This window comes from Callithrix jacchus, chromosome 18, assembly GCF_049354715.1.
Source record: "Callithrix jacchus isolate 240 chromosome 18, calJac240_pri, whole genome shotgun sequence".
Classification (NCBI taxonomy): Eukaryota; Metazoa; Chordata; class Mammalia; order Primates; family Cebidae; genus Callithrix; species Callithrix jacchus.
Window position 1 is genome coordinate 50,187,666 of NC_133519.1, and position 115,920 is coordinate 50,303,585.

Genomic DNA, 115,920 nt, shown 5'->3' on the forward strand with positions numbered 1-115,920 from the left:
GGAAATAGAATGGTAAATCCTTCTGAGGAGGATTTTGATTTAATTTGCCCAGGTCCCTCAGAGAAAACACTTTCTATGGCAGCTATAGCTGTATAAAATTTATTTTTTAAAACATAAGACTTGAAAGCGGCCGGGAGCGGTGGCTCACGCCTGTAATCCCAGCACTTTGGGAGGCCGAGGCGGGTGGATCATGAGGTCAAGAGATCGAGAGCATACTGGTCAATATGGTGAAACCCCATCTCTATTAAAAATACAAAAAAATTAGCTGGGCGTGGTGGCACACGCTTGTAGTCCTAGGTACTTGGGAGGCGGAGGCAGGAGAATTGCTTGAACCCAGGAGGCGGAGGTTGCGGTGAGCCAAGATCGCGCCATTGCACTCCAGCCTGGGAAACAAGAGCGAAACTCCGTCTCAAAAAAAAAAAGACTTGAAAGTTGAAATTACTCCTTGATCCACTGGCTACAGAACTGACTGTGTTAGTAGGCAAGAAAAAACAATTAATATCCTAATACATCTCCATGAGAGCTCTTGGTTGACTAGGTGCATTGTCAATAAGCCAGAATATTTTGAAAGGAATCTTTCTTTTTTCTGAGCAGTAGTCCAAAAGTGGGTTTAAAATATTCAATAAACCATGCCGTAGACAGATGTGTTCTGTTTTCTTCCATTTCTAGAACACAGGCAGATTAGATCTAGCATAATTCTTAGGAACCCTCAGATTTTCAAATTCGTAAATGAGCATTGGCTTCAACTTACAGTCACCCGTTACATTTGTCCTTAACAAGAGAGAGAGCCTGTCCTTCGAAGCTTTGAAGCCAGGCATTGACTTCTCCTCTCTAGCTGTGAAAGCCCTAGACAGCATCTTCTTCCAGTATAAGGCTGTTTTCAGAATTCTACCAGAGGTACAAAGAAGAACTGGTATTATTCATATTGAAACTATTCTAAATAATTGAAAAGGATAATTATTCTCCCTAACTCATTCTATGAGGCCAGCATCATCCTGAAACCAAAACCTGGCAGAGATACAACAAAAAAAGAAAACTTCAAGCCAATATGCTTGATGAATATCAATGCAAAAATCCTCAACAAGATATTGACAAAGCAAATACAGCAGCACATCAAAAAGCTTATCCACCATGATCAAGCAGCCTTCATCCCCAGGATGCAAGGTTGGTTCAACATACCAAATCAATAAGTGTGATTAATCACATAAACAGAACTGAAGACAAAAACCACATGATTACCTCAATAGATGCAGAAAAGTCTTTTGATAATATTCAACACCCCTTCAGGTTAAAAACTCTCAATAAACTAGATATTGAAGGAACATATCTCAAAATAATAAGAGCTATCTAAAACAAACCCACAGCTAACATTATACTGAATGGGCAAAAGCCAGAAGCATTCCCCTTGAAAACCAGCACAAGAGAAGGATGCTCTCTTTCACAACTTCTACTCAATATAGTATTGGAAGTCCTAGCCAGAGAAATCAGGCAAGAGAAAGAATGAAAGTACATCAAAATAGGACAAGAGGAAGCCAAAACTATTTGTTTGCAGATGACATGATTCTATATCTAAAAAACCCCATAGTCTCGACCCAAAAGCTCCTTCAGCTGATAAACAACTTGAGTAAAGTTTCAGGATATAAGTCAATGTACAAAAATCACTAGCATTGCTATACACCAACAACAGGCAAACTGAGAGCCACATCAGAAAAGCAATACCATTCACAAGTGCCACAAGAAGAAGAAAATACCTAGGAATACAGCTAACCAGGAGTTGAAAGATCTGGCTAGCCATATGCAGAAAACTGAACCTAGATCCCTTCCTTACATCATATACAAAAATCAACTCAAGATGGATTAAAGACTTAAATGAAAGAAACCAAACTATAAAAACCCTAGAAGACAACCTAGGCAATACCATCCTGGACATAGGAACTGGCAAAGACTTCATGACAAAAATGCCAAAAGCAATCACAACAAAACAAAAGTCTAATATACAGCATTTACAAGGAACATAAACAAATTTACAAGAGAAAAACAGACAACTCCATTAAAAAGTGGGCAAAGAACATGAACAGGCACTTCTCAAAAGAAGAGATACATGAGGCCAACAAACATATGAAAGAAAGCTCAATAACATTAATCATTAGAGAAATGCAAATCAAAATCACAATGAGATACCATCTCATGCTAGTTAGAATGGCTACTATTAAACAGTCAAAAAATAACATGCTGGTGAGGTTGGGGAAAGGGGGGAACATTTATACACTGTTGGTGGGAGTGTAAATTAGTTCAACCATTGTAGAAAGCAATTCCTCAAAGAACTAAAAGCAGAACTACCATTCAACCCAGCAATCCCATTACTGGGTATATACCCAGCAAAATATAAACAATTCTATCATAAAGACACATGTACATGAATGATCATTGCAGTGCTATTCGCAATAGCAAAGCTATGGAATCAGCCTAAGTGCCCATCAATGACTGATTAGATAAAGAAAATATGGTACATATATAGCATGTAATACTATGCAGTCATAAAAAAGAATGAGATCATGTCTTTTGCAGAGACATGTATGGAGCTGGAAGCTACTATCCTTAGCAAACTAATGCAGAAACAGAAAACCAAATGCTGCATGTTCTCACTTACAAGTGGGAGCTAAATGATAAGAACTTAAGAACACAAAGAAGGAAACAAACACAGGTCTGCTTGAGGGTAAAGGGTGAGAGGAGAGCAGAACATAAAATATAACTATTAGGTACTGGGCTTAAATACCTGGGTGATGAAATAATCTGTAAAACAAACCCCTTTAACATGAGTTTATCTGTGTAACAAACTTTCACATGTGCCCCTGAACCTAAAATAAAAGTTAAACAAAAATGTTGCCGTTGGCTTGGTCTTCTACCCAGACCACTCACATTTTCTTCACATCAGCAATAGTCTGTTTCATTGTCTTATGATTCATGCGTCCACTGGAGGAGTACTTTTAATTTAACGATCTTTTCCTTTGCATTCAAAACTTGGCTGCTTGGCACAAGAGGCCTAGCTTTCAGCCTGTCTTGGCTTTTGACGTGCCTTCCTTACTATGCTTAATCATTTCTGCTTTTGGTTTAAAGTGAGAGAGATGTGATTCTTCCTTTCATTTGAACACTTTAGAGACCATTGTACAATGGTTATTCATTAGCCTAATTTCAATATTGTTCTGTCTCAGGGAATAGGAAGACCCAAGAAGAGGGAGAGAGACCCATCAGTGGAGCAGTCAGAACACACGCAACATTAATCAAGTTTGCTGTCTTACATGGGCATGGTTTATGCACCCCAAAACAATTGCAACAGTAATATCAAAGATCACTGATCACTGATCTCCATAACAGATATAGTTGGGAAAAAGTTTGAAATATTAAAAGAATTACCAAAATGTGACCCAGGGACATGAAGTAAGCACATGCTGTTGGGAAAATGGCACCTGTAGACTTGCCTATTGAAGGAAGGATTGCCACAAATCTTCAGTTTGTGAAAAACACAGTATTTACGAAGTACAACAAAGTGAAGCACAAAACAAGGTATCCTCATAGACAAACATTATTACAGTATATGGAAACAAACTAGTCCTATTTGAGACTGTGTTGTCTAAGACACAGGTAACAGTTACTTATACCTATTGTGTAGGGAAGTTATTCCCAGTGAACATTATAAACCCACAGGTTAAAACCCAGCCCAAGGCTGCAGAACAGTTGAGAAAATATGACACAGATCAAGATATGTCTTTCCACCCATGTATCCCAAATACATAGCATTGAGCATGACTCAGAGTACATAATACTTTTTGAGTGAATGAATTAATGAATGAATAAGCAGATGCTCAGCCTATCTTCAACCTTGCCTCTTCTATTATAATAAAAGGACTCACGTAGTATTTATAATAGTTCTTCTCCCCTGATATTTACCAATGCTAAAATATGTCATTCAAAACTTTTAAAATGGTAATCCTATCACTAGGCTCTAGAATTGTCTACATTTATTTAAAGACATAACCAGAAAAGAGTTGATTTTCCTTTTTGTGAATACATTTGGAAAGAAGCTATAAAGATTGTGCATACAGATGACTACATAACAAATTGTAGATTCTTGGTCAGAATAAATATTGTTTACACTAGCTTATACTCTATATCATCTTGGAGGTTAAAATTAGTAAAACAGGCTACATCCAAGACAATAGTATAAATTACATTTATGAGCTTATGAAGTTGTTATCAGAGGGAAAATACATTCCCAAAGTGTTGCCAAAATAGCTAAGGAAATATGACCAAACTTTTCCTAAACTTCAAATGCGTTTTTTAAAAAGTTTTATAAGCCTAATTTGTTTAGACTCAATCACAAGAGAGGTCCAGAAAAGAGAGAGTCTAATACAATGAAGCTTTAATGGACTAATATTTGTTTTAAGGTTTAGTTGTATAAACAGATGTGAAAGCCACCTGTTTGCTCTATAAGTGCTATTTGAAAATTATAACAAAGGAAAGGACAAAGTGCATTTCAGCAGGTAACAGAATACAAGCCAAGACCACACGATAGTTAATAGAATAGCAGGACTAGTATCCCAGGTCACCTAAGTCCAAGTCCGGTTGTCTGTTCTCCCAACTTACTAGAATATGGGGTTACAGTTTATAATAAGAGTATATACAAAGTGCACTGTCTTAAGTTATGTTTACCAACCTCGATAAAATGGGCAAGAACGTAGTTCTTAGAATGGCCATAGAGGCGAGTAAGCACGTTGCTCATGGAAGATGTAATGGGGGTACTGAGGTTAGCACACCATTGTTTTAGATCACAAACATTGATTCAGGTAAGTTTCTGCCTGAAATCTGAAGGAGTGACTGCATCATCCTAGCTGTTCACTGTACAAGCAATGGAGCCGTCCCAATAACAATTCTGAGTGCCCCAAGAGAAAGACTGTTCCCGTTGTGCCAGGGCTGCAGAGCATTCCAAACGTGTAAGTTAGGTATACACTATTTCAGGCATCAGATATTAGGAAAGGTCAACTTGACATTATTAGAATGGAAATACTGATTCCTCATACACTGACATTACACAGGTTACAGGAAATAGTCCCCTGATCTAGAGACAGTCTGAAAATTAGGTTAAGCAGTCTCTCCAGATGTCACTAAAAGGCCAGATTGGAAAAAAATTAAAATCAAATAAATTTAAACTTAAATTACATTTGAAAACATTTATTGACATGAGAAAGGAAGCAGAGAAATGCCAACCATAAAAGTGATAATTACGAAGTTTAAAATTTTGTCATTGTGCCTCTAGCAGCAGAAGCATGAAGTAACATTTTGATCGAGGAGGTGTGTAATGTACCAGGCAGACTTAGTTGGTGTCTAATATGGAAAACCATGTCACAGGCTATCATAGCAAGTGTCTCTACACAACACTAATTTCCTTTGGAACAGTTCTATAGTCAACCAACCTTCTGGTCTTAATTTGGTTTCCTTGGTAAATTTATCTACCATGGACAGAATGTATCAGTAGGCTGATAGAAATGTCTGGTCTGCTGGCTGTTATAATTGTAAAGTAAATTATTAGATTGTTTTTCAGGTGTACGTTAGTCTCCTGCAAGTTTTATTAATCTGGCTTAACTACCCAAAGTCCTTATCATCTTCAATGAGTGTACTCAAATCATAAACTGAAAGGGCAGGTCTTGGACCTTGGTAACCTCACTTGGAGACACAGCCTGGGAGGCCCAACCTGGAACCCTTGTTGGCCTCTAATCAAAGTCGTTATAATTACTAGCCCTCGGGGAGCCACTGGAGCTCATAGTTACTTACTCTATGCATTCCTTAATAATTCAGCAAAGGTCATCAATATCTCCTACAAAGCTTCTAATAAATCCAGAGATAGTTTTCTCACTTAAACATCTCCATTGTACAATTCTGTCCATAATGAAACTTTTACCTCTAAGAATCACTTTTATAAGAAGAATGGTGGAAGTATATAAAGGAGGTGTGCAGGTGAGCATTAAGAGACATTACTATAAAGAAGAAAGGAGGGCCGGGTGCCGTCGCTGACGCCTGTACTCACAGCACTTTGGGAGGCTGAGGTGGGCAGATCACTTGAGGCCAGGAGTTCCAGACCAGCCTGGCCAATACGGTGAATCTCTGTCTCTATTGAAAACACAAAAATTAGCCATTGTGGTGTGCACCTGTAATCCCAGCTACTCAAGAGGCTGAGGCAGGAGAATGGCTTGAACTTGGGAGGCAGAGGTTGCAGTGAGCCGAGATTGTGCCACTGCACTCCAGCTTGGCAACAGAGCGAGACTCTGTCTCAAAAAAAAAAAGGAAGAAGAAAGGAGGGAAGGATGAAAGATGGAAGTGGGGTGGGGGAGGAAGGAATGAAGGAAGGGAGGGAGGGAGGGAAGAAGTGAAAGAGAGAAAGTACAAGTAGGAGTTCAAGTTTGAATCTAGGTCTACTACTCACTAGCTGTATGAACTTGGGCAAGTTACTTATACTTTCATTTTCCTTAAAAATAAATCACAGACATCCTTCAGTGTTAATACACAGACATTCACATTCTTTTCAATGACTGCATAGTATTCCCATACACCCTAACTTACCCATTGTTTTTTGCTGTGCTTTAGTGTCCCTCATCTGAAAAATGGTTATAACGTGACTTATTTCATATCTGTGAAGGTTAATGTGTAAAAGTACTTAGGACGATGTTTGACCTGTTGTGAATAGTTTTCCATTTTATTCCTAATAACTTTTTCTAATTGATTGCACTTTCGCATCTTGCTACTGAAATTGTTGAAGTCCTAAAACCAAATTTTTAAATTCAGAAAATAAAGCGCAATGCCTACTGACTATGAAGACAGTATTTCTGTAAATATAAAAATAACCAATGAAGTTATACTTGTCAAATTTTAATGTGCATAAATGTAATTCAATCAGCTGGGCATCTTGTTAAAATGCAGATTCTGATTCCAATGGTCTGGGGCGGGATTTCAGATTCTGCATTTCTAACAAGTTCTCAGGTTATGCTCATTGAGGCTGGTCTGCAGATCACCCATTGAGTACCCAGGATATAGATGGTGTGATTCAAAGGGAAAAAATATATAAAAGGAAAAAAATATATAAATATTATTTGTACAATAAAGTTAATACTTACCTCATATAAGATTGGTGTGAACATAACATGAAACATATCTAAAATGTTAGGATATCCATCAATGGGGAACACCATAATCATATTTTATTGCTTTATTGCAGGATTGCACAATAAATATATTACTCATATGATCATAAAATATATAATATACAGAGGAGCTCTCTGTGTATTAGACACTAATTTGTCTAATGTTTATAATACACACATTGCATATTATGTATAGCAAAGTTTTATTTGTTGGCTTGCTATCTCTTAGTTTTATGGTGTCTGTCACCTTACAGAAATTTTTAATGTTTGTACAGTCAAGTATTTCTCTTCTGGGTTCTTTTATGTTTTATTTTGTGCTTAGGAAGCTTTTCTCTATCCCCAAGTTATAAAATATTCTCCCAAATTTATATTATTTTTTTTAATTTTCATTGTTTTTGTTTGTTTCGTTCTGAGATAGGGTGTCACTGTCTCACCCAGGATGGAGTGCAGGTGCCGATCACAACTCACTGCATTCTCAGACTCCTGGGCTCAAGGCACCTTCCAGCCTCAGCTGTTTGGGTAGCTGGGACTACAGGCACGTACCACGTACCACCTCCATACCCAGCTAACTTTTTTTTTTGAGACAGGGTCTTGCCATCTTGCTCACAGTATGCTTGAACTTCTAGGATTAACAGATCCTCCTGCCTTAGCCTCCCAAAGTGCTAGGATTATAGGCATAAGCCACCACACCCAGCCTGTTTTAGTCTTAATGGTTATGATGGGGGTCTGGGGAGAGATCAAAATGTTTTTTGTTTTTTTTTTTTAAAGAGGGGGTTTCACCATGTTGGTCAGGCTGGTCTTGAACTCCCGACCTCAGGTGATCTGCCCGCCTTGGCCTCCAAAGTGCTCGGATTACAGGCGTGGGCTACCATGCCCAGCCGAGATCAAAATGTTTTTAAAAAATATACCTACATGAGACTTTCCTCACTGGTTTTATGGTTTATTCAATATTATATTATCATTGCTACAAGAAAGGGTCATGTAAAATATAAGAATAATCTAAAACGTACATAGACCAGTAATCCTAGCCTTTTCCATATATAACTTTTAATCAAACCATTTCATATTGACAATCCATATCCATATTCAAAAACCAATTAACCATCAAACATAATTGCAAATTAATATCCTGAATTATTGCACATTGATTCTGCCAGTAGGCAATCCACTTGTACAGTGCTAGTTCAGTACTAGAGAAAAAATTCACTTCATTTAGGTCTTTATTTGAAGCTCATCTCATTAATGGGAACTTCCAAGACCATCTTAGGAAACCTCAGCTCCTCCTACCCCTTTCCCCTACTTTACCATTCATACTACTACTATTTGAAAAGTTGTATTACATACTTATCTGTCTCATCATGAGAGCAGAGGCTTTATCCTGTTATGCCATCCTCTAGCATCTAGAACAACACAGATGTAGGTTGAATAAATCACTGATTAGTTTTCCAAAGATTAATGTAATCAGGTCAAAAACAAAAAGTGTCCAGTATGCTAAAAACGGTGAATCTTTACCCTGTCAGTCACTGCATTTAGACCAGTTAACAACGTACTAAAGTACAAACTAAATAACGTGCATGTTTGAATGCTGTAGGAATTCACACTACTCTAAAAAATGAAACATTGCTCTAAAAATGTAACTATCCAGTTTGCCTATTTTAGGCATTTAGACACAGGAGGTTTAACTTTTCCGCATTCCAGGGCACAGCCATTGGGTGTTACGACAGGCTCCTCATTCCTGGAACACAACTACGGCAGCATGTTCTAACATCAATAGTTCCAACAGTGGACTCCTTGACAGTTGCAAAGGTGAGCGGTTCCCTAGTGTATGTTTGCATGGGAGACATTTCTGGAGACCACTCCTCCAAACCTTCCAACAATTTTGTAAGAAACTAGGTAGTTTCAAAATTTCTAATTTAAATCTGCATTGCTCTTCAAATAGCTAGAATAGTTTGTTTCCTGAAAACTTGTATATCAAGTTTAAAAATAATATAAACTATATAAAATGATTTCAGACTATGGGGAGGGCAAACAAGACTAACACACAAAAACATGTGTACACATGAGGAAAAAAGATCACTGAATACACCGAAATGTTCATGTGCTCATTCCTGTTGGTAGAACTAGGGTAATTTAAATTTTATTTTTGCTTATGTTTTCTCTAAATGATTTTTTTGAGAATACATTAAAAGCCTTTTTTATAAAATAAAAGAAACAAAGACTCCTACAGGAAAAAAAAAATCTAAATATATCTCGAAATGTTAATGTTCTAGGCAACTAGGAGGATTAACTGAAAGTATTAATCTGCATGTAACACCCATAATATAAACAAAAATATGTACCATGGCCCAAACTAGGGGAGCAAGTCCCCACGGTTGTGATCCCTGAGCAAATATTTGTCTATTCTAGTGGCACAGTCGAGCTGACTGCTGTTACAGAAAGGGCAGCTATCTTGGGAACTAAACATGTAAGGTGAGAGTAGCCAATGCCGCAGCTGTTGCCAAGCTTTTTGTTGACAATAGCAGAAGTACATCCCTTAGAATTGGCTATTTTGAAAGGCATAAAACAGAATGGAAGTGCCTTTGCCTACCCAATAATTAAATAAAATTTTAGAAAAGAAAGAGCAAGACTTTGTATAAAATATCCACTAACAAACGTTTCGACACAAGATTCATCTATATCTGGGTTGCTCTTTATTCTTCCATTTTCTCTACCACTAGCTTCCTGACTTAGTTTCAAACCAGCAATATATAGCACCCAGACAAAGACAAGTCATACTTTTTTATTCACAGACAGAGTAATCATGAAGTATCACAAGGCATTCGCAATCATCAAAGAAGATGCAGATAAAATAAGCCATTCTTAAGCTATGGAAATTCCTATTAAGGAATTTTATTAGATTAATAAGAAAATTAAAATAAGCCGTTCTTAATCTATGGAAATTCCTATTAAGGAATTTTATTAGGTTAATAAAAAAATTCCTTATACCTATTAATATAGTTTTACAAAACTATTTTTCAAATGTCATTTGATACTACTTTTGTTAACATTTTCAATGACAATTTTGATGAGCTCTAATTTTGGATCTTTTATGGTTACTGCTTTCTGTGACCTAAGAAACCTTTGGCTAATCCCCCAAGTCACAAAAATAATCACATATGTTTTCAGTTAGAAAGCTACATACTTTTAAAACATTACATTAGGTCTATGATTCATCTCAAAGTCATTTTTGTGAGGTAGGGGTCACTGTTCATTTTTTTCTATGTGGATATTCAGCTATTCTATTCTGACTCCTTTTGTTGAAAAGACTCTCCTTCCCTGTTAAATTGTTTTGCCACCTTTGTCAAAATCAAGTGATCATATACATGTTGATTGTTTTCAGGCTCTCTCTTCTATTCCACTGATTTATTTGTCAATCCTAGTGCTAGTATCACACCATATTAATTACTAAATACAACTTACCACAAAAATCCTCACATTGCTTTACAAAATTTAAGCCTCAATAGGAAAGGATATATAAATTAAGCTGAAATACATGTGTGGGATCAAGATGAGCCTTACTTAAAAATCCATTTTTTGAAATTATATCATGGCTTTGAAAACACTACATAATTATTACTGTTTCAAGAGCAAAACATATTTACCCACAAATAACTGAGAAACTACATGTTTTTCACTACTTCCAACTGAAATTATGTATGAAAAATAATTCATTAATTTTTCTATCAATTTCCCATCAAGTTTTTCTCCATTAATTCTAAATTAATTAATACCAAGTCACTAAGCTTAAAAACAATCCTTAAAACTTCATGTGTTGAAACTGGAAGACAGGTACACATTCTCCCTAACAAAATAAGTTAAATTTATTTTACAATAAATAATAAAATGGTAAAAAGTCATGTATCAACCTCAGAAATATTCTTGATAAAAAAGTAGATTACTTCCTTTAAAATAAAAGTTTTATCAAGTTTTCTTTAAAGTCTAACTTGGAAAGGAAGATTAGAAGCAAGAATATTATACAAAGTAACTCCCAAAAACAATTTTAAAAAATCAATTGTGAGCAAATTGTATATGGCTCTTGGAAACTGCAGCCTGTACGAATTTATTCAAATCAGCAATAAGAAGATCCCCCATCACCACTACCACCTTTCTAAAAAAGCAGATAGCCGGGCACGGTGGCTCAAGCCTGTAATCCCAGCACTTTGGGAAGCCGAGGCGGGTGGATCACGAGGTCAAGAGATCGAGACCAGCCTGGTCAACATGGTGAAACCCCGTCTCTACTAAAAATACAAAAAATTAGCTGGGCATGGTGGTGCGTGACTGTAATCCCAGCTACTCAGGAGGCTGAGGCAGGAGGATTGCCTGAACCCAGGAGGCGGAGGTTGCGGTGAGCCGAGATCGCGCCATTGCACTCCAGCCTGGGTAACAAGAGCGAAACTCCATCTCAAAAAAAAAAAGCAGATAGCACGAACTGTCAGACCTCCAATTTTTTATATACAGCTTAACAGCCTGAAAAAATATTCCACTGAGAGTAACAGCCACACTCTTTAAGATTTACAGTTTCTTCTTAACCTGAAATTCTGCTTTGAAGCATAATACTCAGACCTTCCTGAAATAATTCTCTTATACATAAACAAATAACCCCAAACACTTGAAGAAATTTTACTAAAATAAAATTGAGATGTTTATTACTTTTCTACTGACAGTAATGAAAAAAATCACTGGAAATTAATTATACTTTGTCCTTTTTAAATGATTTACATTAAAATCATACTTTTTCAAATAACTGATATAGCACATAAAATTGAGTTTTAAAATCCTCAAAACACTTAGATATCAAAGATAGAAATACTGATTTTTTTCCATTAATGATGAGAAGAAATAAGAGATCCAGTTTAATCAAGATCTGACAATTACAAATTTTAAGTATTTAAATTACAGATAAGGATTATCATTTGTGCATTTTCTAGCTTCATTAAGGTAGTTATACATCCAGAAAACAGAAAACAAACAGTTCTCAGATTCAATGTCAAATAATGGAATTTGGGCAAGCACTCTTAACATCACTTTCATTGACTATGCTCTACATGCACATGATGCAGGGAGGGAAGAAATTTACGAATTCATGCATTAAAGACAAGACAGACAGGCACTATTACCAAACGTGCACTGAGCCAATTAGGGTGTTGCTCAAAGTTCTTTACATATAATGATTTCCATGAAAATAAGTGCAGAAGCAGAAATGTGTACATATCCCAAAACATCCTCTTCATTTGGTTTCCTGAGCTTTCTTTGCATTCTGTTTTTCTTTTGCCTACAAATAAAAATAGCACATTACAAAATTTTACAAGTCAGTTTTAGACTATATTAAAATGAAATGTGCCTAAGATGGCATTCTCAAGCTGAAAGCTTTGAAATACATTGTTTATAAAACTTCTAAAGCATTATATTTCCTAACTTGAGACTTAAACTTTTCCTGGACAATTATATGGTTATTCTTTGCCCTAAGAAAGGATCATGTTTGGTTTGTAGTTCTTTCCTATCTGAAGGTGAAATGAATTATTATAATTGTAATAATTTAAAAATACATAATTACTCATTCCATAAAGTCAAACTCATTCATGAATATTCCAAAACAATATGTATACATATATTTGCCCATTTCCTATTCACATGAGTATAAGAAAAACCTTACATTAGTTTCTGTATATGTGAATAAATGAATTTAACATAACAGCTTAAGTGAATTTAACATAATGTCATTAAAGGATTATGTATCCCTGGTGTCAATGAACTTTTTATGAACTAAAAAAATAGTTTTCACACATTAGTTCAACAGATCTTCATTACAATTACATAGCTTGAACACAGTAATTCTGTTTTATTCTTTAGCAAATAAAGAAGCCACAACTTATAGATGTTATCAAGCTTGACCAAAGTCCCACAGCTAGTATATAGTAAATCCTCAAAACAGGTCAAAGACACATGCTTTATAACATTGCTTCTCAATGTACATACCAATGACCTAGGGACCCTGTGAAAATGCAGACTGATTTAGTAAAATGCCTGAGGTTCTGTATTTCTAGCAAACTCTCAGATGATGCCACTTCTGCTGGTGTTCAGAAGACATTTCTAAAAGCATGATTTTAGAGTACTACAACAATATTCTTTCCACTGTGCCACTTCAGAAGAGTCAATAAATTAGACTTCTACATTACACAACTTTTTCTTAAACTTCCTTAAATATAAAATAGAACAATTAGAACAATTACAATCTCTTTTTGTAATATATTAGGTAGTATAATTATTTTTTAATAGTATGATAAAACTGAGTGCTGTGCCTTAGAGTAAGAGCAAATAGTCTGCGTGCCATATTAAAAATAATAAAATTAATTGCCAACATGAACGTCTTCAGTTAACAAGCATTATTTGTAATTTGATATATGTATTATATCTCAAACAAAATTTTCTTTCCTCAAAAAATAAAAATTCAATTAGGTTTTAGGTATAATTTAAAGTAAAGTCTGTGCTTCTTTCCTTATTGATCTCTGAGTATACTTAACAGAATGTTTAGTAGGATTAACAAGAAATGAATTTACTAGTTTTTTATATAAACTTTACAATGTAATTAAATGAGCAAACACATATAAGGAAGAGTGTCCATACATTTCTTAAAATTAAAAATAATTATCACCATTAATTGAGCACTAATTTATATACTTTATGGATATGATCTCATTTAATTATCAAGAATGTGAAGTAGATATGATTCCAAGTTTACAGATTAGAAAGAGGTTATAAGCAAGTATATAAGTGCCTAAAAGCACCAGCCAATAAGTAACATATATAAGATTTAAATTCAAAGCCTGTATTTTGCTCTGCTTTTGTCAAAAAATTTTAAAAAAACTATCACATTTATATATAGCACGGAAAAAATACATACTGTTAAAAATACTTTCCTTCTATACAGTATACCAATGAGACATTAAAAAGTACTGACACAAATCACATAATTCTGTATTAATAGATATTAATGTAGATATTGTTGTGATAAGCTTTATTCTTCCACATTACTGCTATTAATAAATAGAAAAATATCTGAAGCTTACTTATTACCAACTGAATCATAAAGTCACAACAAAATGTGGACAAAATTCAATATTGTGAAGTTGCTTTGAATTCTCCCATAGCAATGGAATATATGATTTTACATCATGGTAGATTATTGGCAGTTAAAAACTTTAGATAATGATTCATGATTACATACAAATGTGGAGGAAAAAAAAATTTTAATCATAAATATACCTGAATAAATAGAAGTCTCACAAATGTAATCTTAAACTAGATAATTTTATATTTTAAGAAAGAGATTTGGTACATAATACAAGAAGTTTTATAACCGTATATTTTTAGATTATCTCCTAAGCAGTTTTTTAATGTAATGTATATTCAATGAATTTACCAGTTAAAAAGTCTCACATAACAAAAACATTTATTAGTCCTAACCAAGTTCATGCCCAAGGGAGAACCACCCTTTATTTACCATTCTTCAAATAAAAAGATTTTAGCTGGAATACTTTTATGCCATTATAGATTGCAGGCAAGTGCTGCAGCTACTCAAAAGTCTGATCCTGGAGTCTCGGCATATGGCAGCACCACCACATGGTGCAGCCACATCTTTCCTGTTTTTTCCTTCTATCCCTTCTCACACCTTGTTCTTTTGTCCTAGTTTCCCTGAAAACAAAACATAATAAAAATCTACCATCCCAACTTATCTATTTCTGAATTCTATAGGTAATTTTTCTTAGAAGTATTACTATGAAGTAATTAACTATCACTGGTAAAGATTTTATACAATGATGAAATCTAACAGTTTTCAACATGTTAGAATCTAGTCAATCTATTCTAACAGTTTTTCAACATGCTTTATAAAGTTTGCATTTATCTACAGAAAATGATATTTTAATATGGCATCATATCATTTTTTTCCAAAATAAGATGAACAAAAATATATTCTTGCAAAGGAAGCTAATATACACTACCACAGATTAAGCATTTAATTCCAATCACATATTTAAAATTTTATGGGTGTGAAATTTTAAGTGGCTATAAAGCTATTTAGGAGCTACCCTGTGCTTGCTGGGAATCTTTGGCCTGACTTTGATAAGTGCTCTTGGCACTTATCAAAATAATACTATTTAGCACAGTATCATAATTGTTTATTTATTCCTTTCCCAAATCATGAGTTGCTTAAGAGAAAATAATATGTCTCAGTTATGTATACATCCCTAGACCTTAACGGAGTGCCTTGAATATCCTTGCAGCTAGATAAATGTTTGATGAATAATTAAAAACATTTCAACAATTCCAATTAAATGAGTGTGAATGTCTTCAGTACCTTAGAGAATAACAGTTATTGCATGCATACAAGAAATAAATCTATCTCAATATTGCTTCTGGAATATTAATAAAAGAACAGCTTAGAGAAATAACCAACTAGAAAATCAATAACTACTTTCCTTAAGAAAATCAAGGCAAACACAAGAGTTGATGTTCCACTAACATCAGGTATTCATTTACTGCCACCTTGTGTCCAAAATAATGTGAACTAAGGAATAATGGTTCTAATGTTAAGCTGATAAGCTGTTGTTCTCTATGCTCTCAAAAAACCCTGGGGATATAGTGTAATTAAAAATCAAATAACAGTGGTCCTTCTACTTACTAATTTGCACATAAAAAATTATGTTCACAGACCAATTTTAACGCAAAATTCATACATTTAAAATTTGTCTAAGGGTCCCTAATAACATTATCTAACAATATCTGATGTACCATTTGATTTAGCACATTACATAGTTAATATTTATAATAGAGAAATATTTGATCGTGTTAAGAACATCGTAACTAGGTATTTTTGTTAACCAAGCAATTTTGAGAACCACAGGATCCCATATTAATCTAAAACTTTAATAATGATTTTCCATCTCGGAATATACCCTGAGATACATGAACAGAAAAACCTACAGTGGAAAAGAGATTTAGCAGTCTTCTGCAATAACTTTTACATTTAATGCTAAAAGTTGGGTCACATGTTTCAATCAACAAGGTATATGCACAAAAAACTTATTAGCTTACATCTCAAATTATTTAGAATTTATAACATGAAACAGCTTTGTTGAAATGTATCTTTGCTTTGTAAATTTTAAAATTAATAAGAAAAATATACCTACCATGTATTCTTGTCTTTAAGTTAATGGTCCAAAATTTTATTTGCCTAGTAGTGTCTTCTCAAAGTGTTTCTCAAAATGTGGTACACAGACCAGTTGCATTAGAATCACTTGGGGAACTTATTAAAGAATCCTTCCCCTATATCAGAATATCTGGGGAGGGGCCAGGTAACATGTATTTTAAAGAATATCCACTGATGTTCACTTTCAGAAACACTGATTTACAGTATGAACTTAAAAACAATTTAACTGCATTTCATTTATTCAACAAATATTTTATTTTTACTTATATTATGAAAAAAATCATAGAAATCAGAATTTTTCACTAACTTACGCTAGTTTTCCCTCAGTGGAAAGGATACTAGACTAGAAATAAGAAAACCTATTTCCTAGTACAAGGTATTTTTTAAAACCCAGCAATGTCCATTCTACTTCTATATTCTATTATATCAACTCAAATTTCTGCTAAACTAGGAAAATATTATTTCAATTATTAGCATTAAAAATCTGTTTGTGCTTAAAGAAAGAACAGTGTTTTAAATTTAATTTAATACAGCATAACCTGAGGTTTTGACACTAAGACTCTGGAAGGCTAAAGCAGTGGGGTAATTCTTTATTTTTTGTTTTATAGTCTCAGTTGAACTAATTCTTACAGAATATAAAATAAGAGGCAAAAGCAAAAGAATAAAAATTTTAAAAGCTTCCAAAAATTCTACCTCTACTCATGTAAAAAAAAATACATTTAATGTTTTTGGAATATCTAAACCTAATTTAAGTATCTACCAATAAAATACTTACCTTTTCTACCAGTGGTATTAACTGCTGGTGTTCTGCTAAAGTCTTTAACAATTCCATAATGAAAGGCAGATAATTATGCTTCCTTCTGATATTCTCAATCTGAAAATAAAACAAACATCAATCCACACTAACTACATTTCTGCTAATTTTGGTATTTTATTCTTTGCATCCAATTCAAAATAGAAATGGTATAAAATATCCATTCTCATAAGAATATGATTTTAGAAATAATGAGATTCCATTTCCACTGAGAATAAAGATTAACAATAAATCATGTGGAGGGAGTTTCTTGGGCATGGCTTCCTGCCCTTAACTTAGCAAATAATAGAGGCCTTCAAAAGTCCAATCTAAGATTACTTACGAAAATGTCATTTATCAAAACAACTAAAGAAGATCTACACGCTAAATTAACACTCGCTACTTCACCTATGCAAATAATCAGGCAAAGTTTAACGAGACAGCTTTGTTTTGTGGTCAAGCACAATCTTTCCTTCAGATTGTTTTTGATCGAAAGGGGGTACACTGCAGGAAAAAATCGAAACTTCAGTGGAAAACTATGCACCGTCTAGAAAACGTCCTCTCAAGTTATGAGATTCTAGGCTTTCACTGTCACTGAACTATTATATATTCTGTCTGGTTTAATTGATTGCCCTTCTTTCATGGAAAATTTCCATCTTTTATAAATTCATTTCAACATTTCTTTACTTCATATAAATTTGGGCTTCTCTGACTTCTTTAACTAGAGTTCCTTCAGTTAATTAATTAAATTAAAGCTTAACACATTTGTTTTACAGCAGTATGAGAATCATTTTATCTTTTTTTAAACAAAGTATTCCCAAACAATAAAGGAAGACACTTTATGGAAATTATGGAAACTTGGTTTGTGTTTTCTTTTGGGCAGATATTAAAAGTTACCTAATTATATAATTGTTTGGAAAACTCTGCCCCTACCGCAAAAGCTCTCTCTCTCTTTCCCTCCCCCACAAAGAGGCTCCCTTATCTCTCACTTTACATACCGGCCCTAGCCCTCACGCTGCCCAGCCTCCCGCCGCCCAGCTTCCCGCCCAGCAGTTCAAACTGACCAACAGTTGCCCACCACCTCGGCTTTTGGCTTCCCCACCCCCCAGCCCTTCAGCCCCCTATAAATAACCCTGCCCCTCTGAGCGGCAAGGCCATTCTCCTCTTCCCCCCCGGCTGGTCCGCCCGGAGGCTCTTTCCTCTCAATAAAGCCTGAACTTAAGGAATTTCCTCTAGCCTGCAGTCCGGTTTTTTCCGAACGAGCTCAGTCTTCCCGCAGAGGGTAGGTCGGACAAATGGTGCCGGAAACCCGGGATGGGAGCTGGGGCCGTTGGCCCGGCCACGGCCCCCCTCCCCGACCTACCCAACACTGGCCCTGCCACCTCCACGTTCCGATTAAGGTAAGCCAAGTTTTTCTTGCTTTGCCTTCCCCCGCTTCCCGTCTCCTCTTCCTACGGCATGGTGCAGTTGTTCCCTCTCTGGCGTTCTGCACGGACTCCTTGCCTAGTCTCGGCCGAGCCAAGGTAGTCTTCCATTCCGGCTCCAGGAGCCTTCCGAGGGACAGCCGCCAGATGGGGGACGCCCCCTGACCGCTTCCCTTTCCGTACTTAATTGTACTCCGGGGAATTTGCAACAAACAGGGACGCCTTTTCGTTGCATCTGCCCATCCGCGCCGGAGAGTCTGTAGCTGCGCCTGCCATGGGAAATTCGGAGTCCAAAATACCTCTGAGCACCCCCCTCGGGTGCTTGCTGCGAAATTTTACCAAATTGGGATATTCCCAAACCCTCAGAAAGAAAAAGCTTATTTTCCTGTCCCAGGTGGCTTGGCCCCAATACAAACTCAGTAACCAGTCACATTGGCCCCCGACTGGCACTTTTGATTTCAACACCCTCCGAGATCTCGACGATTTTTGTCGCCGCGCGGGCAAGGACAATGAAATTCCTTACGTCCAGGCTTTTTGGGACCTCCGTACCCACCCCAACCTATGTTCTTCCTGCTCCACCTACCAAATCCTCTTATCTCGAACCCCCCATAAATCTTCCTCCACTACCTCTCCCCCTCCCTACTCCTCACTGGAGGATCTGCCTGAACATCTGTCCTCTCCTGCCAATCTCAGCAACCACTCGCCATCAATGGCACGCCCTTCCCCCACTCCCTCTGCACCTCCTACCTCAGAGGCCATGCCTCGCTCTCCCTCTACTCCCTCTGAGCCCCCTCCCTCAGAGGCTGCACTTCCTCTTGCCTCTCCCGTGGCGGCCCACACCCGCTCCCACCAGCCAGCTATCCTGGCCCCACTCCGAGAAGTAGCAGGCGTGGAAGGTTTAGTCAGGGTCCATGTTCCTTTCTCACTCCAAGACCTGTCCCAAATTGAGAAACGTTTAGGATCCTTCTCAGCCAACCCGTCCACCTATATTAAAGAATTCCAATACCTCACTCAAACATAAGAAGCCCTAGTCCGGTACACTCGACTAGATCCAGCCTCCCAAAATGGGGCCACTGTATTAGCCTCCCATTTTATCTCCCAATCAGCACCCGACATAAGAAAGAAACTAAAGAAAGCAGAAGAGGGGCCAGAGACTCCCATCCAAGACCTGGTAAAAATGGCCTTTAAAGTATTCAATGCCAGGGAAGATGCGGCTGAGGCTGCCCGCCAAACTCGCATGAAGCAGAAGGCTGCCCTCCAGACCCAAGCCCTAGTGGCGGCTCTAAGGCCGGCAGGGAACCAGAAGCCCAAGGCCGAAACCCATGCCCCTCCAGGGGCATGTTTCAAATGTGGAAAGGAAGGACACTGGTCCCGAGCCTGTCCACAACCATGGCCACCAACTAAGCCTTGCCCTATCTGTCAGCTCCCGGGACACTGGAAGTCAGACTGCCCCAGCTTCCCCAGGGTGCTGGTTCCTCAAAACAGACACACTGGCGTTACGCAGCCGGCAGTCACCCTCAGTAGGGAGGAGCCTGCTTGCCAGGAGCCAACCTCCGAGGGAGCTCCGTTCCTCAGTCTACTAGGGCTGCTAGATGACTAGCGGGGCCCTGGCTTTCCGACTCCGGTTACCCTCGCCGAGCCTAGGGTCACAAGACATGGGGGCTACCTACTCCGCACTTCCTTCTTATTCTGGCCATCTCACCCCTTCCCAGGTCTTAGTCATGGGAATCGATGGGACCCCGAGTATCCCCTATCAAACCCCACCACTCATGTGCTCATATAACTCCACTCCCTTCACCCACTCCTTTTTAGTAATCCCCACCTGCCCAGTTCCCCTTCTGGGGCGAGACATCCTTTCAAAGCTGAAGGCCGTCATAACCTTCCCCACCGCCAGCCCACACAGCCTTTTTCTCCTAGCCCTCAATACTCTGCCTCAGAACTCCAGACCCTCCAGTCTACCCCCGGGGTACGGTTCAAGGATGACTGGGCCTTCAAGCATAACCTCCTCATCCTCCCTGAAAAGCAAAGGTACCAGATAATCCAAGACATCCATAATTCACTCCACATTGGGCCTAAAGCCTTATACCAGTTCCTCAACCCACTTTTTCACCCCCACCGCCTCCTCAGTACCATACAGGAAGTCCAGTCCTCATGTACTGTCTGCGTGAAAACTAATTCCCAGGGTTCCTGTCATCCCCAGCGCCAGCTTCATCAGCTACGCAGGTTCCTACCTGGCCAAGACTGGCAAATTGATTTCACCCATATGCCAAAGCACAAACAGTACCGGTATCTGCTAACCATTGTTGACACTTTTTCAGGATGGATTGAAGCTTCCCCCACAGCCTCTGAGTCTGCCGGGACAGTAGCCACTCATCTCATTCAAGACATCATCCCACGCTTTGGACTCCCGGCTACCATACAGTCAGACAACGGCCCAGCCTTTATCTCCAAAGTCACTAATGCCGTTTCTACCTCTCTAGGAATTCAGTAGAAGCTACATGCTGCCTACCATCCTCAGTCCTCTGGTAAGGTGGAATGGGCCAATGGCCTAATAAAGGAGCATCTGACTAAGCTCATGCTTGAGCTCCGCCAATCCTGGGTAACCTTACTTCCTATCACCCTCACCAGGGTAAGAGCAGGCCCCCGGGGCCCATCACAGCTTAGCCCATTTGAGCTGCTGTATGGTTGCCTCTTCCTACTTTCAACTCCCCCACCGCCAGAGACCACTCCTCTAGACAGCTACCTCCCCTACTTTACTCTCCTTCGCAGCCTTCTCCGAGAACACGCCAACGCTTCTCTTCCCCAACCCACCCAGCCATCTGAAAATACACAGAAAGTCCTCCCGGTAACCCTAGTCCCTCGACTCACTATATATTCCCCAGCCGAATTCCAGATGCTGCAAACTCCCCATCGCCGCACCCGACGAGCTGCCTTCCTACCCATTGCCGTTGGTGTCTTCCTTGCTGGTTCAGCACTTGCAGCAGGATTAGGAGGAGGGGCACTAGTCCACTCTCACCTGGCCATAGCCCGACTGACCTCACAACTCCAAGCAGCTATTAATGACTCTAGTGAGTCTTTAGCATCACTCCAATGACAGATCACCTCAGTTGCCCAAGTTGCCTTGCAGAACCGAAGAGCCCTGGACCTGCTCACTGCTGAACGAGGACGGACCTGTATCTTCCTACAAGAAGAGTGCTGTTACTACATCAATGAATCCGGCCTAGTAGAAACCCGAATCGAGAGCCTCCAGAAACTCAAAACTAACCTGCAGAGTCAGAAGTTCTCGGCTGAAGCCACAGCGTGGTGGTCTTCCTCTATGTATACCCTCTTGTCCCCATTGCTTGGGCCCCTAGTAGCTGTTTGCCTAATCTTACTTATTGCTCCTTGCTTTCTACAGTTCCTACAGCGGCGCTTTCAAGAACTGACTCGAGTCACCATCCACCAGATGCTGCTCCAACCCTACCCTGAACGAGTGCAAGAAACAGACCTCTCCCCGAACATCCAGGCTCCTTAGGAAAAGAAACCTCTTCAGAACCCCCCGTCGACCCTTGTCAGCAGGAAGTAGACAGAGAGACAACTGACGCCCCTGACCCCCTCTTTTTCTTTTCTTTAAGGAGTCGAGAATGTTCTGAAAACTCTGCCCCTACCGCAAAAGCTCTCTCTCTCTTTCCCTCCCCCACAAAGAGGCTCCCTTATCTCTCACTTTACATACCGGCCCTAGCCCTCACGCTGCCCAGCTTCCCGCCACCCAGCTTCCCGCCCAGCAGTTCAAACTGACCAACAGTTGCCCACCACCTCGGCTTTTGGCTTCCCCACCCCCAGCCCTTCAGCCCCCTATAGATAACCCTGCCCCTCTGAGCGTCACAGCCATTCTCCTCTTCCTCCCGGCTGGTCCGCCCGGAGGCTCTTTCCTCTCAATAAAGCCTGAACTTAAGGAATTTCCTCTAGCCTGCGGTCCGGTTTTTTCCGAACGAGCTCAGTCTTCCCGCAGAGGGTAGGTCGGACAATAATAACGCTGCATAAGCATATATAAAGACAGGTAATTTACTTTTTAAAATATCACGTAAATGGAAAATAATCGGTAAAGCTATTATTTTTTCCTTCCCTGTCTCCATGAGGTTGGCCCTCCCCTTTTCCTGCCTGGAAAACTCTACAGGCTGCCTGCCCCTACCACTTCCACCTGAAGAAATCCTACTAATTTAAGGCCCATTTATTTCATTTAACAATAATCTGTTGTCTGTTAAGTATGACGCAAAGCACTATACTGACATTGCAGTGAGCAACGAAAGCATAGTTCTTGCCTTACACTGAGGTTCAAATGAAAAACAATCCTTTAACTATCATAACACACATGACAAATGACATAAATGTTCCATAATCAAAGTAACACAAAATCCAGTTTCCCCCACTCTTTGCTTTTCTGAAAAAAAGGTTATTGGACGGATTGCAAGTGAAAGAGAAGACATCATTAAAAATAACGTCACCTTCACATTTGACTCTGAATTACATAAATGCTTGACATGACTAAATAAAACTAAATCAGAATTTTTAACTCTAATAAATCTAACAGCAAAATTAACAGGATAAAATTTTAAGTGAATTTAAAATATAGTTATTTGATTTTATATCCAAAATGGGATATATCCTAAGGACTAAGACAAACTTAAGAAAAAACTTTTCACTTGTTATTATACTATTAGTACTATTATTCTGGACTATTAGTACTATTAGTACTATTATTCTGGACTTTTTTACATACACACATATACATATATACACACATACATTATATACATACTACATTTATATGGCATAAACAAATAATTACATCAATTCTGTTAAGAACCCAAGATTTTCAGCTTAATAGAAGAAATAGAAATTCTTAACTTCCTTATGCACAAAGTCCTTGAATCCTAAATTTGAGTATTAATATGAATACATGAGGTATTTCCTCTTCAAAAATAAAATATGAAACAAACAAAAACGTATCTGTAGCTCTAAAAAGGCCTAGAAACAATGATTAATCAGCAGCACTGAGCACCCTGAGTGCCGAGATAGTGGTGTCTAAATACCACTTTTCAACAAGGGGTTTCTTTACAAAATGGCTGATTCCAAGTTTAAGTAAGAAATGTACAAGAAACGTCTACGCCAGGCATGGTAGCTCATACCTGTAGTCCCAGCCCTTTGGGAGGCCAAGACAAACATATCACTTAAGGTCAGGAGTTTGAAATCAGCCTTGACAACATGACGAAACCCCATGTCTACTAAAAATATAAAAATTAGCCAGGCATGGAGACAGGTGCCTGTAATCCCAGCTACTTGGGAGGCTGAGGCAGGTGAAGTGCTTTAACCCAGGAGGTGGAGGGTGCAGTAAGCCTAGATAGTGCCCTGCACTCCAGCCTGAGCAACAGAGCAAAACTCTGTCCCCAAAAAAAGAAAAGTCTAAAACATCTTATATTAGAAAGCAAGAAAGCTGGCTGGGCATGGTGGCTCACGCCTGTAATCCCAGCACTTTGGGAGGCCCAGGGAGGATCATTTGAGGCCAGTAGTTCAAGACTAGCCTAGCCAACATGGTGAAATCCCATCTCCACTAAAAATATAAAAATTAGCTTGGTGTGGAGGTGCAGGCCTGTAATCCCAGCTACTTGGGAGGCTTAGGCAGAAGAACTGTTTGAACCCGGGAGGCAGAGGTTGCAGTGAGCCAAGATTGCCTCACTGCACTCCAGCTTGAGCAACAAAGCAAGACTCCATCTAAAAAAAGAAAGAAAAGAAAGCTATCAGAAACTAAGGGGGTTATGTTGAAACACTTAGGAGACAGCCTGAAGTGGCTCCCAATGGCCAAAGATAGGATAATTTAAGCATCAATAAGAATAATAACAGGCTGGGCATAGTGGCTCATGCCTGTAATCCAAACACTTTGGGAGGCCAAGGTGGATGGATCACATGAGGTCAGGAGTTCAAGACCGGTTTGGCCAACATGGCAAAACCCTATCTCTACTAAAAATACAAACATTAGCCTAGCCAGGTATAGTGGTACACGCCTGTAATCCCAGCTACTTGGGAGGCTGAGGCAGGAGAACTGCTTTAACTTGGGAGGTGGAGGTTACACTGAGCCAAGATTGTACCACTGCACTCCAGCCTTGGCGACAGAGAAACACTCCATCAAAAAAGAAAGAAAGAAAAAAAAAGAATAACAACAGTGAACTGAAAAAGAAAATAGGTTAAAAATTCTGTTCCTAATAATATTTTACAAAAATAAAACTGAAAGACATCTCACTATTTATCTTTGTAGGGTATCAGAGAATCAACATAGTATTTTGAAATCTGGTCAATGATAGGAGGGAAAGCCAACAGACATTCAGTATACCTTCATCTCAAAATATACTGCTCTATATTAAAACATTAAAGGAACGTATTTTTAAAAACATACCTTGTATCTTTTTAACTTCTGTACTTCTTCTTCAATAAGCATCTGATTTTTGGCAACTTCTGACTGAATAGCACTTAACATACTATTACCCTGATCTGTATCCATGGGTTCCTCCTTAGGGGAAGGAAAAGAAATAGCACACCCTAATAACTGAGGCTTACGTTCAGAATATTTTAAAATGATAAACACAGTACAATTATTTTCAAATTTCTACTCTTCATATTGATAACAGCATGCCAGCCTAACAGCAGCATTAAAGGATAAAAGCCCCAAAATAGTTCCTTCCATATATCTATGTTCTAATACATATGAATTTTCACCTAAAACAACCTACACTGCAATATACTCTATTGCCATAATCTCCTAATATACACTATAAAATAAATTTTCTTAAAAACACTCAAGAAAATGTGATCAAAGGATTTAAAATAAACTTTGTCTACTAAATCTCTTCTCCAATGACATTTACTACAGAAAGATATTCAATCATAGCTAGTAAAGACTACATGTGACTCTAAATGTACCTAATTAACTCTTTGAGAATTAACTTCCTTATTTAATGAAATCACAGGAAATAGTTAAAATAGTCCATTCCTAACACTTATTTAGCATTTACCATTTGTTAGTCATCATTTTAAGTGATTTACATATCATACCTCATTTAGTCCTCCTGATCATCTTATGAGGTAGAGATTATTTATGATCTTTATGCTGCATGATGAAACCGAGTCACAAGGAAATATGCTCAAATCCCTATATCCACTAAGTGGTAAAGCCAGGAACCGTATCTAGGCAACCTCAATCCAGGGTGTGTATTTTCTTAACCACCATGCAGAGCACTTGATTACACACACACACACACACATACATAGTGTAAATACTTTTCCTGAGAAAATAACCAAGCTAGAACTTTGTATTTAAAAACATGACCACAAACCTCTGCAAGTTGTCTTTGTAACTCTGCTATCTTCTGTTCATATATCATTTTTCTGTCGGACACAATGGCCATTAAATTAAATCGAATTTCCCCTTCACTGTACCTAGAAGAAAATTATTTGTTTATAATGTAATAAAGAATTATAAAACTATTACAGTTAAGATAACCTATCGGGATTACCCTCTTAATTTCCTACTATAAACAAAAGTCTATCAGTTGGCTAACAATAAAAATGGACACTTTTAAAACGCTTTCAGGTCAGGCACACAGGTGTGCACCTGTAGTCCCAGCCACCTGGGAGGCTGAGGAGTGGAGAGGATCCTTTGAGCCTAGGAGTTGGAGGCTGCAGTGAGCTACGATAGTGCACTGTACTCCAGCCTGGGCAACAGAACAAGACCCTGTCTCTAGAATCAAACAAACAAACAAAAAGCTTTCCTATAGGAAAGACAACTGTAGAAAAAAAAAAAAAGCTAAATATCATCAATCACAAATGTTTTTTAAATGTTCTAAAATAATGTTAGTACCACTTAAAACATTTGAAATAAAAAATATTTTCATTAATTTCCCTACCTTTAGAAGAAACAAGGCAATTCATTTACTTAAGAGCTAGGAGAAAAACAAATGAAGACTCCACATTTGTTAAATTTATTAGAACTGGTGTCTTAATGGGTATTAACTATGCTCCTTATCATATAATTTTTTCCAAGTCATGATCAACTTTCTATTTATATATTTTAAATTTTATCTTATTACATGTAAACATTTTACATATTTTATTAATATAATATATAATTATATCCTATAGCAAAATTTCTGAATGATGCTTGATTTTCACTACTCTAGTATCAATGAAGCATCTCATAACATAAGCTTGTTCATAGTAAGGACTGATATTAAAAATATTATTCATAACATTATATAAATGGCACTAAGATGAAAATATATAGAAAATGTAAGCCCATTTTGCATTAGTTTATCTCTAAGAGTTTCTCATACACAGCTCTATTTACTGAAAAGAATATGGTCCCAATATAACCACAGTGCTTTGAACTATGCAAAAATGTTTTTAAAACACTAAGTGTGGGGCTTCCATGTCCCTATTTCTGCCAGTAAGTACAACTAAAAACCCGGGACATAATATGTTTTTTAAAAAGAGAGAGCAAGAACATTCTGAAAGGTAGAAAAAGGCAGACGAGCTGGGGAACTCAGGAACCAAGAATGATAAAATAGTGAATTCCCTGGGTTTTTTTTCTGCCTCATATATCCCAGACTTGGAGCTGAAGAAAGCAGTAACCAGGAAATACCTGGAACAGACAAAAAATCTCCAACACAAGCCTGCTCTCTCTAGCCAGACAGAAAAGGTGCAGCCTCACAAGACAGAAAGCTTTCAGACAATAATCATTCTACTATAGCCAAACATGACTAAAAAATCTGTGACCCCACTCCTACTCAAAACCAGTAAAAGCAGAATAGAGAGCCTTGACTTCCAACCTTTAACAAGGCTCCTGGTTTGGTATTTAAAAAGGCTGGGTAGGGAATGGAGACTTTCATCCCTACCACATGGTAATGACAACACTCATTTGTGGTATCAGAGGACATGGAATGGGAAGCCAAAACTGTCACTACCATCCAGTGGCAAAGTAGCCTCTTCCACTTCAGTATGAGTGGAAAGCAATAGCAAGGCACTCCTACCCATCTCAGCCAGAGTGGTACCAACAGAAACCCTGCTGGGGGCTGGAACTCCCATCTCTGTCCAGCAATAGCAAGAAACCCCATTCCATCTCAGGTGTCACTGAAGGCCTAGTAGGAAAGTTGGACTTCTACTCCCACCTGGCAATAATGAGGTGGTGCCCACAATTTACCCTGTCAGAGCCATATCCATAAAACCAGCTCACACAGAAATCTTAAGTAAGATCCAAAGTCTTACTTTTGAGGAACTATAACAGCCAAACAATTTTGAAAAAAAGCACAAAATGAAAGGCATCAGTCTACATGATTTCAAGACTTACAGTTACAGCAGTCAGCATAATGTAGTACTGGCAGAGGAACAGATAAATGGAACAATGGACAGAATAGTGAACCCAGAAATAGACCCATACAAATATGCTCCATTTTTGCAAAGGTGCAGGAGGAATTCAGTGGAGGAAGGAGAGCCTTTTCAACCACTGTGCCTGAGCAATTGAATAGGCATAAGCAAAAAAAAAAAAATTTTTTTTTTGTACCTAACTGTCATACCATATACAAAAATTAACTCAAAATACATCAGAGACTGACACATAAAACATCAAACTATAAACTTTGAAGAAAATAACACAGGAAAAAGTATCTGGTATCTACAACGAGGCAAAGATTTCTTAGACTTGACAACAAAATCAATTCATAGTGTGAAATATTGATAAACTATTTTTTTTATTGGGATTAAGACCTTTTGCTCTGTGAAAAGCCATTTTGGGAGTATGAGGGGATGGGCTACAGAATGGGAGAGAATACTTGCAGGCAATGTGTTTGATGAAGGATTAGTACCTAGAATACGTAAAGAACTTCAGGCTCAAGAGACAAAACACAATCCAATCAGAAAATGAGCAAAAGGCACGAAAAGGCTTTCAACATCATTAGTCATCATGGAAATGCAGATTAAAACCACAATTAAGTATCACTATACATCTATTAGAATGGTTAAAATAAAAATGGTATAGACGTTCAATGCATACTGCTAAAATAACAATAATACACAAGTTTAAAAAATACTTAAAAGACAGAATATTATGCCAATGAGATCAGCTGGGCATTTACTTTTGTATCCTTTTCTCTATGACAGGCCTTACTGCACTGATCCAATCATCTTGATTACATGCACCTAGAAAAAAATTTAAAACAGTTAACACAAACAAAAATAAGAACAATCAACTTGAATATGCAGAAGTTTGATCCAAAATATTTTTTTACACATATTTTAACAAATTCAGGGCAGTAAAACTCTTTTTAGTGTAATTATGTTAAGTTTCAATTCCATAAATAAATTTTTATAACAGACATAGAAAAATAAATATTTAAAATATAGAGGCAACATGTAAATCTGCATTACATAAACTATTGGTTCTACACATGAAGCATGGCAAAAAGTACAAACAAAATGAATTTATTTAATTTTTTTTAATCTAAATGTTTTATGAATAGCATATAACATTAGATTCAACTAAAACAAGTTGTATTGGACTTCAAACCTAATTTTAAAAAAAGAAAAAACTGAATGAAGTCAAAATAAGCAGTTAAAATTATTTTGTGAACCTATTATTTCAATAATCTTTCAAAGCTACAGATTATACCTTCAACCTTGATAAGTGTTTATTGTTTTTCCTCAACTTTAGAGATGGGGTGGAATCAGAACAAATCTACGCTTTGGCACAAAGCATAGCACATTAATGCAATATTTAAATAAAGAACTTTGAAGAAAAATATTTTCTTGATTGCAAAACAATAAATTATCCAACTCCAAATGAAAATATTTTAATAAAGATGATGATACGAAATGTTTGCTCTCCCTTATGAATGGGTTAAAAATGACAAGAAAAACTATTTAAGTTCACTAAGGGTAGTTTTTTTTGAGACAGAGTTTCGCTCTTGTTACCCAGGCTGGAGTGCAATGGCGCCATCTCGGCTCACCGCAATCTCCGCCTCCTGGGTTCAGGCAATTCTCCTGCCTCAGCCTCCCGAGTAGCTGGGATTACAGGCACGCACCACCATGCCCAGCTAATTTTTTGTATTTTTAGTAGAGACGGGGTTTCACCATGTTGACCAGGATGGTCTCGATCTCTTGACCTCGTGATTCACCCGCCTCGGCCTCCCAAAGTGCTGGGATTACAGGCTTGAGCCACTGCGCCCAGCCAGGTAGTTTTTAAATGTTAAATGGAAAATAAAATAAAATGTTAAATGGAAAATAAAATAAAATTACGTAACCTGTGGGTTAAAACATAATTTTACTTGGCAAAACTCAAAGGCCTCAACTGAACTAGTCAACATATCCTTCCTGTATATTAATAACATAACATACTGAAGAGCTTAAGGCCTTGGTTGTATTTTATTACCTCATAGTCATTTGTGCCTTGAAAATTTAAGCAGCACTGTGACAAAAATGAGGGTAAATACCTAACAGTTTTTCCCCTGTCAAAAGTGAAATACCAGGAACAGCAATCACATTACCTAAATCAATCGGTCCTTCTCTTAATCCATCTAATTCATACAGTCTTCCATTAACAGGAACATAACTGACAAAATGAAAAGCATCTTCTTCTTTTGCTGAGGTCTTCGTATCAAATTCAAACATTTGCTGTCTATAGTAAGGAAAAAAAATAGTGAGACTCAAAGAAGCAAAGAAAGTAGTAGTACTTATTGACCATAAAGTCTCTTTACCTGGCGAAACTGTTATGTACTTGTCGAATCACATCTGAATTGCTCAGTGCCAAGCCTTTCATCTAAAACAAGTTTTTAAAGTAGCCTATTAATATACAAACTTTCACAAATGTGACTTTTTAAGAATAAGAAGGTTGTACTCACAGCTGCATCAAAACTTTGTGAAAATTCTTTAAACTCTGATAATGTCTCTCCTAAATGGACATCCTGGTGGGTACAGTTCAGTAACACACTCACTATGGCTTGAGTAGCACAAGCATTATTAATTACCTATAAAATATAAGAGTGAAGATAGCAATTTGTTTAAAAAAAACAAAAAAATTATTTTTAACTGGTGACAATGACCCCAAAATACGAAGTTTTCAAATTATATTTTATAAAGTCTCAGCATAAACAGAATAAATATGTTTACTTTCTATCATAATCTAATTATAGAAATTAACTGCAATTCTGGAGTTGAAGATTCTAGGAAACCAAATGAACTCAATGAACTCAGTATTACCAAAAACCAATCCATTAGGGTAGCAAGACCAACTATCCTGATTGAAAACATAGCTGATTAAGCCAACAGAGCTTGTCCTTCTCTCCTATTCATTTCTTCCTAGACTCATTGCTACCTATTCAAATTCAATTCGTATTTTATTACCAGGCATAAGCTTCAACTCACCTATATGATTTTAGAGAAATTCTAAAACAACTCACATTAGTTTCTACCCTCATTTGAATTCTCAAACAGGATATGTAATGTCCACATATTTTTTACTCAGTCATGTACAGTGTTTACATTGCTATCATCTAGCTGTTAATTGTTTGTTTAACAAATTATCTGAACCTTACATTCTAGCCAAAGGAGAAATTGGGATAGCATTTACTATATGCCAGTTACTTTTGTAGGCACTTCACATGTACTATTTATTCTAATCCTCTCAACCACTTATGAAGAAGGAGTGATATTACCATTTTCATTTTAAATTTGTAGAAGCTGAGGCACAAAGAGGTTAAGTAACTTGACAAGAGCACACAGCCAATCTGGTTCTAGAATTTGTGTACACAGCCATCATGCTAGGCTGTCTCTGTACCTGCACGTGGTCTCTCCAACAAGATTGTAAACCACCTTATGGACAGCAGTTTCTTCCACACTGCCTAAGCACCTACAGTATTGAGATCATGAAGCTGGGAAGAACCTCAGATGATCAGTGTGAATACCAGCAAGGTTAATAATAGATTTTTTAAATTGCAGCTGAGTCCTACTATAATATTATGTTTCTATATTGTAATTAGTGTTTCCAATAATGCTAATTAGCTTATGATTGTACATTTTAGCAAATCATCTATTTTTATCCTGCCTGATTTCAGAAGAAAATCTTACAATTATTTTCCTTTTTTAATTCTTATACTTCTCTATTTCTTAGGTTGGTAAAGGTTTTAAGGTCTTATGAATATCTACCAGTTCCTGAACTGCTGACTGAAGCATATTTGAGAAATTCCTTGATAAGATTGCACTCTCCATTACAGAACAGTCTCATACTCCTAATTCTCAATAACCATAATAACACCATCATGCTTCTATAATTCTTCTCTTTAAGTATTTTCCATTCAAAACTGTTTTAAAATTGATGAATTAGGAAAAAGTAGTGATAAATCCAGAATCCAATTAACATTGTTGCTGATTTCTACGAATATGTATTTTGATCTGAATCACAGTTGAGTAAATTTGGATGAACACTTTAATGATTAAAGAGGACTTTATAAATGTTGTTGACTAAAACATTGTAACACTTAGTGTTCCCTTATCTGAGGTCAAAATTACCTAAGGTGAAATTATCCCGAGGATAGCAATGGGAGGAGTAAAGTTAGGAGAACTTAAAATTTATACTTATCAGCACATTCTTTCAAAATCATGACACGTTAAAAAATAATACATTCCCAATGCTTAACTAAGCAGTGACACTACAGCAGAAAATATTATCAAACATTTCAAATCTGCAATCCATTACTTTAGGATTTTAGGAAGTAGAAAAAAATTCTTGTGGTCACTTTCTTTTTTGATGTCAATAATAATTTATACTGTCCATGATATATTGTAGCTCATTTTATATGAGAAGAAAAGTTATAATGTACCTGGGTATGAGACTATATCTTCAAGTTTTAAAAAGATTTTAGTGCCACCAAGTGGTTATGCTATACGTAGTACAAAATTAACAAAAAAAAAACAAAAATTTGTAAAGTGTATACATCCATTCAAATAATACTTACTGAGCACCTGCTCCATGTCAGACATTGTAATAAATGCTGAACATACAGTGAATAAGAAAGATGTGGTCCTGTCCTCATCAAACTCACATAAAAATCATCTTATCGGGGGAGGATACGAGATGGCCAAATAGGAACAGCTCTGGAGTGCAGTTCCCAGCAAGAACAACGCAGAAGGTGAGTAATCACCACATTTCCAAATGAGTTTTCACTGCCCACAGACCAGGAGATTCTCGGGTAGAAAAGCGACACAAGTTCCAGCACAGCTGTTTCAGTCGGTGCCATGGGTTGGCGCACAAAAACTCACACAAATCGGGTGGTCGTTTCAATTGGCGCCGGGAACACATGGGAGATAGAGCCGTCCATTCAACTGAAAGGCTGAGACAGGAAGCCAGGTGATCTAGCTGGGCGGGTCCCACCCCCATAAAGACCAGCAATCTGAAACGCTCAAATTTTGCAGCAAGCACAGCTGAATCCAGGACGGTCCAGCTCGGTAGGGGAACAGGCGTCCGCCACTACAGAGACAGTTCTAACTGTACCTCTATAAACAACATGGCAAGGAGGTTCACACACCAGCTGGGCAGAGCCCACAGCAGCTCAGCAATGCCTCTGCTGGCAAACAGCAGAGTTGCAGTTCCACTGCAGTAGACTTAAAAATACCTGCCCAGCAGCTCTACATGGAACAACGGAGCTCCCAGAACAGCAGTTGAGGTCCTATAAGAAATAGACTGTCTCCTCAAGCAGCTCACCAACCTCCGTATACCCAAAGAGACACCTCTAAGGGAGGTCTCAGGCTGACATCCGGAGGGTACCCCTCAGGGATGAAGATAACAGAAGAAGAAACCGGCAGCAACCCTTACTGTTCTACAGCTCCCACTGGTGATCCCCAGGAAAGCAGGATCTGGAGTGGACCTCCAGCAGTCCTGCAGCTGAGGGGCCTGATTGTTAGAAGGAAAACTAAGAAACAGAGAGAAATAGATGCAACATCAACAAAAAGGATGTCCACTCAGAGACCCCATCCAAAAGTCACCAATTAAAAAGACCACAGCTAGGTAAAGCCACTAAGATGGAAAGAAACCAGTGCAAAAAGGATGAAAACACCAAAATCCAGAATGCCTCGCCTCCTCCAAGGGATCACAATTCCTCACCAGCAAGGGAACAAAGCTGGATGGAGAATGAGGCTGATGAACTGACAGAAACAGGCTTCAGAAGGTGGGTAATAACAAACTTCTCTGAGCTAAAAGAACATGTGCTAACCCAATGCAAAGAAACTAAGAACCTTGAAAAAAGGTTAGATGAAATGCTAACTAGAATAAACAGCTTAGAGAAGAATATAAATGACTTGATGGAGCTGAAAAACACAACACAAGAACTTCACGAAGCATACACAAGTTTCAATAGCCGAATTGACCAAACAGAAGAAAGCATATCAGAGACTGAAGATCAACTCAATGAAATAAAACAAGAAGGCAGGATTAGAGAAAAAAAAAAGTGAAAAGAAATGAACAAAGCCTCCAAGAAATATGCAATTATGTGAAAAAACCTAATCTATGTTTGATAGGTGTACCTATCAAATGACTGAGAGAATGAATATGACCGAGAAAATGAATCCAAGCTTGAAAACACTCTTCAGGATATTATCCAGGAGAACTTCCCCAACCTAGCAAGGCAGGCCAACATTCTAGTCCAGGAAATACAGAGAACACCACAAAGATATTCCTCAAGAAGAGCAACCCGAAGGCACATAATCATCAGATTCACCAGGGTTGAAATGAAGGAAAAAATGCTAAGAGCAGCCAGAGAGAAAGGTTACCCACAAACAGAAGGCCATCAGAATCATGGCAGATCTCTCGGCAGAAACTTTATGGCCAGAAGAGAGTGGGGGCCAATGTTCAATATCCTTAAAGAACTTTCAACTTAAAATTTCATATCCAGCCAAACTAAGCTTCAAAGCGAAGGAGAAATAAAATCCTTTACAGACAAGCAATTGCTGAGAGATTTCATCACCACCAGGTCTGCCTTACAAGAGCTCCTAAAAGAAACACTAAACAAGGAAAGGAACAACCAGTACCAGCCCCTCCAAAAATGTACCATATGGTAAAGACCATTGACACAATAAAGAAAATGCATGAACTAATGGGCAAAACATGCAGCTAGCATCAAAATGGCAGGAGCGAATTCACATATAACAATATTAACCCTAAATGTAAATGGGCTAAATGCCCCATCAAAAGGTACAGACTGGCAAATTGGATAAAAAGTCAAAACCCTTCCATGTGCAGTATTTAGGAAACCCATCTCACATGGAAGGATACATATAGGTTCAAAATAAAGGGATGGAGGAAGATTTACCAAGCACATGGAGAGCAAAAAAGAGCAGGAGTTGCAATCCTAGTCTCTGATCAAATGGACTTTAACCTAACAAAGATCAAAAGAGACAAAGAAGGGCATTACATAATGGTAAAAGGATAAATGCAATAAGAGCTAACGATCCCAAATATATACATACAGGAGCACCTAGATACATAAAGCAAGTTCTTAACGACCTACAAAGAGACTTATATGCCCACACAATAATACTGGGAGACTTTAACACTCCACTGTCAATATCAGACAGATCAACAAGACAGAAAATAAACAAGGATATCCAAGACTTGAACTCAGATCTGGACCAAGTGGACCTAATAGACATTTACATAACACTCCACCCCAAATCCACAGAATATACATTCTTCTCAGCACCACATCACACTTACTCTAAAATTGATCACATAATTGGAAATATCACTCCTCAGCAAATGCAAAAGAACGGAAATCATAACAAACAGTCTCTAAGACCACAGGGCAATCAAATTAGAACTCAGGATTAAGAAACTAACTCAGAACTGCACAACTTCATGGAAACTGAAAAACTGGCTCCTGAATGTCGACTGGATAAAGAATGAAATGAAGGCAGAAATAAAGATGTCCTTCAAAACCAACGAGAACGAAGATACAACATACCAGAATCTCTGGGATACATTTAAAGCAGTGTCTAGGGGGAAATTTACAGCAATAAACGCCTATATGAAAAGTGAGGAAAGATCTAAAATTGGCACCGTATTGTCAAAATTGAAAGAGCTCGAGGAGCAAGATCAAAAAACTCAAAAGCTAGCAGAAGACAAAAAATAACTAAGATAAGAGCAGAACTGAAGGAGGCAGAGACAAAAAAAAAAAAACCTTCAAAAAAAAATCAAGAAATCCAGGAGCTGGTTTTTTGAAAAGATCAACAAAATAGACAGACTGCTAGCCAGATTAATAAAAAATAAAAGAGAAAAGAATCAAATAGATGCAATAAAAAACAATAAAGGAGATATCACCACTGATTCCACAGAAATACAAACTACCATCAGAAATTACTAGAAAAACAAGTAAGCCTGGAAGAAATGGACAAATTCCAGGACACGTGCACCCTCTCAAGCCTAAACCAGGAAGAACTTGAAACCTTGAACAGACCAATAACAAGGGCTGAAGTTGAGGTACCAATTAATAGCCTACCAACCAAAAAAATTCCAGGTCCAGACTGGTTCACAGCCAAATTCTACCAGATGTACAAAGAGGAGCTGATACCACTCCATCTGAAACTATTCCAAACAACACAAAAGAGGGAATCCTTCCCAAATCATTTTACGAGACCAATATCACCCTGATACCAAAACCCAGCAGAGACCCAACAAAAAAAGAAAACTTCAGGCCAATATCCATGATGAACATAGATGCAAAAATCTTCAATAAAATACTGGCAAACTGATTGCAACAAAAAGCACATCAAAAAGCTTATCCATCATGATCAAGTAGGCTTCATCCCGGGGACGCAAAGCTGGTTCAACATACACAAGTCTATAAACGTAATCCATTCACATCAACAGAACCAAAGACAAAAACCACATGATTATCTCAATAGATGCAGAGAAGGCCTTCGACAAAATTCAACAGCCCTTTATGCTAAAAACTCTCAATAAACTAGGTGTCAAAGGAATGTATCTCAAAATAATAAAAGCCATTTATGACAAATCCACAGCCAATACATACTGAATGGGCAAAAACTGGAAGCACTCCCTTTGAAATTAGGCCCTGTCTCAAAAAAAAAAGTTACATGATACGAAATCAGCATACAAAAAATCAGCTGCTATTATATATGCCAACAGTGAATCTGAAAAAGAAGTTAAGAAAAAAAATCCTATTTAAAATAGCTACAAAGAATATATAATAGGCCAGGTGCAGTGGCTCAAGCCTGTAACCTCAGTACTTTGGGAGGCCAAGGCAGGCAGATCATTTGAGGCCAGGAGTGTGAGACCAGCCTAGCCAACACGGCATAATCCTGTCTCTACTAAAAATACAAAAATTAGCCTGGTGTGGTGGCACATGCCTGTAATCCCAGCTACTCAGGACACTAAGGCAGGAGAATTGCTTGAACCTGGAAGGTGGAGATGAGCCGAGACTGCACCCCTACACTCCAGCCTGGGTGACTGAGTGAGATTATGTCTCAAAAAAAAAGAAATATAAAATACCTAGGAATCAATTTAACCAAAGAAGTGAAAGGTCTACGAGATCTACACAAGGACAAGTATACAGCACTAATGAAGAGTTCACCGAAAACTGGATATTCCATGCTCATGAACTGGAAGCATTAATATTGTTAAAATGACACTCTACTGAAAGCAACAGATTCAATGCACTCCCTGTCAAAATATCAATGATGTTCTTCATAAAAACAGAAAAAGCCATCCTAAAATTTATACAGAACACAAAAGACCCAGAATGGCCAAAGCAATCCTGAGCAAAGACAATACTAGAAGGATCACATTATCTGACTTAAAAATAGACTGCAAAGCTATAATAACCAAATCAACATGATTCTAGCACAAAAACAAGACACATAAATATGGAACAGAAGAGAGAATCAAGATCTAAATCCATGCATTTACAGACAAATCATTTTCAACAAAGATGCCAAGAATATACAATGGTAGTCTCTCCAGTAAATGGTTCTGGGAAAACTGGATGACCATTGCAGAAAAAAGAAACTAGATCCCAGTATCCCACCATACACAAAAATCAAATCAAAATGGATTAAAGACTTAAATATAAGACTTGAAACTATGAAACTACTACAACAAAACATTGGGGAAAATCTCCAGGACATTGGTCTGGGCAAAAATTTTTTAGTAAGACCTAAAAAAGCACAGACAACAAAAGCAAAAATAAATGAATAGGATTACATCAAACTACAAAGAATCTGCACAACAAAGAAAGGAACCAATCAACAAAGTAAAGAGACAACCCACAGAATGGGAGAAAATATTTGCAAACTACCTATCTTAAAAGGGATTAGCAACCAGGATATATAAGAAGCTCAAGCAACTCAATAGGAAAAAATCAAATAATCAGATTTTAAAATGGGCAGAAGATCTAAATAGACATTTCTCAAAAGACATACAAATGGTCAACAGGTATTTGAAAACATGCTCAACATCATTAAGCATCAGAGCAATGCAAATCAAAACTACAATGTTATCATCTCACCCAAGTTAAAACGGCTTTTAACAAAAAGGGAATGACAGATAACTGGTGAGGATGTGGACAAAGGGAAACTCTCATAAACACTATTGGCAGAAATGTAAATTAGTATAGCTACTATGGAAAACTGTATGGATGGAGGTTATTCAAAACTAAAAAGAGAACTATTGTGTAATCCAGCAGTTCCACCACTGGGTATACAGATCCAAAAGAAGGGAAATAAATATATCGAAGAGTTACCTGCATTCCCATGTTTTTATTATGGCACTATTCATAATAGCCAATATATATAATCAACTTAAGTGCCCATCAATGGATGAATGGATAAAGAAAATATAATATATATATACACACAATGTGAGATTATTCAGCCACAAAAAGAATAAAATCCTATTATTTGGAGCAATATGGAAATGGAAGTCATTATGTTAAACGAAACAAGTCAAGCACAGAAAGACAAATATCTCATGTTCTCACTCACATGTGAAAGCGAAATCAGCAAATCCTCTAGGATAGAAAGTAGACTGATGGTTGCCAGAGGCTGGGAAGGGTTGGGTGGTGAAGGGGATGAAGGGAGTTTGATTAATGGGTACAAATACACAGTTTGATACAAGAAAGCAGACTTAATTTGACAAATCAGTAGGGTGCCTATCGCTTTCAATAATCGATCATATGTTTCAGAGTAGCTATGAGGATAATTTGAATGTTGCTAGCAAAAAGACAAATATTTAAGGTGAGTGATATCCCAATTATACTAGTTCAATGTTTTTAAATTATATGAATGTATCAAATTATCATGTGTCCCCCAAATTGTACATCTACTATGTATCAATTAAGTTTTTTTTAAAGAAAAGCACAATTAACCCCATCGAAAAATAACATAAACAAGAATTTCACAGAGAAAATTCATATGGCCACTAAAGAGCATTTCAATATGATTAGTGATCAGGGAGACATAAGTCAAGACAAAAATGAAGTAGCATTTTGGAACCAATTGGCTGGCAAAAATTTAAAGTCTAGTGATGCCACGTGTTAGAATATGTGGCTTTGTAACAACTCTTACACATTGCTAGTGGAAGTGCAAATTTGAACTGCTGCTCCAGAAAACATTTTAATATTTCCTCCAAAAGTTGCACACATTTACATGAGATGAAGTAGTCATTCTACATCTAGGTATATACTGGGAGAAACTTGCACATTTACAAAAACAATGTTTACAGCAACACAATTCACAGTAACTCAAATTGAAAACCCAAAGAACAATCCACAGAAGAGTAAGTAAACTGTAGCATGTTTGTGCAGTTGATATTATATAGCATGCAAAATAAATGAACTATCATAATAAATTTATGGATGAAATTTAACAATATGATATTAAGTGAAAAAAGTAGTCTAGACATAATAGTTCTAGCCTATTTCTAGCCATAATCTATAATCCCAGCCCTTTGAGAACGCAAAGGTGGGAGAATTTGAGTGTAGGAGCTGGAGACCAGCCTGGGTAACATAATGAGATTCTGTCTCTATGAAAAATGAGCTGGGCATGGTCATGTGCATCTGCAGTCTGAGCTACTTGTGAGGCTGGGGCAGGAGGTTGAGACTGCAGTGACCTGTAATCATGCCATTACACTCCAGCCTGGGTGACAGAGCAAGACCCTGTCTCAAAAAAAAAAACCAAAAAACAAAAAACTCCCAAAATGTACATAGAGCATGATACTTTTTATCAAGTTGGAATTTTATTTACAAACACCTTTTTCAGGATTACAAAAAATACATTAAAAAAAATAGAGAGAGAGGGAAAATGAGAAGTGCATTGAATGATGAGTGGCACAAAAGGAAGTAACAGCCGACATTTATTTGAGTGGTGGGTTCTTAGGCACTTACTTTGTTTCTTAAAATAACCAAATAAATAAAAGGGGAGCATGAGTAAACTAATCATACATATGTGTTATTAACCAAGGATTCTTATAATTCCATTCTGGGTACCATAAAAGCAATTTTTTTAATAGGTAAAAAGAAAAGCAGGCATCATCATAATGTCTTCCTCCTCCATCCTCACATCTAATCTATTACACATTAAAGGTGCTAATACTTTATCTCTAAATATTATTCAAATCTATTCACAAAATCTGTCTACTTCCAGATTTTTGTTTACTATCAAATGGACTTCTGCAAAAGCCTCCTAACTGACATCTACTCATGTCCTACACTGCTTCTCAAATGCATTCCCAACACCGGAGCCAAAATGACCTCTTCTAAATGAAAATCTGTTCATGACACTCTTCTTAAAACACTTCAGTAACTATTACTCTAAAGATACAGACAAAAGTCTCAATCATAGCCTAAAATGCTCTGGAAGACCTGACCTCTGTCTGCATATGTAGGCTAGAGAATACAAATTTGATCCAGGCCCATGACCACCTGGAATGAAGACAACTATCTTAGTGTCCTCTACTGTTAACTCAAACTACTGAGTTTTGGCGAAAGACAAGTATGCATGCGACATGGGCAAATTCTATTAAAGGGAAGCAAGTGTGCTTTCCCCTTCCTCCTTCTGAATGTGGAATTGAGAAAGAATGGCTGAAGCTCTAGAAATCATCTTGGACCATGAAGTAACCTTTGGAATAGAAAACATATACAAAGGAGCAAAACAAGAGAGCCTGCAACCTTGACATTTCTTGAATGTTAAAAAAAAATCTATTTCTTATAAACTATTATTTCTCTATGCCTATGCCTAAGGGTACCTAATCCTGGCTAACACATTTCCTGTTCTGCTTCCTATCTCATGGAAGACCTGACCTCTGTCTGCACATGTAGGCTAGAGAATATAAATTTGATCCAGGCCCATGACCACCCTTTGCTCTGCACAGTTTAGCTACATGGGTCTTTTTCCAGTATCTTTTAGTAGTCTCATTCACTTTTGCTATAAAGCTGCAATTAATCTGGTATGACCCTGAACCTCTCTTCCCTACTTAATACCTACTTAACCTGCAGGTTTCAGATGAACTGTCACTCAGAGGCTTTCTCTGACAAGGTGAAGTCCTATTTTTATGAATATAGTAAAAAAAATTAACCTTTCCCAAAGAGAGGTCTAGCCTTTGTCCTTAGTTCCTGGGAGATGATCTCTAAGTCCTTGAAAAGCAACGCCTAAGAGTATCTTTGCTTACCTGGAAGCTTTGGGCCACACTGAGAGTCTAACAATGTGACTTAGGTTGAGGGTATTGGGTCAAGATAATCTGTTCAACCTCCTGTGGGTCTGGAGACTAAGGTCAACCACATGGGTAGCCAACCAGGTCTATGTGACCAAGGCCAGTAAAAACTTTGGGCACCAAGAATCAGATGAGGTTCCCTGGATGAAAATACTCCGCATATTGTCACATAGTATTGCCATAGAGAGTGAGCACTGTGTGTGACAATACTGGGAGAAGGCAACTAGAAGCTCTGCACATGTTAACTTTCCTGGACTCTACCCCATGTGGCTCTTCCCTTGGCTAATTTTAATCTATATTTTGTCATTGTAATAACTCATAACCATGAGTATGGCAGTTTTCGGTGACATCTATGAGTCTTTCTAACCAATTACAGAACCTGAGGATGATCTGTAGCCCCACCCAACACAAAGCTGCAATGCTGCCACAAGTGAGGGTGGCCTTGAGGGACCCAACTCTATAGTTCGTGTCCAAAGTGAGGCTGGTTTTGTGGATGGTTCTTAAACTTCGTAATATAGTCATCATTTCACACCATTCAGCACTTGTCATCATTGTAATTTTACATTGAATCGATTAATACCAATTGCTTCCACGAAACACTAAGCATATTTGAGGGCCAGAATCACCGCACTTTTTCATTCTCCAAGCACCACAGTACCTGGCACATTGTAGGTACTCAATCATTCTTTCCTGAAAGATTGAACAGATGGCGTCACATAAATCTAGTACCACTGCAGGATGATTTTAAGCAAGTAAATCACACCTCAGCTCTCTCATCAGTGAAATGATAATAAGACAACAATATTTTGTGGTGAACAACTACCAACATTTCATTTCTGGATCCTTATATACAAATTGCAATTACTAGGATATATTTCTTTTCTCAATATTTTATTAATCAATGATACACAGACACACACACACACATACAGCCCCCTTGAATTAGAGTATATGATCAGCACAAAATAGACAGTGTTACCTCTCTATATTGAGGTAATTCCAGTATAAATGCCATTTAGTTAAATAGTGTACCCTTATCAAATAAATATGATTTCATTAAACTTTTTAAATTTCTGAAAATACTCCAGACATCCTGGATTGGAAATTATTACTGTAAGCCCTTGAAACCCAAAATCAACTATTATATATTTATGCAATATGTGAGTCTCCTAGCATAGACTTATAGGAGGCATATACTAAAAAGACTGACAGATATTAATGGGGAATTATTGACCTGTCAATTTATCACAAACTGTTAGCAAAATAAAGTACCAAAAGAATGATATTATGGGGAATCACTAATCTGACATTTTCATAGACACATCTGGAATAATAAAACTCTCTTACTCTAATATTTTAGAGAGAAATGTAAACAGAACTAAAAATATCAAGGGACTCCAGAAATTATGAATTCATACTCTACTATCATTTTTTTCTTTCTTTATAGAGGACTTTCTTATACCTTAAAATAGCTAGGTCTCTGTAAATCAGACAGCACTAGTATCTTAGTGTTAGTAAATTCTAGCACTCTTTAATATTCTTAGAGATGAACAGTGCAGTCCACATTTATTGGATACCCACTACGTGCCAGGGACTGAATATAAAAACAAAATCCCTAACTCCCAGGTTTACAGTTTAGTGTGAAAAAACACATTTAAATACAGATATAGTCTGTAAATTTGTCCCTGCTGAAACCTCATGTTGAAATGTAATCCCTAGTGTTGGAGGTGAGGCCTGGTGGGAGGTGTTTGGATCATGGGGTTGGATCCCTTATGAATGGCTTGGTCTATCCCCTTGGTGTTAAGTGAGCTCTTACTCTGAGTTCACACAGAATCTGGTCATTTAAAAGTATGTCCCCCACTCTCTCTTTCTCTCTCACTCCAGCTCAGCTATGTGAGATGTCTGTTCCTCCTTTACCTACCACCATGAGTAAAAGTTTCCTGAGGCCTCCCAAGAAGCCAAGCAGAGACCGGCACCAGGTTTCCTATGAAGCCTGCAGTGCAGAACTGTGGGTCAATTACACCTTTCCTTTATAAATTATCCAGTCTCAAGTATTTCTTTATAGCGATGCAAGAATAACCTAACACAAATATACATCAACATACATGGAAAATATCTGTAAAAATATAAAATTATTTTCAATGGTTATATCTAAAGCAGAGATTATAAGGCACTTTCATTTTCTACAGCATCTGCTCTATAATGTTCAAATTTTTATAGTGGCATATATGCTTACATACATAGAAAAAACAAAAACATTTTTAAAAGGGAGGAAAAATCAGCTGTCAGACTTTTAAACTTATCTGTCCCCTAGCTTTTCTCCACTACCTAGATCTTAAAATTCACAAGCAACTGTGGATTTAAAATTATAGTTACTATATGTATAATGATACATAAGTATACAAACATTAAATAAATGGACTATTTGGTTTTTTTGTTTGTTTTGTTTTTGAGACAGGACTTGCTCTGCTGTCCAGGCTGGAGAGCAGTGGCAAGACCATAGCTCACTGCAGCTTCAACCTCCTGGGCTCAAGCAATCCTCCTACCTCAGTCTTCCAAAGTGCTAGGATTACAAACATGAGCCACCGTGCCCAACCAGATTATTTAGAGAAATAATTAGAAACTCTAAATGTTGACTACGAAAGATGAATTAACTAAATTATAGGAGATATATACCTAGAACACTAAAGGAGGCAGTGTGGTGATAAGGTTAACATTACAGACTTCAGAGCCACAGTGCCTGGGTTTGCCAGCTCTGCCACTGACTAGCTACATAACATGATCAAGTGTTTTATCCTCTCTAGGACTCTGTTTCCACATCTGTAAAATGATGAGGAACCTACGAAACCAAATAACTGCTGTAGGGAATCAGATTAATAATTTTAAATATTAAATATAACAATGTATATATTTATATAATATATAAGCAATAATTACTAAATTTATATATAAATTTATGATTGATATATTTAAATTTTAAATATATATAAAAGTACTAAAAAAAGCACTTAGTAAGCCTTCAATAAATGTTAACTAATATTTATTATGTGTGCTGAAATGAAACAAAGTCAAACTTTCACTACTAAGTGAAAAAAACAAAATATTCTGCATAATAATCCAATTTTAGCATACGAAATTGTAAGGAAAACATGTTGGCATATGAATAGAAAATAATGTGGAAGGAAGTATGACCTATGGAATCACAAACCTGGGTTTTATACCTAAACTTAAGTTCTGGATCCACTACATATTATCTGTGTGATCTCAGGCAAATACTTTTTCTAGGCCCCAATGTCTTCATCTGCGAAATGAAGACAACCACCTGACAGAGTTGTTGCAAAGATTAAATATATCTAAATTACAATATCTGGCATACAACAAGAACAAATGCTGGTTACTGCTTGCATTAATAATATTATTACAGTTGTTGAACATGCCTCTCTTGTTAACTATTACATACCTAGTACCTAAAACAATGCCTGGCAAAGTAGGTACTCAATGATTGCTTGTTGATTAAATGGATGAGTCAAACTGTTAAAAGGTTAGTAGAGATGGGTATGGGATTACAAGGATATTCACTTTCATGACTATATATTTCTGTAACGTTAAGTTCCACTATTTAAAAAATTACACGTTTAACTACACAATTAAAAATTCCTATTTTCCTTAAAGTAAAAGCAAGAAGTTCTAATTTCTGGAAGAATGCTCAATTCAAAAAAGTTAGTGGAAAATAGAAAGCAGCAATAAAATAAAATAAAAAATAAATAAATAAAAGAAAAAGAAAAACAAGTTACTGAGTAGTAAAGGCTTTATCTCAAAGGCAGTAATGAGAATACACAGTTTTATTCCCACCTTTCTAAAGGTTAATCAGATTATTCTAAGCAACTTTTTGGGTCTCAGAAATAAGTACAATTTCAAACAAATGCAATAAAGGTATTATCTAAGGATCTCTAAGAATCCCTAAGACAATTTTCAAGGGGTCTGTGAGCTCAAAATGGTTTCCACTATAATTCTAAGACAGTTTTTGCCTTTTCCTCTTCTTTTCCATCTGCCCTGATGGCACAAAAGCAACAGTGTGTAGAACTGCTAGTATTTTAGCATGAATCTAGGTGGTGGCATGAAACTACTTCACTGACATACATAAGAGTTTAAAAAAAGAAACAAAACAAAAAGCAAGTTTTACTAGTTACTTTGATCAAATTTTGACCTTGGAGTACAAGTCTTTAATATTCCGTGGAATGAAATAGGAAGTACAAATAAAGAACTACTGTCATATACTCAGATATGCTAGTTATCTTGAAGAAATTACTTCGGCAAGTGATTCGTAAGCTAAATTGATAGCTTTTTTCCTTGGAACATCATTTTTGCTTGAGAGACAAATGTGCTTTTCCAGACAAGAACATACAGCAGATAGTTTCTTAAAAATGAGTTAAATCAGCCTGTTGCTTTGTGAACAAACACCTAATGGTATCTGTTGTTGTTGATAAAATTTAAATTTTCTTTTTTTTTTTGAGACGGAGTTTCTCTGTTGTTACCCAGGCTGGAATGCAATGGCGTGATCTCTGCTCACCGCAACCTCCGCCTCCTGGATTCAGGCAATTCTCCTGCCTCAGCCTCCCAAGTAGCTGGGATTACAGGCACGCGCCACCATGCCCAGCTAATTTTTTTTTGTATTTTTAGTAGAGACGGGGTTTCATCTTGTTGACCAGGATGGTCTCGATCTCTTGACCTCATGATCCACCTGCCTCGACCTCCCAAAGTGCTGGGATTACAGGCGTGAGCCATTGCGCCCGGCCAAAATTTGAATTTTCAAGTGAAAAGTTAAAAATTAGAATTTTGTAAAACTTAGATCTGCCACTGTGAGCTTAAAAGGTTTGCTATGGGTAACTTTTCTGATAATATAGATGATATCATATCTAATGCATCAACACTTAGAAGATATTCATACATCAGTAAACAGACAATGTTGCAAAATCATGCAGGAATAAAAGATTAATTGAAGGGCAAGATAATCCAAAGGATTTTACCATAACAAAGTACAAATTTCACATACAACTAACCTTTGAGAAAGCAATATTTCAAAGTTTTGACATGTTGTCAAAAAATATATTTACCTGAACAAGATAATACTTCTCCTTTTCCAACTACACCTAAGTGTGAAACTGAACTTTTTTCATGTATTTCAACCAAAAGAGGAACAAAACAAAAACACCGCAACAGACTGAATGAAGAAGCAGATAGGAGAATTCAGCTGTGCTATTAAGGCAGACATTCAAAAGATTTGCAAAAATGTAAAACAATGCAATCTTCTAGCTAATTTTTTGGTAACTATAGTTATTTTTCATTAAAAAATGTTATTTATGTTAACATGTAACAAGTTTATTATTTATTACTTTTAAACCTATTGATAATTCTTTTTTTCTTTTTATTTTTTTGAGATAGGGTCAAGCTCTGTATCCCAGGCTGGAGTAGACAGTAGTGTGAACATAGCTCACTGCAGCCTCCATAGCCTGGGTTCATGCAGTCCTTCCACCTAAGTTTACCCAGTAGCTGGGACCACAGGCATGTCACCACCATGTAGCTAATTTATTTTTTTGTTTTGTTTTGAGACAGAGTTTTACTCTGTCGCCAGGCTAGAGTGCAGTGGCGCCATCTCAGCTCACTGCAACCTCTGCCTCCTGGATTCAAGCAATTCTCCTTCCTCAGCCTCCCAAGTAGCTGGGACTACAGGCGCTTGTCACTACTCCTAGCTAATTACTGTATTTTAGTAGAGACGGGATTTCACCATGTTGGCCAGAATGGTCTAGCTCTCTTAACCTCGTAATCAACCGGCCTCAGCCTCCCAGAGTGCTGGGAATTACAGTCATGAGCCACCACACCCAGCCATGCTTTTGTTTTGTAGAGCTGGGTCTCCTCATGCTGCCCAGGCTAGTGTCAAATTCCTGGGCTCATCCGGGCACAGTGGCTCATGCCTGTAATTCCAGCACTTTGGGAGGCTGAGGCAGGCAGATCATCGGAGGTCAGGAGGTCAAGACCAGCCAGGCCAACATGGTGAAACCCTGCCTCTACTAAAAATATAAAAATTAGCTGGGTGTGGTAGCAAGTGTCTGTAATCCCAGCTACTCGGGAGGCTGAGGTAGGAGAATTGCTTGAACCCGGAAGCCAGAAGTTGCAGCGAGCCTCACACCATTGCACTCCAGCCTGGGCAACAGAGCAAGGCTACCTCAAAAAAAAAAAAAAAAAATTCCTGGGTTCACGGGATCCTCCTGCCTTGGCTCCCAAAGTGCTGGGATTACAGGTATAAACCACCACACCTGGCCTAAATATTATTAAATGTTTCAGTTTTAATGTCTAATATGGCAAATATTGATAGATAATCCCAGAAACAAAAGCTCTTTCAGGATGTCAGTAAATTTTAAGAGCATAAGGGTTTGCGGGCTGCTACACTAGAAGCGAATAATAGTAGACTAGAGTCCTATTTATAAAAAGGGCTGCTCTTGAGACTTTTCAGAGTATCCAAGGATCATACCTGCTTAGCAAAAAATATTGTGTCAAGTCGGGAGTCCTGAACCACAGAGCCTGCTGGTTCTTCTCCTGGCTGCCACTTGAAAAGAAAAATTAACCCATGAACTGGCCTACAAAATAAAATACAAATTAGTGACATCAAACCCTGCTTCTTTTATAATACACTTTACTCAGTTATTTAACAAATAGAATGCAAATGAAGTAAATTAATTAAATCTGAGAAATGTTTAAAAGATCGCTACTGCCACTCATAGTCACTGGACTATTGCCTTAGAAGATGCTAATACAACGTAAGACTGTATCAGTTAAAATAAAATTATAGTGAAAGGTTTATTCTCAAATCTGTAGACTATTCATTTCTACTTCATATCACCTCACTTAAAAAATAAGAACATAGTAAAACTAAAAGGTGGCTGAACTCCAAAATATGTAAATAAAGCTCATGTAAGATGTTTACAGATAAATGGCTGATAGTATATATTACCTGTATTAAATATAGGAAGTAACCTTCACATATTATTGGATTCATGAACAATCCTCATATTGCAATATGAATGGATGCTATCATCTCATACATAATGAAATCATCCACTTTCCTAAGGAACTGTTTTTGAGCACAAAATATTAAATCACTACTTTAAAATTCCTTCTAGTGTATCTATCACAACTGCCTCCCACTCCACAAAAAAACATTTCTTATCCTCAGGGCTGGGCATGGTGGCTCACATCTGTAATTACAGCACTTTCGGAGGCCAAGGCAAGCAGATTACTTGAGGCCAGGAGTTCGAGACCAGCCTGGACAACATAGTGAAACCACGTCTCTACTAAAAAAACAAAAACAAAACAAAAAATTGGACAGGCATGGCGATCTGTGCCTGTAATCCCAGCTACTTGGGAGGCTGAAGCAGAAGAATCACTTGAACCCGAGAGGCAGAGGTTGCAGTGAGCCAACATCGCACCACGGCAGTCCAGCCAAGGCAACAGAGTGAGACTCTGTTTCAAAAATATAAAACAAACTTTCCTATCTTTTTATTTGATTCAACGTTATTTTATTTTAGACACAGGGTCTCACTATGTTGCCCAAGTAGCTACAACTACAGGCATATGACACCATGCCTGGCTCCTATCTTCTTAAAGACAGTTCAAATGATGCATTTTTAATAAACCTTCCATAATCTTAGCCACAAATGATCTCATTTCATCTAAAGTGATTGCTCTTTTTACCAGAAAGAGGAAGGTGGGAAGAAGCAAACTACGTATCTCCTTCTTACTACTAACAACAGCTGGCATATCCCTAAGTCCCTATTTTCCCTTTTAAGATTATTCCTTGACCCCATTCCAAGACTCCAAGTCTCCCACCTGTGAAATTTCCTCTAGCCCTCCATTTGAAGACACAGGGTCAATATCTGAGGGCATGTGGCCAGGGGTAAGGAGAAGCTAAGAGAGGTGATTCTGGCCAGAAAGATGAGGGAAGGAGAAAAGTTGTTTCTGCCATCAACATTTGAAACTTGAACTATAACTTTCCCAAAAGCAGTGTGATAGTGTATAGGCAAGTTCTGGATTACTATAAATATATATTATCGATTAAATATGCTCTTGTCCATTGACCTATTATTCTTGCTTTTTATGTTAAAATGTGTTCCATGTTCTAACACTATTGATATGTAAGTGAATTTTGTAAAATCAACCTACCAGTACTTTGTGAATATGGAATTACAGAGACTTAGGTTTGACTCCTTGCAGCTTACCTATCAGCCTCGGGTTATTGGTTATAAAATGAGAAGAATAATGTCTATCTCACAGGATTGAAGAGACTTAAAGGACATAACGTATTCGGCCTAGAGTAATCCAAGTAAAATAAACAAAAAATTGTGAATATCCTTTAAGTTTTCTAAAGTATAAACATATTATTATTGTTAATACAACTAAAATTAAACTTACTTTAATTTTTCAAAATTCTCAGGCTCTAAACTCCATATTTCTTCAACCTGAGCTCCTCGGCAACCTGAAATAATAAATTATTTTCTTTAGAAAATAGAATAATTCATTTTTTCCTTCAATAAGAAATAAAATATTAACTAAAGGAAATGCAAGACACAACAAAACAAAATGGAAAAACGAATAAAGCTCACAGCCAAATCTCATTACTTCCTTTAATAGATCCCAATTATTTACAATGAGAGTATATTTATAATGTAAAGAGTTTCAGTATTTTCATTGAATCACCACTCTGTGACTGTTCTTTCTGTCTCTCTCAATCTCTGGCTCCTCTATCTACTCCTTTCACTCAACTGTTCTATTTCTCCAGCTCTGCTATTAGCCCTGTATTTTTTTTTTCCTTACTGTACACGTTTTTTTTCTGAGAAAGTAAATAACTACCACTTAACAGTAACTTTCAAATCACATCTTTAGTTCTGATCCTTATCCTAAATTCCAACTGTATATTTTCAACTACTTCAGAGTCACATCTCCTTCTCTCCTACCAAATATTCTTCTAGGACAGTGGTTCTCAACTAGGGTGACTTTGCCCGCCAGGGAACATTTGGGAATGATAGACTTTTCTTATTGTCATTATTGTCACCGGTGTGAGAGGTAAGGGGGTTGCTACTAGCATCTATTGGGTAGAGGCCAAGGATGCTGATAGATATCCTGTTACACAGGACAACCTCTGACAACAAAGGAATACCTGGCCCAAAATATCAACAGTGCCAAGGTTGAAAAACTCTGCTCTAGTGTACTGTAGTAATTGTGTAGTGGTTAAGAGCTTGGCCTCCAAACTGCTAGAGTTTGAATCTTGGCTCCTACATTTAATAGCAATATAACCATTGAACCTCTCCATTCCTCACACTCATAGAGCTGTTTTGAGGAATTAATGAGATAATGTAGGAGATACATTTAATTCAGAGCCCAGCACACTTTAAGGGTCCACCAATTGTTAGTATTAATCACAATCCAAAAAACAACCATATTTACCAAAGTATTTTACGTTCTCTATGTATTAAATGTATTTTCTCTAATCTCCGCAAGGTAAGAATTTAATGCAAGAGTTTTTGGATATTAATCAGCTTGCCTATATTCATTCACTACAGCTAGTATGTGCCAGAAAACTAATTAAAACCCACATCAGGTTCCAAAGTCTAGGCATTTTCTGATTTTTCAGATTATTTTCAAGCAAAAGCTAGAGAAGCCTTTAGACTACCTACCTTAAAAAAAGTGGTTAAAAAAGAAAAACCAGTTGGATAAACTAACAATGTGACTGGGCATTCATGCCATTCTGTGCCTCAGTTTGCTCCATTCAGCAAATATCTCTTTAGTGCCCACTCTGGTATTAAAGATATATGTACAAAGAAAGTCACTCATGGTTTGTAGTGGAGGAGAACCAGAAAAAAATCTGAATATCTGGCAAAAAGTTAAGAATAGACATTCACATATATCAAATTAGGAAAAAAAACCATGTAAATGTAAACCTATGTTTCTGTCAGTGTCGGAAGGGCCTGGGAGAATGTTAATGCAACTGTTAACACTAGTCACTTCTATTAGAACTCAGTCAACTGTTAACACTGGTTATTCCTATTGGAACTCGGTCAATTGTTAACACTGGTTAATTCAATTGGCAATCAAAAACAGGCCAGCATTAAAACATTCTACATATTATACCACAACAAAAAAGAAAAAGTACACTGAATAAAAGTGCCTTGAAGCCTTCTGCACAGGTAGAGTTTCAAGTAGTGACACTGTTTAAATAATCTCACATTAAACACAAGGAAAACATAGTACTCAATTTAGCATCTTTCTCCTTATATATAGTAAATCTCTAATACAGCATGGTATAACGGAAAGAGAAATAAGCGATGACTCCAGAGACCCATGTTCTGATCCTAGAACTGTCGTAAAGCTCTTAACCTTGAGAAAGAACACAATTTATTTGAGCCTCACTTTCCTCATGTATACCTGTTTCATCCAAGTTACAAAATTCTTGTGAGATATAGAATTGTGTCAAAAACTAAACACAAAGAATCACTTAATACAGACTCCCCAAATAATACATATTAAATAAAAAGTTGAGGGGGAAGGTTTTAAAAACGGTATTGCATGCCAAGCATGGTACCAGGCCCTGGCAAGGACAGAAATTAATAAACTATTGCCATAATACTTAAAAATGTCACCATCTGGTAGGAGACAACCATATACAATGCAAGAACTGTACAGCGTGCGTAAATTACATATGAGGCATACATAGAACATGTTCTGGAAGTTGGGAAGTAAGAGATCATTACTACCTGCACTGGTTAAAAAAAAACAACACAAAAAACTGTCATGGATAAGTGAACTGGGTCTTTAAAAAAAATGATCATATGATTTGTCATCTAAACTTGAACACTGTTCCAAAGTGAAAGGGGGTGCTAACATTAAAATGCTTTGAAAGATTTATTTATTAACATCTGTATTATACTGATCAGTCTATAAAGTAGTTCTGATTCAGAAACGAATTTCAGAAATAACTATCTTAAAAATCAACCTGGAGCCCAGAGAAAAACACTCATGGAGCCCTCCCAAACTGTTGTCAGTGTGTCAAGTTTAACTGACTGCTAGGTATGCTGAATGCTAGCTTCCAACAGACGGTTTTGACAATTTGTCATTCCCCTACTCCTACCGATAAGTCTATGAGAAGCTCCAAGAATGACCCCAGCTTCTGCACCCTGCAAAAAACACTCCCAGATGTCTTTCACAACCCCACTCTCAGTCATTCCATGGTACAGATAAATTCTTTAGCTGATGATGTGACCAAATAGGAGAAACTGGATTGACAGCCCTCAGGTAGTCTCTCCTTAAACAAGAACTAGACCTAATTATTTCAAGTGGGAGCCCTAAATCACAGGCAGTTACCTTGTACCCCTAAACTTAGTTGGTCTTATTTTGGGGGCTGTAACAACTGTAAGCAACACTTGCCTCCAGGGGCACCATGTGCATCCCAAGATTTGTGTGAAAGCCAGGCATTATCCCTCTCTCTTCAAAACAAGGTGAAATGTACCTTAGGGGCAGTCATAATATAGCTTCATGTTAAGGAAACACCACGTTGGACCCAAGTCATTCAAATCTGCCCTAACCCATGGGTCAGAGCTGTCACAGATGACGGAATTACTCTTCCTCCTTACATAACAAGGTGGAGTCTCTAAATATATCCTGCCATCCCTGGATTAACCCTTCAAGCCAAGAGGAAATGTCAATACAAAAATCCAAGAAAGCCATCTGGTTTTTTACTGTAAATACTATAAATAGACAAATACCAACCCTGTTGGTCAGGTCATATTGAGCAGAATGGCTGAGGAAATGGCTATTTAGTGTAGAAAGGAACAGTGAATATTCTTGGAAGAATTTTCCCAATAGGTTTCTCTTATTTCTGTACATCTTCTGCAAGGAATTACCAGCTTTGCTCTGGACCATCTTTTCAAGGATGTTCATATAGCAAACAGACTTGGAAGACAGAAATAGTGCCTTTCTCCAAGGCAGAGGGAAGACTGATTTGCTGTCCAAGATAATAATGTGTCCTTAAAGGCAAAAGTTGAGGTTTGCTAGCAGCCCTATTGTAACATTAATTCTCTAGCTATAACACAGCCTACTACGTGTGCAGCATCCACCAGGGTCCACCTCCATCCTCATGAACTCAGAGGAAAAAGGAACCAATGTGAAAATGAATCTCCTGCTGCCTACTATGCTGAGTAATACAACTCTTATCTCTAAACCAAAAGTTGTCTGTAACATCTATAAAACTGTCAAGCCAACTTATTTGCTGGGAAGCAGGAGAAAATCTAACACTTTGTAATTCTTAACAGATGTTAGATTTTTGTTAAATGCCTTTTCCATCTATTGATATAATCATGTTTTTTTTGTTTTTGTTTTTTGGCTTATTAATATGATGCATTACACTGCTTTTTGAACATTAAACCAATCCTAAATTCCTGGGATAAATTCCACTTAGTCATGATGTATTGTTCTCTTAATGAATTATTAAATTCAATTTGCTAAAATGGTTTAAAATTTGTACATTTAAGTTAATGATGGATATAGGTCTGTAATTTTTTCTGGTAGTATCTTTGTCTAGTTTTGGTGTCAGGATAACACTGATCCTCAGAGAATGAATTGAGAAGCATTATTTCCTCTCCAATTGTTTTGGAAGAGTTTGCATAGCATTGGTATTATTTATAATGTTGTATAATTGATAGAACTTACCAGTAGAGTCACCTTGGTGAGAATTTCTTTGCAGGAAAATGTTAAACTACAGTTTCCATTTCTTTAATAAATACAGGGCATATACTGGTTATCTATTTCTTAAGTGAGCTTTGGTAATTTGTGCCTTTAAAATAATTTGTAGACTTCATTCTGAACTGTCAAATGTATTGCCATAAAGTTGTCAGTAATATCATTATCTTTGGAACATCTGATGTCTCCTCTCTTATTCCTATACTGAAATACAGGAACATCTGTTTTTCTTCTGATCAGTCTTGCTAGAGTGATTCTATTGATCTTCCCAAAGAAACAGCTCTTAGTTCCATTTATTTTCACCATTTTCTTCTCTTTTCTGTTCCACTAATTTTGACTCTGATCTTTATGACTTGCTGTCATCTCCTTACTTTAGGTTTAGTGTGCTCTCGTTTTCTAGTTGTAATAAAATGAAAGCTGGGGTTATTGGTTTGTTGCAAGAAAAGTGAATCCAGTTCCCATTACTCTATCTTGGCTGGAAGCAAATGTTTACAGCTTCTGTTTTTATTAACACACCAGCACAGTGTGTTTTGGCACTAATATGTATTACGTATGGACCATACCAATTAAAAGTACAGTTCCACTCCACCGGTTTCTTAATGTATTACATTCCACCAAAATTTGTACTTACATACTTACTGTATTCACAATTAATTCCACTTTCAACAATGGAACTTTCGAAATTAATTAATGACAGCATTCACAATACTGTCATTAATTCACTTTTGACTTTCAGATATTTCACTTTTGAATCAACTGCCAAAAGTGTTTTTATTCTATAAATTTGGTGAAACAAATGAAAATTATGGAAATAATTGGAATAAACTGTCTCTTTGAAGATCTGATGACATAAAACTATCATTTAACTTTTTGCAAGTTCTTCTGCTAATGAAGCCAATTTATTAACAGCTATTGCTTTTTCATATGTGCATGTACAGAAGATGAATTTATCTATCATTCCTTCATACATGATTTCTAATTCCAAGTTTTCTGCACATATGAAATTGAAGCAGTAAACAAACTTACCTAGTACATTTCTGAAAGTTAACTTCAACATATTAAGGTTTTGAAGGTATGGCTAAATCTGCAGACATCTCAAATCTGTCCAAATCTGAATCCATTTTCTTGTCCCTCAAGCCTGCTCTTCAGCTGTAATTGTGTTCCATGAGCCACGCAGGCTAGAAACTATGAAATAATTTTTGCATCTCTTTTCCCAGTCTAGTCAGCTTTCCATTTTCTTTTCTCTTATGTGTGTAGGAGTAATATACTACCACTCAACCTCTACTGTAAGGTTGGCAGCCCTGATAACTCCTTTTGTAATTTAGCATGTTATGGATGTATTTCTGCTCCCAAAGGAATGAAGAGCAGATATTTCCACATGCAACTGTTGCTTTAAATACAGCAAACTTACTAACTCCTCCTTCCTAACGCAGTAGTTTAGCCAATCATCTCAGATTCCAACCATTTTAAGAGATGCCTAGCTTCTCTTACTGTATTCCAATCTGCCCTGCACACTACAAGCACAGCAAGTCTTAATTATGAAAGTAAGGTCATTTCAGCATTAAAATATATTTGGGATAAATCCCCAGTGACTACAGGGCAATTCGAACTATACATGGCATACGATCTGGCCTCAGTTTATCTTTTTAGCTTCAGATCCAAATAAATATTCCTCCAGTCTGTTACATTATGTTCTAGTCACTTTGCTAGCTGTTCGCTAAGCCCATCGCTACTGTTTCTGCTTCTCCTTCTGCCTGGGCTCCTCCATGACCTGTGTACTTACAACATTTTATACATACTCGAACATGGCAATTAACACACCATATTGTAGTCTGTCTATTCTTCGAAACAGCAGTTATGGTTTATTCATATGAAAATTTCCCAATCCTCACCACTGTGCTTGAGACATAGATGAACAACACATGCTTGATAAATGACACTCCAAATATTAAGCCATGTACAATAGGCAATATCTACATCAACGTTTGTCATCCTGCGTACAAGTTTTATCATCATAGAATCAATAATACTTGGGAAATGTACAGATAAAAACGTACTGTCCGGCCAGGCAAGTGGCTCACGTGAGCCTATGATCCCAATACTTTGGGAGGCCGAGGTGGGCAGATCACGAGGTCAGAAGATCGAGACCATCCTGGCCAACATGGTGAAATCCTGTCTCTACTAAAAACACAAAAATTAGCCGGGCGTGGTGGCAGGCGCCTGTAATCTCAGCTACCCGGGAGGCTAAGGCGGGAGAATCGCTTAAACCCGGGAGGCGGAGGCTGCAGTGAGCCGAGATCGCACCACTGCACTCCAGCCTGGGCGACCGAGTGAGGCTCTGTCTCAAAAACAAAACAAACAAACAAAAAAGCAAAAACGTACTGTGAGAAGACTGGGAACAAAATAGGGAAGGATGCAAAGTCAAATGTGTTGATTTCGGACAGAAGGCACTAAATACAGCCAGGGAGAAACTGCGAGGAAAGCATGTGGCCTCTATTCTAGAACACTAGCTCAGGAAAACTCACTTCACTGGAAGCCAGAAAAGATCGGAACCAGTGAAGCTGCCTTTCCGGACCACGCGGTCGCGTGTGTGGCCGTCCCGAAGCGCTATTGGCACATCAGGGCGTTCTGCTTTCAGGAACCAGAATCTCGAGTTCCTGGGCGGCGTGGGCCGCAGACACCCATCCTTGAGAAGGCACACCCAGGGTGGCTTCTGCAGGACGGACGGCCTGAGCAGTGCACCCGGCCACGGCAGCCCGGGAGAAGGTGCGCGCCGCAGAAGCGGCGGTGGGAAGGACAGCATGTGCTTAGGGGCTTGGAGAGAGCGCACCCCAGTCAATTACAGGACCTGGGTGCCAAGTCCTAAGAACACCGCGGGCAAAGACACAATCCTTGCCCTCGTGGTGTGGCTCTTCAAATTACTGTGGAAACGCGACTGCCTCGAGCCGAGGGCTCCCCCACCCAGACTCCAGGTTCCTGAAGTCACCCTCTTCAGATGCGGGGCGGCGGTGGCCGCAGGGAACCACTCCATGCCCAGCTTGGGCCTCCTCCCGTGACCCCAGGCCCAGGACGGTCCCCCTGGTTCTCACCGAATCCTTTAATGAGCTCGGTGAAGACCCCGGGGTCGCTTTCCATGAGGCACCACTCCCCGGCATTGCCCGTCATGGCCCCGGCCACACACCGCCCCGATCCACCTCTCGCTCTCGGCCGCCCCCCGCACCAGCTGCCGCCGGCCACAGAGCTCAGCAAACCCGCCGCCGAGCTCGTCAACCCCACGTCACCCCGCCTACTTCCCGACAGCCTCCGGGCGCCGTCACCTGCAGCGCGGCGCAGCGCGGGAGGACGCTCTAGCCACCCTAGAGACATCGAAAGTCTTCCCAGGCCTTGCAGGACCCGTAGCGGATTCGGAAGGGCTGGGGCCTGAGAAGAAAGGGCGGGGATCCAGAGCGCCGAAGGAGGTAACATCCGGGATCCTCGCCCCTCTGGGGCGGGGGCGGGGCAGAAGAGGGGCGGGGCTCTTTCCCGGGAACCGAACCTGGAAGCCCCGGCGGCAGTGGAGCTGTCGCCGTCGCTGCCCATCAGGCTGTTGTCTCTTGTCGTTTCCCAGCGCTGCGCAGGGCTTCTCCTGACGGCGCTGCAGGTCCAGGGGGGTCGGCTGCCGGGCACAGGTGAGGACACTGCGGGAGGCCGGCCGGGAGCCTTTTGTGCGGTCTCAGCGGCCCCAGGGACGTGCGAGGTCTGAGCAGTCCTCCATGTCTCTCAGTCGGCAGCCCAGGGGCTGCGGCCGGGCAGACGCCGCGAAACCCTCGCTCTCCCCCGCCCCGCTTCCGGGCCTGCCCGCCTCGGTAACGGAACCAGCGTCGGGTGGGGACATCCTGGCTAGGCCCGGCCGGACCGTTCCTGAGGGTGGGACCGCGCTCCCCACAGGCCGGCGTCGCGAGGGCCTGCGTTACTCCTCCTCTTTCTCCTCCTTCTCCCGCGGCTTCTGCGCGGAGAGGCGTCGCCCGGGATCTGGGCTGGGAAGCAGGACCTTTGTGGGAAGACAAGGCGGTTTTATCACAGAGGGGATAACGAGGCAGGGGAGAAAGGTGCGTCCTACCGTCCGTGGGGATGCTGCACGGGTGGGAGGGACGCGCTGCGTCAGGGGAAAACGAGGTGGAAAGCACATGTCGCGTGCTGATGTAGAAACATTTGGAATGCTTCTGAAACTGGATGAGGACTTGAACCAAACATGGCTGTGTTTGCTAAATCGCCCTCATTCCACAGGCTCGTACGGAACACTATAGTCTCCGCATTGAAGTCTTTAAGAGTATATTTACTTCTTAAAAGCTACATATCCCAGGAAAGACCTTAGGCTTCCAGAAGAGAAAAAGAATGTTTCAGTGGATGAAACTGACTTGTTCCTTCTCAAACAGGTGACCTGGGCCCTGGAGTATGTGAAGCCACGAAATAAACGTGCTGAATTGTCTTGAGGGAAGCAACAGAGCAGCTTTTGTATTAAAACAAACATGAGCAGTTACGGGGTAGAAGCCAAAATTTGTATGACGTGTTGGTTTAAAAAAAAAATTGTAAGTTTCTTGAAGTTTATCTCAGGAAACTCTGCCCTTCAGTGTGTTCCCTTGAGATGCTTAATTGGAAAGGTTTAAGAGGCACAAAAATTCAGAATGGCATCAGAGCCCGAAGTGGTTCGTGGTATTTTTTTAATCTGCAGTATTGCTATGAACTTGAAAATGTTTTTGTGCAAAATAAATACATCAAAACTAAAATTTATTTGATACCCAACTTAGTTAACATGAGACCTATTGTAGAAAGACCAAACTGAAAATTTAGCCTTTGGAACAATATAGAAGCAAGCAGAGTAAGGGGGTAAAAATGAATTATGTTAACGTTTAATCCTGAGAGTTCCCATAGAAAGCCGGATTTCTGGATCTTTGAGAAGAATGAGATCTGGTACACTAGTTTCACACCACATGGCGACCATCTGCAGCTGCCCTCAGACTAGCATGCTGTCATTTTTGCCACAGTCCTTCCTCATCTGTTTCTATAGCATCACGTTGATCAGTGGAGTCAAGTACCTGTATCATGGGCCCATTTTGTAGGATTGTCTCTTTACATTTGTCTTGTACTCAGCTTTGACTTCTTTTAAACAGGAATAAACTGCAAATGTGTGACTTCTTGGGATGAAAGGTAGCATTTTCAAATAAATTATCGAGAGACTTTGGAAAGATATTGAGATCTGTAAATTCAAGAAAAAATAAGGTTCCTTGGAAATGACATATTAGTACTGAAAAAAGATACTGTACATGTTGTAAGTTCTGATGATTGGGAAACGAAAAGAAGTGCGATTATATAATGTGTGTTATTAGCATTTCCTGATTTTGCAGTCTAAATAAATTTTAAAAGTAGAGAAATGGACAATGTATAAAATACAAGCAATTTAAAATGTGACCATGCTTTTAATATTACAGTATTGTAATATTTAACTTCTCTAATTTAATTTATACAGATTTAATACAACAGTAGTTGTATGATGTGCTTTAAGAGCACTAGATAGATAGATCAGGCCCATATAAAGAATTCACTGTACTTTTTTGTTGTTAATCTGGATTTACAACACTTGATTATCCGGGAATGGATTAACTGATGACCAGGTTCTGACCTCACTCACTGCCCAATTGCCTTCTAAACCACTAATAATGGAGCTTATGCTTTGAGGCGGGAGATGATGGCAGTTGGAGAAAGAAGAAATTAAGTTGCTGTATATGTCTGTGTGTATCTCAAATTGCTTTTGAAAGTCAAATAGAAAAATTATAGGGCTAAATACTGGTTTCATGTAATCAATTCTGTTGGTGTTCTCCATTCTGATATAGATAATAGCAGAATTATTTTAAGTTATTTAAATAATTTTCCAAATATATTTTACCTAGCCAGTTTATTTTTATATTTTCAATAGATCTTTAGAATATAAATCACATATCATCATATTTACTATTTTAAAGTATCCAGTGCATTGGTTTCTAGTATATTCAGAGTTGTGCAATCATCACCACTAATTTCAGAACATTTTCATCACCCAGTAGAAATCCCCTACCCATCAGCTGTCACTTCACATTCTTCCCTCCCCATAACCTCTGACAACCTTAGACTAATGTACTTTTTATTTGTATGAATTTACCTACTCTGCAAAATTCATGTAAATGGAATTGTAATATAGTATGTGGCCATTTGTGACTGGTTTCTTTCACTTGGGGTAATGTTTTTGAGGTTTGTTTACATTGTGTCTGGTATCAGTACTTCATCCCTTTTTGTTGTCTAATAATAGTTCATTGTATGAATATACCATATTTTTTCATCCCTTTATCAGTTGATGGACATTTGGGTTGCTTCTACTTTTTGAATGTTGATAAAAACATCTGTGTACAACTTTTGGTATAGATACATGTATTCATTTTTCTTAGGTGTGTGGTGGAATTTCTGGGTCGTATGCTAACTGTATTTAACCTTTTGAGAAACTGCCAGACTGTTTTCCAAGGTGGCTGTATTATTTTACATTCCCACTAGCAGTATATGAGCGTTTCAATTTCTCTAAATCCTCACCAACACTTAATATTATTGTTTTGATTATAGCCATCCTAGTGGATGTGAAGTGGTATCTTGTGGTTTTGATTTGCATTTCTCTGATGGCTAATGATGTTCATCATCTTTTTATTTGTTTACTGGGCATTTGATAATCTTTGGAAAAACATCTTTTCAGATTCTTTGCCCATTTGTATTTCTTTGGAGTAATATTTGTTCACATCTTTTGGCTATTTTTACTTGGGTTATTTATCACTTTATTATTAAGTTCTAAGTGTTCTTAATATAGTCTAGATACAAGTCCCTTATCATATGTATGATTTCCAAATATTTTCTCTGTTCTTGGATTGTCATTTCACTTTCTTGATGGTGTCCTTGGAAAGAGAAGTTTCAAATTTTGATAAGTGCAGTTAAATCTTTTTTTTTTTTTAATCACTTTTGCCTTTGGTGTCTGTGTTCCAACACTAATTCTGTAGCACCAGGTGGGTGTCCTCCACTTCTGTTTAGTTCTGACACTACCCAGGGTTGGCATCAGATCCCGTAAATTAAAAGGCAAGGTCCCCACTAAGAATGGCATTAATTTGGACACCAGCTGCAGGTGGGGTCCCCAGGCTACTCACACTTCTGCCTTGCGAGCTACAAAGTCAGGACTTCCCATTATCCCCTCGAGGCTGATAATTCATTACATTGACTCGTGTAACTCACTGAAAGTGCTCTACTTGGAATTACAGTTTTATTATAAGTGACACAACTCAGGGACAGCCAAACTGGAAGTAGACACATATGGCAAGGTCTGGGGCAAGGGAAGTATGCTGAACTTCATGCCATCCTTGTGAAATGTGGGCATATCACCTTCCCAGCACATCAGCGTTTGTTCACCAAGGATGCTCCAGTGAGCGTTGATGAACAGTTTTTATGAGGGTTCATTACATGGGCATCATTGATTAAACCGTTAGCTCCATGACTGAACTTAAACTCAAGTCTTCCTCTTTTCCTAGAAAATTGTCCTGACCAGTTTATTCCTCTAAACCTATGGTTGTTCTTTCTAGTGACTAGCCCCCATCCTGAAGCTACCTACGGGCCTATGTCACTTCATTAATGTAACATAGATATGTTCAAAAACATAACAGCTTTTTGAAACTTTCTCCTGGGAACTATGTATAAAGACCAGATCCTCTTTCTTATAAGATGCCACAGTATCACATCACTTAGCCAGATTTTAAGTGTATTTGTATATCACACTCAGTGACAAGAAGGAGAGTAGCTTGGGACTTGTTACCATTCTGTTTTTCATCTTTCATTTTTAAAATATGGATATGACCCTGGTAAATTTATACAATCAAGTAGAAAGGTGCCCTGGCTGCTAATAATGTTATCTGTTCAACTGTTTTGTGTTGCACTCTGAAAAGTACAGTCACAGAAGCACAGGAAAAGCTAAGCAGTTTCTGCTGCAGAAACACTGAAATGGTATGTCCTCAGGGTTGTCATTTATATCATAATATACAAAAGGAAGAGTCCATGAATAAGTAACTTTATTTCTTGTAATAGGGATTATAAGGATTACACTTATACTTATAGATTACCTCTGAGACAGCCTTCATAGATTTAAAAGTTCATTTTCCTGCTTGCTCTAGAAAAGTACTTGAATACCTAATATTAAATATATTAGAAAAAGAGAAATATTATTCTTAGATGACGTTTTTACCCAATATTCATTACTTTTCTTTAGTACTTTATTTTTTCTTCATTATATTTTCACTACCTACATATAGTATAGTATATTTATTATTTTATTCTGATTACAGAATTTACCTTAAAGACTTGTATTATATTTTGCATTACACATATTCAGGCTTTTACTTTCTTTTTTTTTTTTGAGACGGAGTTTCGCTCTTGTTACCTAGGCTGGAGTGCAATGGCGCAATCTCGGCTCACCTCAACCTCTGCCTCCTGGGTTCAGGCAATTCTCCTGCCTCAGCCTCCTGAGTAGCTGGGATTACAGGCACGCGCCACCATGCCCAGCTAATTTTTTGTATTTTTAGTAGAGACGGGGTTTCACTATGTTGACCAGGATGGTCTCAATCTCTGGACCTCGTGATCCACCCACCTCGGCCTCCCAAAGTGCTGGGATTACAGGCTTGAGCCACCGCGCCCGGCCCGAGGCTTTTATTTTCAAAATAAACATGCTATGGGAAAGAGAAACCAGTTATGTGTAATTCTTTAATGGTTCAGAAAGTCAACTTTAATGATACTTGGCTTTAAGTTTGTATTACTAATTACATAAAAGCAATGCAAAAGAGAAAAAATGTTAAGACTTGGTTTCTGCTCTCAAGGGAACCAGTAATGCAGCTGCATGTGGTCACAATGAGTAATACAAGGAAAAGAAGTTGAGGGGACAGGAAATTTTGAGGTTTAATTTGGGACTTTTTAAATCCCACCAACTGTGCCTCGGTGCAGGAAAGGCAGTATAGTGGAATTATCTGACATTAGATGTCATTTTAATGTTACTCACCTAACAAATATAACTAATAAGCAGAAGTAGATAAGTTGGAGTGCCACCAGAGACTGTTTTTATGAAAGCTAAGGGAGAGACTAGCAAGGTCTTTGTAATGTGCAGAAAAAGATAACATTTTCTACTGGAATTTGCAATTAAGGTGTCAGTCTTTGAGAAGCATGTTAGTCTTCTTAAAGTGTTTTGGATTGAAAGGTAGAGATAAAAGCCAAATTGAAAAGAGGATAATAATAAAAAGAAGAGACATCCAGGAGTTTCGCCTATGCTGTATTCGGTAAGTATTAATTTGTTTCTAACAACTAATGTAGGGTCTTATTTGGAATATTGACACTAATATTCCTAGCACAGTTCAGATCACTGTCCCCCTCAGTCACATTCAAAATGTGAGGCTCTCCATTCTCCCATGTACTTATGCCCCCACACCACTATGTGTTCCCCTCTCTGAGACCCACTCTTTCATTCCTCCCCATCTACGAAACTTCTCTACTTAACCATTTGGCATTCTACATCTCCTGTCAGAGGGGAATGTCTTCAATTTCCTTATCCCTCACTCCCTCAAATCTATCTTTACCTATACTCTTTACCCTTAAAAGATAAAGGAAATACGTCTTTTGCTGTCAGTAGGCCAGTCTCAACCTGGATGCTCTAAGCTCATTATGTCTCATTTCTTTCAGGAATCTAATTCCTTCAATTATCCCCCTTCTCTTCTGTATCTTCAACTCTCCAAATTGAATCATTCAACCTTAGCATCTTCCCATTGAAAAAGGTAAAAAGATTTTTCCTCTGTGTCCCATCCTCTCTCTCACTTTCCTTCATAGTTTTTAAGTATGTGTTTACAAAAGAGTAGTCTAGCTGTGAAGTTTCTTCCTCACTCACTGTAATCAAGCTACTTCTTGTACCACCCTACTCCAGTTGCTCTCACTAGTCACTCCTATTTGCTAAATCCAGTGGTCATTTTCTAGCCCTTTATTTACTTGTCCTCTGACCATTTGACATTACCAACCATTCACTTCTTGAAGTTCTCTTCCTTGTGCTCCATGATACTATATTCTCTGTTTATATTCTATAAATGTTCTATACCATATTCTCGGTTTCTTTCAACTCTGGGTACCTCCTTTTCCATCTCTCTTTAAAAGGCCTTTCTTTCCTTAGCTCTTACTTGTTAATATTCACCAAGATTCCATCCTTAGTCTTCTTCACAATATGTAAGTATGCTCAAGTAAGGGATGATCTTCAAAAACAAAAAAACCTCTTTTACCTTGTGTTCCTCTTTAAATTATGACCGTATCTGTCAACATGTCTTTATGGCTCTGCAGGACACTTGGACAATTTCTTTTCTAGAATATAAAGACAGACCAGGATTTCAGAAACCTCTTCCTGGAGTGCCTTCCCTAAATTTATAGTTTTTTTGTTGGCCTTCTTTGCTCAAATCTTTCTGGATTATTTAGACAGTATTATTTACTCCCTTGCTCACTCACTTTTCTACTACAGCTCTTAATCACAGTTCACCTTCTCTGCACAGATCTTTCTGGATTATTGAGACAATATTATTTTATACTCCCTTGCTCACTCAATACTTTTCTACTACAGCACTTCATTACAGCTTGCATTGTGATTCTATCTCTGCAGATGAATGTGATTTCCCTGAGAGCAGGAGAACAAATTTTTTTTTAGTCTCTTTAATGGCAGAGAAATTGTCTTCATATCTTAACACATAGATGTATTCAGTAAATGCTGGTTGAAGTTTTGTTGTACTGTTTCGTTTGCCATGGACCGAAGCCCAGTACACCGAAATAACATGACGGAATGAAGGACCTCAATAAACAGCGATACTGTAGTAAGAACAGAGGTGGACTGGTGAAGAAGTGACAGTTGTGGTTCCTCCATTAGAAGGATAAAGAGGGATATTATTTGCAGACAGCTCGTTCTAGGAGTTTTACAGAAAATCGAAGCAGTAGAGATAGGGTGGTTACAGATTACATAAAACAGTACACCTAAAAATTGTTTAAACAATAAGGATACATTTATGACATAATAAATTTATAAGCAGGGCAGTTTCGGGTAACTCAGTGATGTTAAGGACCCACGTTCTTTCTGTTTTTTTTCTGTTCTGCCGTCTTTATATATTGGTGCGCCCTCTTAAACTGGCTTCTCTCAAAGTCTCAAGATGGTTGTTAACACTCCAGGCATCACTTGCAAATGAAAATGTCAGATGGCAGAAAAGGGAACATTTCTTTTTAAGAGCCTTAGCCCACTTTTAAGCATGAAGAACACCTCAAAAGTGTTCTCAGCTTATTTATCATGTCATACTGGCCAGAGTGATAACACATGCCCAACTGCCTATACCAGTCATGTGGCAAGGAGAGCACCATGATTATTGGGCCTGGGTCCAGCAGCAGCAGCATTACCCGGGAACTTGTGATAAGTATACACGCTTAGCCCTCACTGCAAACTGAATTATGAAAGAAACACTGGGCAGTGCTTGAGAGGGTGCTGACCCACCAATCTGTGTTTCAATTAGTACTTCAAGTAATTTTGATGTACACTGAGTTTGTAAACCACTGGCTTAGAGCAATAAAGATCCATCCCTTGGGGCTAGGGAAGGGCCTAGCCTCCTTTGAAGGACATGAGGCCAAGAAGAGAAGAGAGAATGGGGAAGAATGAATGTTAGATAGGCAGCCAAAAAATGTTGACACAGTTCTTCTAGGAGTATGATCTTTCAGCTACTGTTGCTGCCCTCCCTTCTTTTATTCTCTGTGTGGGCCTCAAGAGGCCATGCTGACCTACCTGCTAAATCTCTGAAGCAGCACACTGTATCTCAAAAATGTGACTCATTTGCTTTTGATTATCACACCACAGTGGCTATAATCTAGTTTGTTTGCTGTGAAGGACTTTTAGTTTCTTTAGATTATAAAAATATGAATGCAAAACAAAAACACTTTAAAAACTTAAGATTATCAGTAGTCATTTCAAAATACTCAAATATGTTTTTTTCTTTCTGCCTTTCCTGATTTTTCTTCAGGACATTTATATTGATTTTGTAGTAAGGGAAAACTATCGAACTTAAAAGATGTTTTTAAATTAATAACATTTCAATAAACCTACGTTTTGTTTTCCTTTTGTAATTTTATTGTGCCCATCTAGTTGTAATAACATTTTGCCTTTTTGATAGGTTTCCTTAAAGACAGGAAAAATGGAAGAATCTGTAAACCAAATGCAGCCACTGAATGAGAAGCAGATAGCCAATTCTCAGGATGGATACGTATGGCAAGTCACTGACATGAATCGTCTACACCGGTTCTTATGTTTTGGTTCTGAAGGTGGAACTTACTATATCAAAGAACAGAAGTTGGGCCTTGAAAATGCTGAAGCTTTAATTAGATTGATTGAAGATGGCAGAGGATGTGAAGTGATACAAGAAATAAAGTCATTTAGTCAAGAAGGCAGAACCACAAAACAAGAGCCTGTGCTCTTTGCACTTGCCATTTGTTCCCAATGCTCTGACATAAGCACAAAACAAGCAGCATTTAAAGCTGTTTCTGAAGTTTGTCGCATTCCTACCCATCTCTTTACTTTTATCCAGTTTAAGAAAGATCTGAAGGAAAGCATGAAATGTGGTATGTGGGGACGTGCCCTCCGGAAGGCTATAGCGGACTGGTACAATGAGAAAGGTGGCATGGCCCTTGCTCTGGCAGTTACAAAATATAAACAGAGAAATGGCTGGTCTCACAAAGATCTGTTAAGATTGTCGCATCTTAAACCTTCCAGTGAAGGTAAGCATAAGATCATTGGGAAGAGGGGTGGGTAAGGGATACCCAATGAATAGCACATTTGTATTTAATGTAAGACAGACATGTAATATTTTGCCTTTCATTCTCAAAACATACATTCATTCAAATATGTTTGATGCCTTGCTGGAATTACACACCCACCACAGGCCATTCAGACTTTAATAATCAAGAATCAGATGACAGTTTTGTAGGTTAATATTCTGAATCTTAAAATGCCAGTGTCCTAACTGGAATGCTCACCCAAGTGATTATGGACTGTGTAAGCAGGATGAGCAAGATCAAAAGTTGGAATAGGCAAAACAGCTCCTTGCCAGTAGGTGGCAGATGGCCATGCTGTACCCACCGCTCTAGCCCATTATTTTTTTCCCTCCCCATCATGTCTTCCAAGGATGTATTTTCTATGGAACCTAAACATACACTATATCAGTTACCTGATAGTGCTGAACTTAACAATTCAGGAAGTTAATTGTCTTCAGGCAGTTAGTCAGAGGACATAGTAACTTGGGGCAGTTTTTCCGTATCTGTGGATAGAGACTTTTGAGGAGTTACTTGGATCCATAGTAATTACTAGTCCTTTTAAGGGGAGAAATAAGGAAAACTCTTGGGGAGAAGTAAGACTGAAGTGTGAACTTCCACAAAAATCAACATGTCCAAAATTGGACTCTTTTTTTTTTTTTTTGGCACCAGAATTGAAACTTGAAAAGACATCCACTCAGAAGGGTGGATTCACATTTCAGTTCTGTAGCCTAAAGCCAAATAATTTAATCTGAGTTTCTGTACCTTCATCTATTAAAAGGAGGGTAAGGAGAATAAGCTTACAATTATTGTGATTAAATGTCCTAGCACCTAACATAATAGAAGTACACCGTTGGTTCTCTCTTCTTCCACACATATCTTTAAACACAGAATCTCTTAAGTAATTTTTAACTTAACATTTTTTGACTACAAATAGAATTTTTCAAATGAAATATAAACAATAAATTGCAAACATTAATATGTACAAGCATTTTATTTTGATTTTTTAAATTAGATTACATGTTTTAAAATAGTTGAATGATACAGAAACATATGACGCAGTCCTACCCTTCAAAAGAAATCACCGCCTATCAGCAGTCCCCAGTCTTTTTGGTACCAGGGACTAGTTTTATGGAAGAAAATTTTTCAACAAACAGTGGGGAGGGCAGGATGGTTTCAGAATGAAACTGTTCCACCTCAGGCATTAGGTTCACATAAGGAGAACGCCACCTAGATCCCTCACATGTACAGTTCACAGTAGTGTTCTCGCTCCTGAGACTCTAATGGCCGGCCACTGATCTGACAGGACATGGAGCTCACTCACCTGCTTCTCACCTCCTGCTGTACGGCCCAGTTCCTAACAGGCCCTGGACTGGTAACTGATACATAGCCTGGGAGTTGAGGACCCTTGCTGTATTTGATATGTTGTAATTTACTGCAGATTTTTCCTAAACATGTATTACTATGTTTCACTAAATTTTGTTATATGCCTTCTGTGTTTCAGTAAAAAGTATATTATTGCTATTTTTTTCAGGTCAGTAGAAGTAGTTGCATATATACTGTTTGTATGACTATTTAGCTAGTCTCTATTTGACAACAGTTGTTTCTGGTTTCTTATACTGTTACAAAAAATCTACAGTGAAAACACTTGCATAGAGTACATACTTTCATAATGGTTAAATCCACAAACAGTATGTGAAAGGGATCAGTGTACCCACATTTGAACACTGGCTGTTGTCATTATTTTTTAATCTCATCCAATAGAATGGTGAAAGATTCTATCTTGTTCTTTGAATTTCCATTTGTGGACAGAAGGTCATCTTTTTATGTGCTGATTTTGTATATATACACATATATATAATATACATATATGCATATATGTAAAATAGTTTATACTATTGTATCATAGCCTTTTATCCACTTAGTTACTGTCTTTTTAACTATTGATTGTGGTCACTATTCAATCAACAGATATTTATTTATTTTATTTGTTTATTTTGAGATGGAGTTTTGCTTTCGTTGCCCAGACTGGAGTGCAATGGCACAATCTAGGCTCACTGCAACCTTCACCTCCTGGGCTCAAGTAGTTTTTCTGCCTCAGCCTCCCAAGTAGCTGGGATTATAGTCATCTACCACCACACCCAGCTAATTTTTTTATTTTTAGTAGACACAGAGTGTCACGATGTTGGTCAGGCTAATCTCAAACTCCTGATTCAGGTAATCCGCCTGCTTCAGCCTTCCAAAGTGCTTGGACTGCAGGTGTGAACTGCCATGCCTGGCCCTCAGCAAATATTTACTGAGCACTACTATGGATAGACACTGTTCTAAGAACTTGGGGTTCATATTACAGGAGTTAATGATGTATTATTTATATATATTACATGCATTTTTCCTTCTGTTTTTTTTTTTCTTTGCCCTTTTTTTTGGTGGGGGGACATTTCTGGCACACTAAAGTTTGGAATTTTAATGTAATCAAACGTATCCACATCTTCATAGTTTTATGTTTTGTGTTAGGATTAGAAAGGCCCTTTCTGACCTAAAATATGTACCTATGGTTTTTTCCTAACATTTTCTTGGTTAAGAAACATTATTTTCTACGTTTAAATTTTTGATCCAAACATTTGATCAACGCAGGCATCCAGCTTTATTTATTTTTTGTTGAGATGGGTCATGGAAGTGTGAAGTGAGAACTAGACTAAGAGAAACACCTCCTGTTACTAGTTCTACGTGGACCAATGAGTTTCTGAACTTGTGAAAATAATTTTCTGTGCTTTGTTTTCTTGGTCTATATAATGAGGAATTAGTAGATGTCCCGTACACTTACTTCCACACATAGGATTCTTCAATTTGAAGTTGTGAGGGCAGAACTCATCATTGAAACCATGTTAGTAATAGCAGTAACAGGTTGGACATAGAGAATCCCTAGCGTTTCACAGTTTAAAAATTTGGAAAAACTCTAAGCTACAGAATTAATAATATTTTAATGCCTAAACTATAATATGTATTTATAACAGACAAAACAAGTCAAAATGTGTTTTAAGTAATCAGGTATGGTAATTTTAGATGATTTTGTACCAAAATCTGGAACATAGCAAGAGTCACAATACTTGAGAAGGTCCTGCACGTAACTAGTAACAGGCGGTCTTTCTTAGTCTAGTTCTTGCTTCACACTTCCATGACCTATCTCAGCAACTGGCCAGCACAATTACAGAACTAGGTAGGACAGACCTGCTTTAAGGGAGTTTTATTTTCACTGGAAAAGCAAAATAGAATATATATTCACATGAAACATTTACTCATTTAAGATGATTTTGTACCAAAATCTGGAACGTGGCAAGAGTCACAATACTTGAGAAGGTCCTGCATGTTAGTGTTAACTTTTCATCAAATTATTTAAATTAGAATTCAGAAATAACATTATAGGCTCAATCAGCAAAAAGATGTGTTTCATAATGGCCTGTATGATATTGTAGGGAAAAAATGAATTTTTTTGTCATTATCTTTAAAAATCAGAAAACCTAAAAACCTGTATTCTGGCTTTGCTTGAAAGTGAATTTTTTTCTTTTTGTAGCAATTAGTCAATACATGGCCACAGCACTTGTGAGGGCACACTCTCTCAGTCACCACATCCTAACACTCTCTATTGCATCACCATGGTGGTTTTTTTTTTTTTTTTTGAGATGGAGTCTCACTCTGTCACCCAGGCTGGAGTACAGTGCTGCGATCTTGGCCCACTGCAACCTCTGCCTCCTGGGTTCAGATGAGTCTCCTGTCTCAGCTTCCTGAGTAGCTGGTATTACAGGCATGTGCCATCATGCCCGGCTAATTTTCTTATTTTTAGTAGAGATAGAGTTTCACCATGTTGGGCACACTGATCTCGAACCCTAGACCACAGGTGATCCGCAGGATGCCTTGGCATCCCAAAGTGCTAGGATTACAGGCATGAGTCATGGCGCCTGTTCTCACTGTGTTGGTTTTCTTTCTTTATTTTGTATGCCCTTCCCTCATAGACGTTTTGGTTTTATAATCCAGTCCCTGCTGTTTTACAGAGGTGGTGAAACTAAGACCTAGAAAGATCACCATTTATTGGTAAAGTATAGGCTAGAACCCAGATTTTCTCACCCCTAATCAAAAGCTGTTTTCTCTTTCTTCTATTGGAAGAAATTATGGAAGGAATCAAAAAGTAACTGTCTTTTTTTTTTGGACCAGTAATACTTCTCATCTATTAAAACACAATGTAAAAGAACTTAACCTGCCTGTCCACTTCTTATTTCTGCTGTTTGTAAATATGTATATTTTATTCAACAGCAAAGAGAGACAAGTGAATATAATTAATATAATATTAATTGAGATCGATCTGGACTCTTGTGAATTGTTCTGAGATTATGGACCTAACACTTTCTAATGCTGGTATCTTTAAAAAGAAAAGAAAGAAAAGCCTCTGTAATAAAATGACTCAGGATACAGAAGGTTTTTTTACTCCAGCATCTCATATTTAAATAGTAATAATGGAATAAGAAAATTAATTCAACCCGTGTGCTGAATTGTTATATCATGGAAAGCAGCATTAAAGGTGTTAATTCCTGTGTATCTAGTTAGGTTGATTATATAATGCATTTTGAGGAAACATGTTCTATTTTTTTACTTGGTATTCCTGCATGCTTTTTCAATTCTTTGTCTTGTTAAAGGACTTGCAATTGTGACCAAATATATTACAAAGGGCTGGAAAGAAGTTCATGAATTGTATAAAGAAAAAGCACTCTCTGTGGAGACTGAAAAATTATTAAAATATCTGGAAGCTGTAGAGAAAGTGAAGCGCACAAGAGATGAGCTAGAAGTCATTCATCTAATAGAAGAACACAGATTAGTTAGAGAACATCTTTTAACAAATCACTTAAAGTCTAAAGAGGTGAGTGAATTACATGTTACAGCATGTGATTAAACATGAGTAATTTACTGTAGGTGTTAAAAGGATAAACTTGGGGTAACTGTATATTCTTTTAAAAAGAGAAATTATTTAAAATACATCTTGAAATTAATGTCTGTTTAAAACACCTATCATGATGTCCGATGTAATGTAAGTGGCATTTGTGTTAGTTTCACTCCAGAAAATGTGCCTTGCTAATTAAAAAATAATCATCTATGTATTTCCTTCATAAAATATACTGCACTTCCTTTTTCTAATGAAAAACAAGTTAGCTTATTTGATAAGCCTTGGCCTTAGACAAATTTTCATTCCGAAAGTACTCTGCACCCCAAATGAAAGCCTCAGAGACTATATTATGACTATTTATTGATATAGATATGTTATACTGATTTATTTTCCCTTAATTCCTGATATTTCTACCTATGTTACTGCAATAGGTATGGAAGGCTTTGTTACAAGAAATGCCTCTTACTGCATTACTAAGGAATCTAGGAAAGATGACTGCTAATTCAGTACTTGAACCAGGAAATTCAGAAGTATCTTTAGTATGTGAAAAACTGTGTAATGAAAAACTATTAAAAAAGGTAAGCATTATCAGTGTTCTTTCTTAGCTACTACTAAGTGAAAAAGTGGCTCGTAAATTTTAGAAATGGAGTCAGCACATTTTTAAGGTATTTTGAGACCTTTATCATACTGAATTGTATTATGGCTCTTATGCTTAAGTTGAATACATTTTCATTTTTCTCTTTTCTGTATGAAATACAGTAACACAATGTTGTTAGTTACAATAACAAAAATCTAACAAATATACATAATCGCTACTTTTTGCTAAAATTTTCTTTATATTTTCTTTTTTTTTTTTGTTTCTAGGCTTGTATACATCCATTTCATATTTTGATTGCATTAGAAACTTACAAGACAGGTCATGGGCTCAGAGGAAAATTGAAGTGGCGCCCTGATGAAGAAATTTTGAAAGCATTAGATACTGCTTTTTATAAAACATTTAAGGTAGTGATATGATTTTTGTTTTAAAACAAATGACTCGAGGCTTAATATCTTTTGTAATAATACATTTTAAAGGTATTATTAATAGTTTAATCATTTTTAATTAGATATTCATTTTTCTTTAGTTCATATGAAGTGGGTATATAATTAATACCGTAAGTTTGTAAGTATTTCTCTTTACCCTTGGGCAGCAACAAGCTAAAACAAAATACTAGCAACCAAATTCAGCAGCAAAATAAAAGGGTTATATACCATAACCAGGTGATACTTATCCCTAGCATGCAAGGATAGTACAACATGAAAACCAATCAATGTAATACATCACGTTAGTAGAATTAAATGACAAAAACAACATGATTATCTTACTGATGCAGAAAAAGCATTGGCAAATTTCAGCATTCCTTCATGATAAAAAATAAAACCACTGTATAGACTAGCAGTAGAAATGAACTTCCTCACCATGATAAAAGCCGGAGATTTTTAAAAAAATGTTTATACCTTATAGCTAATGTCATAATGGTGAGTGATTGTAAGGTTTTCCCTAAAATCAAGAAAAACACAAGGATGCCCAGTTTTTCCACTTTGATTCCACATAGTATTGGAAGTTCTAGTAATAAGGCAAGAAAATGAAATAATAAGAGACATTACAGTCAGAAAGAAAGAAGTAAAACTATCCTCAGATGCCATGATCTCGTATTTAGAAAACCCTAAAGAAACCCACACAAAACTACTAAAGTTAACAAATGAATTCAGCATAGTTTAGGGTATAAAACCAACATATAAAAAAATCAGTTGTATTTCGATATACTAGCAATGAACAATCCAAAAAAAGATATTAAGAAGACATTTCCATTTACAATAAAAGACAGGAGTAACTTTAAGAAGCTGCAAGACTTATACACTGAGAACCACAGAACACTGCTAAAAGAAATTAAGTTATGAATAAATAGAAGCACATCTGTGTTTAGCAGTTGAAAGACTTCATATTGTTACTAAGATGACAATACTATCCAAAGCACTAAATCTACAGATTTAATGCAGTCTCTTTCAAAATCCCAATGGCATGTTTTACAAAAATAGAAAAACCCACTCCAAAATTCCTAAGAAATTTCAAGTGACCCGAAATAGCCAGAACAGTCTTACAAAGAACAAAGCTGGAGGACTCCCTCTTCTGGCGTTCAATTACTAGAAAGCTGTAGTAATCAAAACAGTGTGGCAGTAGTAAAAGAATAAATACATAGACCAATGAAACTGAATAGAGAGTCCAGAAATGAAACCTTACATATATGCTCATTTGACTCTTTTTATTTTATTTTTTTCGAGACAGAGTCTCACTCTGACACCCAGTTTGGAGTGCAGTGGTGCAATCTCAGCTCACTGCAACCTCCACCTCCTGTTTTCAAGTGACCATACCTCAGCCTCCCAAGTAGCTGGGATTACTGGTGTGCACCACCACACTCAGCTAATTTATTCTATTTTTTTAGAGACGGGGTTTCACTGTGTTGGCCAGGCTGGTCTCGAACTCCTTGCCTCAAGTGATCCACCTACCTTGCCCTTCCAAAGTGCTGGGATTATAGACGTGAGCCGCCGCACTCAGATATCAGTTGACTTTTGGTAAGGGTGCCAAGATGATTCCATGGGGAAAGGATAATCTTCAACAAATGGTGTTGGGAAAACTGCATATCTACATACAAAAGAATGGAGTTGGACCATTATCTTACACCAAATACAAGAATTAGTTCAAAGTGGATCAGTCACCTAAATTCAAGAGCTAAACCTAGAAAACACCAACAACACAGGCAGTAAAAGAAAAAATAAATTGGACAGCATCAAACTTAAAGTTTTTATGTATTAAAGGATACTGTTAAGACATTTAAAAGATAATCTACACAATGGGAGAAAATATTTGCAGATCGTATATCCAATAAGAGCGTAATATCCAGAATATTGAAAGCCCCTCAAAGTCAGCAAAAGTACAAACAACCCAATTTAAAAATGGGCAGAGTACTTGAATAGACATTTTTCTAATGATACACAAATGAGTAATAAGAACATGAAAAGGGCCAGGTGCAGTGGCTCAAGCCTGTATTCCCAGCACTTTGGGAGGCCGAGATGGGTGGATCACCTGAGGTCAGTAATTCAAGACCAGCCTAGCCAGCATGGTGAAACCCCATCTTTACCAAAAAAAAAAAAAATACAAAAATACAAAAATTATTTGGGTGTGGTTGTGGGCACCTGTAATCTCAGCTACTTAGGAGGCTGAGGCAGGAGAATCTCTTGAACCCAGGAGGCAGAGGTTCCAGTGAGACAAGGTTGTGCCATTGCACTCCAACCTGGGCAACAAGAGCAAAACTGTCTCAAAAAAAAAAAAAGAAAAATACTCTAAACATCATTAATAATCAGAGAAATGCAAATCTAAACCACAGTATGACACCACTTCACGTCTAGTTGGATAGCTAATATTTTAAAAAGTGGAAAACAAGAATTGGGGAAGATGTGGAGAAATTGGGCCTGAAATGTATTTCTGGTGGGAATGTAAAATGGTAAAACAGTGCAGCCTCTTTGGGAAACAATTTGGTAGTTCTCAAAAGGTTAAACAGAGAATTTAACATACCATCCAGCAATTCCCTTTCTAGGTATATACCCAAAAAAATTTAAAATAGGCTTTCAAACAGATATTTGTATACCAATATTCACAGTAGCCAGGAGTTAAATGTATTCTTTTATTCTTTTTGATGCTATTGTAAACAGATGTTTTCTTAATTTTCTTTTTAGAGTTGTTCATTGGTAGTATATAGAAATACAACTGATTTTGATGAAAAACTCAAATGTTCATCGGCAGATGGATAAGCAAAATGTGGTATATACAATAGAATATTATTCAGCCTTAGAAAAGAATTAAATTTGATACGTGCTACACCATGGATAAACCTTGAAAACATTATACTATGTAAAATAAGCCACACAAACAAGGACAAGTATTGTAGGATTCCATTATATGAGGTATCTACAGTAGGCAAATTTATAGAGACCGAAAATGAAATAGAAGTTGCCAGGGGCTAGAGGGACACATGGGAATGGAGAGTTATATTTAATCGGTAAAGGATGTATTTGGGATGATGAAAACATTCTAGAAATAGATAGAGGGGATAGTTACGCAAATTGTGAACGTGCTTAATGCCACTGAATTCTACACTTAAAATTGTACATTTGTAAAAATGGTTAAAAAGGTCAAATTAATGTTATTTGTATTTTAACACAATAAAAATTTCTTACTAAAAATTCTAATTTTACTTCAATGAGGAAAGATTTTAAAAATAGGATGATAACTTCTTTAAGTAAAATTATTGAATAGGTTATTTCCTTTGTTTTACCTTTAAAAGCTAAGCATTTTTATTTATTATTATTTTTAAATTTTCAGTCATAGCAGCTATACCAGATGAGCATTTTAAAATAGTTGTCAATTGGTATATCAAAAATCTGAAGGCCTTTTATCTTAGAGTCTTTTTAATGTAAGATGACAAGTAAATATGATTTAGAAATTTAGTCTACTTATAATTTTTGTTATTGCTTTTAATGATTGTTTTATTTTGTTTTTGCTGTAGACAGTTGAACCAACCGGAAAACGTTTCTTACTAGCTGTTGATGTCAGTGCTTCTATGAACCAAAGAGTTGTGGGTAGTATACTCAACGCTAGTACAGTTGCTGCAGCAATGTGCATGGTGAGAACACCTAAGACAATTTTGCCACTCTAAAAACATGTTTACTATAGAGCAAAACTATAAGTTGGATAATGATTAAGAATTATGTTTTCACTTCTGTCATTTCAGCTTGTCACATTTTTGTGTAAAGCCTAAGTGTTAAGTGTGTTGAAAAGTATGCCTAAAGAACAGGCAGAATAGAAATTTTAATTTTTACAACAAAAGATTAAATATTAATGGTTTTTTTAAAGAAGTAGATAATGCTTAAAATGAAAACAAAAAAACTTAAAATTTTTTTTAAAGATAATGCTTATTTAGTGATATGAAGCGTAAAAGATTGGGAACTAATAGAGAATTTAGTTCTATCCTGACTGTCAGCGAATAATAAATCATAGGCAAACTTTTTAGCTTCTTTACTGGGGCTTTATTTCTTATCTAATAAAATGAGAATTGTATTTACTTCAAAGGATGATTGTGAAAGCCAGTTGTTTTTGTGAAGGTACTCTGAAAGCTGTACTGCTGTTACTGGATAGTCCTAAAACACACTGATAAAAAGTTACCTCAGTGTTTCTTTAAACATGAAGTTGGATAAAATTCACAATATGGTATTTCACCTCAAATTTGCTGAAAATTACTGCCATTGAATTTTTCAGGTTGTCACACGAACAGAAAAAGATTCTTACGTAGTTGCTTTTTCAGATGAAATGGTACCATGTCCAGTGACTACAGATATGACCTTACAACAGGTCTTAATGGCTATGAGTCAGGTAAGAAGCTGGGTGTGTGGTTATTTTTTTCTTTTCTTTTTTTTTGAGGTGGAGTCTCACTCTGTCACCAGGCTGGAGTGCAATGGTGCAATCTCGGCTCACTGCAGCCTCTGCCTCCCAGGTTCAAGCAATTCCTCTGCTTCAGCCTCTCAAGTAGCTGGGACTACAGGTGTGTGCCACCATGCCTAGCTAATTTTTTGTATTTTAGTAGAGATGGGGTTTTGCCATGTTGGCCAGGATGGTCTAGATCTGACTTCATGATCTGCCCGCCTCAGCCTCTCAAAGTGCTGGATTACAAGTGTGAGCCACTGCACTCGGCCCAGAAAGTGTGTTTTTTAAGTTTACATAACATGTATAATGATTTTATTTTGATGTCAAGTATTGTATTAATCTGTGAGAACAAAATTTTTTTTGTATCAATTTTCTCATGACAAGCACAAAAATCAAAAATATATATGCCGGCTTTGGGAAGGCTGTATATATTGGTGCTAAACAAAATGATACTGTAAAAACTAGTCTTTTTAGGATTTATTTATTATTCATGCTTTTGTTCCGAGCTAGATCCCAGCAGGTGGGACTGATTGCTCTCTTCCAATGATCTGGGCTCAGAAGACAAACACACCTGCTGATGTCTTCATTGTATTCACTGATAATGAGACCTTTGCTGGAGGTGTCCATCCTGCTATTGCTCTGAGGGACTATCGAAAGGTAAAACAAATTCTAATATGGTTCCTCACCCAAATAATATTTTAATACTTGGTTGGTTTTGTTTTGAGACATGACCTCGCTCTGTTGCTGAGGCTGGAGTGCAGTGGCTCAGTCATAGCTCACTGCAACTTCAGTCTCCCAGGCTCAAGTGATTCTCCCACCACAGCTTCCCAAGTAGCTGGGACTACAGGAGCATGCCTTCACATCTAGCTAAATTTTTATAGAGATGGGGTTTTACCACATTGCCTGGGCTGGTCTCAAACTCCTGGGCTCAAGCGATTCTCCAGCCTCAGCTTCCCAAAGTGCTGGGATTACCAGCATCAGCTACCACACCTGGCCATACTTGATTCTTACTCACTTATGTTTTTCAAAAAATGTTACTACAAGTAGTTCTGTATCTTGTATAGGAGCCAATGTCTGTTATAGACTCAGCAGTACTTAAAATAAGTATTGGTTACACATACATAATTTATTTTAACCAGTTTCCCTTACTAAACATCACTAAGAATATCCTTTGCAGACATTTTTGGTAATAACCAGAATATTTGTTTTACCTTAACTGTAAGTTTTTAAAAATAATTCAGTGTGCTCTTTGAAAAATTGAAACTATTGTTAATGAGTTTTGCAAAAGGGCAAAAGGATTACATAAAATTAAGACCATAATCTGTGCTCTACATTTTATGGACATATCTGTGTTCTAATCAGTATCCTCCAGTTGAGCTTTCTGAAATGACATAAATCTTCAGCTCTTCAATATGGGTGCCCACTAGTCACATGGGACTTTTGAGCCCTTAAAATACAGCTAGTGTGACTAGAAGTAGAAATAGAACTTGTAGATGAAGAGGAGTGGTTCTCAAAGTGTGGTTTCCTTACTAGCAGTCTTAGCATCACCTGTGACCTTATTAGAAATGCAAATTCCTGGGACCCATCAAAGACCTGCTGAATCAGAAATTCTGAGGTTGGGACTGGGTTTTAACAAGCCCTCCAGAGGATTCTGATGCAGGCTTAAGTTTGAAAGCTACAAGTGAGGGAATAGATGTTTTTTTTTGAGATGGGGTCTCCATCATTGAGGCTGGAGTGCAGGTGCTATCATAGTAGCCTACTGTAACTTGAAATCCTGGGCTCAAGCAATTCTCCTGTCTTGGCCTCCCAAAGCACTGAGATTACAGCCATGAGGAACTGCCCAACCAGGATAGAATGTAATGACTGTCTGGTTGTGCGTCCCGAGTCTTTCTCTTACTCTCTGTGGACCTGAGTGAATTATTTAATTGATCTACATCATCATAAGTTAATAGAACTTACCTCAGAGTTGTTTTAACAATTATGTTAGATATATTATTTAAAGAGTTCATTGTAGTTTCTCACATAGTATACATTCAGTGATAGTTGGTTTTTCTCAAAACTCCATTATTTTAACCTTAAATATAGCTGTGGAGGATAAGTTCTTACGTGGTACATGCATGTATCGCACATATCAAAGTCATTGGCCAAAAGTTGATAATCCCAGAGACATACTTCCTTATATTTATATATATTCATATACTCTGTCCCAGCATTTGATATGTTGATAAAAATATCTGGCACCCTTAATACCTTGTCAGGTTTTTTAAGTACAGAGTGCCTAGGCTGCTCAGTAATGTACTCTGTAGCCTATAGAATAAGTAAAGTTGTTGATGAGAGAAATAGAAATTTCAAGCAGATTCTTATATAATTTTTTGTGCATTTTTTTAAAACTCGCATATTCTAGCCTAAAAGATTGACCCCCCCCCAAAAAAAATGACTTTTTAATTAAAAACCTGTGGTAGAGAAGTGTTAAAGTGTTTTGATTGTGGAAGTATTTTGCCTTTCCTTACCTATGTTTTTAATATGTATTTTGGTCTTTTCTACAGAAAATGGATATTCCAGCTAAATTGATTGTTTGTGGAATGGCATCAAATGGTTTTACCATTGCAGACCCAGATGATAGGGGCATGTTGGATATGTGTGGCTTTGATACTGGAGCTCTGGATGTAATTCGAAATTTCACGTTAGATGTGATTTAACCATAAGGAGCAGCACAAACCAGAGATCCATTGCCATCGGTGATCTCACTTAAAAATACACAGCTACTTCCCAGCAAATCCCCATCAAATGAACGACGATGGTATAGTATGTGCTCAATGGAAAGTTACCTTTCCAAAAAAAATGAACGAAAAATAAGATGGGCCCAAAGGTCTATCTACTAAACTAGCTCTTGGGGAAATAGCTTCAGGATACTGTAGTTTCCTCTAGCTAACAGAGAACTTTTTATTAATAGAAACTGTAAAATAGTTTTCCTTTGTTAAATAATACATGTGTACTTAAAAGAGGTAAGAGCAAAAAGTGTAATTCCACATCATGTCACTTGTTTCAAAGTGCTTAATGTTTTCTTAAATGTTTTCATTGGGAAAGGACAGCTTTGATAATGTCCAAATACTCTGAAATGCACTAGACCATGTAACTGTGATGGAATATGAAACTCATCTGTAACTTTTATACAAAGGGGGTAAAAAAAAAAAACTAAGACATTTGGTTAAATTATGAATGAGTTTTACAAATTCCTTTCAGAGTTTTCTAAGGTAACAGAAATAACAGCTTTCTTATTCAATGAAAAAGATATTTCTGATATTTTATTTGCACTTGTAGAATATGTTACCATTAATCAGAAACATCATGGCAACCTCTAAGAATAAACTAAAGTTTGTGTTAGCTGAGGAATTCTATTTGGTTTGCTTTTTTTTTGCTTTGTTATATTTTATTGCTGCAAGGGGTGTGACTTGATAATGCTTTTCCTCTGAATTATAACATAGCCAGATGTAGTCTCACACTTTTTTAATAATCTTAAGTGAAAATAATGTAAAATGTTTCAAGCGCTTAACTCCCTCATGCACAAAGTATAGCAATTAAAATCTCAACTATAACCAAATTAGCTTTTTCCTTATTTTTAAAATAAAAATTGTTTAAATTAGTTTTAACTAGTTGTTTAGTCAATATTTTTAAATTGTATACCTGGCCTCTCTGCCCATTATTCATTTTGTGGCAGAATATTCTTTGATAATGTAAAGAAATAATAAGGCAATCTATGTCCATTAGATTTGAAAGACAGTTTTTGAGTAGCATATGACCAGCTAACCAGTCACTAGGAATTTTGTTTTCAATATTATTTGTATGTATTAAACTTTTCATTACAGTAAAGTGCATTATTTTCTTGAGAAAGTATCCTTCATTGTGAGGTTTAACATTAAAGTAATCTGTTGAAATCCCATTATCTTTGCTTATAATTTTATTATGGTCGTCTAAGATAGCTTACACATGAAACTTGTCTGCATACTCGTTCGCTAAATATGAGTTGAAGATTTACTGAGGGTTTGTAAGATCCTTCAGGCTGTTATGTGAAAAGTTAAACTGTAGTTAATGTAAATTATAGCCTTTTAGGTGCTTAGGGGTAGAGGTTTTATGTTTTTTGGAACAGGGGGACTTCAGTAGTATGAGGATTTCTGTACATATTTTCTTCTGTTTTATGTGAAATTTGGGCTCTGAGAATAAGAAAATGTTCCTTTCAAATGTATTTGATATATTAATGCTAGTTCTGATACGTACTCATTCCTTCAAGGCGACTGGTAGCAGTTTTTAAGGGTGATTTACCGGAGATATTTTTGGTGAGCAAAGCTCATAGCACCCCCATCCCCACTCAGATATGCATTGCTTCTGATATTGCTCACGTTTTTAACCCTCTGTCAAGCATTGAACTGAACATATTAGCTACTTTTGATACATTAAAATATTATGTTCAGATTGAATTTAAAGTTTAAAGAATCTAACAATTATATAATAGTTCTTGAATTCTTTTAAACCCAAGATCTTAAAAATTATAACATGATCATTTTATTCCTAATAGAAATGTTATAGTACAAAAATGTGTTACCTTCAGTTAAATATAGCACAAAAATGTATTACCTACTATTTCCATAATGCTTTTAGACAAATATATCTATGAGTTAATATTAAATCCATCAAGGATACAAGACTAGATGGATATGACCTTTTTGAAGTGTTTAGGTAGGTCTAATTAAATGGACTATGGTAACATTTACAAAAGAAAAAAGTAGGAGAAGCTACCACAGAAGGTAACTTTTCACATCATGGCACATTAGAGCCGAAAGAAACCTTAAAACCTAAAAGCTAATTTTTAAATTTTTGTTAGAGAGCTGAGGTCCAACACAGAATGTGATTCTCAAGTACTATGACCTAGAAATCTTGTTCTCTTCATTCCTATGCCAGAATTTATTTCCTCACAACATGGGAACACATGATCTCAGAAGAGTAAAGGATAAAAAAGAATTTTTTAAGACTTTCACCTTATTTGGTTATTAGGAAATAGTGTATATATATGATTGCTTTAGGAGTAGACAAATAGAATGGGAACATGTACAATTTTGTAATTCATAGTAATCCTTAAGCCCAATTAACCTGTGTTGCTATATATATCTACATATATAGAGAAAAAAGTAAAAACTTTACCTCATTATGAATAAAATGTACTGATGTGATAAACAAGTTTTTTATTTCCTGAATTCTACTTTTAGGATCACTGTTAAATTAATATTTGGGAAGATACTGCTTTTAAAAACAACCCTATAAGAATAAACAAACTTTATTTCCTAGGTAATATGTAAATAGTTCCAGGATATAGTTGTAATTAGCAAAACAAACTAATCTTATAGTCCCACCCTTTATTAGTTGAAAGTTCTTGGAAATTCCATTTATTAATACTTAAATTATTTAGTATCTATTTTATGAGGGTGTTAGTAAGGCGAGATGCTGGTGAATGGAATTTAGTGTTACCCTTTGGAAACTCCTTTGCTTTTATCTAATTTACTGTGTGACTGTAGACAACCAATTTAACCTAAGTGATTTGATTTTTTTTATCTTTAAAAAGTAACATATCTGTGCTTAGATCATAGAATAATCAGTGATTTAATATTTACATAAAAATTGAAACTGGGAAGAAGGCTCACAATACAAGTTAGAATTCTTTTTTCGTTTTTAGTTAAAAACACTCCTGTTAATATGTGTTTTGAAAGATATGTTTTAGAAAAATAGCTCAATAGGCCCAATAATTTTTTAAAACGTTCCTGTTCAGGGTGGAAAAATTTAGAAGGAAAATTTTCACAGCTAAAGTATTACCCAAGAAATCATTATTCTCTATTGAAGAAAGAGAAAAAATATATTTCAGGTCTAAGATCTTCTTGGATAGATCTAGAAAAACAAGTTCATACTCTAAGTGAGGAAATGCTGTTAAGAAACTTTTTTTTTTTGAGACAGGCTCTCACTCTGTCACCCAGGCTGGAGTGGCATGATCACGGCTCACTGCAGCCTTGACCTCCCAGGCTCAAGTGATCCTCCCAAGTAGCCAGGACCACAGGTGTGCACTATCATGCTGGCTTTTTTTTTTTTTTTTAATTTTTGTAGAGACAGTGTCTCACTACATTGCCCAGGCTGGTGTCAAACTCCTGGGCTCAAGGGATCCTCCTGCCTCAGCCTCCTAAAGTGCTGGGATTAGAGGCACGAGCCACTGCACACAGTCAGCAAACATTCTCTTAATCTTTTAAAGTAACCAGTAAACCTACAAATAGTAAAATACCATTTTCACAGGGATTTTTTTTTTCTTATTTACTAGGTTTTATAGAAACAATGTGAAATTATTTTGGAAAGATAAGGTAGAATTCTTGAGTAAATTTGAAGGTCTTACAATTAAGTGAGAAACACCTTTAAAAGTACAGTAAAGCTATACCTAAACAATAACTAAAGGCTAAACCATTGTAATGTTGTGTTGGGCCTCTTTCACTTTGACCTATTGTAGCCACAAACAAATTTATTGGTAACCAATGCTATTAGGTATGTATGATGTTAGTAGGTAATCAAAAATGAAAAATTCTAGTCTTACATACCACAGGTTTGAAGTCATTGTTAAGGCAATATCCCCTCTGGAGAAATGTCATATGGCATCAGCGTAAACATGCACAAGAAAGAATATGAAAAAAAAATGACAGCTTAATCTATGAAATTAATTGTATTTACTGTATGGATTTTATTTAGTGTTTCCTTGATGTCTGTTTCCTCATCTCTTATTTGTTGGAAGATTACTTTTCTACCTTTTTTTTTCTTTTAAAATTCCTTTCTTACATTTCTGTCCTCTTTTTCTCTAGTCCTTCTCTATCTGGATAATAAAATGGACGACAGCAAAGTCACCTGCATATAGGTTTGGGATGAACCTTTTGCAGATTGTTTTTTGGTTCATACAAGTATAAGATCATATTTTTTTTTCAACTTAGTAATAGGCAAGGCTTCTTGGAATATTAAATAGATTGATTCAGTCTCTTCCCCAAATCAAATTGTATTATGTAACTTTTATATTAGATGTTTGCAAAAATTCTGTTGCCCTTTAAGATCAGTTATTAAGCCTTTGTTTGTAATTATAAATCTTATCTAGCTATGTTGAAAATCTAAGTGTTTACTATATAAGTACTCTTAGAAAAATAATTAACTGATTATTTCTTCACAAAATAGGTTTCTCAATCCTTGTATTTCATAATTATAAAGATCACTGTCAATATTTCACTGAGCACATATAGAGATACATAGCTTGTGGCATAAAAAGTCTTATAAATAACATTCAGAAGGGGCTTTTTTTTAACTGGTACTTTTGCTTTTTTGAAAATTATGAAGTTAAAATTTAATTCGAAGGTAATATTTTTCATGTATAAAACTAATCGTGTATTTAAGCATACTGTTTGAATAAAATTATAATAAATGCCACGTTTTCTTAAACCTTGAAAATACCAAGTTATATTGGAAAGTAGTAGAAAGAAACAAACTGGTGAGAACATCTTACAAAATTATATTGCAGAAATTAAGATGATTTTCAGGGAGAATGAATTTATATATACAACAAAAATATACAAAAGCTAACTTGCTCATCCTAAAAAGATTTTTCGCTTTGCTTCTATTTTATTTAGCCATACCGTGTACCATATTAATTTTATGAACACAAATGATACTTAACTTTTCATTTTAAAATGTTTATATTTATGCACTTTTAGACATCGGAATCTATGCTTGAACCAAGGAAATAGTAAATTAGCTGTAGGTCTGCTGGTTTCACTTAATGGATACGTGGGTAAGGACAGTGAATGAAATTCAAACCCTGCAATTTTACATATCATTACCAGATACAACTGGTGGAATATTATATCAACAAACATACTGAAACTTGGCTTTATTTGTAATGTGAACTATGTAGAATCCATACATAGCTAAATTAGATTTAAAATCTTATACAATCAAGGAAAAGCGTTTTTGTTGCACTGTTACTCTGAATATCAACTGTATATTTGGTATGGTGTGACTGGGCATAACTTTTGTAATGTGTGTGAGTTATATGTTTTTCCTTTTATTGCCAGCTTCTGATAATGAAATTTCCAAAAGGATGAGATAGAAGAATCATCTTTTATAAAAACCAGTGGGGAGTAGAGTACTATAATCTAGTTCTAAACTGTCCATTTGCTTTATATAAAGGCTTTGATTTCTCTATTTGATGAATATTTAAATTACACAGAATAATGTCTACATAGAATAAACTTAAGTATGCAAGAGCCTTAAAGTGAAAAAATGAACCTTCTGACTGCCTTAAAATATGACTTGCTCTGTAATTCAGGCATACTAGTTTCTTTCCTTGGGGTCTGTTTAAATAATGCCTTAATAGTGTTCTAATGTTTCTAAAGTACAGAACTCAAAGGGTCTTTTAGAGCTTTTAGGTTTACATAGTGAATGGAAATTTAAGTATTAAGTTTTAAAAGCTGATTATACATTGGTAATATAAACATCCATTAACAGGAAAATCTAGGTACACTGATGTGTTACACATACATGACTGTTAACATCAGTAATATTTTGTGATAGTTTAAGGTTTGTTACTGTTTTGTATAACAAATTATCCAACACGCTGGACTTTATAACATGACCTCCAAGGACCAAGTTGCATATTTAACACTATGAATGAAAATGCAGTTGTACAGTTCCAAAAATGATTAATTTTTAAGGGGATTTTTCAAGACAAAAGGCAAATATTTTGTTTCAAGACAAAAGGCAAATATTTTGTTTCAAGCCTACAAGCAAATTTATTCCAAGAAGTGAATAGAGCAGTAAAACATAAAGACTATTGCAATAAAAAGTTTCCAGGCCAGTGATTTGTTTAATTACATTGACATATTTACATGCACTTTGCCTTTCAAAGCAGGAATATGTTATAAAACTGAAAGAAAACTTTCAATTGTCAAGTTGGTGCTTTAATTAAAGGTATGTAAAATTTATTTCATTTGCAAGGAAAGGACCCAGAAGCGGGGGACCGGGAGCTTCCTAGGTCTGTTGATAAACTAACTGATGCTTTGTCCCGTCTTCCAAGTTTTCACTGTAAATAACACCTAACAATGTAATTTTGCTGTTTTCTAATAGGGAATGAATGAATATATTAATGTATTACATTTGTTTCATGATAAAAGTTTTCACCAATACTGTGAAATCTTGACTTTCTCTCCTTTCTAGTCTTGCAAAATACCCTACTAAATCAATCATTTTAGACATGGAGTGCAGGTGGACACTGTCTGAACTGTTGCTGGTCAGTTACTGTAAAAATTGATAGATGTACCAAATAAACTCTATGCATATTAAGTAAGTGTCTTTCTATTTCTTTCAAGAAATATAAATTTTAAGGTTATAATATGCCTTATAAAATCTAAGGCCTTTAGTAATCTTTTGTATTTGAACAAGATAAAATTTAAGTTTTGATAATTAACATCAACCTTTTAAGGTGTCTAATTTTATGTATTAATTAAAGTAAGTTATAACAAGATGATTAGAGTTAATCAAAACACAAATTCTTAAGTTTTAAAATAGGATTCTTTTGTGAAACAATCTACTCAAAGTTGCCTTTGATAAAATTATCATGCAAACACAAAAAGTCAACTATGCAAATAAAAACATTGTTTCAGTGCCAATTTGTAGAAATTTTTCTCTCAATTCCCATAAAAATTTTCTGAAAAGTTCTAAGATCTGAACTGTAGGTAACTGAAAGCAAGTTACATCAGAATATATCCACCAAAATGTCAAGACATTTGGTTGATTTTTACAGTACCCTATTTAAAGATGGAGTCAACAGTTGTACGAGAAGGATCAATCACAAATTGCATTTCTTTATAAATACTAGCTTTAATACATTTTAACAATATTAAATCTTATCAATAAAACCTGATGTTAAAAGATGTTCAAATGATAATTTTTTTATTTGTAAACAGTAAAATCCAGGCACAGATGATCCCTTTTTTTCAACATCTTTCATTACAGATATTTTGGCAATTAAAATGTAAATTGATTAGCGATAAAGTGAAAAAAACAAATGGCCCAGTTTTTTATATTAATGGACTCCACTAAACAGTTCATCTTTCAGATCTTAACATAAAATAAAGGGCTGGGCATTGTGGCTTACACTTGTAATTATTAACACTTTAGGAGGCTAAAGCAGAAGGACTGCTTGAGCCCAGGAGTTCAGGGTCTTGCTGAGCAACATAGCAAGACCCCCATATTTACAAAAAACTAAAATGAATTAGTCGAGCATGGTGGCATGTGCTGTAGCTATTCAGAAGGCTAATCCCTTCAGACCAGGAGTTTAAGGCTGCAGTGAGCCATGATAGAGCTACTGTACTCCCTGGGATACAGAGGTAGACCCTATCTCAAAAATATATATAAATAAAAAAACATAAAAATGAGGACTGAGGAAAAAAATTGCAAGTTTTTTTTAGTCACTATTCTCTTTTATCCAGCTGTAAGGTATGGAAAGGGGAGAAGGAATGGAAATGAATATCCAGGACAATATGAAGCCCCAGAGGCTTCGCCTGCCTCCTTAAATTCTTGGCTGGGTACTAGGAATCTTGGAAAACACTGATGGATCCACAAGAAAACCCGCATATAGCTGAACCATTGTGATTAATAATAGCCACTATGTATTGTCTACTAAAAACCACTCTGGGCCAGGCACGGTGGCTCACGCCTATAATCCCAGCACTTTGGGAGGCCGAGGTAGGTGGATCACGAGGTCAAGAGATCCAGACCAGCCTGGTCAACATGGTGAAACCCTGTCTCTACTAAAAATACAAAAATTAGCTGGGCATGGTTGTGCGCGCCTGTAGTCCCAGCTACTCGGGAGGCTGAGGCAGGAGAATTGCTTGAACCCAGGAGGTGGAGGTTGCAGTGAGCTGATAACATGCCATTGCACTCCAGCCTGGGTAACAACAGCGAAACTCCGTCTCAAAAAAAAAAAAAAACCACTCTGATTTACATATATTATCCCCATTCCTCAAAAAATAAATCCTAAAGGAAGATGCTATTACCTACATTCTGAGAGGTTAAGTCACCTACCAAATGGTTACACCTTGTCTGTCTTGACAAATCATCAGCTATGCTCTGAAAGTATGTTATGCATTTTTTTTTTTTTTTTTTTGAGACAGAGTCTCACTGTTGTTACCCAGACTGGAGTGCAATGGCGCGATCTCAGCTCACTGCAACCTCTGCCTCCTGGGTTCAAGCAATTCTCCTGCCTCAGCCTCCCGAATAGCTGGGACTACAGGCGCACATGACAATGCCCAGTTAATTTTTGTATTTTTAGTAGAGACGGGATTTCACCTTGTTGACCAGGATGATCCCGATCTCTTGACCTCGTGATCCACCCGCCTCCGCCTACCAAAGTGCTGGGATTAAAGGTGTGAGCCACCACGCCCGGCCTATGCATTTTTTTTTTTAACTGAAGATTTAGTGGTGTTACGCTGTGGTCTCCTATCTAACTCCTTCTCCCTTAACCTTCAGTTTTGTAACCAACCCCTTGCATACAGTTAAAACTAAAGCTATTGGGGTTCCACAATTGGCACTGTCAGTAAGGGAGCTTCTGGCTTCAGTGCTTCCCTACATGCTTGGATTCTGCTCCTGGTTTTGTTTTCCCCTTGGAGTGTGCCTATACTTTTTAAAAACCTGCTTAGCCTTGCATTTTTAAAAATGTATTATTGTGTCCAATATTTTAAACATTTTAGAGTGGCAAGTTTTTTGTTATTGTTTTGTTTTTTAAGATATTTAATGTGCCATATGGCAAAAAGAGGTCAGATTTCTTGTATTTTCTTTCATCCCTTAGCGTTTAACAAATAGGCGAGATCTGCTTCCTTTCTGATGCAGTGCTAAACTTGCTAAGGTAAAAATCTTTTATTAGTCAATGAGTGTTTAAGTTCAGAAGACTAAGAGGCAGGTATTAGAAGGGTTTATTTCTTCTCTTTTAAATAAAACCATAGTGAAAATCAGATAACATATTACCTTCACTAGAGTTTTTGAGGCTTTTGATAAGATTCTCTCCCTGATGTTGAATTCTTTCAAGATCTGAACATAATCAAGAACCAACCACCACTTGCCTCTCACCCTCCATCCCACCAGTCTAGGAAGCGTTGATGAAAAACGTTTCTTCACAGGCCAGGCGCAGTGGCTCATGCCTGTAATCCTAGCACTTTGGGAGGCTGACAGACAGATTACCTGAGCTCAGGAGTTTGAGACTAGCCTGGCCAACATGGCAAAACCCTGTCTAAACTAAAAATACAAAAAATTAGCCAGATGTGGTGGCTTTTGCCTGTAGTCCTAGCTACTCAGGAGGCTGAGGTACAAGAATTGCTTGTACCCAGAAGCAGAGGTTGCAGTGAGCTGAGATCACGCCATTGCACTCCAGCCTGGGCAACAGAACGAGACTGTATCTTTAAAAAAAAAAAAGGCTAAAGGTAAAGCTGTTTTTCACAGTTGAGCCACTGGTCAGTGTTTCTATTTTTTGAAGTAATATGATGAACAATTATGACACAATTTTACGTTTCTCAGGTAATAGACTTCTTCAACTCTGTAACAAATTTTTTTTCAAAATCCCCAAAAGCCTGAATCTAACAAAGATTTTACAACATAGCAAGAACTTTCTCATGACATAATGCAAAATAAAGACCTAAAGACATTCCACTCTGTTCCATTCTAATGTTATAACCTAAATTATCACATAGGAATGAAATTCTTGTCTAAATTCTTATTTATCAAGAGGTCTCCTAATGGCAGTATAAATCCAGGTAAGAAGCATCATTGATGGCAAATGACCAAGGAAGCCACCAGCTGTATACTTCAGGACTGTTCCAGATTTTCTGGACCATCCTGACAGAAACCAGAAGCACTCCTGAAATCAATTTTTCTTCCGCCTCTGAAGAAGGGTTTTTTCTTCTCGGCATCTGGTAATCTGCCCCATGTGACTCTGTGGGATCACCTAGGAAAATGCTTTGTATAGTAGGGACTTAAAAAATTCTTGATAGGAAGCTGGAAAGATGATTTCATTAGTGAAGTACCGAACGTCTACAATTATTGTAAATTAAGACTTTCTGGAGGATAAATCTTGTTTGCTAAGTTTAGCTGAATTTAAATGAGTTTGAATAGTACTCCCAATATTGAACAGTACTGAACACATTAAATGTTCAAAGGCTGTTGGACATTGAGTTAAATTCTGAGGTGGAGAGTTCTGCTTTCCAGAATTTATATATTTATTAATATATATTAAAATATACATAAATTCTGGAAAGCAGAACTCTCCACCTCACAATTTAATGCAAGTACATTTCATCTATGTATGTTTATAAACTACGAAATGTACCTGAGTGGAGAGTTCTGCTTTCCAAAATTTATATGTTTTGCCTGTATGTGTGTGTGTGTGTGTGTGTGTGTGTGTGTGTTTTAGAGAAAAGGTCTTGCTCTGTCACCCAGGCTGGAGTAGAGTGGCTCAGTTTTAACTCACTGTAACCTCAAATTCCTGGACTCCAGAGATCCTCCTGCCTCAGCCTCCTGAGCAGCTAGGACTCCAGGTATGTGCCATTACGCCAGGCTAATTTTTGTTGATTTTTTGTAAATATGGGGTCTTGCTATGTAGACCAGGTTGATCTCGAACTCCTGGGCTCAGGTGATCCTTGTGCCTCAGCCTCCCTAAGTGCTAGAATGACAGGCATGAGCAAACATGCCCTGCAAACCCAAGCACATTTCTGTACTCTTTCAAAAGTTCATCCTCATACAATGCTGAAGTCTCCTTTTAATTTCTGCCCATAGGTATACTTTTGTTTCCTGGAACTATTAAGTCATTAAATGAGTAACGTAGTTTCTCTAAGATAAATTTCATTCCACAGTAAAATTTTAATATACTTCTATTACCCTGCCTAGTTCCCAAGTGTATCAGCAAAAGCCTTGAGTTTTAAAGAGAAATCATACATTAGTCCTGATCACTTAAAAGCTATCAAAGAAGCCGGGCGCTGAGGCTCAAGCCTGTAATCCCAGCACTTTGGGAGGCCGAGGCGGGTGGATCACGAGGTTGAGATCGAGACCATCCTGGTCAACATGGTGAAACCCCGTCTCCACTAAAGATACAAAAAATTAGCTGGGCACGGTGGCGCGTGCCTGTAATCCCAGCTACTCAGGAGGCTGAGGCAGGAGAACTGCCTGAACCCAGGAGGCGGAGGTTGCGGTGAGCTGAGATCGCGCCATTGCACTCCAGCCTGGGTAACAAGAGCGAAACTCCGTCTCAAAAAAAAGCTATCAAAGATAAAAAGTTAATTCCTGAACAGGGAATAAAGAATTCCAAATGCTTACTTTCTAGTTCTTGGTTGTAAAATTCATACATAAATTCCTAATAAAATACATTATTTCCTTATCCAACCTTTCATTTTTTTAATAACATCCCTTTCTCTGAAGAATTGGCAAGTGGGAAGATGAGGTATCCACTGCAATTTATTTTCATTATTTTTACATCTTCTTCAGGAAGACAATACTCAAACATTTAAAAGACATTATTGGGCATTATCACTTTAAGTAACTGACACTGAATATTGGCAAACTTATTAGTATCAACATCACTGAAATTCTTTCCTTTTACTTTTTTTTAAATAACACTGATGAACTAGTGGGAGCAATTTTCCTTCTTTATGAAGCCTATGAGTGTCAGTTGCACCTCCAATAAAGGTACCATTGACAAATATTCTTGGAACCTGTTGGACAAACAAAAGATGAGTTAGGCTTCACTCTAGCATCAAAACTAAGATCATTTCACATAGTAGACATTTCAACTCTGGGCACTTTTATGAGCCAGGCAACACACTAAGTTCTTTCACAAATAAAATCTTAAAATCTTTATCCTTCAAAGTAGCTATTGTTTTTAGCCCTATTCTGGAGGAAAACGAAGCAGAGGAACCTGAGCAAAATCCCAATGATGGTAAATAAGACTGGGATTAAAATCCAAGACAATCTGATTCTAAAACCCTTCCTAATCACTATGGTATGTAAAAGATAAACTAATAATATTTAGTTATTTCTTATATGTGTTTACTGAAGGGAAAGAGTACACTATAAACTTCCTCCAATAAACTTGAAAGTGGCAACACTGTATATTTTTCTGATTATGCATATTTGGAAAAAATCTGCAAATTTCAAGAATCTAAAAACATGGAACACTAACGCACTCCTATTAGAAAAGTAATTGAAAACCAACCTTGTACTGCCCAAGGAAAGGGAGGAAGAATACTTTTATCTTGCAAAGAGCTCCAAGAGGAACTCAAAGATCCATAGACAAGCATTCAAATAACACTACTTGCCATCTCCAATCAAAACACACATACAGAATAAAAATAAAATTAATCAACTCTGCCGTTTCCTATTCTAGGAATCTGGTTCCTAGATCCTCAGCTGCTTTATCTATCATCAGATAATGCCTGGCTCATTTTCCTAACACAAAGGTCTAGGCACCGGGGTGATCCAGTTCACAACCTATTAAAGACGAACAGCACCACCGACGATATACTCACAGTTCTTTCACCAGTCATTTTGAAAAGAGCATCTTGAAACTGGTTTCCATATTCAAGCAGGTCCAATTCCACCACTTTATAGTTAACATTCATGTCATGGAAAAGCTTTTTTGCCATTGTACAGTAAGAACAGGATGTTTTTGAGAAAATCACCACACAATTATTGGAAATTGTTTCCTGAAATAAAACCACAAAGAAATCATTTTAACTCTAGATATTACCTTTTGGAAATAATGGAAATTTCCAAAGGATATAATGGGAAGGGTATGGATCTGGTGTCTCATGATCCAGGGCTCAGGCTAAGCCTTATCTATTTTTTCTCATCTATAGATTGAGGGTATTTTTCATTTCGAAGCAATGTTATTAGGGTAAAAGATGTAACAAATAAAAAGTGCCTGGCACAGAGCAATAACGTGAAATAATAATCATAGCCAATTCCTATACAGCAAACATTTCTGTGTGCCCGGTACTATTCTCAACACTTTTATTTTCACTGGGTTATTTCACCCTCACTACAATCCTGAGGTAGGTCCTATTTCTGTCCCCACTTCACAGATGACAACAGTGAGGTACAGAGGAAGATCGACAATTTTTTCATGGTTCTCAGCTAATACATGGAAGAGCTAGGATTAGACCCAGGCAAATCTGGCTCTACAGTCTAGATACTTAAACTCCATTATACTCCTTTTTCAGCAGGGTACAGTGGCTCATACCTGTAATCCCAGTACAGTGGGAGGCCAAGGCGGGCAGATCACTTGAGGTCAGGAGTTCAAGACCAGACGGGCCAAAATGATGAAACTCGGTCTCTACCAAAAACACAAAAGTAGCCGGGCATGGTGGCAAATGCCTGTAATCTCAGCTACTTGGGAGGCTGAGGCAGGAGAATCGCTTGAACCTGGGCGGTGGAAGTTGCAGTGAGTTAAGATCGCACCACTGCACTCCAGCCTGGGGAACAATTAAGTAGATAGACTCTGCCTCAGAAAAAAAAAAAAAAAAAAAACCCAAACATTGTACTTCTTTTCAAACATTCAGTAGGTATTCAGGAGTTAACTCCTTACCTTCTTTCAATGGTAAGGAATGGTATATGATTTCTTTTTAAAATGTAAGGCTTAACCCTCTGCTTCTATCCCTTCCTATATAACTTTATAGTACAAAAGCTATCATTATTCTATTGCTAAGGTATTCTTGTACTGTTAGTTCAGGAAAAGCTACTCCCAGAAATGCTAATTCAATGAGGTTGAGGTACAGGTTGAAAACTATATTTTTTAAAAACTACTCTGGATAATGACTGTATTAGCCTGGTTTGGAAACCACTCTCCAGGCCTTTACCACAATGGCTCTGAGACTCTGCTGTGGATCCACATAGCCTGTGAAGTTTTCCTTTTTGTTTCTAAACATGTGAATGCCTGGGTCCTTCGAAGATTTTGAATGGACAGATATAGCACCCAGACATTTGTCTAGGTTTTTGGGTTTTTTTGAGACAGAGTCTCACTCTGTCACCAAGGCTAGAGCGCAGTGGTGCAATCTCAGCTCACTGGAGCCTTAAACTCCCAAGGTCAGGTGATGTTCCCACCTCAGCCTGCCAAGTGTGTGGGACTACAGACATGTGTCACCACACCTGGATCTTTTTGTAGAGACAGGGTTTCACCATGTTGCCCAAACTGGTGTTGAACTCCTAGGCTCAAGTAATCCACCTGCCTTGGCCTTCCAAAGTGCTGGGATTACAGACATGAGCCACTGTGCCGGCCTGTTGAGGGTGTTTTCTGTGGCGGGTAGGGAGCAGCACCTTCAAGATGAAGGCCAAAAACCAGAAAGTATAAGGTCCATGCTTCAGGAGCTCTATCACCCTTGGGTGTCAGAAGGGTCCTGAGTTTTAGTTCAGCTATCTGCAAATTGGTCGATGTTTATGCTTCCCTTCTGTTTACTCATAATATTTAATATCAAAGTTCATCCCAGGAAGGGCCTGCCATACCAGAGATGTATTAACAAATTCATCTTACGGAGGACAAAACTAAGGCTGAGTGGGTCACGATACTGGGATTTGACCCAGCCTTGTCACAGCACCAAAGCCAGTGCTCTTCCCTCCACCACGTGGCCTCACGTTACAAACACACCGACACCATCATGTAGGGAGAGATGAGCTTCGTGGGCTCTTACATGTATTTAGACACTGATGAAGAGATTCCAAAGTGAGCTGAAACTAAAGATGACAGTGTCAGGGTATCTAGAACCCTCTTCCCAATTTTTATTAAGCTTGCCCTTACTATATATTGCATAATGTTGGATTTTTAATTTAAAGGAGGCAATTCAGGCCAGGCATGGTGGCTCATGCCTGAATTCCCAGCACTTTGGGAGGCTAACGCAGGTAATTTGCTTGAGGTCAAGAGTGTGAGACCGTCCTAGCCAATATGGTGAAACTCTGTCTACTAAAATACAAAAATTAGTTGCGTGTGGTGGCGGGCACCTGTAATCCGCAGCTACTAGGGAAGCTGAGGCAGGAGAATTGCTTGAACCCAGGAGGCCAAGGTTGCAGTGAGCTCAGATTGCACCACTGCATGCCCGCCTGGGTGACAGAGCAAGATCTGCCTCAAAAAAAAAAAGAGCAATTCCTTCCCAATAGGGTTTGAGCATTAACGTTAGAGTCAACAGCTAGGAGATTAGACAAATCAAGTAAAGGCAGAGATTTTTTGTTTGTGGCAGTAGTGGGTGCTAAGCAAGAGAGGAAATAATGGGTATGTCTTATAGTCTGCAACGGAAGAAAAACATGCATGTAAGAGATTTTCTAAGGCAGAATTAACAAAGCTTCTCAGTAAAAGAAAGAGGAAAAGAGGCTGGGCGCGGTGGCTCATGCCTATAATCCCAGCACTTGGGGAGGCCGAGGCGGGTGGATCACAAGGTCAAGAGATCAAGACCATCCTGGTCAACATGGTGAAACCCCTTCTCTACTAAAAATACAAAAATTAGCTGGGCATGGTGGTGCACGCCTGTAGTCCCAGCTACTCGGGAGGCTGAGGCAGGAGAATTGCTTGAACCCAGGAGGTGGAGGTTGTGGTGAGCCAAGATCACGCCATTGCACTCCAGTCTGGGTAACAAGAGCGAAACTCCATCTCAAAAAAAAAGAAAGAGGAAAAGAAGAGTATACAGTATCCCTGAGAGGACGGTTTATAAAATAACTACTGGATACTCACTCGGTTCTGTACTAACGAAGAGAACTGTTAACCCAGGCCAAAATCAAATAGGATCCCCAGCTAAGGGCAGCTTGACTGGTGTCAGCACTGGACCTCAGGTGGGTATGATGAAAAGGAGCAGCCAACCGCATTATCCAACTTAGAGGGAGTAGAGACTTCATTAAGAATAAACCTCATACATTTTGATTACCAAAATGATCTTGGACTTCTTAGTCACAGGGATAATTTTACAGCAGATTTTAAAATAAATATTAATTTCTTAGTTCATTTGCTGAACTATCTCAAGCTTGGATATTGGATAAGCATATTAAGTATGTAAGGGACAATTATTTTTCCACAGAGAAAAGTTTTCCATCGTCTCCCGCGTCACTCACTTGGATCTGGTTCACAGGTGCCGTTGCTAAATTCTCCAAAGATGAGGATGTGTTGCTCTCCATCCTAAAAGGCATTTCAAAGGACAATGTAGTTTATTAAGCATTAAAAATCTAACACACAAATATAGCCAAACTTATAAAATAGAAAAAAAAATTTACTCATCAGTACAAAATGTCAATTTACAAAGTATTTGTTTCTCTAAAACCAAAAAGACCTGTGTGCTTATCTAACTAGCTTCCCAATGCCCTTATTTGATAAAATCATATTTACTGTGTTTAAAGCTTGACACATTGTTATTTATGACCAAAAAATTTCAAATATTCCATCCTACACCCTATGACCTGAGCTTAAAATTAGTTTCTACTTTTTTTTTTTTTGAGACGGAGTTTCGCTGTTGTTACCCAGGCTGGAGTGCAATGGCGCGATCTCGGCTCACCGCAACCTCCGCCTCCTGGGTTCAGGCAATTCTCCTGCCTCAGCCTCCTGAGTAGCTGGGATTACAGGCACGCGCCACCGTGCCCAGCTAATTTTTGTATTTTTAGTAGAGACGGGGTTTCACCTTGTTGACCAGGATGGTCTCGATCTCTTGACCTCGTGATTCACCCGCCTTGGCCTCCCAAAGTGCTGGGATTATAGGCGTGAGCCACCGCGCCCAGCCTCATTTCTACTTTTTTAATAAAACATGCCCAAACTCTATGAACTCTCCGTGAAGCAAGGAACCTGCAAAGATTTTTAAGGAAGCTAGGGTATCTCGACCACAATGGGCCACATACTCCGTAACTCCAAATTTCCTAGTCTGCAAAGCAGGAACAATAATCACTTGCACCTATCAAATGATTTTGTGCAGATTAAATGAATTCATATGCAGAAAGCAGAACAGTGCCTTCCACACAGTAAATGCTCAACAGCGGGTGACATTACTACTACTATTTCCTGAATACAGGACCTGTCATTATCTCAGTATTTATTACCCGAAAACTAGCTGTTGGGAACTTGTAAAAGGAATGTAAAAGGAAGCATTCATTGTCAGGAAAAATTATCACTTATAAAAAAAAACTCAACCAGTTTATCATCATCAAATCTGTTTATCGCTGGAACCTTTCCTTCTCCATTCACTCATCTTGGTCAACCAGACCCTACTGCACTGTTGGAACAATATCAAAGACCATGATTCAAACTGCAGAGTAAAATTACAAATTTTACAACAAGATTATGAGATATAATAGATGCTTCAAAAGAGAATTACTCAAATATCTGAAGAGTAGAATTTTTGAAACTTCAAATATTTAAATAACTATTATCCTTAGGATTATGTTATAAAACTCAAATATTCTGCCTTCAAATCAATACTGCATTCATTGGGGGTACATTTAAAATTTAAATGTTCTTAAATATAAAAGTAAGCTACTTTTTATAATGTTTAATTTTTGCAAAGGTCCCAAGCAAAACTTTTTAAATTGGATAGCATGATCTATTAGTCTTTTTTTTTCTTCTTTTTTCTTTTGAGATGGAGTCTTGCTCTGTCACCCAGCCTGGAGTGCAGTGGCATGATCTCGGCTCACTGCAACCTCCACTTCCTGGGTTCAAGCAATTCTCCTGCCCCAGACTCCCAAGAGCTGGGACTATAGGCGTACACCACCACACCCAGCTAATTTTTTGTATTTTTAGTAGAGGCAGGATTTCACCATGCTGGCCAGGCTGGTCTCGAACTCCTAACCTCAGATGATCCACTTATGTCTGCCTCCCAAAGTGCTGGGATTACTGAAGTGAGCCACTGTGCCTGGCCTGAAATATTAGTCTTGTTTTAAGTGAATCCACTCTAAATAGCTTTTTCCAGAACATCTCATCATTGGATAAGGAACAGCTGCCCTACGCAGTATCCACCCTCAACCACCATTTCAGTTATCCATGGTCAGCTGTGGTATAAAAATATTATATGGAAAATTCCAGAAGAAAACAGTTCATACGTTTTAAGTTCTAAGTAGCATGATAAAATCTTGAGCCATCTAGCTTCCTCCCAGCCAGGGTGCGAATCCTCCCATTGTCCAGCATATGGACTGTTTAAGCTCCCCACCCTTTAGTCAGCAGCTGCCTTGGTGACCAGATCGACTGCCACGGCGTGGTGATTCTTGTGTTCAAATAACCCTTATTTTACTTAATGATGGCCCCAAGAAGACTGAAACTCCACCACAAAAATAAATAAGTAATGGCCTCAAACCTCTAAAGCTGTGATGCTGGCAATTCAGATATGTCAAAGAGAAGCCCTAATGTGCTTCTCTGAGTGAAAGGATGAGAAGTTCTCCACTTAAGAAAAAACTAATCACATGCTGAGCTTCCTAAGATCTATGGTAAGATGGATTGTCTATCAGCGCAACTGTAAGGAAGTAAAAAGAAATTCATGGTGGTTTTGATGTATGTCGCACCTCAAACTGCAAGTTACAGCCAGTGTGTAAGTGCTTAGTGGAGACAGAAAGGTTATTAAATTTGTGGAGACGAAAAGAGAAAACGTGTTCCAACAGACAGCACTGTGTTATGACAAAAAGCACTGGGCCTATGAGAAGATTCAGCCAGGGATTCCTTGAAAGAGTATTTTGTTATTTACATGACTGTTCTTTCATTATTGCTGTTAGGCTCTTACTTTGCCTGATTTATAAGTTAAACTTAATCATAGGCATGTATGTACAGGAAAAACGGCATGTGTAAGTTCAGCACTATCCGAGGTTTTAGGCGTCCACTGAGGTCTCGGAACGTGTCCACCACGCGTTAGGGGGAATACTGTGATATGTGCACCCTTAGTGAGGAGGTACAACTAACATCAGTGTGTTCACTTATAGCAAAGAAGAGAGACAGGAACTAAACATCACAACCTACACGATGTTTACAATCTATTACTGCTTGCTTCCCAATAGATTAGCAAGGAATCCTTTAAAGCACATCACCCCCACCCCAACCACCACCACCACCACCACCACCACCCGCGCCAAAAACAAAAAACAACAACAACAAAAAACCCTCTGGGTTTAACTCAGGAAGGGGTTAGGAGAGCGAGCTAGGAGAGGAAGGTGAAGCTTTTAAGACAAAAGGAAGTGAGTTTGTAAAGCCTACATCAGAAAAGGTCAGGCAGCGCTGGAGCAGACCTAAGGAGGAGCAGTGGTGGGATAAATGAGCAAGCTGCATTTGGTCTATCTAGCAACTAAGAAAACAAGCCCTCTGCATCTCAGGTCCAGCACTTAAAACGTCATTCCCACACCATGTACTACGGCACTGACTCTGAAGCAGGAGCGCCAACAGAACACAGGACAATGTTTTCTCGGGTAGTGACAGGAGGGAGGAGGTGCATTCTGAAATATTACACCCTCCCCGCCCAGTAAAAGAGGTTCTGGAAGGCACCCTTTCCCTTCAATTCCTAGTTGACCCTGGTATATATAACCCGTCGAGAACTGTGAAAAGGAGCACGGAGGAAGGAAGTGCACTAGAAGCACTTGCGCCCCACGCGGATGAAGACCTGGGCATGCCACAGTGACGAAGTGCCCACTTCCGCTAAGCGGGCCAAGCGCCATCCCTGGGGATGCGCCGAAAGCACAGGCTGCGGGGCCTCCAGCCGTCAGACACTCAACCGTGATCGCGGCCTTCAGGGGGCGCTCCTGCTAGTCGGGAGAGTCAGCCTTGCAGAACGGGTCGTTTCCCGATCAAGCAGACTCGGAGAGACTCTCCGGCCAGGCGACCCGCCAGGACAGTCGGGGACTTGCCGCGCGGGCGTGGGCAGCACAGCCGCGGGTCCCTTCCACTGCGGGTCCCGAGCCCGCGGCTATTCCAGAGGAGGAGGCGCCAGGAAATCAGCATCCCCGGCCTAGCCGGGGGCAGCAGCCCCCGCAGCCCCGCAGCCCCTCAGCCGCAGCCCCGCAACCCCTCAGCCGGAGCCCCGCAGCCCCTCAGCCCCGCAGCCCCCTCAGCCGCAGCCCCGCAGCCCCTCAGCCGCAGCCCCGCAACCCCTCAGCCCCTCAGCAGCAGCCCCGCAGCCCCCTCAGCCGCAGCCCCGCAACCCCTCAGCCCCTCAGCAGCAGCCCCGCAACCCCTCAGCCGCAGCCCCGCAGCCCCGCAGCCCCTCAGCCGCAGCCCCGCAACCCCTCAGCCGCAGCCCCGCAGCCCCTCAGCCCCGCAGCCCCCTCAGCCGCAGCCCCGCAGCCCCTCAGCCGCAGCCCCGCAACCCCTCAGCCCCTCAGCAGCAGCCCCGCAGCCCCCTCAGCCGCAGCCCCGCAACCCCTCAGCCCCTCAGCAGCAGCCCCGCAACCCCTCAGCCGCAGCCCCGCAACCCCTCAGCCCCTCAGCAGCAGCCCCGCAGCCCCCTCAGCCGCAGCCCCGCAACCCCTCAGCCCCTCAGCAGCAGCCCCGCAACCCCTCAGCCGCAGCCCCGCAGCCCCGCAGCCCCTCAGCCGCAGCCCCGCAGCCCCGCAGCCCCTCAGCCGCAGCCCCGCAACCCCTCAGCCCCTCAGCAGCAGCCCCGCAGCCCCCTCAGCCGCAGCCCCGCAGCCCCGCAGCCCGCTCAGCCGCAGCCCCGCAGCCCCCTCAGCCCCTCAGCAGCAGCCCCGCAGCCCCCTCAGCCGCAGCCCCTCAGCCCCGCAGCCCGCTCAGCCGCAGCCCCGCAACCCCGCAGCTCCCTCAGCCGCAGCCCCGCAACCCCTCAACCCCTCAGCCGCAGCCCCGCAGCCCCTCAGCCGCAGCCCCGCAACCCCTCAACCCCTCAGCCGCAGCCCCGCAGCCCCGCAGCCGCAGCCCCGCAACCCCGCAGCTCCCTCAGCCGCAGCCCCGCAGCCCCTCAGCCCCTCAGCCGCAGCCCCGCAGCCCCGCAGCCCCTCAGCCGCAGCCCCGCAACCCCGCAGCCCCTCAGCCGCAGCCCCGCAACCCCGCAGCCCCTCAGCCGCAGCCCCGCAGCCCCGCAGCCCCTCAGCCGCAGCCCTGTCCTCGAGGCCGCAGGAGCGCCGCCCGGGCTTCCGGCAGGACGGTGGCCGAGTTGAGCAAACGCGCTTGCGGGGCCCCTCGGAATGTAGCAACACGGGAAACTGTCGCGTTTCTCTGTGTCCTGGGCAGTCTCGGGACACACGTGGGGAATCCTTGGCTTTTTAAGTGAAACTCCGGTGAGGAGCGCGTCTGGTACTGTACCCAGCCATTCACAGGGGACGGTCTCTGCGAACGCGAGCCCCGCATCTTCACCCGGGTCACCGGCTCCCGAAGCCGCACCGCCGCCGAGGGCGCCCTTCCGCGTCTCAGGACTCGGGCCCCCGCGCGAGCCCGCCTCGCCCACCGCTTCCCCCGCGAGGCCTGCGCGCCACGCCGGCCGCTCCCGCCCCCGGGCCCGTACCCAGAGGCCGCCGCTCCCGCCGCCCCGTCAAGCCAGCCAGCCCGGCCGCTCCTGCTCCGAACCAGCCGCGTCCCAGCCAGCGCCGCGCGGCGCAGGAGCATGATCAGATCCCGGCGCCGCGGCGCGCCCGGGGACCCCGCACCGCAGACCTGGGGGCCCGCCCTCGGCCCCGCCCCCCGGGCTGCCCGCGCCGCCGCCGGTCACCCCCACGCAGCCGAGCGCGTCCTCCCAGGGCGGCCCCGGAGCGCGGATTCCAGCGAGTCCCGCCCACGGGTACACCTGGGTCGCGGGCCGGCGGCTCCTCTGCCCACCTCCGGGCTCACCCAAGCCCCGCCTCCGGCTTCTTTTACGCTTGGGGACGCTCCGAGAGGCTCCCAGGCGCGTGGAAGCGGGGCGTGAGGGTGGCGGTCCACGTGCTGGGGAAACGAGGAGAAAAAGCACGACCGTCTAAAACAGAATCGAAGTGCGCCTGACATGTTTCCAGCTTCGTGTTAGACAACTTTTGCGTGGATGAAATAAGCGCCCGAATAGATCCTCTTAAAATGAGGCCATTGGTCCAGACCCAATATAAATGATTGGGGCTTACACCCGTAATTAAAAGAAAAAAGCCAGTGTTTCACCATGGCTTAGAAAATGGGCGCTTGCTGCTGACAGGGTTGTCTAAGCCACTCGGTGATGGCAATAATAGCCTTTGTGCGTCACTCTGTAAGGTCAGGGGACGCTGAAATTATCTTAAAGTCAAAGGTCAAATGGTGTATCTAAAATTCTAAACATTTATTACCACAAGCCAAACCTTTTTGGATTCTTCATGGTCAACTAAGTGTAAAATTCATGCTACCAAAGTACAAAGTAAGAACTTGTGTTTCTGATAGTTCTTTCCCAACACTCAGATGGACTGTTTCATTCGTCAGTAAAAGGATGCAGGTTAGTTGCAAAAACAAACACCCCCAGAGGATGTGAAGTCATTCTCTATAAAGACTTGAAAATCAAGGTATGTTATCTATCTATAGTTTTGTGGGCTTGATTTTTTTAAAGCTATTTTGGAAATTCACTGTGTTATGTTGCTTTTTAAGTAGAATTTTACCTCAGTATCTCAAATTGTTTTACAAAATAAACATTATGAGGTGAACCATCGTGTTACAATTTAATTTTAATACATTATAGATGGACTATATCAAGCACAGAATTCACTGGACAGATTTTTTAAGGATTCCAGAATGTAAATACTTCAGAAGAAAGTATTATGCCTGAATTCAGCATAATATGTTAATAAACATATTGATAATTTTCAACTTCTTTGTGCTTCATGGGGTAGCTACAGAAGTGATGAATTTTGGTCATAGTTGTGATGACTGCAATAGCAAGTTAACAACTATATCAGCAGAGAGTAGAATGGCGGTTGCCAGGCTGGGGAAGCCAGATCTGGGGAGATGTTAGTCAAAGGGTACAGTTTCCATTTTGTGAGACAGGTAAGTTCTAGAAAGCTAAAGTACAGCAAAGTGAATATAGTTAGGAAAATCGCATTGTATGCTTGAAATTTGCTAAGGGGGTAGATTTTGTATTCACACACACACACACACACACACACACGAAAGAAAATGGGGCCAGGTGCAGTGGCTCACGCCTGTAAACCCAGCACTTTGGGAAGTGGAGATGGGTGGATCACCTGAGGTCAGGAATTGAAGACCAGCCTGGCCAACATGAAGAAACCTTGTCTACTAAAAATACAAAACTTAGCCAGGCGAGGTGGCATGTGCCTGTAATCCCAGCAACTCGGGATGCTGAGGCAGGAGAATCGCTTGACCCTGGTAGGCAGAGGTTGCAGTGAGCCAAGATGGCACCACTGCACTCCAACCTGGCGACAGAGGGAGACACTATCTCAAAAAAGAAAGAAAATGGTAAATCCAAAAGGTGGAGGCTATGTTAATTAGCTTGATTGTGATAATTATTATACAACCTATCATGCTTTGGAATGAATGTTTGTATCCTCTAACACTTACATTGAAACTCTCCAATGTGGAAATACTGAGAGGTAGGGCCTTTGAGAGATGATCGGGCCTGAGAGCTGGAACGTGAATGAATGCATTAATGGGTGACCGTGGGAGTAGAACGGGCAGCTTTATAAAACAGAGTTCTCAGCTCTCTTGTCCCATGATGGCCTACACAGCTTGGGGAATCTGCAGAGAGTTCCCACTATCAAGAAGGCCATTACCAGATGTGATCTCTTAACCTTGCCTTTCTCAGCATTCAGTACTGTAAGAAATAATTTATAGGCCAGGCATGGTGGCTCACGCCTATAATCCCAGCACTTTGGGAGGCCGAGTGGGTGGCCTCCTTTGGGTGGATCACGAGGTGAAGAGATCGAGACGATCCTGGTCAACATGGTGAAACCCCGTCTCTACTAAAAATACAAAAATTAGCTGAGCGTGGTGGTGTGCACCTGTAGTCCCAGCTACTCGGGAGGCTGAGGCAGGAGAATTGCTTGAACCCAGAAGGTGGAGGTTGTGGTGAGCTGAGATCTTGCCATTGCACTCCAGCCTGGGTAACAAGAGCAAAACTCCATCTCAAAAAAAAAACAACCCAGAAATAATTTATATACAAATTACTCAGTTTCAGGTATTCTGTTATAAGCAACAGAAAACGGACTAAGACATATACATGTATCAAAATATCAAGTTGTGCATTTTAAAATTAATGTGACATAAGACGCAGCATCAGCAATTTAAAATGGGCTATTTAATAACATTTGTTAGAACAGAAGTCTGATCATTTCCAGAGAAAAGGAACTATGATGTTGTTTTATATGTACTGAATTAGTTAAATTTAGTGATTTCTACAAAACGAATATGACAGAGAAGAAAGCAGTGCAATAGAATAACAGGAAGATACCCAATCCAATTCTTTTTACTCCATTCGAACTCCTTTTTATCTAATCAAAGAGCTTATCAGAGACCTTCTCTGATAGTATATAAAATAGCTAATACATTCTGTGCTTTCTCTACTTGTTACTGCTTTATTTTCCGCCAGTGTTTATCTACTCTTGACATTGCATATACGTTTGTATTTATTATACAAAGAATATAAGCACATAAAGGCAGGGGCCTCAACTATTTGGTTCACTCCCAGATTTCCAAGTCCTAGGATTGTGTATACCACGTTGCAAGCATTGAATAAATACTTGGTAAATGCATAAATTGTTTTATTACATTTTAGTACAGAACATAATTTATCAGTTGTCAAAAACAACTTAACAGCTGTCTTTTGGGCATGGTAGCTCACGCCTGTAATCCCAGCACTTTGGGAGGCCAAGGCCCCTGAGGCCAGGAGTTTGAGACCAGCCTGGTCAACATGGTCAAACCTCATCTCTACTAAAAATAGGAAAAAAATAACGGGGTGTATTGGTTCATGCCTGTAGTCCCAGCTACTCCAGAGGCCAAAGCACTAGAACTGTTTGAACCCGGGAGGCAGAAGTTGCCGTGAGCTCAGATCATGCCACTGCATTCCTCTTGGGTGACAAAGCAAAACTCTTGTTTCTAAGGGGAAAAAAAAATGCTGTCTTTTGAAAAATAATAAAATTTGTATTATAATATTTCACATGATGTAATCATGTCACTACTGATATCCTAATATTTCAGTTCTGTTTCACAAGTTATAGCAAAAGAAGTATTTAACTCTAGCATTTCAGAAAATAAAATTATTTTACCATTTGCTTGTCCAATCTTCATCCTCTATTTCCTTCTAAGAATGTAAAGTCAGATAAATGCCATTAGTAGCTAGCTGTCTGATTTTAAGTTATCAAAAATTGTTGAGAACACACTCTGCTTATTAATCATCATTACTCTTATTCAGTGTTGAACTAAAAATGTGACATTTTTGAACACAAGAGATTAAGATTTTATGTGAACCCAAAGCGATCTGTATTCAAGTGGAATGATATTAAGCATATGTGAGAGGGGTCATATTAATACAATTAAGCAATGGTGTATTCTCAAACTACAAATCTGCTATTATGAATAAAACTTGAAAAAATGAATTATTCTTTAGTGATAATGGCAAAAACATTCAGTTGTGGTATTTTATGCCTTTTTAACTTATTTGCCTGGATATAAAGTGAATTGGTTTAGTATGGATTCTTATTTCGTAGCCTATTTTCTGTTTCTCCAAATAATTGCATTCTTTTTTGTTGTTGTTGTTTGCTTGATTCGGAGTTTCGCTCTTGTCGCCCAGGCTGGAGCGCAGTGATGTAATCTTGGCTCACTGCAACCTCTGCCTACTGGCTCAAGCGATTCTGCTGCCTCAGTCTCCTACAGCTGGGATTACAGGTGCGCACCAGCACACCTGGCTAATGTTTGTATTTTTGGTAGAGATGGGGTTTCTCTGTGTTGGCCAGGGTGGTCTCACTCCTGACCTCAGGTGATCCACTGGTGTTGGCCTCCCAGAGTGCCGGGATTACAGGTGTGAACCAATATGCCTGGCGATAATTGCATTCTTTAAAAAGCAAACAATAAATAAATAAATTCTTTTTTTAAAACAAGAACATGACCGTAATTCAAAACCAAAGAGCCTGTACTCAAAAAGTAATTTCTCACTGTGAAAAATGAAGACTATCCAAATGAGACCAAGCAGAGGTGATTATTCAGAGCCTGCTCTAGCAAGGGAGTTGGCCACCATACCTTGCAGTGTGACGGGGACTCCAAGGCAGGCAGAGGAGTGGGTAAGCTTCATCATGAGAACAAGGGAAGGATGTGGGTATGCTCTGATTAGAAACTGTTGGCATGAAGAAGTGAAGGCAGGCTAACTAGAAGGGAAGCATCCCTTTTGCCTGGTTTGGGGAGCATATTTGGAAAGCTGGTAGTCAATACCAACTCCTAATTGTTCTGGTCTGTTTGCTGCAAGTCAGAGTTTTATTGTCACATATATTCTGTCAATTCTCCATTTACATATTCAGTCTCTCAGCATTAAATGATGGGATTCCATAGTTAAACCTCTCGTTCCTGCATTCTGTAAATTTTATGTGCCCACCATGTGGGCTGAGTGAACAGCACAGAAATGACATTAGCATTCACGAAAATCTAGGAGATACATAAGAGGAAAACCTAAATTAAATTTGCTATTTGCGAAGGAATAGCAGAGGAAGAAACTTGTAACCTAAGGTTTTAACAAGAGTAAGAGCTAGGCAGACAAGGTGTCTGCCTTGGGGAGGGAGAAGGGAAGGGGAAGAGGGCTCCAGGTGGTGAGGAAGAAAGCAAAAGCTATTACATGCTTTCCATGCAGAGTATATTTTATTTAATCTGACTTAAAATTTACCCATGTTCCCAATTTTAATTTGTTGGTTTAAAAAAGCAAGCATGACATGTCTGTGTTTCCATATTTAAAAATCTGTGTTGCAAGAGCAAATAAACCAACAAATCTAGTTCTGTCCTATGGCTTACTTCTATTGCCTCTACTTTCTTTTCTTGGTTTGGCAAAGGCTATTTATTAGATATTCTTTAAAGTTTTTATCGAATTGGGCTTGCTGTTTCTTCTCATTGGAAATTCAACATGTTATCATTCTGCTGTACCAGTAGCCAACCAGACTGAGATCAGACCGACATCCCCCAGTCCCAACAGATCCCCGTGTTATTGGAGCTCTTTAGAACACAGTACAGGTACAGTTTATGCTAGGAGATGCATGCTGAGTCAAGCTCGGCTCAGTTCTGGGAAAAAAAGTCTGTAATGGTTAGTGTGTCAACCTGACTAGACCATGGGATGCTCAGGTATTTGGCAACTACGTGTTTCTGTGAGGATGTTTTGGAATGAAATTAACATTTAAATTTGATGACCAAGTAAAGCAGATTGCCCTCCATAATGTGAGTGGTCTTTAGCAAATGAGTTGGAGGTCTGAATAGAACAATATGACGAGGTAAGAAAGAATTCTCCTGCTAGATGGCCTTTGAACTGAACATTAGTCCTTCCTCCCTGATGGCTTTCAAACCGGGTAACTGGATTTCCTTGGCTCTGCAGAAGCTTTCTGGCCTTTGGACTCCAGCTTTAGCAGATATTAAACTCGCCAGCCTCCATATTAAATTCCTTTTATTCAATTTTTTTATATATATTCTACTTTTCCGGAGAACTCTGACCAATACAATATTCAATTGTTATTTTATCAAAGATAAAACAATTGTTCCATTTCCTTTTTCAAAATTACTTATATCCTTAGAGTGCCAGAGACTCTGGAATCAAAAGTTTTGATTCAGTAAGTCTCTAAGTCCTTTTCTCTATAAAATTCCCACACAAGGCTATACTTAAGAGTGATGGAAATGAGATTTAATCACGGGTCTCTCTAGTTTCAGGGTTACCAGAGCTGCAGTATAGGTCCAAACACTGAACCAAGACCTGTCAAGCTGTTGGCTATTATACAAAGCATGAATCTGATAGGGGATCTGAGATGGCATATCAGAGGAAGTAACTCCTAACCCAGGCTTTTAACAACTCTTGTGTTAGAATGGTTTAAACATTTTTTTTGTCTGAGACAGAGTCTTACTCCGTCACCCAGGCTGGAGTGCAATAGCGTGATCTCGGCTCACCGCAACCTCCGCCCCCTGGGTTCAAACAATTCTACTGCCTAAGCCTCCCGATTAGCTAGGATTACAGGCACATGCCACCATGCCCAGCTAATTTTTTGTATTTTTAGTAGAGATAGGGTTTCACCATGTTAGCCAGGATGGTCTTGATCTCCTGACCTCGTGATACACCCGCCTCGGCCTCCCAAAGTGCGTGAGCCACCACACCTGGCCAGTTTAAACATTTTTAAAGAGTTAAACAAATGAAGAAGAATATATGAATGAGACCATATATAGCTTTCAAAGCCTAAAATATTTTCTATCTGGCCTTTCCAAAAAAAGTTTACCAATTCTATTCTAGAGAAAATTAGGATACCCAATCATAAAATTACCCTCACTTTGTGACAGGAGCCAATGCAGACCAAAGCCCCATATCACTGAATGCTCTCCACAATTACCTTACCCGAAACCAAAATTAAATCTAGTCTATCACCTTCTTACAGATACACATAATACGTGGTCTCCATTATAGCAAACAGCCAATAAACTTAACTTTGTTTGACTAAAAAAATGTGTGTTAAAAGCCAGTGTCAGCAAACTAGAGGCAAATTCTGTGATCTGCTTTTGCATGGCCTAAAAGCTAAGAAAGATTATTACTTTTTTTTTTTTTTAATTGAGACAGTCTCGCTCTGTTGCCCAGGCTGGAGTGCAATAGTACAATCACATCTCACTGCAGCCTCAACCTTCTGGGCTGAAGCAATCCTCTCATCTCAGCATCCTGGCTAGCAGGGACTACAGATGTGTGCCACCATGCCCAGCTAATGTTTATTTTTTGTAAGGATGGGCTCTTGTTATGCTGCTCAGGCTGCTATCAAACTCCTGAGCTCAAGCCACCCTTCCACCTCAGCGTTCCGAAGTGCTGGGATACAGTTGTGAGCCACGGCACCCGGAAAGCTTTACGTTTTAAAGAGTTGTTTCAAAACCAGTACAGAAAAATGCTTGACAGAGCCCCTATGTGGCCCACAAACCCTAAAATATTTAATATTTAGTTCTTTACAGAAAAGAATTTGCCACCTCCCGATCAAGAACTGTGAAGAGTCGAAGATTCTATTTTCCTTGCAAGCTGATTGATTAGTTTGCAAGTTTCATGAATGCTGACACAGAGACAACACACCTGGATCAACAATGAGGGGTTTTATTACTGAAAGCAGTCACCAGACTGTCAACACAGGTGAACTGGTCTCCTGAGCCCCAGTTCCAACAGGTAGGCATGGAGGGTCAGGTAACAGTATACAATGGGTTCCTTTTTTGGTTTTCGAGCCACTGTCTCACTCTGACCCAGGCTGGAGTGCAGTGCCACGATCTCAGCTCACTGAAGCACTGATCTCCCAGGCTCAAGCAATCGTCCCAGCTCAGCCCCATGGAAGTAGCTGAGACTACAGGTACACACTACCAGGCCTGTCTAGTTTTTGTTTTTTGTAGAGACGGGGTTTTGCCACGTTGCCCAGGCTGGTCTCAAACTCCTGGATTCATGCAATCAGCCTGCCTTGGCATACCAGTGTGCTGGGATTACAGGCATGAGCCTCTCTGCACTGACCCACAGTGGGTTATTTTTTAAGAGAATTACCCAGGGCCAAAGGTTTAGGAACAAACATTTAGCAAGATGCAATCAAATCAGTCCCCTTCACCTGGCGAAAAAGCAGTAGTCATGCTGTTGCCGGACTTTTCCCTAGTTCAGCTAAAGACGGGGTTCTTTTTCCCACAGCCATGAAAATTCAGGCTCGCAGACGATTTGAATGGCGAGTAAGACAGGGTTTAATTGGGTGAAAAGGAAGAAAAGGAGGAAACAGTGACTCTCACTAGGCCAGAGTCCCTGCTAGGGCCCTTCCTATTCAGCAGTTGGAATCCCAGGTTCCCCATAGAAGAGGTGGCGCCAGGCTCAGCGCTGCTGCAAACCTGGTGAACTTCCCGAGGCTCCACCTCAGTGGGCAGGCTGGTTGCAGCTTCTCCAGGGACCTCATCCCACCTGGTTGTCTCAGTGCTGCGGCTACCTGTGTGATGGGCTACAACTACTCAGAATCGGGAGAAAGGTAGCTCTGCAACTTGGCGTCCTCTGCGGGAACGTGCAGGAATGCTCAGGGCCTGTGCTGAACTAACTCTGCTTGCAGGTGCCCCTGGTGATACGTGTTTGCAAGTCATTGACACAAGTGAAGTTTCCACCAAGATTCAGCTGAGACCTTGCTGTTGCAGGCTAAGATCCTCAGCCCTCTGGTGTGGCCTTCACATCTGGCATCTTGTGTCTTCTCCTGATCAGGGCCCCCAGGCACACAATGAGGAGGTAAGTTCACAGTGAACTGAGCTCCAATATTTTGTTGAAGTTCTTCGCATTGAAATTTATTTGTTTTCCCAGGAATGAGGTGTCCTGGCATCCTTCCATCATCTGATCAGACTTGTATTGTTCCTTGACGGAACTGCTGGCTAGCTGCTAGCAGTTCCTTTTATGGTCTGTCTGCTTATCTAGTTGTCGATTAGAGGAAATGTCTACAAGAAGATACCAGGCAGAGGCCCTATGATTCTATCCGTTTGCTGGCCCTGGGGGCTGGGAAGTTCACAAGGTCTCTTCAGACCATTGAACCAACTTTGTCTTGACTCTCCATTAAAAATTATACACAGATACCCTCCTTAGTTTGTCTTTATGTTCGTATTTGTGTAATTCTATCTGCTTGGAATCAGGAGGCCTGTCCACCCCACATTTGGTGACCATTAACCGTTGGCCAATGGTCTCTTTTCTCTTTTTTTAGAGGAAACGTAATTAGCCTTTTAAGGTGGTTAATTTTATATTTGTCTGAAGTCAACTGTCTCATTTTGTTCTGTTTCTCTTTCTGTATTATTCCTTTCTTAGAAAATTCTGAAGATTAATGGATCAAAAAACAAAACAAAAAAACCAAAACATTCAATCACTGTGTGCTGACTCTAAGAGTACCTAGTTTAGATAAATAATCACGTAAAAGCAAACAAGTCATCACAGTGCTCATTTTGGCAGGACCTGCTCTAAAAAGGCCATCAAACGCTTTGTGTGTGTTTTGTGGGCCCTGACTTTACTGGATAGCCCTTGTTACCATACTTACACGGTAAAAATACAAGGCCTTAGTTATTTCCAAGATAAAATAAGAACTTTTAGTATGACTCGGAATGTTTAAATTTTAGTAACATATAAAAACAATGTCAATACAATATTTTGTTTGGAACAGGACCACAGTTAAACTTCTCATGATTTATCTTCCTAAATTTCTTACATTGGTTTTATCAGTTAAATAAATAACATTGCTACTATGGCATGTTTAAATTTACATATATAAATGTATATATGTGTATACATATATAAGTAAAACATTTTTTATTGTATTCATGAAATGCAAGAGTAATAATATCTTTTTATGGTAAATTTTATAAAATTCTTACAGTGCTACAAATAAGTATTCGCTGTGCTTATGTAAACACTTAAGCACAGTATTTACGTAAGCACAGTAAATTTCAGATCCGTAACTACTTTCACGACATTATACAAATGATTAATTAATAAATAATGTTTTGAAGCCTGAAAAAACAGATACGTTTATTTCCATATGTAAGGAATTTGGAAGTTGCCATTCTATCGTAACATTAAATAAAAAAAGGTAGACAGACTGAAAAATCAACTTGTCTTGGATCCATGAAAGAGGTGAAGACACAGGGCAAACACTGCCCTCAAGACTGGAGACAGAAACAGTCGAATACAGGGATTCACAGCTTACCTGAGCAGAGACTCATGAGTGGACATGGCCACAGGAACCAGTGTCGGGATAATATTCTAAACTGTAATCAACGAATTGCTGGAGCTTAGTGTGGACAAGTCTGAGAGTTAAAAATTCCAGGGGGAGCCAGTCCAGTGGGTGGAGGGACTCACAGTTTTGTGACTCATTGCCAGGAGCAAACTTGACTTGGTTCTCACAGTAAATATGCTAGGAACATCCCCACTTGTTTTCAGCAGAGGGAGGGATAATGAATCATTCTGAAATAGACTAGAGCACTATGTTCTTCTTAAGGCCTACCCTCAGCAAAAACTAGTTAAACAGAGTCCAACCTGCTGGGGTTTCTTTCAGAGCTCACGGACTTGGGGGAAGGAAAACACCAAGTCCAGCCTGTTTTTTTTTTGAGACAGAGTTTCGCTCTTGTTACCCAGGCTGGAGAGCAATGGCACGATCTCGGCTCACCTCAACCTCCGCCTCCTGGGTTCAGGCAATTCTCCTGCCTCAGCCTCCTGAGTAGCTGGGATTACAGGCACGCGCCACCGTGCCCAACTAATTTTCTGTATTTTTAGTAGAGACAGGGTTTCACCATGTTGACCAGGATGGTCTCGATCTCTTGACCTCGTGATCCACCCGACTCGGCCTCCCAAAGTGCTGGGATTACAGGGGTGAGCCACCGCGCCGGGCCAAGTCCAGCCATTTTATCTACCCTGTCCCAATTAAGGGTGGAAACAGGAGGGAAGTAAGTACACAGTCCAGAGGCATAGACTTGCTAAACAACCGTGAGCTAATCATACAACCGCAGAGCACTTCTCTGCAGCTTATCGCCACCTTACTAAAGACGTATTTACAGCGGCGACTTTTGCCTGGTATATCACATCAAGCTATTGAGAAAAAAATACATACTGAAAAAAACAAAAACACAAACAGAATCTGAAGAGACAGAGCAAGCATCAGAACCAGATATGGCAGAGATGTGGAATTATCAGACCAGGAATTTAAAGCAATGATTAATATGCTAAAGGTCTCTGTGGGTAGACACTATGCAAGAACAGATGGGCAATGTTAGCAGAGGAATGAAATTCTAAAAAAACAACAACAACTAGAGATCAAAAAACACTATAAGAAAAATGATGAATGCCTTTTGTGGGCTTATTAGTAGAATGAAAATGGCTGAGGAAAGAATCTCTGAGCTAAAGGATCCCTCAACAGAAAACTCCAAACCGAACAACAAAGAGTACAAAGATTGAAAAACAGAACAAAATATCAAGGACTGTGGGACAAATACAAAAAGTGTAATGTACATATAATGGGAATATCAGAAGGAGAAGAAAGAAAAAGACAGAAGAAATATTTGAAGCAATAAAGATTCGTAAATTCTTCAAATTGGCCAAGAGTGGTGGTTCACACCTGTAATTCTAGCACTCTGGGAGGGCACGGTGGGTGGATCACCTGAGGTCAGGAGTTCAAGACCAGTCCTGGGCAATATGGTGAAACCCTGTCTCTACCAAAAATACAGAAAATTAGCCGGGTGTGGTAGCGAGCGCCCATAATCCCAGCTACTCGGGAGGCTACGCAGGAGAATCGCTTGAACCCAGGAGGTGGAGGTTGCAGTGAGCCACGATTGCGCCACTGCACTCCAGCCTGGGCAACAAGAGTGAAACTCCATCTCACACACACACACACACACACACACACAAATTCTTCAAATTAACCTCAGATACCAAATCATATATACAGGAGGCTTAAAGAACACCAGGAAGAATCAGTGCCCAGTAAGCTACACCTAGGCACATAATTTTCGAACTGCAGAAAGTTAATTAAAAAACTCCTGGGGACCAGATAAAAAACTTACAAAGGAAAAAATATTTTATTTGACTTCTCAGAAATCATGCAAGCTGAAGAGAATGGAGTAAAATATTTAAAGTGCTTAGACAAAATTCCCCAACCAACCTAGAATTCTGTACCTACTAAAATTATCCTTCAAAAATGAAGGAGAAATAATCACTGTCTCAAAGTAAAATTGAAAAAATGTAATACCAACAGATTTGCCTTGCAAAAATGTTAAAAGACGTTTCTTAGAGATAAGTATTATAGATCAGAAACTCAGCTCTTCATAAACAAGGGATGAAAGAATGTATTTGATTATGTATGTTTAGGTGTATATCTTATGCATATATGTGTACATATTCTTATGTAAGGTTTTGTCAAGTAAAATGAATGACAGCAATGACACAAGGCACAGGAGGGAGGCATTAAGATTATTTTGTTGCTACAAGGTACTCATACTATCTGTGCATATCCTGTTATTTGAAAGTAGACTTGGATTATTTGTAAATGTATATTGCAAACTCTAGAGCAACAACTAAACAAACAAAACAAACAAGCAAAAAAGAAGTGGCCATGTATGGTGGCTCATGCCTGTAATCCCAGCACTTTGACGGGCCAAGGCAGATCATGAGGTCAAGAGATTGAGACCGTCCTGGCCAGCATGGTGAAACCCTGTCTCTACTAAATATACAAAAATTAGCTGGGTGTGGTGGCACCTGCCTGTGATCCCAGCTACTTGGGAGGCTTAGGCAGGAGAATCACTTGAACCTGGGAAGTGGAGGTTGCAGTGACCGGGGATAGTGCCACTGCACTCCAGCCTGGCGACAGAGTGAGAATCCAGCTACATAATATGCTAAGAAAGGAAAGAAAATACAATCATTGGCCAGGCATGGTGACTCATGCCTGTAATCCCAGCATTTTGGGAGGTAGAGGCAGGCAGATCATTTGAGGTTAGGAGTTCAAGAGCAGCCTGGCCTCTGTCTCTACTAAAAACACAAAACAATTAGGTGGGCATGGTGGCACACACTTGCAATCCAGCTACTCAGGAAGCTGAGGCAGGAGAATTGCTGGAACCTGGGAGATGGAAGCTGCGTGAGCCGAGATCACAGCACCGCACTCCAGCCTGGGCGACAGAGTGAAACTCCACCTTAAAGAAAGAAAATACAGTCATACAAAATGCTCAGTTAAAACTACGAACAGCTGGGCGCAGTGGCTCAGGCCTGTAATCCCAGGCTGAGGCAGAAGGATTGCTTGAGCCTAGGAATTTGGTACAAGCGGGTCCCTGTGTCTATGAAAAACTTAAAAATTAGCTTGGCGTGGTGGTGTACACCTGTGGTCTCAGCTACTCTGGAGGCTGCAGTGAGAGGATCACTTGAGCCCAGGATTTTGAAGCCTCAGTGAGCAATAATCACACCACTAGGTTCCAGCCTGGATAACAGAGCAAGACCCTTTCTCTCTCTCTCTCTCTCTCTCTCTCTCTCTCTCTCACACACACACACACACACACACACACACAGCAGAAAAATACAGTAGATATTAATCCAGCTTTATCAATAATCACTTAGAACATCAATGGTCTAATTCCACCAATTAAGAGATTGTCAGAATGGTTCAAAATGTGAC

General features: G+C 38.7%; 3 protein-coding genes, 1 long non-coding RNA gene and 1 other non-coding gene across 31 annotated transcripts; 2 read left to right on the forward strand and 3 right to left on the reverse strand.

The window, feature by feature from the left end:
- Positions 1 to 11,850: 11,850 nt before the first annotated feature.
- Positions 11,851 to 58,088, reverse strand: UCHL5 (ubiquitin C-terminal hydrolase L5). 17 transcript variants are annotated; one of them, XR_013529038.1, is made up of 13 exons: positions 57,774 to 58,088; positions 57,556 to 57,658; positions 49,919 to 49,982; positions 47,982 to 48,087; positions 30,579 to 30,704; positions 30,435 to 30,496; positions 30,225 to 30,355; positions 28,818 to 28,881; positions 26,025 to 26,127; positions 25,088 to 25,198; positions 17,216 to 17,314; positions 16,421 to 16,570; positions 11,851 to 12,504 (listed from the first exon to the last, which is right to left on the reverse strand). XR_013529038.1 is itself a non-coding variant. In XM_035280013.3 (12 exons), exons 2-12 carry the CDS (start codon positions 57,602 to 57,604, stop codon positions 12,460 to 12,462), a joined length of 960 nt encoding a protein of 319 aa, XP_035135904.3. In that variant the 5' UTR covers positions 57,605 to 57,658; positions 57,774 to 58,088; the 3' UTR covers positions 11,851 to 12,459. The 17 variants fall into 17 exon arrangements, 12 of the variants coding, with proteins under 12 accessions (XP_035135904.3, XP_078211281.1, XP_035135901.1 ...); XR_013529037.1 differs by having other exon boundaries at positions 25,088 to 25,201; XR_004736612.3 differs by having other exon boundaries at positions 57,328 to 57,658.
- Positions 55,488 to 55,622, reverse strand: LOC118149374 (small nucleolar RNA U109). The gene has a single exon (XR_004736752.1). It is a non-coding gene; the product is annotated as a small nucleolar RNA U109 (small nucleolar RNA).
- On the forward strand, positions 57,534 to 86,988 carry RO60 (Ro60, Y RNA binding protein). Of its 3 annotated transcripts, none has more exons than XM_008985121.5 (9): positions 57,534 to 57,696; positions 66,499 to 67,099; positions 71,821 to 72,041; positions 72,497 to 72,643; positions 72,930 to 73,067; positions 76,670 to 76,786; positions 77,419 to 77,532; positions 78,094 to 78,240; positions 80,130 to 86,988. In XM_008985121.5, exons 2-9 carry the CDS (start codon positions 66,520 to 66,522, stop codon positions 80,280 to 80,282), a joined length of 1,617 nt encoding a protein of 538 aa, XP_008983369.1. In that variant the 5' UTR covers positions 57,534 to 57,696; positions 66,499 to 66,519; the 3' UTR covers positions 80,283 to 86,988. The 3 variants fall into 3 exon arrangements, with proteins under 3 accessions (XP_008983369.1, XP_008983367.2, XP_078211279.1); XM_008985119.5 differs by lacking the exon at positions 57,534 to 57,696 and adding an exon at positions 57,739 to 58,326; XM_078355153.1 differs by lacking the exon at positions 57,534 to 57,696 and adding an exon at positions 58,228 to 64,092.
- On the reverse strand, positions 86,414 to 102,487 carry GLRX2 (glutaredoxin 2). 7 transcript variants are annotated; one of them, XM_035279307.3, is made up of 4 exons: positions 102,461 to 102,487; positions 96,778 to 96,841; positions 93,216 to 93,392; positions 86,414 to 92,402 (listed from the first exon to the last, which is right to left on the reverse strand). In XM_035279307.3, exons 2-4 carry the CDS (start codon positions 96,838 to 96,840, stop codon positions 92,268 to 92,270), a joined length of 375 nt encoding a protein of 124 aa, XP_035135198.2. In that variant the 5' UTR covers position 96,841; positions 102,461 to 102,487; the 3' UTR covers positions 86,414 to 92,267. The 7 variants fall into 7 exon arrangements, with proteins under 7 accessions (XP_035135198.2, XP_035135197.2, XP_054103722.2 ...); XM_035279306.3 differs by having other exon boundaries at positions 102,449 to 102,475; XM_054247747.2 differs by having other exon boundaries at positions 102,342 to 102,475.
- Positions 102,488 to 103,025: 538 nt separating this feature from the next.
- On the forward strand, positions 103,026 to 111,780 carry LOC100896257 (uncharacterized). 3 transcript variants are annotated; one of them, XR_013529040.1, is made up of 5 exons: positions 103,026 to 103,128; positions 109,729 to 109,943; positions 110,022 to 110,121; positions 110,848 to 111,017; positions 111,201 to 111,780. It is a non-coding gene; the product is annotated as an uncharacterized LOC100896257 (long non-coding RNA). The 3 variants fall into 3 exon arrangements; XR_013529041.1 differs by having other exon boundaries at positions 109,739 to 109,943; positions 111,090 to 111,780; XR_013529042.1 differs by having other exon boundaries at positions 103,026 to 103,061; positions 111,090 to 111,780.
- The last annotated feature ends 4,140 nt before the right edge of the window (positions 111,781 to 115,920 follow it).

Coding starts and splice junctions, on each gene's coding strand:
- UCHL5 (XM_078355154.1), bottom strand. CDS start 57,604: ATGTCTCTAGGGTGGCTAGAGCGTCCTCCCGCGCTGCGCCGCGCTGCA. Junction 30,497..30,578: donor CACAAAGTTTTGATGCAGCT/GTGAGTACAACC, acceptor AACTTGTTTTAG/ATGAAAGGCTTGGCACTGAG. Junction 12,505..17,215: donor TAATACCACTGGTAGAAAAG/GTAAGTATTTTA, acceptor TTTTATTTGTAG/GCAAAAGAAAAACAGAATGC.
- RO60 (XM_008985119.5), top strand. CDS start 57,991: ATGTCTCTCAGTCGGCAGCCCAGGGGCTGCGGCCGGGCAGACGCCGCG. Junction 72,042..72,496: donor ATCACTTAAAGTCTAAAGAG/GTGAGTGAATTA, acceptor TTACTGCAATAG/GTATGGAAGGCTTTGTTACA. Junction 78,241..80,129: donor CTCTGAGGGACTATCGAAAG/GTAAAACAAATT, acceptor TCTTTTCTACAG/AAAATGGATATTCCAGCTAA.
- GLRX2 (XM_002760458.7), bottom strand. CDS start 102,238: ATGCTCCTGCGCCGCGCGGCGCTGGCTGGGACGCGGCTGGTTCGGAGC. Junction 96,842..102,137: donor GCGGGAGCGGCGGCCTCTGG/GTACGGGCCCGG, acceptor AATGCCTTTTAG/GATGGAGAGCAACACATCCT. Junction 93,393..96,777: donor CACCTGTGAACCAGATCCAA/GTGAGTGACGCG, acceptor GTTTTATTTCAG/GAAACAATTTCCAATAATTG.